Below are 121,552 nucleotides of genomic sequence, written 5' to 3' on the forward strand. Positions count from 1 at the left end.
TCATTTAAAATAAAATAATCAAAAAAATAAGATCTTTGCACCGGTTCAAACGGATTGAAAATTGGAATACTTATTTTTTTAACTATATTTTTTAATATAGTTTCAAAGCTCTCTTAGGGTGCTCTTTAAAAGATTTTAGAGCCAAAAATTTATTACAACAATTTAGAATAAAATGATCAAAAAAATAAGATCTTCGCACCAATTCAACCGAATTGAAAATTGGAGCACTTATTTAAAAAAATATTTTTTAATATAAATTTTTTAGAATTGACATTTTTTAATATTAATTTTTGAATTTATATACTTATTTTAATACATAATCAAATTTAACACTGCGCATGGACAAAATAGTCATTTGACAGCTTTTCTCATCATCTACCCCTTCTTATTCTCTCATTCTATAAACCATCCAAACAAAGTCAAATTTTATCCCCCCCATTTAATACTCTATCCAAATTACATACTATTTTATCTCTCCTCTATAAACCATCAAAATTAATACCCCCTACTATCTTATCTATCTTCATATTTTTTACCCCCAATTTTATATCTGCATCCAAGCATGCCCTTAAAAACTACCTGAGCAAAAAATTAGGAAGAACATACCCCCCTTTTTTTCTACTGTATTTTGGTACTTATTGTAAAGAGGAATTCTTTTTTTTTAAATGGAGGTAAAAGGAAATTGTACGGAAGTCTAGTGACCATTTTACAATGGTAAACCATAGGGAAAATGATGGCCAATGACGTGTTTAGATATTTAATACCCATCAAGAATATTTTCAGTATTAATAAATGTTCTCAATATATCCTTGATGGATATTAATTATCAAAACACGTCATGAGCCGTCATTTTCCCTAAAACATACTACCAATGCATCAGCCTTCAAGGACAACTCGCATGCGGTATTCAGGCTCGCCGGCGAGGGCGGAATTACACCCATCGTGGGTTGGGCTGTAGCCCAGGTCCACTTTAGCAACCCCTCCAAAAATTATAAATATTTAGTTTTTACTACAGTAGCGGAGTCAGAATTTTGATTTAAAGGGGCCGACTTAATAGTTATATGCTCCCTCTATCCCATTTTTATTGTCTTTTTTTTATATTCGTGTCAGTTTTCAATCACTTATATCTTCCAATGAGAATCTCCAAAAATATGCAGTATGGATCTTATTTAATAAATTTCAATTTGTTCTATAATACAAAATTGCCAAAATTATGAAAAACATTATCGATTAAAAGATATAGACAATAGACACAAAAGTGATAAAATGAATAATGGATAATGAAAATGAGACGGAGGAAGTATTTTTTGTCGGAACATATACTTATTATATCATAAAGTGTTTGCTTTCCAACACATTAAATTTTTACATTGAAATAATTTTAGCTTAATGTAGTTAATGTATACCAATAATTTTGCATTTTTCTTTAGGTTATTTCAACAATCACGTTTTTATTTTTTATTTATGAAAAAAAATTGAGAAATAAAAATGTAAAATAACCGATTTTTTATCAAATCCAACCAAAATTATTATGATTATAAGTACCTATACATGAATAATTATCGATAATATTCAAAATCAAATATATAAAAAAATTTAAAATTTAAAACTCTGGGTCGGGGCCCCTCGGGCCCCAACATAGCTACGCCCCTAATTTTTAGAAATTCTAAAATATCTAACTCTAGAAGCACTTAAATATCATTGTGAAATATCTAGAGTTTTTTTGTGAGAATTAATCATATGTGTAATTCTAGAATTATCTCAAAGTTTATCTTGTATGAAAATATCTTTGCACTAGAGCTTTTCATAAAGTAGTATAAATAGGAATAGACTTGGCTCCGGCAATTCGTTGTGATCATGGATTTCCTTCTTAATTTCCACAACTGTGATTTCCTTTTTTGGTTTCCTAGTCACCGCGTTGAGAGATGAGAAAAAAGAGTGAACCTGTTTCTGTTTGAGGGAGAGAGAGTTTCTCTTCGAATTCAACTACACATTCAAAACGGCTCGTATAACTGCCATACGTGTTACCGAGCACAAGGGGAAATCTAGGTCGTGTATTCGATATTCAGTGATTGTGCAATTGTGCAACGTACACTCTCCTAAGTACAAAAAAAACTCAAAAAGTCTAAAGTCACCGCATAAGGCCACCTCCGTATAGTAGTGGGATTGTATGATAGTGGGGTCCGGAGTGAGCCCCACAAAAAATACATAAAAATATTCCAAAATTTCAAAATAATTTATTATGGAGTCCTATATATAAATCAATTCCAACAGATATTGGTAGGTATATTTTTTAAATTTTTTTTATATTAGTTCTAAATGGTCTTGTTCGGATCTAACCATGGATCTTAATTGAAAATCAATAATCGAACCAAAATTAACAATTTTTATTTTTTGTAACTATAACCTGACCAATGAATTGCAGAACCAGACCAAATAAGACGGTTTGGTCATAATCGGACTAGTTTTGTGGTTTGGATGGTTTTCTTGAGCATCCCTGAAATTTATTCAGCATGCAAAAATATTGTTCCGGCATGACAATCGCTAGTATTTTAGATTACAAAAATTATTGATTATAAAACACAATCTATAGAAAGATACAAAATTATGACACATCAATTACGATTTCGAAGTAAAGGTAAGTGAATTATGAAAACTTTTATACACACACATGCATACACCAACATACATTTACATTTATACAATATAGAGAGAGAGTGATCGAACCACGCAAAAAAGGAGGGCTATGGATGGTGTGAGCAACGACGAGTAGCGATAAACAGGGGGCGTGTTGACTGGTCGAGGTGAGGGAGGGGAGAGCCAGAGAGAATGATATAGCTTCGGAGAGAGATCAGGCAAAGAGTGAGACGCACACAAAAAGAGATCAATGCTTGTGGAGGGCGACGTTGTCTTAAGGGATCAACATTGTAGAGGTCGATCGCAGTGGATAGATGGGGCCGTAAGGATGGAAGTGAGGAGTGCGACGACTATCAGGTGCAGGGTTATGGTTGAAGGATGGAAGGGAGGAATGCGGCGGCTATCAGGTGTAGGGTTATGGTTGAGGGAAGGAAGTGAGGAGTGCGGCGGCTATCAGGTTTAGGGTTATGGTTGAGGGATGGAAGTGAAGAGTGCGGCGACTATCAAGTGTAGGGTTATGGTTGAGGAATTGTTTGTAAAGGGAAAAAAATAAGAAAGAAAGTGTGTGTATCGGGAGAGAATGAAATCCTAAATCACCTACTAATCAATGCCAAAAATCATTCCCAATGTAACTAAGATTTTCAATTGCAAACTTTAAAAAGGGTAATCATGTCAAAGTACATTGAAGTAAGCATACCAAAAATTAAAGTAAGCATACCAAAAATTAAGGAGTGCTTCTGATAGTCTTTTTTAGATTGTAGGTTGTTGATTCTGCTTCAGATTCTAAATTTAAATTCTAGAAAAGTTATGAAAAGTATTCAGGAGTCTTCTTTTTTTTCCCTTTTCAAGATAAGCACGAATCCTTTGTAATCGGGGTTAGATCTCTCATAAATCACATACAACAAATGACAGAACTATTGACGACCAACTTATCCGAGTGACCAAACACCTCCTTAACTATGCACACATGGTGTGAGAACGACAAAGGAAAATATATACGAAAAGTCTGCGTGAACAGACTTTTTGTGCACGTATCGTGCTAGGTTCTGTGCACATATTGTGCTAGGTGCTTCTGATAGCCTTTTTTAGATCGTAGATTGTTGATTCAATTTCATATTCTAAATTTAAATTATAGAAAAGTTATGAAGAGTTTTTAGGAGTCTTTTTTTTTTCTTTTCAAGATAAGCACGAATCCTTTACAATTGAGGTTATATCTCTCATTAATCACATACAACAAATGATAGGATAAAGATGGTAATGAGAACCTTAAGTTATCAAAAGAAAAAGGATGCTACCCAGCACTGTTGAGGACCAACTTATCTGAGTGACCAAATACCTTCTTAACTATGCACACGTGGTTTGAGAACAACAAAAGGAAAAGATATGATACACGAAAAATCCGTGTCCACACACTTTCTGTGCACATATCGTGCGGGGTGCTTCCGATAGCCTTTTTTAGATTGTAAGTTATTGATTCTGTTTCAAATTCTAAATTCAAATTCTAGAAAAGTTATGAAGAATATTTAGGGGTTTTTTTTCCCTTTTGAAGATAAGCACGAATCAGTTATCAGTGTAATCGGAGTTAGATCCCTCATTAATCACATATAACAAATGATAGGATAAGGATGGTACCGAGAATCCTAAGTTATCAAAAGAAAAATATGCACACGTGGTGTGAGAACGACAAAGGAAAAGATATACGAAAAGTCTGTCCACACAGACTTTCTGTGCACATATCGTGTACAGATTATGATGTGGGGCCACTATTGGTCCCACACAAACGATCTGACCTATTTCTTATTTTTCATTCAGATTATAAGCTCCTAAAATCTGTGCACAATTTGTGAACATAAAATATGTGTTAATGGCAAAACTCAAACATCTATGCATTATGATCATTCTCCCAGACTCCCACCCCCTTGAGATCTCTATGCACTGTGTGGATCTCTCACGCATAAGATAATGCTATGTTCAAATAGGATATGAATATCTTCCTTTATTCAGCATATTAATCTAAAGTCCAAATGAAACAATTCTATAGGAATTTTAGTTCAGCCTAGTTTCTGTGATGCGTAGAATCTATTAATAAAAATATTTTAGAGTCTAGAGTCCGTGAAAAGACAAAATTGTCTTGAATGAGACAAGGGCGCTTTATTTGGCTAACAAAAAAAATGTCTTTTTTCATTTAAATTATCTTAAATGAGATAAGGGCTTTGTTTGGGTAACACAAAATATGTTTTTTTCGTGTTTTTCAATCTTGTTGCACTTTCATATGGTACCATAGGGTTTTAAGCACTTTCATAGTGTTTTAGGATGCACTTTCCGATTATATGGTTTAACGATTTAGGCACTTTCATAAGATTTTTTTACACGAAAGTGACAAAAGAGTTTAACTCTTTGTTGAAAGAGTTTTTTTTTTTAAATCTAAACCATCCAAAGCACTTTTGGGAATTTGGCCCCTCTCCAATCCTCCAATTCAATCAACTGGCTGAAAATCAATTCTTTATAACATTCTTCTTATTCCGCTAACATTCAATAATTTCCTCTATCTCTCTCTCTCTCCCTACCCTCGCAACCCACGACCACCCAACTCACCTCTTCTCCGGCGGTCTCCTCTCTCTCTTCCAATATTCTCTCTCCCCTCCCCAAAAATATTCTCCACAAAATTGTACTCCCTCCGTTCCAATTTACTTGTCACAGTTTTATTCTAACCGGATAAAAAAACTCGTTATATCTTTAAATTGGTAATGAATTTTATATCCAATATGGATCTTATTTGATAGATCTCGATTTGTTCTATAATACAATGTTTTCAAAATTACCTAAAACATTATAAATTACAGGATATAATCAATCGAAAAGTGGCACGAACTCTCAAAAGTGACAATTAAATTGGAACGGAGGGAGTACATACCAATATCGAACACTGGCGATTTTGTACTTAGTTAAAATTGGACTTTCGGCAACAGTTTTTTCAAATTAAATTTAACCCACTTGAATTTGAATGGCAAACCATGCAATTAGATTGCAAATTACGTTATTATTATAAAAAATTTAAGTATCAAATGATAATGGTCATTGCTCTTAACCTTCAATGGTGGATTCAAAAATCAATTGTTGTGAACCCACTTTTTTTTAATTAATTCACCTTCTACCGGTTATTTTTCAGAACAGTGGTTTCGTTGGACAGTTTTTGCAAAAAAAAAAAAAGAATCAACGAAAAATAGGAAGGTAGGGATTTTGGCATGGTCATGGAGAGAGATTCGAACTGTGATAAATTGACGAGAGATTGATTTTAAATTGAAGCTTTGGATTGTGAAAACCGTGAACAGAAAAGAGATAGAGAGATTATTGGTTGTTAGCGAGATAAGGAGGATACTATGAGAATTGATTTTCAACCATTGCATTTGAATTAGAGAATCCTCCCATTATTGGAGGATTGAAGATGAGTCAAACCCCACTTTTGAATGATCGAGATGGCAAAGGACAACGTCTTGTCCAAAAGTGAACCAAAAAAGTGTTTAAAAGGTTTTTAGTGGATCCGGCTTCTCAGCAGTTAAGTGCATATAAAAATATGCAGTTTAACCTGAATCATTCATATTGACAATTAAAAATTTAAATTTATTGCGATAAAATATTCAAGACAAATCTGAACTATTAAAAACGCTGTCTGACGATTGCGATAACTCAAACTGCAACCAGATTCGGTTTTTACCCCAACACTTCCACCATTGTTCTCTGCAAAAAGTGTGAAAGGTTTTTACGTCAACACTTCCACTCCAACATTGTTCTCTCTGCAAAAGGTGTGGTACAGAGTAGAATTGAAAAACTCGATCAGAGCGAAGCGAAGAGATGGAGGCGGAGAACAGCAGCAGCAGATCAGTTCTCGTACTCCATAACGGCGTGATCGTGACAATGGACCCCCAGAGGCGTGTATTCCGCAACGGAGCAATCGTCATCGACCGCGATCGAATCACAACCCTTGGTCAGTCCTGCGACATCCTCCGTGATTTCTCTGCTGTTTCGCACGAAATCGTCGATCTTCACGGCCACTTCTTGCTCCCCGGTCTCTCTCTCTCTCTCTCTCTCTCTCTCTCTCTCTCTCTCTCTCTCTCTCTCTCTCTCCGTATTTGGAAGTTAAGGAAAGAAAGGAAAAAGGAAAGAAAATAGTGAAGGGGAAAATGAGAGGGAAAATTGAAGAGAAATTGAGAGGAAAGTTGCGTCAGAATTTAAAATTTTTCCTCTCCTTTTTAAAGAACCAAGGGTGGGGAATTTTTTTTTTTTAAAAAGAGCCTCCACTTTTTCTTTTTTCTTTTTTTCCTTGTTCAAAAAAATTTTAGTTAGTTTGTGTCAAACTTTTGTCGATTGTTGGTTCGTCCCAAAAATGGTCGAAATTATAGGTATGGAAGCCACAATAATGGTCAGGATTCAAACAGATTCGAGTGTTTGAGTAAAATTCAAGGGTGGAGGGAGTTTTAGTGGGTTTTTACGCAGATTTGAGTTTGAGTATGTATTTGAGATAGGGATTGGAGATTCTCTTACCTGTGTGTAATCTTCTTGTTGTTTATGTAGGATTCATCAATACGCATGTTCACACCTCGCAACAACTTGCTAGAGGCATTGCGGATGACGTTGATTTGATCACTTGGTTACACGATCGCATTTGGCCTTACGAGTCCAACATGACCGAGGAAGACTCTTACGTCTCCACTTTACTCTGCGGAATCGAACTCATACACTCTGGTGTGAGTTTCAACTTGTTCCTTTAACTTGTTTCTTGTGATAATTCGAAAACTTTGTTGTCAAATTTTTCTGTATGTATATGTGCATGTTTATCTGATCTGTGGGGATCAGATCCTCTCCTCTACATTTGTTTATAATATTACATTCGTGAGAACTGTCACCTCTTACGGCAAGAAATGATCTAGATGAATCCACATAGACCAGAGTAGTATAGGTTTCAACGTGTTCCTTTAACTTGTTTCTTGTGATGATTCAAAAACTTTGCTGTCAAATTTTTCTGTATGTATTTGTGCATGTTTATCTGATCTGTGGGGATCAGGATCAGGATCAGGATCAGGATCCTCTCCTCTTCATTTGTTTATAATATTACATTCGCGAACTGTCACCTCTTACGGCAAGAAATGATCTAGATGAATCCACATAGACCAGAGTAGTATAGGTTTCAAAAATGGAAGGGAAATATGAGTCGGAATATGGTCAAGATTGGTTGTGTATTTGATGTATGTGGTCTTATATGGAGCGTACATCTATTTAAAAAATGATATGTTGCCACTATCTGCACTGTATTGGACCTATATATTACATTAGCTTAATCATACCTGTTGAATCAGGTAACGTGCTTTGCTGAAGCAGGAGGACAACATGTGTCTGGAATGGCGAGGGCAGTGGAGCAGCTGGGCTTGCGTGCATGTTTAACTGAGTCAATTATGGATTCTGGCGAGGGTTTACCAGCATCTTGGGATATAAGGGCCACAGATGATTGTATTCAGGTTGACCGTATCTTATTTGCTCTTGTACAATACATGGATCGTGGATGCATGTTGATTCTGTATTGGCTAGTTATCAATGTTCATTATATATTCTCTTCTATTTACATCATTTTCTGACCGTGCGATGCTTGAATTACTCATCAAAGTAAGTATCGATGACTTTGATGTTTGCTTTCTTTAAAATTGGTATGTTCTGATTTCTCCTTGTCTAAGTTACCATCTATGAAGCACCGACACCTCTAGAGGTCGAAGTATCATAGTGTCGAACACGGGGACACGGCAGGGACACACAGGGACACGTATGGGACACGCCATGTGGCGTGTTCCATAATTTAATTTAATTTTTTTACGGGGACATGGCAGGGGCCAAACTGTAGTTTTAAAAAAAATTGGGGGTCAAACTGTAATTTTAAAAAAAATGGGGCCAAATTGTAAATTTTTAAAATTTTCTGGGTGTCAAACTATAATTATTTATTTATTTATATATATAAATATACACGTGGCGTGTCCCCCGCCGTGTCCGTGTCCCCGTGTCCGTGTCGGTATCCGTGCATCATAGGTTACCATTTTAGACAATGTGACTGAAAAGGATGTTTTTGCTTCAAGATTCCAGTCTCAAAAGCAACTTTACAAGAAGCACCATAATACAGCAGATGGACGCATTCGGATATGGCTTGGAATAAGGCAAATTATGAATTCCACGGATCGTTTACTAACTGAAACAAGAGACGCGGCCAAAGAACTGAAAACTGGAATTCATATGGTCTCTCTCTCTCTCTCTCTCTCTCTCTCTCCCTGTGCGTGTGTGTGTGTATAGATTAGAGCATTTTGAGAAATTTAAGTTCCCTTTCCTGGTTTAGAGCATTTTGAGAAATTTAAGTTCCCTTTCCCGGTTTTATACATATTAAAGCTTTCTCAAAATGTTTTCAATATTTTCATTTGGACTGCGATTGCAGTAATAATGCATACTCGGAGGAGGGTAACTATGTCTCCTCTCTATTCTACCAAAGCCATGACTAAAGAAAAGCTAAGGGAAGGAGAATTTTTTCATGTTGGATGTTGTGTTGGATTTTCCCACATCAAATGGAATTGAAAAAAGGAAAAGATTTATTGCCTTTTCAAATCTGTTTATTAAGTGGTTTTTGGGAGCTCGAGGAGGGTTTTTCATCTCACATTGTAATCTTCTATTTTTCAAATAGTGGAATATCTCTCTCTCTCTCTCTCTCTCTCTCTCCGCCGTGGAGCAGGCATTGGGGCCAAATCACGTAACTCTTGTGTGTGAGTTTATTTTTTGTTGCGCTTCCGTTGCAGGTGGGATCTAGGTTTATCCCAACATGTTGCAGTATTTTTTCATGTTGGATGTTCTGACTCCTGTTACTTTTTGAACATCTAGCATGTTGCAGAGATACCTTATGAGAACCACTTTGTGATGAATACTCGAGAAGCTGAACATGGGACAGTTACATACCTGGAGAAAATACAATTCCTACAAAACAATTTGCTGGCAGCTCACAGTGTTTGGGTCAATGATACAGAGGTAATTCTCTATGGTTATTCCACAGGTCATCTGCCACATGCAAAGAAAAAAGGTCTCCTTGTTCATTTTTCTGTTGCATTTTATTGAAACTAAGTCAACATGAAGCGGAATGTACATATACACCTTTGTGTATGATTTGATTTGATTTGCTTTTTTACTTCGATACAAGTGGTTATAATCGAGTTAGTTGATTTCTGACTAGCAATAAAAAAAATTCTGCAGTTTTTGAAATAGGGATTTGTTGTCTGTTTCAGCAAGGAGCACTGTTAATATTTCTTTACTTGCTTGGTAGATTTTGTTCCAATTTCTCTCATATTGCTTGCTTTCCATATTCTGGTTTTTGGGTGATCATGGTTCCTAACACACTGCATCTTGAATGGTGTCAAATGTTATGTCATTACTATCTCTTGGATGGCAACCGAACTGTATATAAACAAGTCAGTTCTGCCTGAGATTGTGTAAGGAAGAATGCCTGTATCATAGATGGTGTCAGATTTTTAGTAAGAAAAGATCAATTCTCTAGGGATAACCAGAGTCTACAATTTGCTTCCACTTAACTAGTTGGTGTGGTCTCATTTCGTAACTTTTTGGCATTCAAAGGATAAATCCCTTGCCGCTGCCGGTTAGATTTGCTTAGTAGAAAATGTCCTCGTCGTTTTGGTGACTATGAATATTGATTTGGAACTCAAAATATTACCTCACATCTCATTTCAGATTGGTTTTCTTTCAAAAGCTGGAGTAAAAGTATCCCATTGTCCTGCTGCTGCAATGAGAATGCTGGGATTTGCACCCATAAAGGAAATGCTGGGTGCTAACATTTGTGTGTCCTTGGGAACTGATGGGGCACCATCCAATAATAGAATGAGCATTGGTATGTTCAATACTGAAAGAAACTTGTTTGAACTGCACTCCGTTGTCAAACAGGTTACCTGACATCAAATTCTATTGCTTTTAGCAGATTGCATATGAACTTCCCCCTTTTTTCTCCTTCTATATATAACCTTCCAATATTTAGACTAGGACTGGTGATAATTTGCGAAGGTTGAACTCCATAGCTCAACGAATTAAAAATTTAAAATAATGCAGCATAACTGATTTCCAGCTAACTGCATCAGCACCCTTCTGGTCCGCAACACTCTCAACTATTGAAAGTAATGTCTGTTATACCACCGAAGTAATTAAATTTTGAAGAGACAAAACTATAGGGCCTGTGTAGACTTCTTTCTGATGCATTTTGTGGCCGCGACATTCTTGGTGGTGTGGACTGTTCACTGTGGAGTTTTTGTCTTGGATATATGATTGAGTAGCCCTATGTTGGCTATTTCTAGAGACACCAACTGCAAAACATTCTGTTGCAGGCACATGGATACTTCAGCAATGGATGGACATAGGATTGGTGTTAAAAATATTATTCCCTTCACATCATGTTTCTTGTGTTCGTACAGTTAAGCTACGCTTAAAAGGGCGTATGGATTAAGTGAATGGAAGGTATATTCCAAATAATATAAGAGTTGATGAAACCTAAGATAACTGTTGACCAAACTTTTGTGTTCTTGTTTCCATAGTGCTTCTGCCAATAGCAATTGTTGTGAATTTCTGTGTACTTGTCCCTGTACAGTTGATGAGATGTACCTAGCTTCTCTGATCAACAAAGGACGAGAAGTTTATTTGAAGGGAACAACTGATCCTATGGCTCTTCCTGCTGAAACGATTCTCGAAATGGCAACAATAAATGGTGCCAAATCAGTATTATGGGACGATGAAATAGGCTCACTTGAAATTGGGAAAAAGGTTAGTTTTATTCCTCTCCTTCTTCAAAACTGTTACTGTAGGTGGAGAAAAACTTGCATCTGCACACCCAAGAAATCATTTTCTTGTATATTTCTCCATGAACTTCCTTTACAAATATCTAATGGATTAAAGCCCGACTTCGTTTTTTTAATTCTTAGCTCTTCTTGATGCTATTCCAGGCAATTGGACTAATTTTGTTTGCTTCCATTGTTTGGTAGGCTGATGTCATTGTAGTCAATCCTTTCTCTTGGCCTATGATTCCTGTGCATGACAGGTACGAGTCTGTCCTTGAGATGTTATGCAGTACTACATTGCAACTTTTCCATTGTATTTGAGTACTGCTTTACACAATTTTCTCTGGGTTATTTACTAGCTGTTCAGCACAGTTCATCTGCTTTGTTATGTGGCTCCACGCAAGAGCATAATTTCTTTGGTCTCATAAAATGCCAAGGGCGATCTCGACATCCACAGCCCTCCCTCCTCACTTTAGCGGCCCCACCTGAGAGATATTCCACCTAATAGGCTTTGGATTTAGCAATCTCCTATATTAATTAATCTGATAGAGTAATATGTTTTCTTTTACTGGCATGCAGCATTTCCAGCCTCGTATATTGCATGCGAAGTGAAAACATTGACTCAGTTATGTGCAATGGTCGTTGGATAATGAAGGATCGTAAAATATTGAGCTTGGATGAGGTTCGATTACCTTTTTGTTTTTTCTATGTTTGGATTTAGTTAGAAGATCTATCCTAAATGTTGTAGTTACATGTTTACTACGTGCACTTTTCTTTTGTTGTTTAAAAGGCAGCCAATAAACCTATTATATGAACTGTTAAAAAATTGAAGACAGTTCCTTCACCTTTCAAGGAGCCCAACGTACTTGCTTCATTTGTGTTTTGTGGAAATATTTTCACTTACATAACGCTAAATGCCAAATCTAAACAAGTCACGTAGAAAGTGCAACGTATCTAGCAAAATGGAAGTAACTGTCAAGCTATGGACATGATATTTTGCTGAATTGAGCTTAAACCACCTGTAGCCTTTGTTCACGGGGAATAAACCTAAGAAGCCGCACAAGGCAACTCAATGCTATGATACAATGGTAATTAGTCTGGAATAGTGCGCTAATTCATGTATCGTAGTCTAGTGTACGGGTAAAAAAGTGGAGTCCCACATCTTGTTTTCATGCAGTATTGTATTTGTGGTGGGTCTACAATTTCGATCTCAAGGATGTGGCTAGGGGAATATTTATTCACGCGGTCTCAGAAAAGTTCCCTCGGCATGGCTACTACCTATGTTTGTCCAATATTTTCAGTTTGCCAAAACTTTTAATACAAATTTGTCAAACAGCTTGTTTTTATGATGTGTCTGATATAATTGTTTCCAAATCATGATGTAGTCACAGGGGAAGATGCATATACTAGGTTGAATTAGTTGCTTTTACCCTTTCTTTCTAGTGAAGATTTTCAGAGGATTCAAGTGGATGCAAATTGTTAATTTGCAGGGAGAAGTGATTTCAATGGCAAAGCATGCTTCTAGCCAACTTTTGAAGAAAGCAGGCATCCAGATTCCAAGCAGAATGAATTTCATTTAAGTTTCACACACATGGATGTCTCAGAATAATACGGCCACTGAAAAGATCTGATTAGCATATGCCATCTAGAGAAGTTCATAATGAACTGTCTGGATTTTCTGCTGCAAATCATGGATTAGAAGTTCCCAAGGAAGACAACTGGCATAGTGAACAGGGAACCGATACAAGTTCATGCGGGGTGAAAGAAAATAAGTAGTTGTTTAGTGAACTGGGAACACTTGCCATTATAGCACAATCCTAGTGGCTTCTCCCATTGTAGATGTTGTGACATTACTTGTGACTAATGTGAGAAATGTTTCCCATCTGACCTATACAACTTTTGGGTTACAGGAAAAACAAGACTTGACATGAAAATTAGTGTTGCCTTGACAATTCCTTATTACTACATGTTAATACATTATTTTCCTTTAAAAAAAAAAAAAACTAACTTCACTTTACATTGTACTACTAAGTTGCAGAGTGTTTTTCTCTATTCCAATTTGTCAATTTATTATCACTTGGTGTGATGGGGCAATATTACCTCGTTGATGTGACAGACTACCATAGTTGATCTTTTCCTATGCTCGGTAATCACACTAGTAAGGCAGGGAAGGCAGGTTCAAATTATTGGAGGAAATTTATATAAATGGTCCTCTTAGTTTTATTTGAGTCTCATTTTCGTCCTCTAAGTATCAATTACGACTCTTTTGGCTTTCAAGTTTGATTTTCGTATCAAATTGGTTCAATTGATAATTTCTGTTAGTCAAACTGGACGAAAAAAATCAAATTGATGACAATTTAGACGTTGCAGTTCGTATCAAGTTGGTCCAATTGATGTCGTCTGCACTCAATCTGATTTTTTCTGTCCAGTTTGGCTAACAGACATTATCAATTGGACCAACTTTGTACGAAAATCAAACTTAAAGGTCAAAAAAGTTGCAATTGATACTTAGAGGATGAAAATGAGACTCATGTAAAATCAGGAGGACCATTTCTATAAATTTTTCAATTACTTCCGACAGAGAAATCAACATCTAGTGAAATGAGAACTCCACTTTTATCTTTATCTTATCTCGGGATTTGGATTCGAACCAATGAAGCCCTTTTATCAAGGCCAATGAGTACCTTCCCGCTTAGAACCAATGAAGCCCTTTTATCAAGGCCAATGAGTACCTTCCCACTTAGAGCATCCGCATTATACTTTTTACATTTTAGACCAATTTACATCTTAAAAAATGATTTTATTACTTTAGCAATTTATTTTTAAAATATCTACTGCATCAAACTCTTTAATCTCACTCGTTTTTCAATTAAATATTAATGAAATAGTCACCACAGATGAACAGTGTCAGAATGAAGACAAATAAAAGGAGCGGGTGAGATAAAGCACAGATTGAAAACTACTATACAAACCTTTAACTGATGAACTATTCTCTCTTAAGATAAAAAGGAACTGCAGGGAAAACTAAAACTTTGGCAAGTAGTCCCCACTAAGGCCATCCATAGTGGTATAATCAAAAATGAATAATTAAAAGTTGACACATCAGCTTTTGATTATTCACTTAAAAGATTGCTAAGCTTAACAATGTTGAGGTTCACAATGGTCACTTCAAGTCCATAACCAAACTAAGGGGTCCATTACAATTTCACACAATCTCTCTCTCCCCTTTTGTTTCCCGTCATTCACTTCCTTCCATTACGTGTTTTTTTTGGGCAAAAATATATCGAATATATGGTGTTCTTCTTAGAGTTATCTATCAAAACAACACCTATTTTTTTTCTTCCTATCCCTATAGCCTATATCACAAATCCACCACTCTCTTAATCTTTAAAAAAAAAAAAATTCAAATGTGTTCTTAAATTTGGAAAAGAATGCATAAATTTGGAAAAGAATGCATAAGTCACTTCTTCCCCTGAATGTAGTTTTCTCATGAATGAAGATATCAAGGTTGCGTTCTTTTAAACTTATCTTAAAATAAGTTTGTTTGTCATTATTTAAATTTTTGTTCGTATTTGTTAGTTTTGCGCCAATTTTTTTTTGTGAATTATTGATTTGTCTTGACGAGAGGAATCGGAAAAGTAAAAAAAATTACTTTTACCCAAATATTTTGGGATAACCACTTATTTCTCAAAACAGATTAACTTATTCACTTTAAAAAATGTTTATTTTTCAAAATATTTCAGTAAAAGTAAAAAAAAAATTTATTTTTTCAATTCCTGTCATCGAGACGAATCAATAATCCACAAAATTAAAAAATGCAAAAAAAAATTTAAATAATGACAAACCAACTTATTTTAAGATAAATTTAAAAAAAGGCAGCCTAAAAAAAAAGAAGGTTAAAATCATTTTTCCAATATTATGTCGAAATTGACGACCATCAGCTGCGTCATTGCCCAAGTAAGAGCAAACGTTCACCCCTCCTCTCTCTCTAGATCGTTTCAGAAGAATCCACAACTATCTAGATTCTCTTCAGAAAAAAAAAAATCGCAACCAGAAACTTCTGGAGCTTTCCATGCCCACTCCCAATCCATCCCATCTGATCTCCTCCCATAAATATCTCAACCCCCACAATCATCTCTCTCACGCATAACATAAGCAACAGTCGAATCCCACACAGAAGGAAATCTCACAATTCGTCATCGAATCTTTCTCAGATTGCAATCGGAAAACCGCTAGCGTCGGACGATACAATGGAAACACCGTTCTTCAGAAACTTCAGGGGAGTACCGGTAGAACCGGCTCAGCGCAAGCCCAAGGTCGTCTCGATCCCGGTCCACTTCGTCAACTCGGAAAAGAAACCCACTACCAGATCCTCGTCCGCCGTCAAGATCCAGAAGGTCTTCAGGGGCTTCCTCGTCCGAAAGAGCGTGAACAAGATTGCCTCGATACGACGCGAAGTCGAGGGGATCGAACGGAGGATTTTGCGAAACGACGCCGTCGAGTTGATTCGGAGGGAGAACAAGGAGCGGTTGAGGTTGAATGAGACGTTAATGGCTTTGCTGTTCAAGTTGGATTCGGTTCGAGGTGTTGATAGCGGAGTTAGGGAGTTGAGGAAGGCGGTGATTAGGAAGGCGATCGCGTTGCAGGAGAGAGTTGACGCCATTGCCGCCGGAGATAAAACCCTGGAAGAAAGTCAAGATTTGGTTGAGTGTCAGAACGTGGAAAGTGAAGGTAAAAATTCTGGAATCGAATCGAAATAGATTTGTTTCGGTTTATTTTGGTCGTTTTTAAGTTTTTTAGATTCGAGTTGATTTTGGATTGAACGTTCGTCTCCACGGCCTTCACCCCCAAAACGAAACAAAAAATAGTCACACACACACAAAAAAAAGAAAAGAAATACAAGTTGATTCCATAGCTGCTGGAAATCAAACCCTAGAAATTGAAGATTTGCCTGAGCGCCAAACAATTGAAGATTTAACTGAAGAATTTGTTGATTCAGGTAATTTGGTGGATCGAACTCCTTCACTAGGAGTGGGAGAACCAGATGATAACGAAGAAGCTGATGTTGTAAATAGCCGTGATTTATCGAGGGGAACTGGTGATGAAAGCGGAGAGGTGCATTGTTCCGATGAAGAAGAGGCGATTTCCGAAACTATGGACGATCGGAAAATGGATATTGATTTGGTTGATCCTAGTCATGCACCTGGAATCGAACAGTCGGTTGAAAATTTTGGTGAATCTGATCATTCTGCGAATCAAGCGCCTTCACTTGAGGTTGGAGAAACAGATGGTAAAGAAGAAGCTGATGGATTAAATGACGGTGATTTCACGGGGAAAACGGTTGATGAAAGCGGAGAGGTTCATTGTCCTGGTGAAGCAGAGGCGATTTTCGAAACTATGGATGATTTTCGAAGCGGAGTGGGTTCCGAGGCGAAGGAGGATGAAGAAGGTTGTATAGTGAAGCAAGTTGTCGAAGATCAATTGCCGACAAGTGAACTTGTGGAAGAACGCGAGGAAACAGATTCTCATGCTTCTAATGGAATTGTTGATAAGGATAGCGTAAGGGGTGAGGGAGACGGTCGGACTCGCGACACGGAGCTTTTGGAGAGGATGATGGAGGAGAACAAGAAGATGATGAGTCTGATGACGCAGCTGTACGAGAAGAACGAGGCGCAGACTCGGATGCTGAGCTCGTTGAGTCAGCGAGTCGAACAATTGGAGAGGGCTTTGATTTGCGAGAGGCTGAGGAAGAAGAAGAAGATGCATGCGGCTGGAACGGTGGATTGTTCGGAGTCGATCCCAGATCAAAAGAAATGCGGAAAGAGATGATGATGTTTTGTCCAAATTACCAGCTCTGGAGCATTGTTGACTGTAAAGAGTTTTGGGTTTTGGATTAATTAGTGTCTTTGATGTGTTTTTGGTTTTGGGTAGCTGCTGAAACCGAACGAAAGTCGATAGGTTTGTGTTTTTCCTCTATAATTCAGTTGTGTTTTCATGATTGGAAGAATTTTTGAAAAAGATGATTGCAAACTCCTTGTGATAATGCCTCTTTGACTGTAAAGAATCAGGTTTTTGGAGTACTGGTGTTTATTAAGAGATCTTTGATGCTTGAGTACGGTTAGTTGCAACTGAATTGCTTGAGATTTGTGTTCTACATATACAGTCATTGAAAAGAGTTGTGTTTCCATGGTTTCAATCCACTTTTTCTTCGGAAGTTGTTTTGGACCAGCTTACACGAGTTTTGAACTACTCCATTTGAAAAGTCTATATGCGTGGGGTGAGGTGTCTTCGAAAATTGTACTCTAGCAAAGAGATTTTACTTGGATATTGTTGTTTTGCGAATGCTCCCAGTGATTCCATTTCTTTTCATGGCTTAACTCAGATTGACAAATTTCCATCAACTTTCGTTAAGATTTTACAATTTTGATGCTGGGGTTTATTTTGGCCTAATAAGCCAAATGACTTATTTTTTTCGATAATTGGAAACTCTGAGTCCTTAGGCTCATCCGACTTTTGGATTAATTAAGTAATCTTCTCTGAGAATCATTTATTTTGGAAATATCCTAAAGTCAAAGGTTTCCTTTTTCTATATGGATCGAGTCAGGAATCCAATATTCTTATGGGGGTGAGAGGGATCGGATTCCTCCTATCTCAGCAATGTGATTCCTCCTAAATTGGAAGATGAGTAGTCTCATTTTCACTCTCCACAAATATAGAAATGTTAAAGTTTCGAAATCACATTCTTATTTCTCTCTAAGATACTTATCATCCAAACAGAGCCTTCAGAGTTATGCTCATTGGTGAGGGGTATTCCAAATGTCCAATTTCATTGACAAAATCTTGCGTACAAAACAGCTCAAGTTCTAGAGCTGGTGAGTGAGGATAATTTTACGAGAGTCCAATTACCTACTTTCATATTGGTTGAAACAAGAATAATAACTATAGTTATGATGTTAAAATAGAAACAAAGATAAAATGTAAAGGTTTCCTTTTTCTTTTCTTTTCTTTTTTGGAATCATTACTAACTTAAGCCCCGATCCACTTTCTTTCTAAACTTTTTTTTTTAAAAGAAGGTAATTTCAAACTCAAATATAACGACAATAAAAAATAATATTTTAATTTTTTTTACACCGTTGATCCATATTGGTAGAAAAATTATTTACGTAAATGCATGATTTTTTAACTGGAAATTACCTTCCTTTTCTAAAAGTTTTTTTTTCAAGAAACTGGAATGGGCTCTTATTTAGTTACTTTAAATCAAACACTTGTGGTTGAGGAAAATTCAAAAATAAAAATAAAAATAAAAATCTAAGTGGTATTTGCAAAAATTTATTTTGATAGAGGGTTAAATTACAAAATTTCTCCTTAATATGTTACATTCATTCTCTACTTTAGAGTGAGTTTGTTTGATAACTTAATTCAACACTTAAAACTGAATAAATTAAGTAAAAATCAAATAAAGTTAGTTTGATAACCGAAATAGTGTGTGCTGAATATGTTCAAAGCACGGCAAAAGCAAAGAGTAAAAAATTTAGCTCCCCCCCTACTTATTACATATCACTGAACATGCTTAGTGCAACACGGTTCCTTTTTTTTCTCGCTTTTTCTTTGCCCTTGTCTCTTCCATACCCTCGCCTCTGGCCAATTGCCAGGTTGATCAAAACTGTCAAACTTTCCCAACTAATAAGACCCATCTCTCTCTCTCTCTCAATTGCAATTGAGAAACATGGAGTAGTGCTGTCGGAATTTCGAGATTGGATTCACTGGATTCATGCATCTTTATGGATTTGGATGTTCAAACCCATTTGATTACCTACCCCCAATTCATGCTCTGCTGTATAAACAAATGGCTTTAGGTAACAGAAAGTCTATTGGCACAGCAAATATGTGCACAGATTGTGCACAGATTTTTATGTGGGGTCCGCTAAAGATTCCACACAAGTGATCCGAACCGTTCATTATGTTTAAAATATTTTTTCAAGGGCTCCCGCGAAAAATCAGCTCAATCCGATACCTATAAGTACTTGATCTAATCGTCTAACTTTTCATTCTCTAAAAACTTGAATGAAAAGTTAGTTGATTAAATTAAGCACTTATAGGTATCGGATTGAGCTGATTTTTCGCGGAAGCCCTTGAAAAAATGTTTTAAACATAATGAACGGCTTGGATCATTTGTGTGAGACCCGTAGTGGGCTCCACATAAAAATCTGTGTACAGATTTGCTGTGTCAGTAGACTGGTTCTTTAGGTAATTGTTTCAGATAAAAAAAAATGTAATTGTTTGCAAGCATATTATTTTCCCAAAATTTAGAACTAAAGGGTTATATTATTATTTTTCAAAAAAGGGTCATGACTCGTGTGGTATGTGTTTTCTTTCTCTTTTCTTTTCTTTTTTTTTCCTTAATTCGAATGATGCGCATCTCAACTAATCCTCTCCTCGATTCAGTTCAAAGCATACCATTCACGCCGGAATTAGAGAATTCACAAAAAATCCTTTTCTTGCAATCTAACCTCAAGAAATCGAACCTTAATTAATTCATTTGATGGTGTGTGTTTCTGATTGCGTATGTACATTTGTCTTGAAACCTTCTATTCATTTGATGACGGTTGGGACGGTGGTTTCTGTCTTACTGGTTGGTTTCAAAAAAGAAGAAAAAAGAGACAAATTGCAACAATGAATATATTTCTTGATTTGAATACTATCATAATATGCGTTCTTCAAATCTATAATGAAAAGCACAATAGGAGTATTGGTTTGAAGGGCAAAGTCGGAAAAATAGTGATTTTAAGACTTTAGTTCCTTCTACAGATCAAACAACTTGTTTAATTCAGTGCTTAAGATTCAGTATATATCAAACAGCTCTCAGCTTAACAAAATTAGCATTCAGATTTCAGCATTTAATTTTCAGTTTTATCAAACAGAGAGTTTTTTTTTGTTTTTATTCCCTAAACTATACAACTTTTTTCTACTTTGTCCTCAAACTATGAAAACAATCTAGTTCGTCCCTCAACTAGCCGATTGCATCCCATTTAGTCCTAGTGATAACGGTAGTCACAGAATTGGACAAAAAAAGGCTCACATGACTTGCACATGCCTTCTTTCACACCCATCTGATGGCAAAACTGCCATTTTACCTCTCAACTGGACTTTTCAATCTTCATCACTTCACATCAAGCCCATTTGTCAAATTTTCATATATCTCTGCATATTTGATGGGTTGTTTTCATAGTTTGAGGAAAAAGTAGGAAAAAACGGTATAGTTTAGGAGATGCTCTTAATAGTCTCTCTACTTCCCTTGCCTTTTTTAAAAAATGTTATTTTTGTACAGTAACTCAGGGAATTGTTGCAGTGCGTTTTTGGATAAATTACACAATACTCCCATCTCTCATCTAATAAGGTTCATTTTTGCTTTATACCTCCCTTATGTTTAAATCTCAACATTTAAGCCCCTTCAAGTACTTGAATATGTAAAGCGAACTAACGATATTAACAAAAACATATTGAAAATACATTCCTACCCTTCACTTCCTTTGTGACTATGTTCATTTAACACTCCCAAATTTATCTCTCTCTCACACACACGACACAACTATAGCGATGGGCTAATTCATGGAGATTGATGGAAGCGTTTTTTTGCGGAGGTGATGATGGATTGGCTATTGGCAAAATAGTTGCTAGTAGTGGCCCCCAATTTGGGTGTATCACAAGGAGAGAAATCATGTGTGCAGATTAAATTGCTACCTATACTTGTGTGTATTATGCTTTCGTAGTGGAAGCTTAAAAGAAGAAGGATAGTTTTGTCGTTAAATTTCGTAAACTATTTCATGTGCTTATGACATGGACTTTTTTTCATCCAATATCCTAACAAAGTTGTGACAGAAGCTGATAAGTGTCAAAACCTGATTACATTAACGACCCATTTGGCGGGTGGAAATTGGAGGAGGAAGGGTCTTGAGAATATAAGCTAGTTCGGGCCCACTCATATCCAATGGTTGGTACCTCCCCTTTGTACCCGAACTACTTGTTGAGCATATAAGCTAAGGCCCTTGCAGCTCTTTTAGTGAAACCCACCCAACCCCCAACGATAAGCTTAGTTGGCTTGGTGTAGTTATTGGTATGCCCCTTGAACCTCTCCAAACCTTTTATGTACTCTCGTTATAAGGGGTAACGAAGTAAACCATCACATTATTTCTAATCCACCTATTTTTATCCATTTATTTTAACTTCCACATAAGTCCCTTCGTAGTTAATCCCTCTTTCTTAACTAATTCTCCTTATGACCTATTCACTATTCTAGGCCATTTGCCGATCGGATTATTTTTCGGTGGATATACTATGAGGGTATATATGATAAAAAGGTGGATATATATATATATATGTATGTATGTATGTATGTATGTATGTTGTAGATGGTTAAAATCGAGTAATTTAGAATAAGACATATGTATATGCTTGTTTTTTGGGAATGGATATGAGTAAGTGAATATAGAAATTAAAATTAGAAAGAGATATGGCATTTTTGTTATTAGAAGGTCAGATATAAGAGTGATTATAATACAGACAGGGAGAAGGAGTAGTTATTATATCTACCGTCTATATTGGGGTGACAAACACATAATATAAATTCTTTTGATGTACATGTTTGCCCTTGGTCGACAAACAGACCGGTTTTTCTTATCCCAAAAATCTTATCCATTCGCCAAACAAGTAGTAAGGGGATTAAATGTTTGAGTTTATGTACAGTAGGAAACGGGCCATAGTGTATGGAGGGGTTTGTGTTCCGCTAAGAACTTATTCTTCTAGTATTTTTTGTTCTTCTTTAATTTTTTTCTTGTTTGTCTGTTTGATGCAAATTTTTTTGACTTTTTGATTCGTCAAAAAAGTAAAATATTTTTACTTTTACCCAAATATTTTGAGAAATATTCACTTTTAAATAAAAAGCCTACTTTTTTCTATTTAAAAGTGGTTATTTTTCAAAATATTTGGGTAAAAGTAAAAAAAATTACTTTTTCGATTTGTCTCGTTGAGACGAATCAAAGAGTCAAAAAAATTTGACGCAAAACTAACTAACGAGAAAAAAATTCAAATAAAGACAAAAATAAAAAAGTCCTAAAGGTACTTTAAGTGCTTAGTGGAATTTAAAAAGATGTACTTTTTTTTTATAATAAAAAGATGTACTTTAACCCCCTTTTTTTTTTTTTGACCTTTTCGTATTTTTTTTGACCTGATTTGATATATATTCAAAATTTCAAAGAAGAAAATATATATTCATTTTAATGTCCAGTTTTTTTTTTTTAAAACAAGAGTTGTTTTGGCTGTTATGAGAGTCACCCAAACCCTCACCCGTTGCCCTTTGCATCCCCCCAATCATCTCTCTCTCTCTCTCTCTCTCGCTCTCTCTCTGCAGCTGCAACTGCAAGTGCCCTACAAATCTTTCGAGTTTCGACACCCTAACGCTCTCTCTCTCTCTCTCTCTCTCTCTCTCTGCGCTCTTTCGATCGCTAATCACTCTCTCTCTTCCTCTCGATCTTCTCACCCAAATTTCGCGACTTATCCTCAATCCGATGGCTCAACGCAAGCTTGATCTCCCCGATGATCTCCTCTCATCCAAGCCGTCCGATCTCTCTTCAATTGCCAACGGTTCTCCCTTACCCTTCTCTATAACCTTTCCCTGATTTTAACTAGGTTTTAGTTTTATTTCAACAGATTTTGATCGTTATGTAGTTAGTGTAACTATCGGGATCTTAGTCTCGTGAATTTTAGCAGTTTGAGATGTTTCTGGACGACCCTCGCTCACGGGCATTATGTGACTTGGGATTATTGATTTCAATGTATTTGGGATTTTGCTAAAGCTTAGATTTATTGCAGGGCTTAGTTTGAGATGTTTCTGGAACAGGCTCGCGCACGGGCAACATTGTGTGAATTGTTACTTTTTGGTGTTTCAGATCAGTCGCCTTATTGTTTTGGTCTCTAGATTTGTATCTATGATTAGTTGTTCGTCAATTTCCTTTCGAATGCAGAGGTTATCTGCTTGGGTTGCGCGACAGGAAGTTGGAGAAAAAGGAAGAAATCTTGTCATTTGTTTGACTTTTTAGTTTTTACAGTCTACACAGGGGCAGAGGGAAAAGGGGGCACGCACTAAAATAATTTTGTTATATTTACGTATATTCAGCATAATTATGAAATTAAGTGTGCTACTACACATACATACTTGCATATATCTCGAAAATATACATATAGAATTAGTTTTATGTTTCAATTTTGTTATATGGTGCATTTATACTTTTTGGTTTCCGAACTATTTGTCATCGATTCTTTCTTAATTGTACTTATTTTTAATCGTCTAAGAGCAATATTTTAAAATAATATCATTAATAAAACTATATCAATCATTCTAAAACTTGTCGATGTTCATGTGAAACATACTCTCAAATTTTGTACTCATTTTTACATAATTTAAGTGAAAGTATGTGTTATATATTTTTGTATTTTGTAATGCATGCCTTAATTGTGTACGATCTTATTGTGGTTAACTAGAAAAATAATTTTTCACCACGATTAACAAGGTGCCCCCACTTAACAACATTTCTGAATCCGTCCCTGAGTCTACATTTTGTTAGGGGGCTACGGTATCACCTCCGAAAGGTGCATGCCGTTTACCTATACCACAATGATTCGTAGCTAACACCACGGATAATTTTGTTATGAACTTCTTGACTTTTCTCACCTCATTTAGTGCGGATGTAGGATTTGGAATTAGCGGGGCTTGAACCACATGTATTCCCGCATTGATAAAAGAATTCTCGAAAAGATAATAGAAAATAGGTTCCACAAGTAAATGATAATACTTGCTAGGTTTGGAGAGAGACGAGATTGCGTACATATATGATGGCGTCGTTTGATTTTATTTGTGTGACCTAGAAATCACTGATATGGTATTTTTAGGGAATTTTTTCGACACATAGGAATATAGGGGCTTTTTCTTCCCAAGGGACTAGCAAGGGCCAATCTCATGGAACTTCTGCAAATTAAGGTGAAACACTAGTATAACTGTATAACTGGTGGCAATATTTGTAGTTATGCTGGGGCTAGGGCACTCTCGCACCCCCTTGTGTCAACCGTTGTCAATATTCATAACTTTGGTAGAATTTCTTAACGTAACTACAAGCTCTCTTAACAGAACTTTTCTTACTGTACCTCCTGTCGTAACCGCATCTTGTCAAGATATATGACTTATGACAAGTAGGGTGTGTATCGTAGATCATGGTTTGCTCATTGTTTTTCAAAATGGGCGTGTTTATGAATTAGTGCCACTTGCCCTGGGCAATGATGTATCTTGGTGCTGAGTCCGTCGATTATTTCAGAAATGCCTTGGAAATTTGTTGTCCAACAGTACTTTGAAGGTCGCAATGTTCGAGGTTTTGAGCTACAATTAGTTCAGGTTGCTTGATTAGTGGCAGTCATTTTTATTGTTATTGCAGACTCTCACTTGATATGTATACTAAGGTTGATTTTGGTGATTAATCACCTGTGACTATGTGAGGATGTTTGACAACATTTTCTTTGTAAGTTCACTTAGTCCGTAACTGGCTATGGGAATTTTTTTTTCCCCGCATTAATTCCTTGTGCTCCATCTAGTTTAGCCAAAGTAGGCTTCAATTCAGACTTCATTTCACTCTTCTTCTTTTTTTTTAATTCATGGAAATTGGTCTTCAATGAACCCTTTTAAATTACCCCTTCAGGAATTTTGTTTCCTGGAACTTTATGATTGCTTCTCAAGAAGGGGCAATAGTACTTAAGTGGTTGCATTGGCGTTTGGGTCTGATCAATTCTCTCTCTGTGGCAGATATGTATGGACAGTACATAGGGTATTGTTGTTTGATTTTTGCAGTTTCACAGGCCTATATTTGTTGAGTTTTGTTTAGTTTTATAATATCACATCTATTGTTTTTTTTCAACTCAATTGTAACAATTCCAAGTATCGTTCGGCGCATTTGTTTGGTTTAGACCTTAGGTAGCTTTCAATGCCAGATTAATCCTTAATTTATTGTATTCTGATTGAAGTTCTGGATGGAATTACAAATTAACCCTTTACTTTGTTTTGTTGATGCCACCACAGTGAAAGCTTCAGGAGGGAATGAGGATGAGAAGGGCTTGATAGGGATACTTGATGATCAGAAAGGTTTGGTTTTGGTTTTTCAATCTTGAAGTATCTGGTCTTCGATCAATTAATAAAACAACTTGACCTTATATGTTTGACTTTCTGTCAATTTGTTCTTCATTTTCCTGTGCTCATGAACTTGGACATGTTTATTGGCAGGTACTTCAGATCAAGCAGCATTAGAAAGCAACATTCCTTTGTCTCCCCAGTGGCTTTATGTTAAACCTAGTGAGACGAAGATGGTGAGTTCTTTATCAAAATCAAAGAAAACGATTAGGCGATTGCAGCTCTCTTTTTACCATTACTATTATATTTGATTAGGCTGATTTACTAAAGTGCATTAACTTGACAATCTCTAAATGCAGCTTATCAATTAGGTTTAAATCGTAGATGTTGTATTTCTAGCAATGCAACCAGCAACCATCGTAGTATTTTTGACCTCCAAATAGAAAGAAGGGTGGTAATTTGATCATTTAGCTATTTGCGTATTATAGATCCTATATCCTCTTTTCTTAGATGGAAGATAGAGGTTAAGCTACTTATCAAAAAAATAAAAAAAGAGGTTAAGCTCATTGTAGAAATCTGCACTTCTTGTAGGATCAAACATGAAGTATAAAATCTGCACTTTCTTGTAGTCACCGGTGGTTCCAGCAAGGCTATATTTTTGGAATGTTCTGAGAGATTCTTTGAAACAGAGTCTGCGAGATTTCCTTGTCAAAGTGTTTCCCTTAAACTTCTATTTGATGTACTCCTTGTGCGATCAAGTCACATAATAGAAGTCTTGTTTTTGCTACTGTTTTCTGTATAACAGGAAGCACGTGCACCAAGTTCTCTTTCTCTGGGAAGTCCTGCTGATCCCAATCAGAAGGAGAGTTGGCGTGCAGATGTTCCTGATGACAAAATAGATCGGAGAAGAATTGCATCCGAGACTGAGACTGGTCGCCGCTGGCGAGAAGAAGAAAGGGAAACTGGCTTGCTTGGTAGAAAAGATCGTAGGAAGACGGATCGACGTGTTGACAACACCTCGGTTAGAGAAAACTCTGATTCTAGAGTTTTAGCAAATGACAAGTGGCAGGATGTTAATAATCGAAGTTCTGGACATGATACACGACGTGATAACAAGTGGTCGTCTAGGTGGGGTCCGGAAGACAAAGAGAAGGAATCCCGAATTGAAAAAAAGACAGACGCAGAGAAGGAAGATGCTCACAGCGATTGTCAACCACTTTCGGTTAGCAATCCCCGTGCAGTTCCTGAGCGGGACACAGATTCTCGCGATAAGTGGAGGCCACGCCATAGGATGGAGGGAAGTTCTAGCGGGCCAGGTTCCTACCGTGCTGCACCTGGGTTTGGACTTGAGAGAGGAAAGCCAGAGGGTTCTAATGTGGGGTTTACATTAGGACGAGGAAGATCTAGCGTTTCAGTTGTGAGACCTCCATCTGCTGGTTCACTTGGTGCTGCTCTATTTGACAGGACTGTTAATGTTCCTGGGAAACCAAGCTCCTCAGCTGATACTTTTTGCTACCCAAGGGGGAAGCTTCTTGACATTTACCGCAAGCAAAAACTGGATACATCTTTTGCTATGATGCTTGACCAGATGGAGGAAGTACCTGCTATAACACAAGTTAATGTCATTGAGCCATTGGCCTTTGTCACTCCTGACGCAGAAGAGGCTGTAAGTTCATTAAATTGGCCCCTACGATGACTTAACTTGTACTTGTACTTTTGTGGTTTTCACAAAAGTTTTAAATGTGTTTGCCATATGTTTTCAGGCTATCCTCGGTGATCTAGGGAAGGGTAAAATCACCAGTAGTGGGGTGTCATACAGTCCATTTAGAAAAGGAAGATCAACTGATAACATTACAGGTGATTAATTTAGACAGGCAATAACCTTATTGTACGGCCATTTAACATCTAACAGTCTATGTACTTATTCGACTATGTTTTATACATACTTTGGTCCTTGCTGTCTTTTGGTGGTGTATGACAATATTATTTATTGCCAGATGTCGGAGACTTGGAACTGACCAATGGGAAACATGGTATGCTTCCCTCAGTTATGTCTGATGAGGTTGTTGATGCCTTTGGACGAGCTGTGAATAATGATACCCGCTGGGCTAGTGTTTCTAGCTCCTTAGACAACGAGGATCCTAAAACGAAGTTGAAAGATGGTTAGTAAAAGACCCTGCCATCCTATTCAGTAACTCAACCATTATTACGGCATATGATTTTTGTTTTTGATTTTTGGCAATCTCTTAATGGAACTACATTTGTTTTGTTTTCAAAAATAGATACCGATCGTGAGGGAGAAAGGAAAGTTTCTGCAGCTACTTCAGGGACAAATGCTGATGAATTGATGCAAGCAATTTCAAGGAGTATGGATTTCTTCAGTGTGAAAGACAGTAATGGTGCTCACTTTGATGATGCTTCTCAGCTCAAAGGGGCAGATTCTGTGTTCACAAAACATCCTTCTCTCAACGATCTTCGTTCTGCTGCTGCTTTTGATATCAGTACCAAGCTTCTGGATGATTCCACTTCTCTATTTTTTCCTCAGTCTTCCGAGGAGAATTGGAGTGGCAATATGCAGCACTTTCAGGGCAGCCACAACGAATATCGATCAGAAGGGGGTATCCTGCCTGAGGAGATGAGTTTGTATTACCTAGATCCCCAGGGAGAGATCCAAGGACCATTTCTTGGGGTTGACATCATTTCATGGTTAGAGCAAGGGTTTTTTGGGACCGATTTGCTGGTCCGTTTGGAAGATGCCCCAGAGGGAACGCCTTTCCGAGAGTTGGGTGAGGTCATCCCGCATCTAAGAGTTACAGATGGACATGCCTTTAGCGTTGATATGAATTCTAATGTAGAAGAACATGGAGCTATAGAAGAGAAAATGGGCCCTAGTTTAATGGCTTCTGCCCCTGTTCCTGAAATGACTCAATTGTCTGCATTAAATGACCATAGCTGGCAATCGTCTAGGTTTGATGGTATACCAAATCAGCATGAACATTCGCGGCAACTCGCACATACAGAGGGTCAAGGCTTTCGTGATTTTGTTGGTCAAGATGAAGGTTAGTTACTTATCTTGTTTGTGGTTCTTAGTTGCACTACTCCTTTGAGGGAGAGCATGTATTTGGTCCTAAAGTAAACGCGTCTCTGTTTTTGCAGATGTTTTATTCCCGGGAAGATCTGAAATAGGTGGCAATCCGCTCGGAGCAACTTCTTTGGGCATCAACAATCCTTCTGCTAATCCCATGAGCAATCCGTCTCATCCGGTTGAATTTACAGAGCCCGGTGTCCCTAGTCCGAGTAACAATAAGTTGCATCCTTTTGGGCTTTCGTGGTCAGAGCTTGAAGGCAACTATACAAGCCATAACGAAACATCAAACGGTAGTGCTCAGGATCAGCTTTTCAACCCTAGCATGGGAAGAATTGGCTCTTTTGGTGCACTTGCTGATTCAACTAATGCTGTAGAGACATGGTCTGATGTTCATGGGAGAAATACAGTTCCTGGCCCCAACGTGTATCAAGGAGCCATGGATGCTCACAGGGCCTCACATATGGATCAAGAATCTATCCGCTTTCGTGCCACAGAGAAGCTTTTGTTGCAACAATACCAACAACAGCTCCAGCAGCGCAATCTGTTGACTCATCCCCACCTGAATGAATCAGTGCTGGAACAAGTGCCAAGTCAGCATTACAGCAATCAAACAGGGCCACATCTGGACCACCTTTTGGCACTACAGCAGCAGCAGCAGCAGCAGCAGCAATGGCTTCGGCAGCAGCATCACCAGTTGCAGCAAAAGCAGCAGTTACATCAACAACATCTAATTCTGTTGCAGGAGCAACAACAGCAGTCTCAAGCTCGACAACTGCTTCGTGAGCAGTTGCTGCTGCAGAGTCAAATGCAAGATTCTGGCCGTGGAATGTCTCACGTTGATGCTGTTAGAACAACCAATGCTCTTGAACAAGTTTTGTTGAAGCAGCAAATTTTGCATGAACTACAACAGCGTTCCCTTCATCCTCCAAGGCATGCTGATCCATCCCTTGACCATCTTATCCAAGCGAAATTTGGTCAAACGCAGCATCAAAGTGACCTGTTGGAGCTTGTATCACGTTCAAAGCGAGGACAGATGCACACTTTGGAAAGTCAGATTCTTCAGCAAGAACAACTTTATGGAAGACAGTTGCCAATGGGGTTGAGGCAGCAGGTGGAAATGGAAGAAGAGAGGCATGGGGGCTCTAACTGGCCTGTTGATGAAACCAATCAGTTCCTTAGAAGTCCTGCTGCTGCACATAGAGCTCACTCTGCTGGGTTTGGACCATTAGATTTTTTTCAGCAACAGAGACCATCCTCTAAGGAGCAGCTAGTTCAAGTTGACCGCAATTTTTCCCTACAAGACCGATTACAGCGAGGCCTTTATGACCCCGGTTTATCGCCATTGGAGCGACAAATGTCTATGTCAGGTGGCGCTCCAGGAATGAGTCTGGATGCGGTGAATGCCTTGACTCACGGTCAAGGTTTAGATATCCAGGAACCAAGAGCCCGAATGCACTCTGCTGGTCAAGTGGGTGGATTCTCCTCTGGTATCCACTCTCACCACCCTTCGATTTCCAATCAGTTTCATGCTTCACCCTCTGATTCGATCGAGACCCACTGGTCTGAGACCAATGGTCAGCTACCAAATGATTGGATGAAATCTCGAATACGGCAATTGCATCTCAATGCGGAGCTGCAGAATAGGGAGTCAGAAGTTAAAATGGCTTCCGAAGATCCAAATTTATGGATGTCAACTGGAACAAGCAATGACAATTCAAAGCGTTTGCTTATGGAATTGCTTCATAAAAAATCAGTCTCTCAAACTGCCGATTCATTAGATACAAGTAATGAAGCATCTTATGAGAGAAGGGCACCTTCAGGTCGCTATTCTGAAACAAGCTCTTCTAATCATTCCTTCAGCTTCTTATCTGGTCAACAAGCTGGTATAAATCACCAGTTTGCCTTAGGACCTTATGGTTCTAATTCAGGTGGAACACCGTCAGTTCAGTTGACGGATGAGAATGCTAGTGCTGTGGAAAGCAGTGGAAGACTCCCCCTTAGATCCAAGTCTGAAGTATTAAGTGATAGAGATCAATTTCTTTCGGGTTTTGATGAAACTTCTCAAGCAATTTTCTCAAATCCCAACATGATTAGTAAGAAGTCTATGGAACGAGAGTTCTTAGATGTGGACCGGAAAAAGCAAGGATTCAAAACTGAGGTTCATATGATGAAGGGACCATCTTCGGAGATTCAAGAAGATAGGACTGACCAGGAAAGCTTTGCTGCTATAAACTGTGGCGAAACACCCATTAATATAATTAGTAGGCATAATTCACTTGGCTTTGCTGGTAATTCCCCCCAGAAAACAATTTTTTTACTAGTAGGCTTCCATATTTGTTGATGTGAGTGATGATGTGTAGAATTGTTTCCAGGTGGGAACATTGCCTCCTTCAATGACAAAGTTGCGCTTTCTGATTCTTTCGTGGAAGATGTTTCGAAGGGCCGGTAAGGATTCTTTTTGCTGTATTGCACTATTGCTTCTGATGTTTCAAGGAAAGCCTAAGTAGCTTTAAGCTTTAGTTGGGTACTTTCCAAGGACCATCATAGGAGTTGATGGGACCTGGCCACCGTAGAAAAGGGAGAGAGAGGCAGCCCGTGATCTACAATTTGGCCATTCATCAGTCCTTAGTGTTGATACAAATGCATGTTCTCTGTACTAGGATACTTGAAATGCCATTTTGTTTCTTTTCCCTCTTCTTTGTTCCTATGGAAGTTGGATCTATGGAGTGGTAACAAATGTTCCTACCCTTGTAAGTGGCGTCATCCTACTTTTTAAGTTGATTAAACGGGTCCCTTTTTTGTCCTCTCTTACCATATGAGCATCTGTTTCTTTGAATTTCATTCTGAGATAAAAGGCTCGTCAGATATTTGATGCCGGTGATTCAAAATAATTCTCATCTTGGAAGGGGGATGGGTGTAAAAGCAATTGTGTGCTGCAGTAGTTTTGATTATATAGCTTACATTTTTTTTTTTTGGCAGTCTACCATCCCTTGCATCAAAAGGGTCGGACAGTTTTTTGCTGAAGCGTCCACCTGTCTCACAAAATTCATCTCAAGAAGGATTGGCTGAGCTGGCCTCTGATACAGTCTTGCGAGGCAAACACCTTTCATCTTCTGTTCCTTCGGAAGGTATGTCAATTTGTGGTATATCTCTTATTGATGAAGATATTGACAAGTGTATACATACATACATATATACATACATACATATATATATATATGTGTGTATGTATATATCACAAAATTGTATGCCTCTATAGAAACAACAGATAAATAAAATATCAACATATGTTTGAGAATGATAAAACAAATGTGAAAGTGTAAGGGTGGAGTACCCGAATTGAATGGTGGTTGGTGTCTCGGGAAATAAAATTAACTGTTGGATTTTACAGGATATTGGTATATCATCTTCCCTGTTCTAAATTGTTAAAAGGAGACCATTATTTAAGGATTAAAACTGTGTTTTGGTTTAAGAGCTTACGTTTGGTTTTCTCTGACATTCCTCTTACTGGTGTCCGTCATCTCGTAATAATGGATTTTGAATTCTGTAGGGGCAAGACGGGAATCCGGGGGACATCTAGCGAACCAAAGTTCTGATATTCAGATACCTGGCAAGAAAGATTTACATTTTCGACAAATCTCATCTGGCAGTGATGATACCGATATCTCAGAGCCATCGTTCATTGACATGCTTAAGAGTAATGCCAAGAAGCCACCACAGACAGAATCTGCAGGAGCAGGAGCATCCGAGTCGTCGGACGGTTCACAGGCAGCCCGCAGCGCGAAAAAGAAAGGGAAGAAGGGGAAGCAAATTGATCCTGCCCTTCTTGGGTTCAAGGTGACAAGCAATCGCATCATGATGGGTGAAATACAACGGGCGGATGATTAACTACAAGTCTGTGTTGTATGCCATTCGTGTATTTAAGAGCTGTACAGGATGTAATTTTCTGTGAAGCATTTCGTGTTTTGGATATTCTTTGATTTTTGATTCCCCATTTGCATCCTCAGTTGCAGTGATGTGTAGGGGTGATGGCAAAGCCTGGTACAGTCTTAGGAAGTTCAGTGATGTAGGATGATAGAGTGGTTAGGGAAACTACTGTTGTATAGATAGTTTCTCATGGGAAAGCTAATAGAATCATCATCATGTACATACAAAGTTGTTCTCAGATGGTTTTGAATAAATTAAGGGAAATAATTTTCACACTCCCCCTTTTATAATTCATGCTCCCTTTTCGTTTTTATGCACATAAATTTACAATCTCTTGCCCTTGGATGTGTGAGAAATTATGTTGGATAAAGGGCATGATACTAAATTCTTGTAGATAAAGACTAAAAGGGGTACATGAATTGTAGAACAACTCTTTAAGGTCGTTCCTCCACAATGATGTTAGTGGAAACAATGCTTTTACCAAAATGCGATGCCTTTGGCAAAGACAACTCGTGATGATGGCCTGAGCGGTCAGAGTCTGCAGAAAACAGAATGCATTGACGTGCTCGTATTTGATTTTGGAGAATAAATTCTTTACATCACCGGTGTAAATATTTGTTTATTTTAAATCAATTGCATCGCGACACTTAAAACAGTGGTCCCAATTAATAAAACGTGGCGCAATACAATTAATTTGGAGGAAATAAATGTTTACACCGATGGTATAAAGAATTTATTCTCTTGATTTTGAACATCCTTTCGTCTAGGTAATTTGTTGAGTTTTGCCTTTGGCTAGGAGGTGGGGGGCTGCGTGCTGCTGTCCTCGATTTTCGGGCCCACTCCGGTCTCACTCCGATGATCGGAAGCGTTCACTTTGTAGAGCTCGTCGAGTAGAATGAATAACTATGCATAAAATCAGCTTAATTGGATATCATTAAATGCCTGATCTTTTTGAGGCTTGTATGTTGTGGAGAGAGAGATCAGTCTTCGGCAGCATGTGCATCAAACGTGATGTTTGAATTAGGTGAAAGAGATCAATTTTTTTTTTTTTTTGAACAGCATGAAGGACATCACTGTGAATCTCGTATATGCTTGCTTTGGCCGTTTCTAAAAAAATTGTTATTATAGATCTTGCTTGGTATCAGGAAAAAAAAATACTTTAATTTAGTTGATTCGAACACCCAATAACCATGAACACATGGAAGAAAGAAATCTAAAATTTCATCCGTGTAGGATCCGAGATCATTGTAGTTACAAAGCCTTTTTTTTTTTTTTTCCCCCCAAATGATAGAAATTTTTTTTATTTTTGTTTTTTCTTATTTCTTTTCCTTTTTTTTTTTCCAAACAAACAAGGGAAGAAATTTTTTCTCTGTCTCTTTTCCATTTTTATTTTTATTTTTTCCCTTTCTCTTCCCTCGTATCCAAACAAACCCTCTCTACCTACAGAAGTTGGATTTGGCCGTGTTCTGAGTCACCCAAACCCTCACCCTCTCCCTCTCCCTCTCTCTCTGCAAGTGCCCCTCAAAGCTTTCGAAACCCTAATAATCTCTACAATCCTCAATCTCATTCACTCTTCTCCACAATCTCTCTGTCTCTCTCTCTCTCTCTGCAAGTGCCTTGCAAACCTTTCGAAACCCTAACAATCTCTAAAATCCTGAATCTCATTCACTCATCGATACAATCTCTCTCTCTCTCTCTCTCGATCTTCTTTCCCAAATTCCCGACTTATCCTCAATCCGATGGCTCAGCGCAAGCTTGATCTCCCCGACGATCTCCTCTCATCCAAGCCGTCCGATCTCGCTTCAATTGCCAACGGTACTCCGTCACTCTTCTCCATAACCTTTCCCCAAATTTAATTAGGTTTTAGTCTTACTTCAACTTGTTTGATCGTTCTGTAGTTACTATTCCGATTGGTATCATTGATCTGATGGATATGAATGTTTGCTAAAGCTTAAATTTATAAGGTGGAATCTTAGTGATACGCAGCATTTCGTGATTAGTTGCTGTGAAGTTTTATTAATGATTAGTTGTTTGACGATTTTGTGTTGTCAACTCTACGGTGTAGTTTATATATGTTGTTTTATTAAGGCCCGTCATGTTATACGGTATCGAGTATTGGGCAGTATGGCTTAAGATGAGTGTATCTGGAATGAGAATGTTGGGGTGTGTGTGTGGTAAGACTTTGCAAGATAGGATTAGAAACTAGAATATTTGCGGAATACTAGGGGTAGAAGATGGGAGGAAATAGATTAAGGTGGTCCTTTATAGTAGATCAACCGATGGTATAGTCAGGATGAGTGATATGGTTACGGTTGGGGGTGTCAGTCAGAAAGAATTCAGGGTTTCTTTCAAAAAAACGGATTCTTGTAGCTGACCACAATTGTTTGGGACTTAAGGCTCTGTTTGGTTTGTTTTGGCTGGAAGTCGGATTAAAAGGTAGAAAACTTATCATTTTATCGACCATTTTTGGTCTTCATTTTGTTAGGGGGACTACGACATGCACCTCTCGTTTAACCATAACACAATGATTCGTAAGTAAAACCTCGATCAAGTCATGCTACAAACTTCTTAACTTAAAGGGTGATGCCATTTAACCATACTACAACGATTCGTAAGTAACACCTCGAACAATTTTTGTAACAAACTTCTTAAATTAGAGGTGATGCCATTTAACATACCACAATGATTCGTAAGTAACACCTCGAACAGTTTTTGTAACAAACTTCTTAAATTCGAGTTGATACTGATTTCGCCGGAGATGCTTGTGATAGAAAAGAAACTCTGGCATTTGCCTCTCTGCAGGGCTCTGCTACTGTTGCTTGGATCCAATATACACCTGCAGATTTTGCTACAAACATAACTTTTTGAACCTCAATATTCAGTGGCGGACGCAGGATTTGTAATTAGTAGGGGCTTGAATCACATGTATTGACCCATTGATAATAGAATTTCAGCCTTATATGTTAAGACGTGTATTGGAAAAGCTAATACTCCAGTAAATTAATTCCCCAGTTTGATTGTGTATATATATGCTGACACATTAGGTTTTTTTTTTCCCGACTCATAGGAATTTTAGGGGTTTTTTCTGCCCAAGGGACTTGCCGGGGTCAATCTTTACGGAACTTCTGCAAACTAAGGTGAAAACACTGGTATGATTAGTTGGAATGTTTGGAGTTATGCCGGGGTCAGCCGCTGCCAATATCCATAACTTTGGGAGAATTTCACAACATAACCACAAAATCTCGTAACTAAAACCTTGCTAACTATACATCCCGTCGAACCACATCCTGACAAGATCTCATTACTTTCTTACAATAAGTAGGGTGTGTACCGTTGATCATGTTTTGCTCTCTTTTTGTTAAATTGTCATGTCTATGAGTTAGTGCCACTTGTGTTGTGTATGATGTCTCTTGGTGCTGAGTCTGTTGATTATGTCGGAAATGCCTATGAAATTTGTTGTCCAACATGTACTTTAAACGTCTCAATGTTTGAGCTGCAATTGTTTAGGTTGCTTGATTAGTGGCGGTCATTTTTCTTTTTATTGCCGACTCTTCACTTGATATGCATACTAAGGTTCATGATTTTGGAGAATCCTGGCCTATGAGGATGCCTGACAACATTTTCTTTTTAACTTAGCTTAGTACTTTTATGGGCTGTCAGAATTTTAAATTGCTAACGCATTATTACCTTGTGCTCCATCTAGTTTAGCAAAAGCAGGCTTCAATTCAAACTTTCTCTCATGCTAATTTTTGTTTAATTCATGGAAATTGGTCTTCAGGAATCCTTTTCAAATTAACCCTTTAGGGATTTTGTTTCCTGGTACTTTTTTTCCTTGGTTCTCAAGAAGGGTTAATAGTACTTAAGTGGTTGCATTTGCTTTGTGTTCTGATTAAGTCTCTCTCTTCAGCATATCTGTATGGACAATACATCTCTGCTTATACCTACACTGTATTGTTGTTTGATTTTTTCAATTTCGTAGGCCTATTTTTTGAGTTTTGTTTAGTTTACTTTATTGCATCTATCACTTATTCCTGTTGTCAGTTACTATCAAATATGATTCTGCAGGTAATTTTATGCCAATTGTAACAATTCGAAGTGTTGTTTGGCACTTTTGTTTGGTTTAGGCTTTAGGTTGTTTTCTTAATGCTGATTAGTTATTAATTTTATCATATTTTGATTGTAGTTCTGAATCGAATTACAAATTAACCCTTACCCTTACTTTGTTGATGCCACTACAGTGAAAGCTTCAGGAGGGAATGAGGATGAAAGTTTGATAGGGATACATGATGATCCGAAAGGTTGGGTTTTGGTTCTGCAATCTTGAAGTATCCGATCTTCTATCAATCAATAGAACAACTTGGTCTCATCTGTTTCGCTTTCTGTCAATTTGTTCTGCATTTTCCTGTGCTCATGAACTTGGACATGTTCATTGTCACTTGTCAGGTGCTTCAGATCAAGCAGCATTAGAAAGCAACATTCCTTTGTCTCCCCAGTGGCTTTATGCTAAAACGAGTGAGACAAAGATGGTGAGTTCTTTATTAACATTAAAGAGAATGATTATGGGATTGCAGCTCTCTTTCTAACATAACTGTGATATTATGATTGGACTGATGTACTAAAGAGCATTAACTTGTTTGGTTACGAACTTAAGCAGCATGTGTTGATTCCCTCTCTCTGTTTGTGTTCTCTTCCTTAATGGTTAAATGTGAGACGAAGATCGGGAGTTCCCAATCAAAGTTAACAGAGAATGATTAGGCAACTGTAGCTCTGTTTCTGCATGGCAATGATATTTGGATTGTATTGATTTTCTAAGTTACGGTAGCCTATTAGGTTGCATCTATGATGCACCGACACGGAGACCGACACCGTTGCATGGTATGAGTGAACACTGTGTGTATGTTTTCTATACATGGAGCTTATCAATTGCGTTGAAATTTGAGATGTTGTATTTCTAGCAAATGCCACCATCGTAATACTTTGGAGTCCATTGAAGTGTGGGAATTCGATTTCGTACTATAGATCCTATATCCTCTCTCTTCAATGGAAGATAGAGGCCAAGCTTATTGTAGAAAATAGAAATCTCCAGTTTCTTGTTTGATCAAACATAAAAATGTAAATATAAAATCTGCACTCGCAGTCACCAGTGGTTTCAACAAGTCTATAAATGCTCTGAGAAATTCATTGAAATAGGGTCTACGAGATTTCTCTGTCTGCACTCTTTATGTGATCAAGTTACATAACAGAAGTCTTGTTTTTGCTACTGTTTTATGTATATGACAGGAAGCACGTGCACCAAGTTCTCTTTCTCTTGGAAATCCTGCTGATCCCAATCAGAAGGAGGGTGGGCGTGCAGATGTCCCAGAGGACAAAAAAGATCGGAGGAGAATTGCATCCGAGACTGAGACTGGTCGCCGCTGGCGAGAAGAAGAAAGGGAAACTGGCTTGCTTGGTAGAAGAGATCGTAGGAAGACGGATCGACGTGTTGACAACCCCTTGGTTAGAGAAAACTCTGATTCTAGAGTTTTAGCTAATGACAAGTGGCAGGATGTTAATAATCGAAGTTCCGGCCTTGATACACGACGCGATAACAAGTGGTCCTCTAGGTGGGGTCCGGAAGACAAAGATAAGGAATCCCGAATGGAAAAAAGGACAGACGCAGAGAAGGAAGATGCTCACAGCGATAGTCAACCACTTTCGGTTAGCAATCCCCGTGCAGTTCCTGAGCGGGACACAGATTCCCGTGATAAGTGGAGACCACGCCATAGGATGGAGGGAAATTCTAGTGGGCCAGGTTCCTACCGTGCTGCACCTGGGTTTGGACTTGAGAGAGGAAAGGCAGAGGGTTCTAATGTGGGATTTACATTAGGACGTGGAAGATCTAGCGTTTCGGTTGTGAGACCTCCATCTGCTGGTTCACATGGTGGTGGTCTATTGGACAGGACTGCAAATGTTCCTGGGAAACCAAGCTCCTCAGCTGATACTTTTTGCTACCCAAGGGGGAAGCTTCTGGACATTTACCGCATGCAAAATTTGGATACTTCTTTTGCTGCGATGCCGGAGCAGATGGAGGAAGTACCTTCTATAACTCAAGTTACTGTCGTTGAGCCATTGGCCTTTGTCAGTCCTGACGCAGAAGAGGCTGTAAGCTCATTAAATTGGCCCCTACGATGAATTAACTTGTACTTGTACTTCTGTGGTTTTCACAAAAGGTTTAAATGTGTTTGCCATATGTTTTCAGGCTATCCTTGGTGATCTTGGGAAGGGCAAAATCACCAGTAGTGGTGTGTCATACAATTCATATGGAAAAGGAAGATCAACTGACAACATTACAGGTGATTAATATAGGAAGGCAATCACCTTATTTGTATGGGAATTTAACATCCAACGGTCTACGTACTTTTACGATTGTGTTTCATACATATTTTTGTCCTTGCTGTCGTTTGGTGTCTCATGAAAATATTATTTCTTGCCAGATGTCGGAGACTTGGAACCCACCAATGGGAAACATGGCATCCTTCCATCTGTTATGTCTGATGAGGTTGTTGATGCCTTTGGACGGGCTGTGAATAATAATACCCATTGGGCTACTGTTTCTAGCTCCTTGAACAACGTTGATCCTAAAAGGAAATTGAAAGATGGTTAGTAAAAGACCCTGCCATCCTACTCAGTTACTAAACCATTATTACGGCACATGCTTTTTGTTTATGATTTTTGACATTTTCTAAGTGGAACTACGTTTGTTTTGTTTTCAGAAATAGATGATGATCACGAAGTGGAAAGGAAAGTTTCTGCAGCTACTACAGGGACGAATGCTGATGAATTGGCGCAAGCAATTTCAAGTAGTACAGATTTCTTCAGTGTGCAAGACATTAATGGTGCTCACCTTGATGACGTTTCTCAGCTCAAAAAAGTGGCAGATTCTTCATTCATGAAACATCCTTATCTCAATGATATTGGTTCTGCGGCTGCTTTTGATATCAGTACCAAGCTTCCGGATAATTCCACTTCTCAATTTTTTCCCATGTCTTCCAAGGAGAATTGGAGTGGCAATATGCAGCACTTTGAGGGCAGCCACAACGAATATCGATCAGAAGGGGGTATCCCGCCAGAGGAGATGAGTTTGTATTACCGGGATCCTCAAGGAGAGATCCAAGGACCATTTCTTGGGGTTGACATCATTTCCTGGTTTGAGCAAGGGTTTTTTGGGACCGATCTGCCAGTCCGTTCAGAAGATGCTCCAGAGGGAACACCTTTCCGAGAGTTGAGTGAGGTCATGCCGCATCTAAGAGTTACAGATGGACATGGCTTTATAGTTGATATGAGCTCTAATGGAGAAGAACCTGGAGCTATGGAAGAGAAAATGGGCCCTGGTTTATTGGCTTCTTCCCCTGTTCCTGAAATGACTCAAATGTCTGCATTAAATGATCATAGCTGGCAATTGTCTAGGTTTGATGGTGTACCAAGTCAGCATGAACATCCGCTGCAACTCGCAAATACAGAGGGTCAAAGCTTTCATGATTTTGTTGGTCAAGATGAAGGTAACTTTATTTATTTTGTTTGTGGTTCTTAATTGCACTACTCCTTTGAGGGAGAGCATGTATTTGGTCATAAAGTAGCACGTGTCTGTTTTTGCAGATATTTTATTCCCAGGAAGACCTGGAATTGGTGGCAATCTGTTAGGAGTAACTTCTATGGGCATGAACAATCCTCCTGTGATTCCCTTGAGCAACCCTTCTCTTCCAGATGAATTTACGGGACCTGGTGTCCATAGTCAGAGTCACAATAAGTTGCATCCTTTTGGGCTGTCGTGGTCTGAGCTTGAAGGCAACTATTCAAGGCGTAATGAATCATCAAACAGTGGTGCTCAGGATCATCTTTTCAACCCTATAATGGAAAGAGGTGGCTCGTTTGGTGCACTTGCTGATTCAACTAATGCTGTGGAGACATGGTCAGATGTTTATGGGAGGAATACAGTTCCTGGTTCCAACTTGTACCAAGAATCCATGGATGCTCACAGGGTCTCACATATGGATCAAGAATCTATCCGCTACCATGCGTCAGAGAAGCTTTTGTCGCAACAATACCAACAACAGCTCCAGCAGCGCAATCTGTTGACTCATCCCCACCTGAATGAGTCAGTGATGGAACAATTGCCTAGTCAGCATTACAGCAATCAAACAGGGCCACATCTGGACCACCTTTTGGCACTACAGCAGCAGCAGCAGCAACTACAACAGCAAAGGCTGCGTCAGCAGCTTCAGCAGCAACATCATCAGTTGCAGCAAAAACAGCAGTTACACCAGCATCAGATTCTGTTGCAGGAGCAACAGCAGCAGTCTCAAGCTCGACAACTGCTTCGTGAGCAATTGCTGCTGCAGAGTCAAATGCATGACTCTGGCCGTGGCATGTCACATGTTGATGCTATTAGAACAAACAACGCTCTTGATCAAGTTTTGTTGAGGCAGCAAATTTTGCATGAACTACAACAACGTTCCCATCATCCTCTGAGGCACGCTGATCCATCCCTTGACCATCTTATCCAAGCTAAATTTGGTCCAATGCAACATCAAGGGCATCAAAGTGACCTGTTGGAGCTTGTATCACGTTCAAAGCGAGGACAGATGCACACTTTGGAAAATCAGATTCTTCAGCAAGAACAACTTTACGGAAGACAGTTGCCAATGGGGTTGAGGCAACAGGTGGAAATGGAAGAGGAGAGGCATGGCGGCTCTAACTGGCCTGGTGATGAAACCAATCAGTTCCTTAGAAGTCCTGCCGCTGCACACAGAGCTCACTCTGCTGGGTTTGGATTAGATTTTTATCAGCAACAACAGAAACCATCCTCTAAGGAGCAGCTGGGTCACCTTGACCGGAATCTTTCCCTACAAGAGCGATTACAGCGAGGCCTTTATGATCCCGGTTTATCGCCATTGGAGCGACAGATTTCTATGTCTGGTGGCGCTTCAGGAATGAGCCTGGATGTTGTAAATGCCTTGGCTCATGGTCAAGGTTTAGATATGCAGGAACCAAGAGCTCGAATGCACTCTACTGGTCAAGTAGGTGGATTCTCCTCTGGTATCCACTCTCAACAGCCTCCGATTTCCAATCAATTTCACACTTCACCCTCTGATGCGATTGAGACCCACTGGTCTGAGACCAATGCTCAGCTACCAAACGATTGGATGGAATCTCGGTTACGACAGTTGCATCTCAATGCCGAACTGCAGAATCGGGAGTCGGATGTTAAAATGGCTTCGGAAGATCCAAATTTATGGATGTCAACTGGAACAAGCAATGACAATTCAAAGCGTTTGCTCATGGAATTGCTTCATAAAAAACCAGTCCCTCAAACTGCCGATTCATTTGATACTAGTAAAGAATCTTATGAGAGAACGGCGCCTTCAGGTCGCTATTCTGAAACAAGCTCTTCTAATCAATCCTTCAGCATGTTGTCTGGTCAACAAGCGGGTGTAAATCACCCATTTGCCTTAGGGCCTTATGGTTCTAATTCTGGTGGAACACCGCCAGTTCAGTTAGTTGATGAGAAGGCTGGCGCTGTGGAAAGCAGTGGAAGGCTCCCCCTTAGATTCAAGTCTGAAGTATTAAGTGAGAGAGACCAATTTTTTTCGGGTTTTGATGAAACTTCTCAAGTAATTTTTGCAAATTCCAACACGACTACTAACAAGTCTATGGAACGAGAGTTCTTAGATGTGGACCGGAAAAGGCAAGGATTCAAAAGTGAGGTTCGGATGATGAAGGGGCCAGCTTTGGAGATTCAAGAAGATAGGATCGACCAGGAAAGCTTTACTGCTATAGACCATGGAGAAACGGCCATTAATATTATGGGCAGGCATAATTCACTTGGCTTTGCTGGTAATTCCGTTAAAAACATTATTTTGCCGCGATAGGCTTCTGTTTTGTTGATGTGAGCAATGATGTGTAGAATTGATTCCAGGTGGGAATACAGCCTCCTACAATGACAAAGTTGCACTTTCTGATTCTTTTGCTGAAGAGGTTTCTAGGGGCTGGTAAGGATTCTTTTTGCGGTATTGTACTATTGCTTCTAATATATCAAAGGAAAAACCTTGGTAGCTTTAAGCTTTTAGTTGGGTTTTTCCAAGGATTGTCATATGAGTTGGTGGGACCAGGCCACTGATAAGTCAATAGTTTTCAACTTGGCCATTCGTCAGTAATTACTGGTGATATAAATGCTTGTTCTGCGTTCTAGGATACTTGAAGCGCCATTTTGTTTGTTTTCCCTCTTCTCTTTTCCTTTGGAAGGTTGACCAATGAATTTATTAAAAATGTTCCTACATGTTTAAGTTGTGTCATCCTACTTTTTAAGTTGATTAAACTGGTCTCTTTTTTTCCCCTTTCTTACCATATGAGCACCTGTTTCTGGAATTTTGTTCTAAGATAAAAGGCTTGTTAGCATTATATACCAGTGATTCAAAATAATTCTCTCCATCTCGGAACGGGAATGGGGCTATGAGCAATTATAAGCTTGCAGTATTGTTGATTATACTCCGTATTATATAACTTTAATTTCCTTATTAACTTTTTTGGCAGGCTACCATCCCTTACATCAAGAGGGTCGGACCATTTTTTACTGAAACGTCCACCTTCCTCACAAAATTCTTCTCAAGAAGCATTGGCTGAGCTGGCCTCTGATACAGTCATCCGAGGCAAACATCTTCCATCTTCTGTTGCTTCGGAAGGTATGTCAATTTGCGGTATATGTTGCTAAATATTAATACCCATAGCTGTATACAAATGTATGTGCATGTATAGAAATAATGAATAAATAGAACATAAAGGTTAGGATGGTAAAATATAATGAAAGCATAATGGTGGAGAAACTGGATTGAATGGTGGTTGGTATCTCTGAGGAAATAACATTAACTGTTGGATTTTGTTGCATATTGATATCATCCTCCCTGTTCTAAATTGTTAAAAGGAGATTATTTAAAGATTAAAACTTTTTTAAGGCTCAAGAGCTTAAGTTAGGGTTTTACTTACATTCCTCCTACTGGTGGTCTTTATCCGACAATAATTACTTTTTGATGTTGAATTCGGTAGGGGCAAGACGGGAACCCGGGGGACATCTAGCAAACCAAAGTTCCGACAATCAGACACCTGGCAAGAAAGATGTACATTTTCGGCGAATCTCATCTGGCAGTGACGATACTGATGTCTCAGAGCCATCGTTCATTGACATGCTTAAAAGTAATGCCAAGAAGCCAGCACAGCCAGAATCTACTGAGTCATTGGACGGATCACAAGCGGCCCGTAGCGGGAAAAAGAAGGGGAAGAAAGGGAAGCAAATTGATCCCGCTCTTCTCGGGTTCAAGGTGACGAGCAATCGCATCATGATGGGTGAGATACAACGGGTTGATGATTAACTAGTCTGTGTTGTACGCAATTCCTGTTGGTAAAAGCTGTTAGAGGATGTAATTTTCTGTAAAGCAGCGTTGGATATTCTTTGATTATTTGATTTCCCCCATTTGCATCCCAGTTGTGGTGATGTTGGGGTGATGGCAAAGCCTGGTATAGAGTGGTTTAGGTTAAAGTATTTTTGTATAGACAATTTCCCATAAAAGCTAATAGAATCATGTGCATAAGAAGTTGTTCTCAGATGTTTTTGATACTTTCATGGATGTGAGTCTTCTGTGCTAGTAGTTTACGTATCTAAATTCTCTCTGGGCAAACGATCATCGTAAATAGGTAGATAGCGACGGGACCAGGGTCCCCGTAGTGCACTACATGAACTGTCCATTGCCAAGGTCAAATGTAAAGCTTTGGTTGTCGAAATGAACGGCTCGGGCTCGGATGGTGCTTTATCGGGCATACTCCTGTAGTACAACTCTGCACTACATGCACCCCCAAAGTAAGACTGAACTTGCACTTGCACTGGAGTAACCACTAGCTCATTGAGTGGAAATTATTAAACATTACCCTCCCTCAAATATGATTTCTTACAGGGAGAATCTCATTTTGTGGGTGGCTCGTATTTAAAAGCACTAAATTTCAATCATTCAATAGAGAATAATGTTCAGCCACTCGTTTGGTAGGTGAATAAAATTAGTCAGTAAAAACAGGTTCATGAGCAAATACCAACATAAGTTGCACATTTATCTCCTTAGCATAACCAAGTCTAGAGTCGCTCTTGTAATTGAACACGAATAAATGTCCGGAATTACAAAGCCCAATGGTTGCAAATAGGGTACTGCTGACGTGGCGCCCGACGCGCACATTCAAGCTGACTGACAGTCCAGATTGGAACATATTTTTTCTTTTCTTTTAAAAAAAAATATGTTTGGTATCTTTCAATCAGGACTGTTGGTTGTATTTTTAGACGGTCCGGATGTGCTCGTCGAGTACCACGTGATACCCAAGGCTTTTGATTTTGGGTTCTAATTACTATCCTATTTTTTTCTCCACTCATTATTCCTATCTCCAATCATTACTTTCATTTTTCTCTTTATCTCTCCGCAATCATTACTTTATTTTCAATCATTATTCTATTTCTCTCTACACTTATTACCTATACAAATCCAAATCTAAAATTCCAAAACGAACAAGGTCTAAGTGTTGCTCCCTCCGTCCCGAAAAGGATGACAATTTTTGAAACTCGTGTCATTTTTCATCACTTATATCTTTGAATCTAGGGGAAATTACATATCAGTGGAGAAAGGGGTAAATAATGCCCAAGTGATGGAGAGGTTTTTTCAAAATTCCATAAATATGGAACGGAGGAAAAATAATTCCCCATACATGAAACGGAGGAAAAATAATTCCCCATACATGGAGTCCGAATCTGGATCTCCTAAGTTGCCCTTTCCATGAATTTAAGTTGCCCCTTTTATGTACCTAAGTTGCCCCTTCTATGAACCTAAGTTGCTCCTTCTATGAATTTCCTGGGTATTCAATTTCGTAAGTATTTCTTCCATTTTCTTACCATTTCTATTATTTTTTGAGAAATTTGAAATCTGGGCTACTTGTAGATTTGCATGAAATGGACCAACTGAAATTCTCTATGCATGAAACGGAGGAAAAAAATTCCAAAAACAAGAAGTCGGTTTGTAGTCAAATCTGAGTTTGAACCTAAGTTGCCCCTTCTATGAATTTAAATTGCCCCTTCTATACACCTAAGTTGCCCTTTCTATGAACTAAGTTGCCCCTTAATTAGCTAGTAGCATAACTTCTTCACATTTTCAAGTAAAACCAAACGAGAAATTTTAAGTGGCAATTCCTAAAATCTAAAAGCAAAAGTATAAAGTGGATGCTAGAAAACATATATCTTATTTTTTCTATCATTTCTCTTTCTAAAAATTAGCCAAAATACACTAATCTCAAAATACTTTAAAAACTCAAATCTACAAGTAACCCAGATCTCAAATTTCTCAGAAAATAATAGAAATGGTAACGAGATTGAAGAAATGCTCAAAAAATTGAATATTTAAGAAGTTCATAGAAGGGACAACTTAGGTCCATATAACGAGCAACTTAAATTCATAGAAGGGGCAACTTAGGTTCAAACTCAGATTTCACTACAAACCTAATTCATGTTTTGGGAATTTGTTTTCCTCTGTTTCATGTATGGAGAATTTCAATTGGTCCGTTTCATGCAAATCTGTAAGTAACCCAGATCCCAAATTTCTCAAAAAATAATAGAAATGGTAAAGAAATGGAAGAAATACTCAAGAAATTGAATACCCAGAAAATTCATAGAAGGAGCAACTTAGGTTCATAGAAGGGGCAACTTAGGTACATAAAAAGGGCAACTTAAATTCATGGAAAGAGCAACTTAGGAGATCCAGATTCGGACTCCATGTATGGGGAATTATTTTTCCTCCGTTTCATGTATGGGGAATTATTTTTCCTCCGTTCCATATTTATGGAATTTTGAAAAAACCTCTCCATCACTTGGGCATTATTTACCCATTTCTCCACTGATATGTAATTTCCCCTTGAATCTATAATAGTATTTTTTATGAGTTTGAAAACTTTGTATAATAGAACTAATCGAGAACTATAAAATAAGATTTATATTGTATATTTTTTGAAATTCATATTGAAAGATATAAGGAATTGAAATTGGCACGAATATTAAAAATTGACATCCAATTTGAGACAAAATGAGTATATAATTTATAATTTAGACTTCTTATATGCATCGGGTTCGGGTCCCAAGGTGTCGTGGTGTAGTTGGTTATCACGTCAGTCTAACACACTGAAGGTCTCCCGTTCAAACCCGGGCGACGCCAAAGAAGCTTCGACTTTTTGCTCCTTTTTCCACAGAAATGAAATTTGTCAATTACGGAAACACCCCTACGCCGCCCATCCACACTCGTTATCTCCGTCACAACTCCTTCCCCCCTCTCAGCTTCTCAGTCCAATCATCTGCCCAGAAAAAGCCTCAACTACCACCAAGTTAGAGAGAGAAGCTCAACAGATACAGTCAATGGCTGCTGTTCCATTCGCAACTCTGGTAACTGCAATCCCTAATTTCATCCCACAACTATACACACACTAGTTTTGCTCTAGGTTTAATTTGGGGCAGGACCGCGGTGGGATTGGTTGATTAGTCGAGATGCGCGTAAACGGGTCGGAACTTATCAAAACTAAACATACAGCAGCACATGCATATATAGACATCTGTTTCTCTTCTCACAATTCTTTTCTCCTTGCGTTTGCTGATTAACTAACTGACGAATTCCTCTCCGCAGTCGAGCGTCGGCCCAATCTCGGGCCCGCGGAGCCTGTCTCAGACGGGGCTTCGGAGCTCCCCATGTAGTTTCGTAAATGTTCGGAAGTCGGTTTTACCCTCGGATACATCGTTCTTGTCGTCAAGCTTATTTAAGTGTTCGTCAAACACTTCTTTGGGCAGGAAAACCGGGGTTCTTAGCCCGATTCGTGCCTCTGCTGAGGTCAGTATTTTCCTGTTAATAGATTATGAATATGTGAAATTGTTTGGATGATACGTGCAGAATATAGATTATGAATATGTGAAATTGTTTGAAAGATTATGATGTGTTTGTTGACCGTCTTGCCCTTTCGTAAGATGCATGTGCAATTTGTTTATGGAATGCAAGTGGTAAATTAGTGGAGTATTTTAGTTTGGAGGTGATTAGAGAATGCAAAATGAGAATACGAAGCATTTTGACTTGTTACTTTGAATACGGAGTTACGACATTGAATTTGGGAGCTTTATCACGACAGACTTGAGAGGAGTAGAGGACTGTTTCCAAGCAATAAAAATCTGTTGGAACATTAATGCTAGAGTTTGACTCTATGTTTAGAAGTAGCCTGTTGCTAAACCTCTTATATTATTTATCTAACAATTCTTTTTTGAATCCACATCTATCTTATCGATTCGTGTTTTGAGTAGAGGTCATTGCTAGATAAGCTTTTTATGCAATCCAACACCAGTGAGAGTACCTGATAAACATTGACCCTTTAGGAAAGATTACAAGTAGCAAAGCAATTTTTGCAAACAAACTACCACACTTCTGGGATTAGTTTGTTCAATATGGCAATCATTCTACCACACTTGTCGAATTTGCAATATGGCAATTGAACACCATTGCAAACTAACAATTTGTTTCTTGCAATTAAAGTCTTCTTAATTCTGTTCTTTGAACTTGTACAATTTTTTCTTTCACAGAAGATAATCTAACTTTTAGAAGACCTGAGGTTATCTTTGACATATGCTCATCCATTTCTAGGTAGCAGAACCACAATCAAAAGTGACCAACAGAGTGTATTTTGATGTGAGCATTGGAAATCCAGTGGGGAAGCTTGTTGGCAGGGTTGTTATTGGTCTATATGGAGATGATGTACCCCAAACTGCAGAGAATTTCCGTGCTCTTTGCACAGGTTGCATTTTGTGCAATTAAACTGTATTCGTTTATCTTTGCATGCTTCTGAATGTATTTTGATTTTATTTAATCTTGATTAGGAGAGAAGGGCTTTGGCTACAAAGGTTCGGCATTTCATCGTGTCATCAAGGATTTCATGATCCAAGGAGGAGACTTCGACAAGGGAAATGTAGGTGCTCTTTGCTTTTCCATTGATTTCATGCTCCACACTCACGTTTTGATATATTTTTTCATTTATTTGCGACCCTACTTTGTCTTTCAAGTTGTCCATTACAAGAATGTGTATTGCTTTCATTGTGTTTTAGTTGTAGGTGCAGCGTTACAAATTACTAAATCTGATCACTGGACTTGGTTTTTAATTGGTCACGTTTTCTTCATGATTTTGTTTATGAAATTGTTACAATTCATAATAGATTGGGTACGTAATCATTTTTTTGAATCTTAAATTAAATAAGTGAAATAGAGAAAGGTTTCTCTATTTCACTTATTCGACTGGATCTTACGGAGCCTACTCATGTACGACACGATTCGAATCTGATCATAGAAAAGATAATCTTCAAGTGAACCAGCCTATCCTTTGTATGGCGCTTCCTATTCTCTGCCATGGATAAGTGCAACCAGAATACTGTGTTAGTAGTTTGCTTGTAATGTTCATGATTTGATATAATAGCGCAATGTTCTTGAGAAGATCTGTCGCATTGCTTGTTTATTATGAACTCATGGACTTGAAATTGAATCTGTGGGAGAGTATCTGCACTATATACGGTTTTTGGGTTTTGTTGGTTTACAAGTGCATTTCCTCTGTACATATACAGCTCACTCTTACATGTATGAATAATGATCTAGATAAAGGAAATTAATTTTTTTTTACGGTGAGGAAATTAAATTGTTTGCTTGTATAGGTTTTGGATTCCTTCTGATGAACAACTGCATTGGGTGGGAAGTACACATCACAAAGTGGATAGGTAGTTTAGGAGCATGCATATGAGGTAACATAGGTTACAGTTGAAATTCCTATATGTAGGATCTTTTTGCATGCCAAAATTAAGCAACATGGTAGATACTAAAGTAGAAATTCAATCTCAGTATTCTTGTTTGAAGCTGGGATTTTGTGTGAATGTTAGCAAGAGTGGTTTAGGGAAGAGTGCATGTTACATAAAATAAGACAAATAAGATGCCAAGTAGAGATTCTTTGATTCATGATTTGGTGAAGTTTGACCACAATATCCAGAACTGAAGAAACCTGAACTCTAAAGTTTACCTAATTGGGAAAAAGGTTTCTCGTGTTCTGTGCACGATACAATCAAGCATATCTGCAATTGTGGCATGCATTTGAGTGAGATGGAGCCCATGCTTCTTAAAGCTTATATTCGGCTTGTAGCAATGACGGACCGAGGGGCAGATGAGACCGGGCAACCGCCCTACCAAGTTTCAAATTTTCTTTAGAATCATAATAGTTTTTGTCTTAAAAATGTTGCAATTGTATTATTTTGCCCGGCCAACGTGTTTAAAAGAAAATCTATCACCCGCCAATGGCATCATATGGTCATCGCCGTATTGAATTTCTTGACAAAAAGGTAAAATTTCACTTTTTCGGTTATTCTTCTTCTTTCTATCTAGAGTATACACTGTAGAGAGAATCTGTGTTGGAGTATCAGTCACCATGTTTTATTTTGGAAGGGATTCATGCATAAGGATGTTTGAGAATTTTGGCTTTGTTTCATTGCATGGGCCTACAGCTAAAAATGAAAAACACCTGTAGTCTTCTTTGTGATCTGTGAAGTAATCTTCCATCCTTGTATATCTTTTGCAGGGGACTGGCGGTAAAAGTATATACGGCCGTACATTTAAAGATGAGAATTTCAAGTGTAAGCTAAACCTCTCTACTTACTCCAGAAACTTGCAGGACAATATACCCATTACAATAGATTCACCTTTCGCCTAGGTATAAAGATCTGACTAACAGATAAATAATTCAACCAATCACACAAACGGAAGCAACCGAACAACGAATGCAACGATATACATGGAAAACCCCTGAAAGGGTAAAAATCAAGGGAAGGAATCAAACACTATAACACATTTTGCGGTTACAAGTAATCTTACCATACGATTCTGAATCCTCACAAATCGCCCTAAGATCTACTTCCCGAATCCATGTTTACCACACCTAGTGCTTGACTGCCGCTGCCTTGAATCCACAAGCCTTTTGAGATACTTCCATAAATCCACCGGAAGAACTCAGATAGTTGAAACTTCATGAAGTTAATCTTGTTGCTCGATGATCATATGATCACGTGTTTACTTCAAGAAACAAAGCCAGGACCCCCTTGAATATATTCTTAGGTTTGGATGTGCTTGGGGGCGGCTCTCATAAGTTCGGTGAGTGTGAAACCTGAAAGAGACGCATATATATGTATAGGCTGCAGTAAACTGGCATGTTGCTTGAGGAATATTTGAAATCCTTCTGAAGACTGTCTGAGTTGCTCAAGCATCTTTTGAAAAACGTTCCATATAAAAAAAACGTGATTTTCTTGATTTCTTTTCCTTTCGAAGTTGCTTTATGTTGAACCCCTTGATTGCCTTGATCTTCCTTTGATTTTCTTCCAGCTAAAAACTCACTCTCTCAATTACACAATATTGATTTCCTTCCACCCCCTAAACAGAGACTCAAGAAATAAAAAAATAAATTACAACTCAATAAACGGGGATACAATTTAATGTGTGTTTTGTCGTGAGATTTGCTAACACTGAGAGACCATGGCCTATGGTCCTAGCAACCTCTTTAGTATTCCTTAAACAAAGGAAAATTGGGGGGAAAGTTGAAAAAGATTTGAAGCACCTTCTTACACGTTGAGGACTCTTAACTGCTTTTAAATTAAATATGCTTATTTCCTATTGTCTTGTAGACATATTTAACTTTATTTCTTTCCTAAGATTTTCTGGCAATACAATTGTAAGCTGAAATCTGAAAATTTTGGATCATTGCAGTGGTTCATGTAGGACCTGGAGTTGTTAGCATGGCAAATGCAGGCCCAAACACCAATGGGAGTCAATTTTTTATCTGCACCGTCAAGGTAACCATTTTATATCTTCCTATTGCTGTCATCATTCAATAGACTGGTTGATGTATCACTATTGGTACGTAAACTGCTGGAGACTCAAGTTGGAGATCGGCTCTCTAACAGTACCTGTACAAAAAAATCACTTTCGAGATGCTGCTTAAATGCATCCAAACTCTAATAGGTCCTCTTTCACGATCTTCTTGGGGAATAAAAATTTTGTTCTCTGGCATTTGACTTGACAAGTGCTTGATGTATTGTGTTTATGTTTGGTGAATGACAGACACCATGGCTGGATCAAAGGCATGTAGTGTTTGGGCAAGTTTTGGAAGGCATGGACATTGTTAAGTTGATTGAGTCGCAAGAGACGGACAGAGGCGATCGTCCCAGGAAGAAGGTGGTTATCAGTGAATGCGGCGAGCTTCCAGTGGTCTGAGGTGGAGTTTCGTTATTTTCTTTCCCTTAGTTTTCTAGGGTCGGACCTTTCCAACTAAGAGAGCTTTTTAATGAGGCTATATTGTCCAGTAAACCTCCCAAGCATCTTGTTTCATTTTTGTATTACTATATGTTGTTGAGGTTAGAGAGATTGAAAAGTTCGTCCCACGGTGCTTTCAAATCATTCTATACCAGTGGATAAGAGGATGTGTTTTGGGGATAATGCCATGATAATATGCCATTTCTGGAACCAAGTTTTAGATTGTGGCGCAATAATCAGCAATGAATTAGGGATTAAAATGACTGTAACGAGTGTCTTTAAGAAATCGTTTTGGTTGTTTTAACTTTAGCTATGTTTAGCTGTATGTTGAGCTCATCCACATCCTTTATCAGACTTTGGTAGCGAAGCTTAATGTAGCTAGAGGTGCAGATCAGCAGATTGGGCCAGCTGGTGCGGGCACTTCACATTTAGAAGCTGCCACGGCATGGTATGGCCGCCAATACTTAGTGCGCCGGGCTCGGCTGTTGTTTTGGGGCACATGGCATGGGTATGATCGGGCACGAGCACTGCATGGGTGTATTGTTTTTGTTTATCACGGGTGTATTGTTTTTGTTTATCAAATAGACTGCGCTGGTGGACAAGGGTTTGACTGAATACACTCTAAGGTGATTGAGCTACTCTAGGCTGACTCGTGTTTGGTTCACTAAAAACTCATTCAACTACACGGTAGAGACTCACCCAGACGGCACTGAGTCAACTGTTTGGTGTCAACCATGTCTATAGTTGGGTTGCAAACATCTTATTATTGATGCACCTTTCATCCAAACTGCTAACTTGCTCGTATCAAGTAGCAAAATTGCTGCTATTGGTGAATCCCATAAGGTCATGTCCACCTGATTTGCAAATTTACCAAATGAATGGGGTTGGCATTTCAAACAAGTCCCAACTGAATTGCCACATCAACCCTTTCCCAGACCTCACAATAGGGGAAGCTTCGTGCACTGAGTTTGCTCCTTTGCCTTGTGTGGCTCCCCCCCCATTTCAATATGTCTAGCAGATGGAAAAACAACATGCCTCTTCCTTGGATGACTTTTTTACTTGGTGGCTTCCATAATCTTGTCCAACAAGTTGAGATGATAAAAGGGGCTAGAAAAGTGAGAAGGAAATGAATTAGGCTTTTCTGCAGTGGAAGCAAGAGCAATCTGTGAAATCTCGACCGTCTAAAGTGTTTCAAATAGTAGAATTTATGTTCTCATTTGTTCCATCGATTGCTGAGATGGATGACCGAGATGCAAACGCAAACATCGCAAAGTCTTCTCTGCAGTCCAACTGCTGAGTAGCCGGGGTCTAGAGGAAATATAATATAATAAAAGAAGTAAATGTGGCGGTCTAGAGGAAATATATATAATATAATAAAAGAAGTAAATGTGGCCCATCTATTGGAGTTGGAGGTTCTAGAGATGTCAACAAAGCCAAATTGCCATACAAGACTTAGAAATAACTTTGACAACTCAGTTGAAGATGTCCCAGAAGAGAAAATCTTGTTTATAGGGCAGCCATAAACAAGTGTTTACGGAGCTCAATCTCGGCCGTTCAAAAGTGTTTTGGACGATTCAGATTGAAAATAATATCTCTAACGGTAATAGATAAATAGTTTATCTATTACCGTTAAAGAGATTATTTTCAATCCCGGCCGTCTAATGCCGAAACGGACTGCTCAGATCACTCAACTCCGTAAAGAGCCGTAGTGGCTCCGTAAATAAGTATATCTCGTCCCAGAAATTAAGCCAATTAACGACCAAATTGGTAGAACTTCACACCCAGCTGTTGTTCAAAAGTAGTAAGAAAAAGCAACTGATTTTGCCTTCAATGGTACAGTGCATACAATAACAAACCTTAAAAATTCTGATGTACTTAAGAGGAAATAGAATCAATCATCAACCCAAATTGTTTCTTTGCAGTTCAAACTGCAATCAAGCAACCCAAAAGGATACTGGCATGATCAGCTATTGAAAAACCGAAATTCGTATGCATAATTACTAATTGTAGTACCTGATCTCCAGGCTTGGATTGAACTATCCAACAAACAAAGGTGCAGATAAAATCCTCAAATCAAATTTTCGTAGGAAGTTCCATAGTCTAAAATCCTACTACTTTGATCCTTCTGATTCATCATCCTCATCATGATTACGCTGCTGCCGGTTCACCAGACCGCCACCTCGGCCGTGCCCCATCTGCTGGTAAAACTGGTGGTTCAATGCTTGAGAATTATTCATGGCCCCAATATGATCACCCTCTTGAGAAAGTCCCAGCTCCAACCCAGGAAGGCTTTGGTAATTCCCACTCAAAATCGTCGAGAACCCGATTGGTCCTGAATTCATATTCGCAAATTCGAATCCATGAAACCCGAATTTCGATACCAAATTTGGACTTTCGCTCACCGAATTTGGTGCAGGAATTCCAAACCCAGGTACAGATGGCCAAAACCCAGCTGCTGTGTGTGTTGGTCTACTCAAGTTACCATTATTCAACATATTCCAATGAGTCCTGTTTTCCAAACCAATGGAAACAGAGTTCCCCTGTTCCAAAACAGAGTGCCCTGAAACTGCAAGTGATGAAGCAGGAACCGTCCCCGTGCCCGTGGCAGCGATAATCGACGACTCGGACTGATTCAAAAGCCACTGGATTGTCTCTCCATCTGATTTGTGGCCCAGTTCCCTCGTCAATTGGAAAATCCGAGCCGCGCAAAGCGCCGGCATACGTATTCTTCTCCCCCTCCCATCCACCTTCTTGTGCCTGTCTTTGGTTGAACTTCTCTTGGGTGCCAATTTCTTTTTACTACTATCATCTTCAATGTTTGTGGGGATGATTTGGAAGCTTTTGGTTTCATTTGGCCTTTTTTCTGCCATGAAAGGTGGTGGTGGGCACCTCTTTGGTGGGGAGAGGAAGGAAGAAAAATGGGACCTCTTTGATTCGATGAATGAGGATGATGTGAAAGAGCCTAGAATTTCATGGCCCTGTGGACTGTGATTATCAAGGAATATAACACCCTTTTATTCAATTTTTCAATTTAGTTGATTGTTTGTACTGTGGGAAAGAAAAAAAAAAGGTTAGAAAAAGAGGGAAGAGAAAAGGGGAACCTTGCTGCAAGATTTTCTTTGGGCTAAACATAGGAGTAGCTCATGATTTTGCTCACTTTCTTATCCTTTCTGGCAATCCATCACTATAAATTTCAGTTCTTTTATTTAAACTTTAGTGTGTGTTACTCAATAAATTAACCAACTGGGTTTCATTTGGCCAACCTTGACCGACTCCATTTAGAAATTTCAGTTCTTTTATCTAAAGTTTAGTGTGTGTTACTCAATAAATTAACCAACTGGGTCTCATTTGGCCAACCTTGACCGACTCCATTTAGAACATCTTCAACCCACCTTTTGCACGATCTTCGTTTTGGCGACTCAAAATAGTACGGAGTATATTACATCCAAAAGGTAGACTTAGAGAATACAACTATTCATACCGACTCCAATCCACAATTCTTCATTTTCATCTTTAAAACTTCTCTCCCAAAGTTTCTTCCAATTCCTTAAGTTATTAATATTATTTAAATATCTTCAATGTTAGACTCATTTTAAAGGTATTGTCGGTATCTTCTCAATAGTACCAATTTTTTAAGAATTGGATCTATAACATTAGAGTTAAACATTTTTACAAATATTTAACAAAACAAGAAGGATATTGTTGGCGTTACAATTTCATATTAAAAGAAAAAGAAAGGTAAAATGGTGATTTTGGAAAAAAGGAGAATTGGAGATGGTTATCCATTTGGAGGGAGAAATGGAGTTTTAGTTCTCCAAACTGAAGATCTGGAGATGTTCGAGATGCTCTTAGGAGGTTAGCGTGCAAGAATCGACTAGTTCTCTTCAATTTTAAGATTTTTTGTTGGTTTTTTTTTTTTTCATATTCGTAGTCGTTGAGTCAGACTTTTATAATTTTGGACCAATGTTGTTCGAGTTCATTAAATAGATGATTGTTCAGTTTGGTATAACTTAAGCGTAAAATTAGTATACTTTCGCTATATCGATAAGAAAGAAAGAAAAATCATTTATGGTGTGCAAATTCTTGATTTGAATAGTCCAACTTGATAGGTGCACACACTAGTCGATTTTATGTAACATCAATATGTTGCATTATTTTCTCAAAGCAAAAGCCTTGCTTTTTTGAACAAGTCAAGTCCACCACCCAAAAAGGAAAAATCAAAAGGAAGGGGGGAAAATAAAAAGAAAAGGAAAAGGAAAAGGAAAAGGAAAAAGAAAGTAATGAATATTTCAATGAAAACCATATTTAGGAGACTTTTCATAGTTTAAAGTCTATGAAAAGTATTGAATATCTCAAATTTATCTTTTAGGGTTGACACATATGTTGAGTGTTTCCAGGATTGGAGTGGTTAGAACTTGAAGGAATTCCTTTGTATAATTTTCAAATTTAAGCCTCTCCAACTCAAATTTGAGAAACCTAGGTGGAATTGGCACTATTTTTTTTTAGGAAGAAAAAAACCTAAAGCAAAGACAAGGTATAAAACTAAAATACTAAAAGCAAAGTCGCAAAAATTAATCTAGCCCAATTGAAACTTATCTCTTGCATTAGCCCAATTGAAAAGTAGCAAGTATATATGACCGAATGTCCGAGTCAGCTTGTGTGTATCTTAACTAATTCTGGAGCCCTGAAGTTAATAACCAGACTAATCCTTCAGTGACTCCGAAGTTCGAAATGTTTGACTTTCGTAGAATTTAAATTTGAACTTGCTTGTTTAGAAGTTTCATATTAGTATTATAGTAAGTGGGACCCTAGACAGATGAGTTTCTCATCACAATTCAGGTTCATGGGTCAAGTAGAGTGTGTCCATGTTCTTTTCAAAATGGACAGGCAATCAACAAACATGGGCACTTATATGGGCATCCCATCTTCTTCATAACCAAAGTTGGTTGTGTATTTCATTAAATATTACTATGTGGATTGAGAGAGAAAGCTGTGCAGCTGTATTCTACAATGACAAACTTGTCAATGTGTAGGTATGATACTCCGTCAATTCCGTCGGGGAATATTGCTCGTCACACCATATTACCATCTGTAGGAAATCCCAGCGCATCTATGTCGAGACCTAAGTTAAGGTCCTACGATATGCGAATGGAGTTAGGATTTTATTGTGAGCAATTGAACTGATGAATGTACTCCTCGACTGATTTCGGAACCCTGAAGTTAAGAACTGGGAAAATCCTCTAGTGGCCCGAAGGTTTGGAATGTTTGGCCTCTATGAATTTTGAACACGCAACCTCATGGAAGTTAAGCACTTATTAGCTTTCCCAAGCCCAGTTGACCGAACCCTTGGGGTTCCCATAACAAAGATGTTCATTTAAATTAGATTCTCAATTTGAGTTTTGCTTTGGTCGGTAGCCTCATTTGCTATAAATGCTTTTTGACAATGAATGTGAAAAAGAGTTGATTTCCTGGTGCATTCACACGAATGTGGAGAAACTATTCGTTTGCCCTTCACTGGGAAAAAGAAGAAGAAGAATCGTTAGTTCACAAGAGAGAGAGAGAGAGAGAGAGAGAGAGAGAGAGAGAGAGAGTTGCTTAGTATAATTTATGATCACGAACCACACGCTTAATCATGCATGGTATGTTGAAGCATGCTCAATCAGTAGCAAAAAGATTTAGACATAACGCGAATCCTTCAGCTAGTCGAGTTCATGTGGGGATAGTAACGCTTCGCAACGTCGTCTAGTCGACTTCTCTTGATTCAACCGTGATGGTGATTTTGTTCCATCGAGTAGAGATGCGGACGTCCTAGCTCGAGATTCAGTTGATTTGCTTATGGTTTCATTACAGTAGTATTTCAGTGATCTAGATTCAACCGTAACAGATTATGGTTTAGTATTTAAATGTTTGTTTTTTCGGATTATGGTGATCCTTTCCCCTCCCGTTTGAGGCGTTTCCCTTGTAGTCTTGTACTCTGTATGCTCTTTCCTTTCAAAACAAACAATGCGAAATTATGTATTCGTTTTCCTCTTCTTTTTCTGTTTTTCATGCAAAGGCGGAGTTGTTTCTGCTGATACCTAGGGATGTAAATAAACTGAGCCATTCACAAACTGTTTGAGGCTCGGTTCGGTAAGAGCTCGTTCGTATTCGATTCGTCTGCTAAACGAACTGAACGTGAACCACAATTCTAAGCTCGTTCCGTAAACAATGGCGGAGGGAGAATAGGATGAGCGGGGGCACGCGCCCCCACTCAATTTCTTTTTTCTTTTTTTTTAAATTTAAGATTTTAAAATGTATATTTTGTATTTTCTCTAGTTAATTGTATTTCATAATTGTATTTTCTCTAGTCAAATATCATTTCATTCTCAATTTCTTTTCCACATATTTGAACATTGTCATTATACCGGCGAAATGAGATGTCTAATGTGAAAAATAGCTGCCACTTACTATTTGGAACTCTCTAATGCACAATGTCCAAAATTCAAAAATGCCTAAACCATAGGTTATATGTTTTATACTTTAGCAATTATTAACAATAGGAGCAATAATGCTAAATATTGTGTAGTGAATTGCTCTTAGACTTGATCCGCTGAGACAATTCAAGTAATTCGATTGTTTTTATATTCTACGTAATTTACTATATTAAAAAATTATGTTAGGTTTTTCAATTCCTAGCACAAATGTTTTAACGTTGCTTAAAACGAAATTTTATTGTTGAAATGTGTTTAAAAGGTGCCCCCACTTACAAAGTTTTCTGGCTACGCCATTGTCCGTAAATGAGCCAAACCTAAGCCTAATGGTATTCGGCTCGGTTAGGCTCGCGAACCTATAATTAAATTAAATTAATAATTTAATAGGGGTCAATTTGTAAATATAAAAAAATTTAAGGTTGTTTATTTAATTCAATACTTAATTTTCTCCCAAATTCTATATGATCAATGAGAGAGTTTGAGTTCGCTTGAGTTTAATGAGCCGAGCCGAACCAAACCCGAGTCTTGACAAGCTCAATTCGAGCGTAGATTCAGCTCGGCTCTGTTCATTTGAGTTTAACGAGCCGAACTCGAGCTATACTAGTACCTCAACGAACCCAATAGAGCCGAACCAGAGCTTTGAAAAATTTTAACGAGCCGAACTCGAGCCAAGTTGTTCAGGCTCGAATCGAATTTTAGCCGAACTCGAGCCAGACTAGTACCTTAACGAACCCGAGCCAAACTAAATAAGGTTCGGCTCGATTCAGTTCGTTTACGGCCCTACTGATACCTAACTAGAACCTTTAATTTCATCTTTTGCACTCTAATTGTTGAAGAAGATGCTCTATCTTGCTAGTGTGACATATTTTGTCCCGATCAGGGGAGGCCGGAGGCAAAGGCGGGCTGGGCGGGCGGACGGGCGGACGGACCTCCTAGTTTCAAAGATTACAAAGTATCTCATGTGATTTTCAATGTTTTATTAATTCTTAAAAGTGTTTATCTTACCCGTAATAATCTTACCTTAACCACTCAAAACTCTTAATAAATTTGTTTACGGAACCACCGTTCATGCAAATTTTGCATCCGCCACTCGTTGTCGTTGTCATCGTCTTTTCCTGCTTACTTGGATGCTCGTGATTGATCCTCTGTTTCACAATAATCGTTTTGAGAAAATACAAAAGGAGTGAATTATATATTGCTATGTAACGTATAGCATTTCTTATATATCCATTCCTTACCAAGTTATGCACCAGCTATACACACAACTTTGGATATTTTTTTACTTGGCTTTACAAGAAATGCAACAGACATCTTTCTTCTGTTTTAGTTTTAGTTTGCTTTCCTTGAGGAGAAAAGAAAGCGACACCAATTTAACCTGAACGGGTTTGGCCAGGTGGGCATGAGAAAGCAAACACGTGCATGTTCTCTATGATGTCGCATGTTTGGATCCCACGAAAACCAAACATACCAAACCTTGGGGCCACTGGAAGGTTTGTCCGGTTGTTAACTTTAGGACCCCGGAATTAGTCGCTGTGCGAGAAAGCTGGCACGGACATCCGGTTATCGTAAAAAAGGACAACAATTGGTAGGTGTGAAATGTACTTATAGAAGAGGCCAAGTTTGTGAGATAATGTTGCCCACCTTGGAGACAAATGGGAAGCTTTTGAAAGCTAGTTGTTGACATATCACCCAAATCACTTAAATTCAAAGATTGTCATAAAGAAAAATCTTTCTTTTACCTGGGTAATTTTGAGAATTTCTCTAAAAAGCAACATGTATCAATCATTGTTTGTTGTCGTTCTTCTCGTCCCTAGCCCTGTTTTTTTATTTTATTATTATTATTACTTTGAACCTCAGTCCTGAATTCTTTCACCTTTTACTCTCTTCAATATGGATTCTTGAACACCAATTGGTCCAAGCTTATTAAATTGCAAGTCACACATTATTGAATTGTTGAGCTTATTAAATTGCCATTTACTTGTCGTCCCACATTAGACGGGACTTGAGAAGTGACACATTAGATGGGACCCGAGGAGTGGCTCTGCGAATCGCTAAGCTTATTAAATTGTCATTGACTGTTGTCCCACAGTCCTGAGAAGTGGCTCCGCGAATGGCTAAACTTATTAAATTATCATTGACTTGCCATCCTACATTAGACAGGACCTGCTCACAACTATTGTTGAATTGCTGAGCTTATTAAATTACCATTGACTTACTGTCCCGCATTAGATGGACCCGGGGAGTGCACTACTATTATTGAATCTGTTATCTATAATTCTTTTTTGCAAACACTCTAAAGTAATCCTTAAAAGCAAGAATCTCAAAATATGCACAAACTGGTAAACATGAACTTAATGTGCTTGTTTGAGTCACAATAATAACATTTCCTAAGATTGGCATTCTTCGTTTGAGTCACAACAATGAGATTTCCCTGTTTTTTTTCGAGTGTAAGGAATCATCTCAGCTATCCAAAAGTATTTTCAACGGAGGGAAGCAGCTTTAGAATCCCATACCGAGCCGAGCTAACAGATTTGGAGGTCCGTATGAAACAAAAACGATACTGTCGTGTTCTGAAAGAAGAAATAAAACCGGTTTTTGTTCAAGGCCAAGACGGTTGGCCGGAATACAAGTTAATCCGCAAAAGATCTTTCTATTACGAGAAAGAATTAATTCCGATCTATATGAAAAGCTAGTTTCGCCGAGGCTCATTATTTGCCATGATTCCATGTTAGATCCGAGTAAACAGATTCTGATAGGTCATTTGGATTCCCTTGGCGAAATCCTCGTATCTTTCAGCAAGGCAGATACTCGCAGTCGTAGGTTCCATCAGGCACATATGCCATCACTAGCCCGCGTGCGATTTCCTGAGGAGGTACAAGGATTCTGACCAATCGAATCAGGTATTGTTGTCAAAACATGATGAAGTGATTCTAACCAACTGGACCAAGTTACAAGTATTATCTTGGACTGTAACTAGTGAGAGGAGAGCAAGTTTTCAAATATGGCCGTTACGTAACGGGTATTTACTTAAGTATTGGCCAATATTGGCCAACATATGGCTGTATAATTGATACCGTTACATTCCCTGTACCACAATTTAAAACCCTAGAGGAGAGTGTTCCCATTGACCACACTGTAATTAGCTATTCTCAGACCCCAAATGCTTATAATCTCTAGCCATGGCTGCCGTTTTCCTCAGAATCAGCCCAAAAGTCACATGACCCATCCTGGCTGAGCACAAATTCAACCCACACCGCCTTTTACTGGCTGAGAGAATCGGGGGGGGGGGGGCTGCGCACAAATTCAACCCACACCGCCTTTTACTGGCTGAGAGAATGGGGGGGGGGGGGGGCTGCGAAAGCAACTGGAAGTGTCAGATATTCATATGGAAAAATGACTCTCTTTCAATGTCTTAAATATGAATAGACTGATTGCCGGGCTTTTTAGCCTCTTATAAGCAGTCAAACTGGTTCGCGGGCGTTTAGTCTTCCATAAAAAATTTCCTAAAAACTAGGGAGAGACCACTCATATATCAAAAATACTAGTTCCTAGTGACAAACTAGTATTATCTTCTACAAATCTGACATAACAAAGAAACACTACCCGGGACATTGTATGAATGAACCAGCACTCACAAATCGTGAAGACTGCAGATTTCCTTTACGGATTCTGATGGCCATTAAACCGGAGCATTTCGAAGTTATTGCTCTAAACCAAGATCGCCCCATCGGACTTTGTATCTGGCTGCAAGATAGTGAGCCCCGACAGGACCACGACTCCCGTAAGGATAATACTCTGGAATAATCTTCTTCTCTTCTAGTTCTTTCAGTACCGGCGTGAAGAGCAACCAAGCAGCGTCAAGCTCATCACTCCGAATAAACAGTCTTCTCTCCCCTTCAATAGCATCAAGAAGTAGTCTCTCATATGCATCCGGAATCTCCTTTGAGTACCTAGAAACCACAAAACACGGGGAAACCATCCATGAGGGAAGTGTTTCCAGATTTCCAAAACCACATTTTCTTGGTACATGCCCAATTTCGTCATACAAGATTATGCACACACAAAAAAATTTGTCAGAAGCTGTGTTTCTAGGAAGTTAGAAATTTTGATTCACTAGTTCGAGTGGGAAATTATAACTCCAAGTTTGAAAAGAATGTTGGTCTATTGGAAAAGCTACAGATAGAATTTTCATTTGATTCACCCGAAATTTAAATTATGTCAAAACCAAATTTAAATCACTTTTCATAGACATGGGTAGACCATATGTAGCTGGTACATTACGAAGGACAATAGTAAGCATGGTTTCCAAACCAAATGGTGCTACCAGTTTTAACCGGTCACAGCTATTGTGATTATCTAATGCAATTCAAGATACACACTCGATTTCATTTGCAAAACCACATACCAATCACTCAGGTGCCGCATGAGTTCAAATTTATCACTAATACAATTCCAGTTACAGGTGATTATCAGAAACAAAAAAAAAACTCGAGTTATACAGGTTTGCAACATGCCAACATATAGACAAAACTTCAAGCAATATCTGTTTCCCCTCTTAAGACAATGATGCTAGAAGTTGTAAAGACAAGTGAAGAGTAACAAACCAATCAAGGACTACAAAAAAGTGATAAGAACAAGGACCTTCTAAGTTTGATAAGCATGCACAAGGTTCGATTGACATTGGCTACAGCAACGCTCAATATAACAATTGCACCATAAGGGCATGCCTCAATATTCTACCAGAAGTTTTAGGTATTACCTTGCTGCATAGAGAAGATTGAGATTACTGCGGTCCAATCTCATACCCAAACCAGGGACCTTATTATTGATCTTTAAGTAGATAGCTTCATCTGGTTGAACACGGATAACTAGCTCATTTGTTGCTTGATCAAGATCTGTCCCAAAACTCCGGTTATACAAATTACCAGGCACATGCCTAAACTGAACTCTTATCTCAGCTCTGAAGAGAAAAATGCAACATTACGTAATCATATATCAAAAAATGGATGAAGATGATATCAGTGCAAGCTGCGCAATTTCAGATCTTTTCATAGTTTGACAAACCTCTTGTTATGTAAAGCCTTCCCAGCTTTCATTAGAAAAGGCACCCCGTCCCATCTTGCATTATCAATAAAAAGGGCAGCTGCGGCAAATGTTGGAGTGAGGCTGTTTTGGGGTACGGTCTTGTCATCAGTATAGCCAGGGTAAACTACACCTCCTCTTGTGTGGCTCTTATACTGTCCTATGACCACATCTTCAAGTTGTATTGGTCTCATTGAACGTAGAACTTTAACCTAATACCCATCAGACCACTTTAGCTAACAACAAAAAAGACATGATAGATATTCCCTAGTGATTGCGAAGGAAAATAGGAAAACCTTTTCATTTCTGATGTCTTCTGCATCCAAACTAACAGGGGTTTCCATGGCAAAAAGAGCCAATATCTGAAGAAGATGATTTTGCATTATGTCTCTTATTATCCCGTAATTGTCAAAATATCTGTAACAAACCATAAAAGAAACAAAGATTAGGTATTAGAATAGATTGTGCCTAATTAAACACCTGTTTGAGAAATAAATATACCCTCCTCGCCCTTCAGTTCCAAAATCTTCAGAAAAAATCAACTGTACACTCCTAATATACTGTCTGTTCCATAAGGGTTCAAAAATGAGGTTGGAAAACCGAAGCACTGATAAATTCTCCACTAGCTCCTTCCCCAAATAGTGATCTATCCTGTTAAAAAAATTCCCCATGATTAGATTTTAGCGCATTACTTCCTCATAAGAACCAACGCCAGCTAAAAGACTTGCCTGAAAATTTGATCCTCCCCTAAGTACTGCTTGAGGGATTTTGTCAAAGCAGCTGAGGATTCAGAATCACGACCAAAGGGCTTCTCTACAATGACTCTCGTCCAGCCATTAGTCGATGACGAAGAGAGGCTTGCGCATTTTACAGCATCTACAAATATATTCGGTGGGATTGATAAATAAAAAAGGCGATTAGAAACCCTCCCACCCTGCACAGAAGTTCGTTGCAATCAATCTAGATGAACATAAGAATCATTTGCAGGAAAATTGATTATCTACAACATAGTAGACGAGTAAATCAAGAAATCTATACCAATGAGCCTGTCCTGAGTCTTGACCTTTAAAAAGACGAAAAGCACTAAATAATTCCAGGTGACATACCAAAAACCATTTGGATAAACAAAAAACAGGTTACAAGTTCTTCTTTTTTTAATCCGAAAAACAGGTTACAAGTTCAAACCAGCAAAATTAAACAAAACTCGAAGAGTTTCCAGAAAACACACAAAAAGGGTAAACGATGGATAATGTTACTCTCCATCTTCAAATACAGTTGAAGACAAGACAAAATAACAGCACTTCCTATTTCTCATTCCGATTATCGTTTTTTAGATATCTAAGAAAATATCAACTTGAAGGCTCAATGGCCGTCATAAATATCAACATGCACACTCTATTTCCGCTGAGATTGTTTGCTTTCTGATAAGTTTTACACGAGATTCTTGCATGCCCATACAGCCATACTAAACCAATCCAAAGTATACTCGTGGAAGCAAAAAGATTTAGGAAATACCCATAGGAACAATGCATAGTCAAAACCAAAGCACATATTGTCTGTGTTCAGATAGGTTTTAGAGGTCAAAAGATGTAACTCCCTGATTGTGCTACAAGTTTGATTGCTGTGGGAGATCACTAAAGTGAATTAGCATACTGTTACACTGTCAAAGCAATGAATAGTCTAGAGGCTTTCACAAAGCTTCAAAGCTCTTGCTTGAATTGTTGTGGTGCAATTGTAACCACAGTTGTAGTAATCTCTGTCAGACTTAGAGTTTCTTTTTCATTTTCTGTTCTTGCAATTTTCACCCCTTAAAGCCTCAACCACAACTAGCCAGCTTTTATGTCACTCCTTTAAGCCCTGTTATACTAGCGTACTTTGTTCTTCATTAAACCTAATAACCATATTACATCAAAAGAAGTAAAGCACAATCTAGCTAATGTTCACAGCCTTCAGAAACAGTGCCTCTACCTTTTATCTCCGTTCCTGAATCCTTACCTTTGACACCACACGTAACATTAGACTTAACAATATTTTGAAGCTTCTCAGCCAGCAAAAGCTACATATATTTTACCTTGAAATAGCTCTTACAGTGTAGCCCCATACAAAGTTTCCACTCACTACTGTACCCATATCTTCCCCATAATCGTCCTTCATCGCATACATTGACCGTATGCTTTTCCCTCTAACAACCACCCTACTAGAATGTTATGTGATGGATCTTCAAAAAACCAACCAAAGACATCAGGACACCAACCTGGATGTTCAAACGAAAATGATAATTCTGGCGTCTTAAAAGTCTAGGTAGAAATGCTGACCAGCTATGCCCTCCAAATATCATATGTTTAAACCTGAAAGAAATATTTTATCACCCAATCTCCTGGGCAAAAAAACTGATTCGATGCATAGCTCATGATGGTGTTGCTGCTCAACAAGACTGCCATTATAGGTCACCCATCAACAGGTCACCCTTCTCGATATTTCCCATAATCAACTTATCTCCCAACCAAAAAGAAACTAACTGAATGACAGATCCACATCAACAAATGAATTGATCAATGTACTAGGAATCTTAGTTAGACTCTCTTGCCATAAGATACCTCTGCAATCCTTTAAGCCTGTAATGTGCAGTGGATATCCCATCAAGCCAGAAATATAGACCATAAAACTGAAGATATGGTGAATGCACATGGTAATAGTCTAATACAATTCTTCCCAAACTCGAAATGTAACAACATTTATGAATGTTATCAGTTAGGTTCATTAATATTTAATAAATAGAACCGTCAAAAAAGTACACATCTAATTATCTAAAGCATTTCCACATAATGTGATCATTTACCATTCCAAGTTAGCTTAAATTGAAGGGTGATGTGGTCCATACAAAGAGATCACGGGTATTTGGTAATTTCATATGGTTGGAAGTTATGGCCTTATGGATTGGATGGTTCTAAGGCCCAAGCCTTAATTTGGCACATGTTGGATGACATGGGCTGGATTCTTAGAAGTGTCTTTTGGGTTCTAGCCAAGTCAAAATGTCTATTTAATTTCTAGTCAAAGTCTTTAGATTCAATTAGTCGAACAAAGAGTCATTTGATTTTTCCATTTCATTAAAGTTAAATGTAGCCAAAGAGTCAATTAGTTTATCCAAGAGTCATTCGGTTTTCCCATGTCGTTAAATCAGTCAAAGAGTCTATGTTCAATGTGTCTTTGAGAGTCCAAAGTTGGTTGAAGTTTATTTATTTTGGGAAATTCTTTACTCAAGTTGAAATTGGTATAAATAAGATCGTAAGCCTTATGGAAGGGATGATGAGTGATAATAAAAATTGAGTAGCTTTCAAGCTCTTAGATTGTGTGATGCAATCTTTTCTTTGGTGTGATGCTTAAGAGCCCCTAGTTGTGATGCCTTGGGTTTTCTAGGTGCGATGTCAAGACCTATATTCCTAAAACCCGTCTTCTTCTTCTTCTTCTTCTCTTTCCACTTTTAGTCCCAAAACATTCACTTTTCTTTGTGTTTTCGAAATCTGTCCTACATCAAAAGGTTGGGGTCCTTGTGCATAACTTGATACACGCTGTTAGAACTTGTCCCACATTGGTCAAATATAACCTCCAAACCTAGTATATGAGCCTGGGCAGCCTCTCCACCCATTGCCAAGGATGCTTTAACACACGCCAGCTTTAAAAGTTTAAACCAACCAAACCTTACCTCATGCTCCTTCAGTTTCTTGTCAAGCTCAGCAAAATGATCCTGAGAATCGTATTGACCAGAATGGTAGAAACATCTTTTAAGGAATTGGTCCATCTTTTCACCACAGTTCTCCCTGGAAAACCAAATGAAACTTCATAATTGGCCGCCAGAAAGCAGTGGAATTTGCAAGTTAAACGAATTACACCAAGTAATCCTATGACAATATTTATCCAGAAAAGAAAATCCCACAACGGGAACATGAATCAAATTGAGAACACGAGACAAATTCAGGCAACATGCTCTTTTCATCTACCAATAAAAAATCAAATAATCGAGAAAAATATAGAGTTGGTTTCACCTCTGATCAATCCGGCAAGTAAGGGTCCTGCTAACCATGTTTCTGAGCTCAGCATCAGTCATCTTACTCCGGGCATAACCAAAGATGGTGAAGTGCTGCAACCAAAAAAATTCCCTGATTTTTACAAAAGTGCATTCTAGCATATAAAGGCCAACAATTCTGAAGCTGGTCCAAGTTGGCATATACAAAGTTGCAAGAAGAAAGGAAAGAAAGGAGAAACAATGTCGATTCATACAAACCTCAGGGAGGCAACCCTCATAATAAAGTGCAAAAAGTGCAGGAAATATCTTCTTCTTCGCAAGGTCCCCTGAGGCTCCAACCACAGTAATACTGACAGTGGAGTCATCTTTATTAATACCAAAACCAGCAGCTTCTTCATATTCTTCAGAAGGTGTAACTGACAACAATCCTTTTTTCATATTCTCATCTTCTGATAACAATACATTTTTCATTTTCTTCGGAGGACTTTTATCTTCAATTGGGGCTAGTGTTGCGGATACTGCACCTATACAAATCCGCAAAATATAAACCAGGGAATCAACACGCGAAGCTATAGTCTTGAGCTCCGCATACAATCAGGAAAAGGAAGAAAACTACAAATAACTGACCAAATAAGCTCACGTTTTTCAGTATAATCCTTTGGGCTCTGGATAAAGTTGAAGAAACAAAAGGACAATTAGTTCCACATACTGTCTCGTTGTTGCTTTGGTTAGTTATAATTGCAACTCTACCAAAATATTTGGATTTTTCTAAGTTGTGAGAAAAAAGTTTCTACTTTTATACTTCTAAATTCTAAGTGATGTTAATCAAAGATTTCAGTAGCAAAATTCGTCTCTTGCAGGTGCTTGGCAATAGAAAAAACCAGAGAAATAAGAATAGAGGTTCTGTTTGGATACATGTACACTAAAAGAAGGTACTTGACACCCTTAATCACTTAGAGCAGCCAAGAGGCCTTTGGCCCAATAGCATCATGGTGTGCACTTTGGTGCTAGGAGTAAGGAGGTCAGAAGTTGATCTCCTCTAAGATGCTAATCTAACTATTCTAACAATAACAACTTTCGCCGAGCAAAGGAAACAAAAAAAATTTTTCAGAGCAGCTCAATTACATTTTCTAGTTTACCTATCGATTAATACATTGAGATCAGAGGCCAAGAGGCCTTTGGTCCAACAGCATCGGGAGTGCACTTAGGTGCCGGGAGAAAAGGAGGTTATGAGTACAGCTACTCTTCCAAGGTGCTAACCTAACTATTCTATTCTAACAATACTGACTTCCACCGATAAAAAAGTACATCGTGTTTAGGGGCTTTTATCTTTGATAACTTAAAATCACCATGTGATAGGAGTGATTTGAAATCCATCATGTCCATCACAAGTCATCTATAACTCTTGTTTCGTCTCTCATTGCAACATGAAATTCCTTCACTTGAAATCCACCGGAGCCTAAATCTTAATGGAAAAAGGCCTACAAATTAATACTCTTTTAGCTAGATAGAAGTATACCCACCAAGAAAAATTAACAGATTCAACAAAACATCACCCACTAACAGACATAAACAGAAACTCCGATTGCCAATTCATCTATCATCAATTCATTGTCCAAAAAAAAGTAGAAGATAAATTCCCAAAAAAAAGGAAATTAAGAACAAGTCTAACACAAAAGGCAGAATTAGCTAACCATCTTGCATGCAGACCACGTTGGACTTTGATTTCCGGTTCGATTGAACCGAAACTTTACAGGGTACGAATCTTTTCGGAGAATTCGAAGAAACGGCTACTGGGTGATGCCCATAATTGGAAGAAGAACAATATGAACGGCAATGCGAAAGGGTCGACATATCTTTCTCTCTCCAATTTTTCTGCTTTCCCAACACTCTTTCTCTCTCTCTCTCTCAAAAGTGGGGTTTTCTGTGGAGGTTTATTTACAGAGAAGTTCTGAGAGAGAAAGATGGGTCAAAGAGAACCACGGATAGATCGAGGAGTTGGAATTAGACCATCGAAATCTCCGAAAGGTTCTGTTGGAGTTTTTCTCTGCTGTTGTTTTGTTAAAAAAACTCACGGCAACTCCACGAGGGTGACGTGTTAGGAGTATGAAATTAGGTTAAATACTGATTGGAAACTTATTACTTGCTCTTGGAGCACCACGTGCGGTACTTCACAGATCGTCTCCACCACACATTTGTGTGGATCTACCAGCAGCGTGAAATGTGCAAAAATGTATGCGATAAAAAAGACCCGTGATTCCGTGAATACTGTGTGATGGCGCTCCGAAAGCACGGGAATAATCAATGTAACGAAGAATAAAAATAAACAAAGACCGCTTTGTTTTGTTTGGATTTTGAGTTAGATTTTTGAGACAATGAGCGGAGGAGATAGATAGAGACGTGAAAGCAACAATTGAAGATAAAACTGATTGGTAATTGTACGCAGAGGAAGGGATTGGTTGTAGAGACTCAGAAGAGAACTTAATTATATTTTCTTGTACTGAATAATAATTTGGTAGGTAATTGCACTTGCCATTATTTTGTTTTTCAATATGAAAAAAGATATTTCAAATAGACCACAGATGTATTTAAACTTAATTTCCATTAAGTTTTAATGAATTTATATGAGATTCTTAGAATTAACTTTAGGTATAAATCATAATTATACCCTATATACTACTCAATCCATAACATCAAAACTTTACCTTTTTAAGAAAAACATAACGATTACACTTCAAAAGTTTAATTTGAAACATTTACCCCTAAAATTTTTATTTTGAATAGTTGAAAGTGCAAAAAGAATATTCTGTTCATCCAAAAGTCAAATGAATAAACATTTGGAGATATTTAAATATCTAAAATTGGACAAATAAATTAATGTGCAGAATAAGACTAGATATTTTGACTCATATAAGCCTCCCACCCAAAAAAAAAAATAAAAAAAGACTAGTCATTCTTAGTGTTAGATTTTTTTTGAGGGTCACGACCTAAAATCAATTGGCAATAGCTGAAGTGGTCTCTAGAATATATTCACCAAGCTTGGTGGCTTAGATGATCGATGTGGGACAAGGTCTAACACTTCCCCTCGCATGCAGCCCAGATTCACGATATTATTTATTATATCCATTTATTCTAAGTGTCCGGCAGACAGCAACGAGGCTTAGGTTGCTATCCATGGAGCCTAAATCTTAAAATATGAGAAGAAATATTTTATTGACTTCGATATTACTATACAATGAGCTCCTCTATTTATAGAGGAGAGGGAGTGTAATATCCCAAAAATTTTATTAAATAAAAATTTCGTGATATTATTTTCAAAAATTATTTCCTTTGTTAATAATTTGTTTTATTTAATTAGATTGATTAACTAGCTAATTCGTTGAATTAAATTGAATAGGGTGTATTCGTATTCATAAAAATCTATTTTTGATCAACGAGATTTTATTTTCGTAAATCGAGACCGTGGTTAGTCTCAAAATATTTTATTTAAACTACGGTATTAATTTCGTAATTTTTCGAAATCGAAATCCGGACTATCAAACACCGTGAGGCACATTTCCGCACATACATGTACTAATTCCTACACCCTTCCACACCCAATTATCCTCCCTCCCTCACAGTAAACTCCCCCTTTCCCTCTCTGCCGTATCTCTCTCTCTTTCCACCTTTCTCATAACCGAAGGGCCAAAACTTCGCCATAACGGCCGCTGCCCCTTCGTCTCCCTTTCCAGTTACTCTCTCTCTCCCTCTCTCGGCCCTTCCATGACTGAAAGGCCAACTTGGCCATTAAGAAAGACGGCCAGCCCTTGTTTCGGCGAATCGCGGCCCGGTTCGACGCCCATATATACCCACCTCCCTCTCGGCACCTCCACCTCCTCCTCCTCCTCCGACCCTCCACCAATCAGCACCACCTCCTACCGCCACCTTACCCGTGTACCACCACCTCGACACCGAGATCACCTCACCTCCTCCGTCTCGGCCCCTCCTCGGTAGCCACCTCCCCACACCACCGAACTCCACCACGGCACCACCGGGACCACCCACTACCGAACCCATCACCTCCGGCCCGTACCCGCCACCACCGGACTGCCGTACCCCACCACGAGCTATGAGAGAGAGAATTGTGGCCTTGGGTGTGTGTGCCGTGAGTTTCGTGGGCGAGCCGCGCCGGGGGCCCCGACGGAGTGCCGCTGGACGCCGTCTCGAGATTTCGAAACCACCACAGCGATCTACGGACCCGTACAACATTTACCCTAGTTTAGAATCACGTTTGATGTAGTTTTCCGGAAACCCGAAACCTTAATCTCCATTTTAATTGAAATAGGACCAAAACTTTTTGGATGAAGATGATGACTTGTTCTTAAATTCTTAATTATTGCTTAGTCCTATTTTTATTAATATTTAGCCCTGTTTTGTGGAATAAAATCGGTGGTAAGGCTGCTTGAAAATGATATTGTTCGTAAATTGATTGATTATTGTGAGAAATTAATGTTATGATGTGATTTGGTGTTATTGAATTTCAAGATCAGAGAATAAGGAAATTTGTAAAAAGAAAAATATATACTGTTAATCATCTATTTTATTTATAAAAAAAAAAACCCAAAGAATGGGAATTAGTGATAATATATATACACACACACACACCACAGATCAAGTGAGGGATCCCTCACTTTGTTAAAATGCGGGACTTTCATTTTCCGATCAAATTTTGAAAATCCGAACCATTCAATGTGTACAGAACGTGATTTTAAGAGTCCTCGCGAGAAATCAGCAAAAAAAATGACCAAGAAGGGCTTCATCCGAACAATTTTTTTTGAACCGTTCAATGAAAACTGCTCGGATGAAGCCCTTCCTGGTCATTTTCTTTGCTGATTTCTCGCGGGGATCCTTAAAATCACGTTCTGATCACTTTGAGCAGCTCGGATCATTGAAATTCAATCGGGAAGGGAAGTCCCGCATTTTAATAAAATACGGGATCCCTCACCGGAACCTGACTGTATGTATGTATACACACACGCACACACACACACACACACAAAACTTCTAATAAGAGCGCCCCTACCGTATTACGGTAAGGACGTCCCTTTACCGACAAATTTGCGATGATCCGAGCCGCTCAATGTGTTCAGAACGTGATTTTAAAGGTACTCGCGAGAAATTAGAAAAAAAAAAACCTAATGTTTACGAGTAGTATAAGCTAAGTATAACTTAAGAGTTATTTTAAAGTACGAAATATAGCAATTAAAAATTTAGGTATGATATTATATGAAAACTAGACCTAATGTTATATGATTCCAATTTCCCTCCTAAAAGTTTGTACTTGGCAATAATTAAAAATAATAGGCATTAAGGAAGAAATTCCTACTTTTAAGTACATAAACTTAGGTGGTATTGTTTTAACCACTATGCTTTTAAAATTCCGTATTTAAACTACTTTTAACACAATAAATATTATTTTTAAGTATTAAATAACAAAATTGAGGAAATGCAATAATAGTTAGAAAATATAAGTTGATAAACGAAGGATATGATTTTTGGATGAGATAAGGTATTAATAAAAAAATTTAGGCGTGAAAATTGAAATGATATGATTTTTGGAACTAATAGCGAAATATATAATTTCTAGATACTATATATTAATCATAACAAGCGATCAACATATTAAGTATTACGAGTAATTTGTAAGTATTTAATTAAGAATAATATTTGAAACTTATAAAAAATGAAATTTTCATAAAATATTAATATTTTATAGTAACAATAAGTTTATTTTTCTAACTAATGATTTTACATTATTGTTTTCACAACTTGATAATTAATATTATAATTGCCTTATTATTCTTTTATAATCAAACTTGTAAAACTTGATATTTGTTTCCATATAAGATTAAGGGCAACGGCTCATTCATAAAATGTTATGTGATTTATTGTTCAAAACTATTATGTTGTTATTTCAATATTTCGCATCTTATTGATTATTGTTCGATTCATGAACTTACGTGATAGATCGGATTTAGCGACATGGGTTGGTATACACTAGAAATCACCTAGACGTTATTAGGTAAATGATAAATTGGAAAGTTTCAGGAATAAAGGTTGCCTGCAGGCGGATGTCAAGTGGTGATGTGATTTGAGACAGGTGCTAACCGGGGCCTGGACTTTGAGATGGGCGCTCACAGGGGCTCAGTCTCCAAACTGGCGGGAAGTCCAGTGATGATTTGAAACTGGCGAGAGTCCAGTAATGAATATGAAGTGATATAGGCGAACCCTAGTTATGCCATGGCATGATAAGGCGATAAGCTATCCCTTTTGTTTGTAGTGAGAGGGATGCACACTTAGTATTTAACTTAGGTGTAATCCACAATAGCAAAAATGAAGTGACCTCATGAGACATGACATGGCTAATGGTTGGGGACGAAAAGATTTTGTGGCGAAGATCTTAGATCTCACATCAAGTTAAAGGATAGTAAGAAACGGATTATGTGTTATTATGTTGTTATTATTTGGCATCAATATCATGTTGCTTGCTTGCTGTAAAGTAAGGGGATAGAAGAGTAGGTTTATCTATTAAGTGATTTATCACTCACGCATACATTTGTATCTTGACAAGTCGTTTCTTTCGGCGATCAATTTGCCAAAGCGTGCAAGATTCTATAGTAGAGCAGTTGATACAGGTGGGACCTCTGAAACGGAGTCTGGGCCAATGTTACTTGAAATTTGTGTCAAAACTAGAGTTGCTCTGGAGTTGCTTTTGTTAAATAAATGTATATAGATTTTTGTATTATTTTGAAATTGTATAAGGATAAATAGGGGTCTAGAAATTTGTAAAATTCAGCATATTTTAAGAATAATGCGCCCGAAATTCCTTGAAAAATCGGAGCGTTACAGGGAGCCTAATTAAGGAAGGAAATCATATCAATTAACTATGAAAGAAAATCATCTTAATTACAATCAAATTTCAATCTCAGTATCACAATATGATTACGATATTATTTATTATATCCATTTATTCTAACACTTAGGGCTTGTTTGATAACCTAAATTCAGCACTTAATACTGAATCAATTAAGTAATAAGTGATTCAGTAGGTTTGATAATCACATTTCATATTACTTAACAAATTAAGTACCACTTAAAATATAGGCTAAAAAGTTAAAAAAAATTAAGTAGCTTTGAGCTACTTAATTCTGGCTGAATTTTTGTGTACTTACATTCAACCGTCATACCACCACCACAACCACTTCCACCAACACCTCCACCACTCCACCACCACCACCATTACCACCACCTCCACCACTCCACCACCACCACCTCCACTACCACCACTCCTCCTCCACCACATCACCACCACCACCACTCCCTCCACTACCACCACCACCACCACCACCATTTCCACCACTACCACCACCACCAGCAGCTCCACCACCACCACCACCACCATCAGCTCCACCACTCCACCACTACCATAACTCCACCACAACCACCACCATCACTACACCACCACCACCACCGCTCCTACCACCATCACCATCGCTCCACCACTCCACCACCATCACCACCACCGCCACTCCCCCACCACTACCATCACTACACCATCACCACCATTTCACCACCACCACCACTTCCTCCACTACCACCACCACCACTTCCACCACTCCACCACCACCACCACCACTCCACCACTACCATCATTACACCACCACACACCACCGCTCCTACCACCACCTCCACCACTCCACCACCAGTACCATCACTACACCACCACCACCACCACTCCACCACCACCATTACCAGCACTCCTACTACCTCCACCACTCCCCCACCACCACTCCACCACCATTACCAAAAGTATATTGTGACCGTTAGTAAATTAAGATAGAATTGGAACAAAATTAATTCACCATTTTTTTAATTCAGTACTTAATATATTTATCAAACAGCTTTTCAGCTTAAAAATTTCAGCATTCAGTTTCCAGTACTTAATTTTTCAGCTTTCAGTTTCAGTTTTCAGTTTTATCAAACAGCCCCTTAGTATGAGATAAGGGTATTTTTTTCCAATAGTCAAAGGAATTTAGGTCAATTTTCGCAAACCTCAATTAATTTCGTTCCCAGTTAAGTCAAAGAGAGGCTATCCAAATCGGGATTGAAGATTTCACAAAAAAATCACTTTCTGTTGTCTGCCCCCAACAATGGAACCATGGTCAATCGAGTGGGAAATAAGCGCACCAACCAACCAGATTAGGCATCGGGGCTGAAACGATACTATTCTATCACAGAGGATCTGATATTCTGACTCCTTTTCATGATGTGACAGAGGCCAAACTTGATATTGGCAGCTTCTTGTTAGGTTGCGTAGGAAAATTTATTCAGTGTTCTAGGAATGCACGAATTTCGGCTCAAGATTCCAACTTTGGGAAAGTGAATTGCACCTCATAATTTTCCAGGTTGTGTAAACCATAAACTATTGCTCTATCCCATTTTAAATGTCTCTTACAGAAATTCTTGCATTTTTAAACACATCCATCTCTGCATCAATCCCCATTGACAGTCACATAGTATTTGTTCATTACTCATCTCAAGCGATCTTAAATTCGAACCTGTTTTGTGATAGTAATCGTGTAAATTTGATGTGGTGTGAGACAATGAGAGAGACTTTTTAATTTTTTTTTACGATTAATGTTTTGGTGGGAGATAACATCTAAGAATGACAAGTCCTTTTGCCATCCCGTTGTATCTCTCGCAATCGGGCCTTGCCCAGCAGCATACCTTCGTTAGGTTCCTATCAGATGGTAATATCGCGTGTACCTTAACTATAGCTTTGCAGCGTATGCCTTAATTCTTTCTTCCTAAATATGAAATTTAATTGGAATTAAGATATTGTTGCACGAATCTCTTCATAGTCTTTCCCAAGTACACATACAATAAAAATCTGCTCTTTGGGATAATACCAATTAAACTAAAAAATCGATCATTAATTGTTGGAGATGGAAGTGCAGACCGAAGATTTTCTTTCATTCGAAGATTTTCTAGCAATGTACGACACACTTTGGCAAATAAGGGTTTATTTGGGACGAGATATAGTTTTTAGACAGAGTCTGCTTCCGGTTGGCTTCTCGATCTCTTGTCTAGGGATGAAATGTCCTCTTAATGTATCCATACTTGAGTATTAATAATATCATCCGTTATCGGTTTTGGCAAAAAAACTAAAAAAGCAATCTAATTAAGCTAGTTATCCTTTTTCTTTTTTCTTTTTTGTAATCGGGTGTTCGGACGAGTCTGCGCACCCTCTCACTAATCCCGAGATCGAATACTAACGAACAAACCTCCAATATGGTGAACGCAAAATTTGGAAACCATGTCTATAATTATTCTCTCTCCTACTCTTCAATCCAACCTCTTCTCTCTCATCCCCTTCCACAATCTTCAAATCTAGCTTCAACCAACCTCTGTCTATTAACCCTTGCAATAAAATCCTCAACTCTTTTGGTCAACTCCTCTGTTTCCAAACCACCCTCCTCTTCTTCCTCTCTCTCCTCTGCCTGTTTTTCAATATTCTTCACACTCTCCTCTGTTAAAAACTTTATCCCCAACTTCCCTTCTCCTTTCTTCTCCATCTGACTTGAGAATTCGCAATTTTTTTGACTTTTTCCAACATATTCATTGTAGGGCCCTTCATTGTATAACTCCGTCGCCGGAGATGGAGGTGGATTTGAAAGCTTTGATTCCCCGACGAGGAAGACGATGATGGCATTGCCCACAATGAACAAGAATTTGGGGTTGGAGAAGAAAGGAATATTAAAATTTGGGAGAGAAACAAAAGCCAAGTGGTTCATAGAAGAACAGAGGTGTGGAAACCAAAAAGGGCAGGAACAAAACAGAGTACAAAGTAAAGCTAAAACGGAGTGGAGAAACAGAGAGTTGAGAACTTGTAATTTCTTGTTCTTCTTCATGGATTGAAGCTTCTCTGTATTGATTGAATCCATTTCTGAATTGGGTATCAAAGGATTTTCAAATTGTTGAAGTTTTCTGAAGAGGTTGAGAGAGGATTTCGGGATTGTGTAAGAGGGAGTTTTGGGGGAATATGCTAGAGAGCTGTGAAGATTCCCATAGGACTGAACGTAGAGCAATGAAAATGGAAGCTTATATAGTGGCGGGGAAAGGGAAAAGGGGTGGTATTTTTGTGGATTTCAATTCACACATGTTGGTTGTTTTATGATTATTTTGTGGAGAGGGCTTTGCCTTTTGAAAAGCCATGGCAAGCTTAAAATGCCTTTATTTGATTTTGGGTTGTTTCTCGCCTCCTTTTGCTTTCCACTATTATTGTTCATGGTTTTGAATGATAGTCTTAGGTCTCGTTTCGCTGAGATTTTTATTTTTTAAATAGTTATTTTTCTTAGCGGAATGGAGTCTTAGTAAAATTTGGACAATGGCTGCATTGCGCCAATGCACAATGATAGTGCAATGCATCTCGGTAGATTCTATAGAGATCTCATCACGATGATTTGAACCGTTCATGTTATAAAATTCGTGGATTCGCTACATTTGTAATAAAGATAAACAATTGGAGACGGAGAGTGTAACATTTAGGAGAATTCTTGTCCATTTTTGAGGATGGACTGCACCATAAAAATTCGTTGCAGTCGATGGGTTTTTTTTTGGTATGGACCTAGAACAATTCAAGATGTTGGTTTTCTGAGAATCTTAGGTTTGTACAGCATTATGCTTTAGGATATTCGTGCGTTCCATTGTAGGATAGCATCTGCTGCTTTCCCTTATACCTACGTAATTGCAGTAAAGGCAGCACGTGTGGTGAATGGGGAAAAGAAGCATGGAAAAGAGATTATGGAATAAGACGAAGGGGATGCTGCCAAGCAACACCCTGCAAAGCAGTGCACACTTGTTAAATCATCTCAATAATCGACGACTCAGATTTTAACCAAGCAATGGACGGTTTATATTTTTATGCGCTTAGATTTGATCTGAGCCGTCCGTACTAAAATGAACAATTAAATCGGCCGCTCTACATCCGCTCCACAGGAAACTGCTCGGCAACATCCCCAAATCTAGAATCATGAACAAGGTTACAAGGGCATAAGCTTACCGCCCAAATAAAGCATAATTAGATCATTCGTTGTTATGAACCCCCTTTAGACTAAAAATTTCTACCTCCACTTTAATTGCAACCTCTCCTTTAATTCCTCCCACTTCCCACACACCCATATTATTGGTACACTTTTTTTTTATTATTATAATTATAATTTGAATGCAAAAGATTCAACGATTTGGCACTTTTGCTTTTGGGGAGTGGGTAATTAAACCTCCTAGAAAGAAAGAATCCTCCATGAAGACAACTTTTAGTGGGACACAAAGTTGGGACAAAAAATTATCAATTGCACATGAAAAAGAAGAAAAGAGTGGTGCTTGATTTTGCACAGAGGGGTGAAAGAAGCTTTCCTAGAACGGTTCCAAAGGAGAGGGTGATCTAGAAAAAGCTATGTATTTTGGTATTAAACACTTGACAAATAAGTTAATTGTGAGAGACTAGTAAAGCGAGAGGCAAAACATTATCACAATTTGTTTAACGGGATTAATAGTGAAATGATATATAATCCCAGAAAATATGACGTATAATCCTATAAAATGGTCAGATCCGACACTACTGTTTGGTCAAATTAGCGTGTCATCATTTCTGCGGAACCACAGAACTGAATAACTACCCTTTCTCATACTGACCTTCACAATGCAAGGATGAATCTACACATGATTGAGATTTGAGCATCCAGACCACATATATGGATGGGTATAAAATGAATATATATATTTGTTAATGAAAAATGAATAATTAGGTGACAAAATCTTGCAACTTTGGAATTAAGAATTGCAAGGATATTCATAACCTAGAAAGACCCTTTTTGGGGGCTTTGGACTAGCTCAACTCTAAGCAAAATGATCCAATTTCATAGGGTATTCATAGCCTAGAAAGACCCTTTTTTTGGGCTTTGGACTAGCTCAACTCTAAGCAAAATGACCCAATTTCATAGGGTCATGGAATGAAGCAACATCAAGTCTGGCCTCACTAGCCTTCCGATCCAGAACAGGTGGAGATACAGAAAATATAGCCATTACAGAACCTAGATGAAGCAGAAACCCAACTTTTGCTGAAACAACCTCAACTTTTGCCATCATTGAATTGGTAAGAATCCTGAATGTCAGATACAACAAAAAGACGGTAAAACCTGAAGGAAAACTCGACAACAACAACAGAAGCCGGTGAAACCACTACAACTACGGCACACTAAAGGGTTGCTCAAAGGCAGGCAGGGAAACCTGCAATTTAGAGTCCAAACTGACTGAGCCTACAAAAAAATGGGGTACGAAAAATTGTGTAATGCCATGAAATTCTCCTTGCGCCTAGGAATGAATAAGGAGTTCAGGATTAAATCTGGGGAAAAAAAATGATGACTACTTCTATTCAACCTCTAAAAGCCAACAAAACTGCCAGGCTAACGACGACCTTAGAGTACCAGCGCAACCTTCTCCTGGTTAAGAAGTGATGAAGGATGAGCAATAAGGGGCTCGTAATGATCTCCTCCGGCCCCACACCAACCTGTAAGTAAGAAGGTGGTTGGTTAAACAAAACGAAGATAGATCAGGATAGATAACCATCACACATCAACACATGGGTACGTAGACTACTGAGGAAAGGTGCTATTACCTGTTCCTTTCATGAAGAGGAAGAAGGGAGGATCACAAATTTGACACCTTGGACGATGCGGAAGGAAGAAAACACAATTTTCTTCATCCACCATTGCATCTGATCCGTGTGCTTGCACCTGAGAATGATGGATCAAAACAAGAGAGTTTAATATGAATTCTAAGTGACTGAAAAGTTCTTCCAAGACAAAAACTCCTGTCTCACATGAAAATATAAACTATGCAGAAGGCAACAGTAGCATTTACTTAGGAAAGAACCTTTGGTATCGCAATAAAAGTAACATAGTAGAGCATTGGACATGTAAAGGAAAAAGAAATTCATAAGGAAACTCCGTACCCATAAGTTTCTCACCACAACCTAGTTGATCTCAGATAACATTCACTTTTTAATTTTACATTTCAACAATCAACAAAAACAAAGTCTATTTTGTGTTAGAAGTATTGGTAAGCACATCTGCAACTACTATATGGTATTATTGATGACTGACGGAACCAACAGAATATGGTGCCAGATAGTGTAGAACAATCACGATAATGCTTCAAAGAGATACAATTGGCCTTTGTGAAGGGGATGGGCGAGACTCTCAAGCGTAGAACAGCACTTATGCATTCGGCACTTGGGAGAAACCACATAGTACTAGGAGCATCAACAACCGCAAAATTTACAGCAACCGCAAAATTTACATTGTCCCTTGCTTTAATACATGGATACTGTGACACTTCAGCCACAAAAGATTTCAAGATTACCACTCTTCAAGATCTTATTAATTGGTTATATTACATGCACGGGTAAGAAAGTGCCCAAAGGGATTTTCCTAAAGGAAACCCCGAACAGTTGGTAGTCCTTCCCCAGTATTCCAGATTCGGTGGAAAACACTACTAAAGTAACAACACTCAAGTGGAAGTATGCATGACCTAACATAATGAGGACTAGCCTTCAAAAAAGACATTTACTCATAAGCCACCCATAATGGTACGTTCCCCGCACAGATTCAGCCCAAGGATTATGAGACACATTCCTAACCAGACTGGTCACAATCACATACAGGAACTTGTAAACAGTCCATCTCAATTGAAATGATGGCATCGCACTGCCTTTTTCTATGCATTCCAGCATTTTCCGTTTAAGAGTCAAGAAACTCAAAACTACCAAAGGTGAACCCAAAACACAAGAGGAAACAACAGATTCAATGGAAGGGATTCAATATTCTTCTTACCACATAGATCTCTCTTTTGAACTCTGTTGCAAGACACTCTATTGCTATGTCATCTCCGAATGCAGCAGCATGACCTTCTCTATTCTCATCTATGGTTAATAAACCTTCCTCGGTATATTGCAAAGTGATGATATCATGTTCATCATCAGGTGAACCAGAGATTGACATGTACTTGGCCCAACTCAGGCCGTCATCCACTGCAATACATCTCTCTTTGTAGATAGACTCTGCCGCCAATTCTCTTCAATATTAAAAGTAATAATTAGAATCCACTAATAAACAAATAGTATCATGCATAACAACAATCAACAACATCCCGAAGTTAAACTGTAGAGTGCTTGTGAAGCTGTGAGTAGAAATTTCAAGATCACAACAAATTAATGAGCTATATAACAAGATAACAACAAATAAACACATATTCTGCCAATTTAGTTGTGCAGTTCCTCCGAGAAAATGATAAAAACAGAGGCAGACAATAAAGCTAGTCGATTCTTTAACAAAAATAAGCTGCATAGTTGTACTGAAAACCATCAGCTGGAAAGATTTCTGTTTCCATCTTATGAGTAATGAATCACCTCAATATTTAAACACATTCTTCCCATAGTCCTATCATTTTCGCATCAACCAAACAGATCTAAGAAGGGGAAACAAAGGAACACATTTGGAATTGAATAATTCATGTCCTGAAACAGTCATTCGAGCGATCAGATCTACACAGGCAAGAAATCAACCTCTACATTCTGACAGGAATGACGAATAATGAAACACCTCAATAGCAAAAGATTTTCTTCTATTTTCGCATCAACCATAAGGATCGAAAGAAGAAGAGAAAGAAACAGAACTCAATCAAACAACACAAAGACATGTTCAGTGGAGCAAACAGATCTGCATTGCTACATTGGCAAGACATTAACCTCGGCGTTCCAAGAATGGAGTTATACTTAAAAAAATTCTCTTCCCTTGTTTGGATTGAGAAGGAAAACAGGAGGAAGTTTACAAAATACACAAGATTTTCCACAAGTTCCAAACAGGCCATTATTTTCGTATCAACCAAACAAATCAATCAATTCATGAGCTGAAATGCCCATTGGAGAAAACAGATCTAGAATCAAGAACTGGTGAGATTTGGAGAGAAGAGAGAAGGATCAAAAATATCATTTTCGTACTTTTTTCCCCATTCCTCACCAAAGTCCTCAATCCAAACGAGTGATTCAGCAACAAAATCTAATCCTTTCTTTTTTTCGTATCAAATCGCTCAGCCAAAAGGGGCTGGAAATGTTCATAAAAGAAAACAGATCTAGAATCAAGAAATTTACCGTTGCATTCCAAGATTAACAAATCGAAAGAAACAGAAAACAATCAAAATAATTCAAGATCTGAAATACCCATTTGACCAATCCACACACGGAAAAAAACTCTAAGAAATTTACCGTTGCATTCCAAGATTAACAAACACAACAACAAATTCAAGATCTGAAATACCCACTTGACCAAACAGATCCACACACACAAAAATCTAAGAAATTTACCTTTGCATTCCCAGATTAAGCAAACACAATAACGGATGCAAGATCTGAAATACCCATTTGACCAAAAAACAGATCTAGAAAATCAAGAAACTCACCGTTGCATTCCAAGATCAACGAGCTCCTCAATGGCCTTATCCAGCCCCTCCCTGTCCTCCTTCCTCGCCAACATCTTCACCTCCTGCACCACGTGGACCCCCCACCCGCACCTCAGATCCGGATAATACATATGCTTTATAGCCGCATCAATCGCCTCTCTCTCCTCCTCACCAACAGAACCCTCTCTCTCCTCCAAGAACCTCCTCACCGTCCTCCGCCGCAGCTCCCTCCCGTCCACCTTCCCCTTGCTCAGCCCCATCGCCCTCTGCGACGCCGTGAACAGGCAGTTCCCGTCCGCCTCCACGTCCCCCCCGTGGCTCAGCCTGAACACCACCCCCTCCACGTCATCATCGCCGTTACCATCTCCGTTAGCGTTGCTATTGTTGTAACCGGGGGGCTTCCAGAGGACGCCCTTGTGGTGGAGTCTGGTGAGGTGGCGTTTCTGTTGGTCTTCTAGACCGGAGACGTTGTCCCAGGTGGAGGCGGTTGACTGGTCAACGGCGGGGATGGGGGAGGGAGAGGAGGTGGGGTCGCGCCAGGGGATTACCGGCGACGACGCAGTCGAATCGTATATCAGTTTTCCCATTTGGGTTTTTTTTGGTTTATTGGGGAAAGCTTGGTTCTTGAATTTTTTTTTCTCTTGTTTTTGGTTTCAATCAATGGAGTTGTGGAACAGAGGAAGAGAGAGAGATTAGGGCTTAACGGATAGATCCAGCACGCGGGAGAGTATAGACACGTGTGGAGGCTAACGTAAGCTGGGTGGGTGGGGGACCTCTTTGATGAGATAGCCAGCTATGTCGTTGGCCACGTGGCGAGAAACGGTTTGGTACAGATTGTAACGTTCTGGTTGGTTTTCGAATGGGGACAGTAGTAATTGCTTAAAACATGAATTTTTCGAAAAGTCCTTCGTCTCAATTCAAAAAAAAATAAAAAAAATGCTACTACGTATTTAGATCGAAATAATTTAATTATTATCATTAGTCTGTAATTTATCTAATTTAAAGAAAACACAAATCATGTGGAATTCACACGCTTAATTTAAAGGTGTGGGTGGAGTTTACACAATCCTTGATGGATGGATCAAAATACTTAATTTTTGAATGCCCAAAATCCACACACTTTAGGGTGGCGAAGGGGCATGGATTATCTTTATTTGTGTGCCTGCGTAATTATGTGCGTAAAATGGTGGTGATTATAGAATAATTGTTGTTTTCATAGAAATAAATGTAACGTCACATCTACTTTCGCACACTTGCAAAAGTTGAGACCCCACACACTTGTAAAAGTTGAGACCTCACACAGTTTACTAAATAATGCAGAGGAGTTAGCTAATTAGTCCACCGGGGGATCCAGAATTTGTCCATAGTCTTGCACCCCAAACGTCTCTACGGATGGTCGAACCCAGACCTCCCTTGTGGGAGTACCAAGAGGTAACAACTTTGGTTATGAGTACCCCATTTGTACACTAAATCTGTCCTACATTGTTTAAGTTACTTTTTTCAAGGATTCTGATTTTCAGCTCAATTAAATATCGGTAAAGCTCGCTTAATTTTTTATCCATGAATTCCATGACCAAAACCTGAATAAAATAATTATTACCAATAACCGATTGAGCCACTCACTTTTTGAGATCTTTAAAAACATTTTTATTTAAACAAATTTAATGTCTCCACTCATTTGTGTGGCTCCGAAAGATGTTCCACACATTCCGATGCACATCTCGTGTATTGTGTAACAGTTTTGGTAACCTCTGCTTATTAAGTGGAGAATAATAAGTATATAATGACAAATAAGTTCGGATGTTAATACACATTTCACGAATATTAACACACTTTTTTTTCGATATCGATATATTTTTTATCTATTATTCTACGCAGACGGGATTAGCATTTTCCATTATCTAATGCAGCTTCTGCCGGTCTTCTAAATTGGACACGTTTTTCCATGCGGCGGTTGACTGGTCAATGTCGTCGATTGGCTAGGGAGATGACGTCGCGTCCCGCCATGGGATCTAGTACCGGCGAGGAAAGTCGTCGAATCGCATTTCAGTTTTCCCATTTTTCATTTTTTATTGGGAAATTTTTGTTTCTTGATTTCTCTTTTTCATTTTTATGTCGCAATGAAATGGAGGAGTTGCAGTAGAGAGAGAGAGAGAGAGAGAGCGAGATTGCTTGGAGATCAACGGATAGATCCTGCACGCGGGAGAGAGTAGACACGTGCGGAAACTAATGTAAGCTGGGTGGGTAGAGAACCTGAGAGCCAGATATCAAAAAGTCAATTCCATCGCTCTTGAGTTTAGACCATTGATTCTCGAAAATGGATGATTTGATTGAGTGTAACGGTAAAACAGAACGGTTGAGTACAGAAATGCGTGATGGATAATGATCTAGGGTACTTGGCAGTGCCCCAAACCACCGAATAAATTTTCGATATGTCGATGGACACTTAGGTGATGTTCAAGCGAAGTAATTATTCAATGTTTTTGAGACACGGCCACTTGGAGTCCTAAGACCTTTTTCATCACACATTTTGTTTGGATCCATACATTTTCTCTTTGCGTTAATTACAATGTGTGATGGAGAAGAGTCTCGGGATACCATATAGATGGCCCAACGTCATTATATAAATTTTCGTACGGGTGACGTAGTGTAACGTTCTGGGTGGTTTACGAGGAGTCTGTTTTTCAGAAAATGGCGGGACGGGTTCAGATCACCTGTAATGGAGAGGTGAGGTTTAGCTGTTGAATTGGAAAACCCCAAGGGCTGGGCTCGTTTGGCAATTTAACAAAACACAAAATTCAATAGGAAATTGGTATTCGTGCTTTATTTTTTATTGATGTCACTTCACTTTGTTCATGATTAAAATTGAAGCGCTATCAATAAAAAATAAAGCGCGAAAATCAATTTTTAATACAATAAAAAGGGAAATTTATATTCACACTTTTTTTTTAAATCCACCCATGACAGTGATGACACTATATAGTACATACTCTTATTGTGGTGGGGGTCCCAAGAATGGTCCTGCAACTTGCTGGTCACAGAGGCCTAGGATTTGTTTAATGGCACTCCCCTAATAATGTTGACCAGGTCAAAACACACATGTAATTACAGCGGTGTTACGTCCACCCTGCGGTTTCAACGTTCTCTTAATCTCGATATCTGTTTCTACAATCAATGATTCAGATTTTAAACAAACTCGTTCGGAAAAGAATTTAATTCTTTCTTGGAATAGTTTTTTAAAATTTAGACCATTTAAAATATTTTGAACGATGAAATTGAGTGCAATAGAATGAGCGATAAAAAAGAAAGGTAGACGTAGACTTTTTGGATGTCATTATTGGACCTACACGTCCACATCCCATGTGGAGTTCTACACAAAAAAGTGGGGAAAATTAGATGTAGTGTTGGTACCCAAAAGCTAGTCCAGTTCGTTTGTGTGTTTACTTTTGATCAAAATTAGATTTTTTGGAATCAATCAGTAAAAAAGCACTTCCGACGTAGATGATCTATTTTTGATTGGATATGGCAACGGATCAGTCTAGCTGTATATAAGCTGACCAGGACACTCCTAATCGCTGAACCAAAAGAAACGACATGAAACCTTTCGATCAGAAACATTTCCGCTATCTCAAGGTTTTTGCTTTTACAATTGGTTGTCGGACTAGTTTACGTAGACCATAATTTATTTTAAGGTGTCTAGTGGACTCTATTTTGCTGGAGGTTTTGACAGAGCTCCCTGCCAAGGATCCAATTTCTCAAACCTCGAATTGCACCTGATATTTACATGGGCAATTCTGGATTCTACATCACAGAGCAAGCATTAGGATTCTCTTCGCTGAAAATCTGAGGGGCATAAACAAGTCCTGGTGGGTATATCTGATCCCCTTCGCCTTCGGTTTTCTTTCCTTTCTTCCCCTTCACGTCTTCCTTCTTATCCGGCGTTTGCTTGACAACCACTGCATTCTTCCCCGCCCTTCTGTTGATGAAATCCACAAGTTTTTTCGGATCAAACGCTCCCTTCACAATCACTTGCGAGTTTTTCATATCTGTCTCCACAGCGAGCACCCCTAACAGTTTACCGATGAAGTATACAGCATATGAGGCTCCATTAATCGAAGATACACGACAGAAGGAATTAATTGGCTTATTTCGAAACTTCATCTAACATGAGATATACCTTGCATCTTGTGAATGCTATATTTGATATCGGCTGCACAACTTTCACAATGCATGTAAATCTTGAGCACTGCTTCTACCACATTAGACTGCAATTACCAAGTAAATTCTTAAAATTTTGAATAGAGGTCGTCGGGAGTTCATCTGTCTCTCGGTCCATTATCGGACTATTTTCATATTCATGTGCGTACTAATGAATGCAGTACAACATATAGTATGAAATCGCGATGTACCTCTTCTTTTTTCTCTTCCTTCCCCTCTTCTTTTCTCCCTTCCAAAATGGGAGAGATAAGACTGATGTGCTTGTTGGATTTTTTTCGAAGCCTCTCCACTACATTCTCCGGATCAACATCTTTACCCTTCACGGTTACCTTATGATTCTTCAAGTCAATCTCGATTTGCTCAACACCTGAAACATCGTCAAAAAAAACAACCCAAAAAATTTGCGCGTTAACAATCTACTCGAGTTTACAATCATTCAACCAAATTTATCGATCTATACACACGTATTTCGTTGCTAAACGATGATTTGATCGAAAACAATACCGTCAGAGCCTCTGAGGTACTTCGTAATTGTATCTGCGCATCCTTGGCAATGCATATAGACTCCCAACACAATCACTCCGTAAGGATTTTGCTTTTTGTTGCTTTCTTCGTTTGTTCCTTCGTTTATCTGCTCTTGTAAATTCTCTGCTTGGTCTTGAGTCGAACTCTGTTTCTTTTTGCTCTTTCTCTGCGCGAGAAAAAGAGTGAAGGTGCCCAAATTCAGTGCTGGAGCGAATTTCAGGCCAATTCGGTCTGAGAAAATGGAAGTAATGCTTGATGAGGAGGAATATAAAACATTCTCCACTTTTTAATTTGTAGGAGCTGTTGTACCCAAAAATGACGGTCCAATAAAAACGAGCCACATTGCGCTGCGGGTACTTGGTGACAAAAAGGGAGCAAAGCACATGAATTTTTCCTATTCCAAAATGGCTGTTAATTGTTCTCCAGAAATGTGAAACGTGGGTTCAAAGTATATGTGTTTGGTTTGTCCCCGTGGAATCACGGCAGTGATAAATTGGTGAAGTCATGGGTAGTTTTAAACTACTCGGAGTGCACTTCATGGTGAGACTAGGGCTACAAATGAATCGAGCAGCTCGCGAGCTTGGCTCGTTAACGCTTGAGCTCAGCTCGTTTAGTTCGTTAACGTCAGGCTCGGCCCAGAGACCTTCGTATATGGACCAAGATAGACACATACTGAATACTTCAGAGACCTTTGCCATCTTTACTCTCAAGAAAATCCAAAATTGGGAGGCCTAAGAGAAGAGACGAGGGAGAAGAGGAGATTGATTACCTTTGCCATTTTTGTTATTGATGTTAAGCCGCCTAGACAACGATGAGCAACCTTGAGAACTCCGAAACACTTGGAATTGCAGATTTCATTGTCCAATTAGATCAGAGTTTTTGGCTTACTTTTGTTGCCAAATAGGCAAATGCTAATACAGAGAGATACAGAGTACCCAAAACCATGAACTGGAAAATGAATGGTGAGTGGGATCACAGGGGGTCTGAGAGGTTATGGTGTTGCCAAAAAGAGAGAGAGACTCTGATTCTGTTGCTTACAGAATGTTTGAAATGAAACGGAGAAAGAGGAATTTTTTGGTAGGAAAGATTAGTTGGAAATTGTTGGACCAAACACTTGAATTGTCTTACCATCTTGGCTTGTTAAACAACCATGATGACTAATAGGATACCGGATGGCCCCAAGCATTAGTTCGGTTGGTTAGTGAGTTTGTTTTCCACACTATTGATCAGGTTTGATTTATGGGATCGAACCGCAAGAAAGTAATTTATTGTGAATTCCTTGGCCCTGGCGTGGATGATCTGTCTTTAATCGACCGGAGAGAGAATCAGTTGAGATACGCGTAAGTCGTTCTGAACACTCCTTACCATCGGAAATGCTTATAAATTGTCTCCGGAGCAGCATACCTGAAACCTTCGATCACTCACGGGGTACTATTGAGGCCAAGGACTTTTTTGTTACGAATAGACCTGTTAATTCGGCCTGTAAAATATAAAAATGAAAAGAAAACTATGCTAATAATATTCTCTGTCTGGGGAATATATTTTCCTTTCAAATTGAATTGACTATTTGAGTGCTTTTCAAATATAAAGATTAGCATATAGTAAAGATTAAGGGTGAACCCACTCAACCAAAATCATGGCTACGCCATTTATGTCCTGTTTTCGCTAATTAAAAAGTTGTGGTTTTGTTCTTATTCAAATTTTTTTCTCATTTGCTAATTTTTGGCCAAACTCTTATGTATTAGTGGTATTTGTTTAACTCGACAAGAGAAATCAGAAAAACGAAAAGTAATGACTTTCACACAATATCCAAAAATTCAGTTTTTTAGGCCCTTTTTTTTTTTTTTTTAATCAAGTGTACTTTGTGACGGGCTCTTGGTGTATTTTTGTTTTGGCTCATTTTTTAATCACAAGATCATGTCTCCAAATTGTTCTTGTATTCAAAACTGTCGGATAAATTTTTGACTGGAAAAAAACACATCCAAATAAAGGTACACCAAGTCCATTGAATTCGGAAATATGGATTCCATTTTGTTTGAACTTTTTTTATTTTTTGGGTAAATGCTTGTTGTTTTGAACTTAGCACCAAAAAATAAGCACACCCCTTCTTATTCACATAATCTGTGTGCAAGTGGGATTGGGAGATGCTGCCAAGCAGAGGTGCTTGGCAGCGGTGCCGAGCGCATCTCGGCGGTCCAAAAGTGTTTTGGATGGTCCAGATGTAAAGGTACCGAACGGATTTAAAAAAAAAGAAAAAGAAAAGGAAAAAGATGTTTCGATTCGGGCCGTTGATTCCGAGATGAACGGCCGGATTGGCCGCTCGGCACCCGCTCGGCAGGGGTGCCGCTCGGCAGGGTCCCCGGGTCCGTGCAAAGTGCGCATGAAAGCATTTTTGAAAAAATTTCAAACTACTAAAATTTGAGAGAGCGAGAAATTAAGAGTCTAATAAAAAAATTTGAGTGGGAGTGGAGGGCATTCGAAGGATTATGTGACGAGCCGTGCTAATTGCTATGGGCACATTATTTGGTGCACACCAAATGTACACTGCATTTTTTGGGACCCACTTTGGGATTTCACACAAATAATCGGAGCCGTTCAATTTTTTCATACTATTTTTTGAGGATCCCTATAAAAAAATCAGTTCAATTAGGTATCGGTACGGGCTCGATCAACTCTTTGCTCAAATTTTAGTTAGCAAATTGGACATAAAATCGACCAAACCTTTATTGATATCCAATTGAACTAATTTTTTACAACAATCTTTATAAAAGTGTTTTGACCAAATAAAGAAACTCCGAAGTCCGATCATTTGTGTGAAATCCCGAAATACAGTGTACAAATAATTTACACGAAATGGTGTACCCATAGGTCTATTGTTATAAGCACCTCTTTGCCGATCTCAAAGGCCAAAGCCTTACACTCCACAACTCAACCGATAAACTCGAAACTCCACCCGAGTCGTCAGCCCGATACGTGTCAACTCCAAATCGACAGGCCAACACGTGTCATCACGTGGAAGCTACACTTGTAAAAGCCGTTAAAGACAACGTAGGCTCTGCCCAATTTTTGGCCACAAAAACGACCATTTTAATCCCTCTGTTTCTTTACCACCCCGTTAGCTTTGCTTTCGAATCTGCACTCTTTCGTGTTCGAGTTCGTTTAACCAGTAAGAATCCCTTCATTATTTTCTTTCTTCCTTTATTGGTCTCGTAAATTCAGATCCCACGTTTATGTAAAGTTTTTCTGCTTGGTATGAATTTTTTTGTTTTGGTAATGTAAGGTATTCGGGACCAGTTTGATCGAACCTCGAATGATTTCTTGTAGCCCCTCCCATTCCCACGGCCGTTTTACACTCTTATACGGGGTGAGGTGATCCTAAAAATTATTGACAAGTAGAATTGGAGGCGGCAAATCCTTGAGTCCAGGCCAAGTGGTCAACCCCTTGGGATTCTTTTCAGATGTTTTTTTTTTTGGCTGAATCACACAAGAACTCTTCACTTCCTCTTTCGGTTGTTAGGTTAGGAGCAGGGTCGGCTCTGAGATTTTGAAGGCCTAAGACGATCTTTAAAAGTGAGGCCCTTAGTAATTGTAAACGAAAATCAAATAAAAAGTCGATCACACTAAATAATTTTGATTCCGATATAGTATTTGTTTGTAATGGGAAGTACTGGAGTAGTAGTGTTTAAGGAGAAAAAAATATGCATCCATGCACCCACTACACTGAATAATTTTAAAGGGCCCAAGGGATTTTGGCGATCCGTGACCTTTTATTCCTCATTTTTGTTTTTTTTTTCTTTTTGTTTTTTTCTGCGTTCCGTGTTCCATTTTTCCAAATGTAAAATGTCTTCCTTGATTTAAAATTGGGCTCCAAAACAATACATATATACTAGGTCCTAAAATAAGTAGGGCTCTAATTTTTTGATATTTTTGGGGCTTAAGGCTCAAGCCTCTTGGGCCTTAGCCCAAAGCCAGCAGTGGTTAGGAGCAAGTTCATCGGTTAGTGCTAAAATGACATTGCCAAATAGCTTTGCTACATTGCCAAAAAACAAAACAAAAAAAAAAAAAAAACAATGCAACCGCACCGGTTTGGGGCCATTTCGTTACAATCTCAAAACCAAATCTTTAGATTAAACTCATCTCATTAAGTATGCAAAATCAAATTGAAAATCAGATCTTTAGATTAAACTCATCTCATTAAGTATGCAAATCAAATTGCTTACATGATGAGGCAAGTTTGGCAGTTGTCAAAGTTGAAGCCAAATTTTGGCTTTTGACGCGGGATTTGGCAGAAGGGTGGATGCAATGCAATTTTGTCCCCAAGAGCTTCAGTTTGTTGTTAGTATTGTTAGGCTTGTTAAGCCATTGTTGAATTGTTGGGCATTTGAATCCCCTGTTCCCCTTCGAACTTAAATTGAAGTCATTTTGATCTGCATACGTTTCTGTACTAGTCACTCGTGTACATTCATTTCCTTTATCCTACCTGTCCCTGCGCAGCGTATTACTGGCTCATTAGTTACGCCGATAATATTTTGAATATCAGGCCTTTTGAATTATTTGTTGGTTAAAGGTCATTGGTTGCTAGCTTTTTTTTGGATCAAAGGTCTAATTGTATAGGAAATGCACTCTTTAGGTACGTTTTTTTTGTCCTCCTTATGGATGAAGTTATCGTGTATCTGCACCTTATCACATAGCCGCATGCCCACGTCACATGATTCTCATCTCGAAAATAAGCCATGTGTCCACCTCACATGACAATCCTATCTGAGAAGGAACACACTTCAGTCACACAAACTCACACAGACACACAAAAGGGGAGAGGGGGCTGTGCAGAGTGTGTAGTAGACCCCTGTCCCTTTGTGAGAGTGTGTGTTAGTGTGTCTGTGTGGACCCCTTTTTCTTCGCGAGCACGTGTAAAAGTAAGTGTGTGTGTGTGTGTGTGTGTGTGAGAGAGAGAGAGAGAGAGAGAGAGAGAGAGAGAGAGAGAGAGAGAGAGAGAGAGAGAGTTTGTGTGGGATTTTAGAACGAAGGAGAAGGAACCCAATCCGACACTACGTAGTGGATGTCAATAGCAAAAATAGATTATGTTTATATTGTTTGGTTGGTTGTGATCACTAGTAAATATTGCATCTAAATGCTAGCTTATCAATGGATGGACATGAAGATGCTATTTTCTCTGTATGCCTAAGAAGTACCTTGTCTTTTCAGGTTTCAAGTTTCATCTCTTCTTAAATGAGTATCTAAAAATTCTTCCTTTGAACCCTTGAGAAAATCCAGCATACAGCAGAGTCAACAGACTAGAACCAAGCAGAAGAAAAATGTCGGGCATATCCCTAGCCGTTGCTCCTCGTTCTGAGCCTGATGAAACCACCACTATGGACACCAACCAAAAGCCCCTACAGCATGGTCAGCAGCGGAGCCAGGTAGCAATGGGAGGTACAATGGGTTCACTCCGCGTGGTTGAACTCCAACTAGTGGCCTTCATAATGGTCTTCTCAGCCAGCGGGCTTGTCCCCCTCATAGACCTAATCTTTCCGGTCCTTGCCACAGCCTATTTCATCGCCCTATCACGACTAGCCTTCCCGTCACATGGTACCACCGCTAGATCACCTGAAATCTTCCGAGGAAGTGGACTCTTTCGCGCGTATGTGGTGGTGGGAACGACAATAGGGCTGTTTTTGCCACTTGCTTATGTTTTGGGTGGATTCGCTAGAGGCGATGATCATGCGGTGCGATCCGCGGCGCCCCACTTGTTCTTGCTTGCGTGTCAGATTCTAATCGAGAATGTGATCAGTGGGTTAGCGCTATTTTCCCCTCCCGTGAGGGCGTTGGTTCCGCTGCTGTATACTATTAGGAGGATCTTTGTTATCATTGATTGGATACAGGATGTGTGGATCAACAAAGCTTTGCCTGCCAATGCCCCTTTCAAGGTGAGTGTTCATTTGCACAATTGATCTTTCTTGTATGCCCAAATTCTCGTATATTCTAATACTTCATCTACAGAAAGACCATTTTGCCAAGAACTGTCATAAAGGATGAACTTCCATGCCGAGCTAAAAAAAAAGGATGAACTCCCGCTATTATTTCTTGGTGCATCGCCGTTGGTTTTATTGAATTCTTCAGAACTGAAGCCATTTATTGGCATTGGTTCCAGATATTTTGGCTAAGCGATAACATTTTTTTGACTTGCTGTGGGTGCAAGTTGCAAGAGTGTCATTTCCCCAAAAAAAATAAAAAAAAATTCCCAAAACAAAAAATGTTGCAAGAGTGTCAAGATGCAAAGAAATATCAATGTTGTTCAACTGCTCTTTCTCTATGGTTGGATCAATGCATTCATGGTGATGTGGCAAGTTTGATAAATTTGGAACAACAAATGGCTTTGCTGAAATTTGGCAATAGCTTTAGCTCACTAGTGGAGCTACTATTCTGTTGTTCACAAGCTAAATTTGTCTTTGGCAACTCATTAGCACATTAGTTCGCCTGCTCTTATGATCTTATTTTCCGAAGTTGCTCCAGTGCCAAATCAATTTTTTGGTTTAACCTAATCGTAGGCATTGGATCGATAAGAACAACTCTTGCAGATTTGAACCTGAAATACAGCAATGCCTATTGGTCATGTGGCCAACATGGCTCAAGAATTAACAAAAACTATTTTTGGCTACAGATTTAGCGGGTCATTGAAGAGCATTGTTTGAGAGGTCTTGCTAACATATGGCTTTGGCAAGGAAAATGAAATCTGAAATGCTCATATTATCTGAGAATATATATGAGTATGGGAATTGCATGTGGGAATAATCTTTTATTTGCATACTGGCAGAGTGGGTCCTAATAATAATGTTTGGTGGTGCAGGATATTGGATGGTATTGGTTTGGGAGAACTCTAGCAGTTGCCAATCTGATCTACTTTTCCATCAATCTCTTTGGTTTCTTGATTCCTCAATTCCTTCCAAAGGCGTTCGAGATATATTTCCGGGAGAGGGACGAGATACTTGCGAAAACTGCAGAGGACAAGCGTTCCGCAGCTGCAGATAATTCCCGGGTCACAGACAAGAAATCTGATTGATTTTGTTTTCGTAGCACATCGCAGGTACTTTGTGGTGTGTTTTTGTTTTCCGAAACCTAGTAAGCAGTTCTACGTGTATGAATTTTGTTGGGTTTTCTTCTTGTTAAGTTGGCCGTGTCGTTTGAATTCAGAACTGTTAGTATCAATTTCCAGAGTGACCATTTCTTCTCTAGTAGATGAGCTTAATCTTACTTGAGTTTAAGCTTATTCCCTTATAATTGGAAATTGGTTCTACTTTCACATTCTACGACTTGGTACATGTGGGAACTCAAAAACACATGCGCACAAAGTGAGAACGGAACATTTGGGGCGGTTTCATCGGCTTAAACTTTTAAGTGAGTACGAGATCAAAGATGTTCATGCCGTTGTAGCCAACAATGGATATTAGACAAGGACGACGACTCGGAAAACTACCATGTTAGCTCTTTTAGGGTGGTTAGAAACTGGAGTAAGTATTGTCATCACTCATGCCATTGTCACATGGTGTGATACTGCTGTGATCGACCAATTGTATGCTTAAGAGTTTGGTAGGCGTGTGTGATGGGATGCTACTCCTTTTGGAAAGGCTTGGTTGCTTTTGTTGTTTCTAGCCTCGCTGGTTATGTGTGTTTTCGTGCTTGAGCAATTTGGTTGTATGACTAGGTTGGGTTGTCACAAAAATCGTTCATAGTGCACTGTTCCATGTAGTGTAAACTCAAAATAGTTTATCATGTCAGATGAAAATGACATATCGACTGCTGGACAGTCAATTGACTGAAGTGATAATTAGCATTGCGTTCAACTGATTGAGCAGTGAGCAGTGTTCTACGGTCTATTAATCTCGAAAACTAAATTTTGTATGTTAGTTTTTCAATAAATATATTTGAAAATGTACTTATAATTCAACAAATATATTGTGTTAAATTTAAAATATGCGGCAATGCGACGATGGAATCAGGAGTCGGGCTTACCTAGGTTCGAACTGAAACGGCCCAACGATCAAGACACATCGCCTTTTGGCCATGTGCTTTTTAGCCGTTTGAGGCCGTTTTAGGAAATATTTGTTTTCTTTATGGAGTAACTTTTAGTAGGAATTTTCGTTTCAGTCCATTCTTTTTGGAGAAGTCTTAGATTTTTCTATATTTTCTGAATTTATAATAATTTTGGGTTTTTCCAAAATTAGTATTTTTTTTCATTTTCCAGCTAGGGTTAGGGTTTGCTCCCCATATAATGAGTTGGAAGCCTTAGAGCAAAGCAGTTTTTGATTATTATTGAATGAGAAAGAGTCTAGAGAAAGTCTCTAAATCTATCTCATTTGTGATTGTCCTTGTTGTGCATTTGTTCTTTGATTCATAGTTTCGCCCTGCATCAATTTGCGAGAATGTGGATTATAGTAAGTTAGGCCCCGTTCTGCTAACAAAAATAGGCACTTATTTTTTGAATTAAAGGTGATGTATTGTGAATAAATGACTTGTCTCGTAAATCGAAAAATAAGTATTTAAAAAATAAGAATCTTAGGGGAACGGAGTTAACGACAAGTATTGTGTGAAAAATATGTCATAAACAGACATAAGACATGTCAAAAAGTTTGACAAATAAAGCATGAAATTTGGTCCAAAATCTCAAAAAATATGACACTAAATGGAACTCACATTTTCATTTCTTTTAGGGCAAATGATTTTTGCACTATATTTTTTTATAAGAATTTTTTTAAATGTGTCTCTTAGTGTTTTTGTTATAGTGTGTAATCGAAGCTCTAAATCAAATCAATTTTCTTCTTTTACGATATGATGATGATGTAAAACTAGAGTATGAAAATCAGTACTACTACTACTACTTATTATATAGTACTTTCTAGGGTCCAGCGGGAAAGATCGGGAAAAGAAAGATAGTGGGGATGCCGTGGTGGTGATTCTTTATTTATTTATTTATATATATATATATATATGTATATCACTTTTGGAACTCAAATTATGCTATGCACTGCTACATGTGCTTTAATAAACGCCTCCTTTTTGGTCGGTTGTCGTTTTCCAGTTCCCCTGCAATGGACCATCGTGAAAACACAGTTTATTTATCCTGAAAATGAGAGACCATTCAACAGTGCGTGTGCGAAATAAAAGTAGTATATACTGTTTGTTTTTTTAGACACGGTCAGAGTTAGGAATGGCAATGGGCCGGGTTTTTCCGTATCTCGATCCGGCTTGAAAATTATTACACTGTCCCGACCCGATCCGACTTCAACCGGGTATTTTTTTGGTATCCCCGTTCCAGTCCCGATCGAGAAACGGGTTTACCAGCCCCGCCCTGCAAGAAATTTTAAAAATTTGGTAATCTAAAAGCAAAATAAAAGAAAATAGTTATAAAAAAAAGTGGTAGTTTAGTATAATGGTGAAAAAAAAAGAAAGTATAATGATGAAAATATAAAGTTAAGAATAAGGTTTTTTTAGTATAATGAGATAATAATATTAGGGTAAAAATGTTAAATTTTAAGTATAATGATAATTAAATTAGGATAAAAATATAATTATATACATTACATAATATAAGTATATGTCGGGGCGGGGTACTTTTACCCCGAACCCTACCTGAATCCGATTGGGTTTTGCAATTTTAATCGCGACCTCGACCCTATACCCGAAAATGAGTTGGAAAACTCGCCCCGTTTGGGATGGGGCGGGTTTGGGGCAAGTTTATGGGGACAAAAGAATTCACAACTCAAGAATCAAAACCTAGTCATTTGTGTGGAGCGCAAGTTCTCCATCTAAAAACCGGACTAATATCATAACCATTCTTTGGGTACCGACCAAAGGGTACACCGCCCACCATGCGAGGTCCACTCTGGGTCCCACACGAATGATCTGATCCGTTCAATAATTTCGAAATAAGTTTTCGAGTGGTTAGACCTCGGTCAAAATCAGTTCAATTCAATACGTGTAGGTGTTTAATCTAGTTTTTTAATTTTTTATTTAGATTATAGGATATATTTGAATGAAAAATTAAAAGATTAAATCGAATATGTATATGTATCAAATTGAGCTAATTTTCCCGGAACCACTCAAAAAATAATTTTAAAATTATCAAATAGGTCGAATCATTAGTGAGGGACCCAAACTGAGCCCCGTGACGGTCAGTGCACCTTTGACAGGTGCATTAAGCATTTTCAGCTGAATCAAAGCCCAATTGGTAACTCCTGACTCTCCCTTATGAGAGACCAGAGTTCGAATCTTGTTGTGGGTGATTTGTGAATTCAGAGCTATAAAATAGCCTCTAAACCCCTTATGAACTAATTCATTAACTTTTCTCACTAATCTCCGTCGATGTATACAATATTGGAAAAAAGAAGAAGTATGGTTTACCTCTCTCTACTACTAGATTTGTTCTTTATCTTTACAGGGCTCTTTCCCTAAAAAATGAAGGGAGCGAATCAAAGTATGGTTTACCTCTCTCTACTGGACTGGGCGGCTAGTAGATAGTATAGCTCAGCTAACAGTAAAACAGAGTCCTTTTTGTTTAGCAGCAGACGCATCCATCCGAGAGACATGGTAATAGCCCTTTCCTTGACCATCAAAACTAACACCTACTCGCTTCCTCTTGCGCGTGTACACTCGGGTCAATTAATTGGTTATTCATTAATTGGTTATTCATAATTTCATAGTGAGAAAATCTTTCTTTCGCCTCGTTTGCTGGTTTTACGGAGTATTTGCGATGGTATTGTGTTTTAGTGTATCTATTACATTAGCATGATTCAATTTGCACAACAAAATTACACTCCGAAAATAAATTAAACTACACCACTAACCACTTAGGTTGGGTTTTCTCTATTATTTGAACTGATTAAATTAGCTAAAATTTAGATTTCGAAACAAGTCATTCTCCTCACGTACATCAATTAAAAGTCTATTTAGAGAAAACAATTTATGTAAAGTCCTTAAGCAATAAATAAACTATTTACGAAAAACTCACCCTAAGCTAATCTCAATTAAGAAGGAAATTAGGATTAGTTAAATACAAAAGTCTGTTTCATTTGAAAATATCCACAGACAACTTAATCAGTAGTAGTTGATTGTTCTAGCTAAATTTATATTGAAAATTCTTTTTTCCAAAGCAAAATTTATTTTATTAATATATAATATATATCAATGAGGGTTAAGAAGAGATAAACAGATGGGCTAAGAGGCTCGTCTAAAGCAAAACTACTTCATTGAAGTATAAAAACAAAACAAACTAATAATAGTAGTAGTGAATGAAAAAGATCCGCATTTTAAAGTTGCGGAATAACACCGCACGCTCCACCTCGTCGCGTAGAATAATCTTCGGTCTAACCTGAAAATTAAGGTACGGTGACCTCTCGGCCTGCCGTGCCTATTAAGAAAAACAAAACCCTACCCTTCTCACTCTCTCTTCCCCCTTTCTCTCTCCAACCCCCTCATCACACCCATCCCAAAAAAATCACCAAAAACACTACCCACAAGAAAACCCAGCAATCCGCTACCAAGAAAACCATGAAAATGAGGAAAAACAAAGGCAAAATCCACCCTTCCCCTTCATCGTCATCTTCATCCTCGTCCACGCCTCCATCAAATTCCCTTCCAAATCAAAACGCCCTCTCCGTCCTAGCCCTGCTACCAGCCGCCATCCTCGCTCTAATCTCCGTCCTCTCGGCCGAAGACAAAGAAGTGTTGGCCTACATGGTCACAAGATCGATGAACTCGGTCAATCCGAGTCCTCCTTCGAGTGCAGAAGAAAAGATCAAGAAAAGCAGCAACGGCAAGAAACTACTGGGTAGTAGTAGCAGCAGTAGTGGTGGCCTTATTCACAAGGCGCCTTTTTTCGATTGCGAGTGCTTCGACTGCTACAGGAGCTACTGGTTCCGCTAGGACTCCTCGCCGGACAAGGAACTGATACACCAAGCGATAGAGGAGTTTGAGGAGTTCTTGTTCAGCCAGGAGCAGGTGAAGAGGAGCAGCAGCGGGAAGGGGAAGAGGAGAGAGAGAATCGGACGGCGGGGGCGAGAGAAGGCGAAGGAGGAGGAGACAGAGGAGGTTCTTGAGGAGGGTTTTGATGTGGGTGTGGTGGGAAATGAGGCGGAGAGTGAGGAGGCGGTGGCGGTGGAGGTGGAGGCGGAAGAGGTGGAGGCGGCGGCAGTGGTGGCGGCGGTGGGGAGGGAGGCGGCGGCGGTGGATAATTACAATAAGGGTTTGGTGAGGAAGGTGTTGCCGGACGTGGTGGGGCTGTTCAATTCGCGTTTGTGGGGGCTTTGGAGTCCGAATGTGTAGGATTTTGAAATGTGGTCTGGGGAGAGAGAAAAAGTGTTTTTTTTTTTTTCCCTCAGCTGAATGTTAATCCCTATATAATCTATGGAGAAGTGTTTATTTCCAAGCATTTGAGTATTTTTCTGCTGCCCGTTTTTTTTTTCTTTTTCTTTCTCTTTCTATTTGGGTGAATGAAGCAGGGGGCAGTCGCCGGCGGCGAGTCTTTTTCCGGCCGATAATTCAGTCGGAGTTTTTTTTCCGGGAAATATTCTAATTACTCCTCCTTTAATGAGAGTGGATTTATTTTTGCTTAGTTGCTAAGTTTTTGTGTGTTGGTGAACCTTTTTGTTACTAGTAGTTATTTTCACATTCCTCACATTACAATTAATCAGGTTTTTGTCTTCTTGTATGTGGATATACAAAAGGATCAATCTTTTCGTGCATTTATTATTCGTATTTGAAAGGATAATAAATTTATATTGAATTTATTTTCTATATATATATAGGGGTGGGCATGCCTGATACGAAAAACAAAATAAATTCATATAATTGAGCTAAAAATAAATATTTTTATGGGTAATACTATACAGTGGACATTAGTTTGATAAAATGTCAATTAAAAAAAATAAAAATTTAGCGAAAAGTAAGACTTTTTGACATGATAATACAATTCGAAAATGACACGATCCGAAAATGACACAAAAGATTTGATAAGTTGAAAAATATTGTGAGATTTTATAAATAAGATTTTGATATATAACACGAAAATAACACGAAATTACCTATTACCCACCCTTATATATGTACACACTACTAATATATATAGAATTGACATTCTTGTATTTTCAGAATCGATTTATAGTGAAATTCTGCACGTTTTTGCGTGCGAACTTCTAATCTTGGCTCTCTGATATTAAAAGTCCGTATGTAAATAACGTGCGGGATTCTTCAATAAAAGTTTTCTATATACTACTATCCTATGTGAGTGTGTGAAATGCTTTGTATGGCTTTATCAGATGGTAGGGTTCCAGGGGCTGCCATGCTCTTTATTCGGTTCTCCCCTCCTTTTGAATGTCAATGGATGCGATTCTCGATGCTTTTTTTATTTTGAGAGAGATTCTTTTAGGAAATGATTTTGCTATTTTTTTTTTTTAACGTCACTTCCTTATAACATATTTTTGCATAAAAAATATACTTATAGAAAAATAACGTTAAAAAAAAAAGTGACAGAATCAGCAATAATCACATTGAAGGAGTACTGGTAATTATCTTTAACCTAAAAATGGACCGGGACTCGAGTACTCTATTGACATGGTCACATGTGGATAAGTACTGCTACCCGGCAAACACAAAAGAGGAGTACTATCATGTGGATAAGTTCTACTGCATTTTACCCCAAAATGGCCTTTCTGAATGCAGATAAGAGTAGGGGACTTGGATTTGCTATGTGGGGTAAAATTGTCAATTTGAATGGTCCCATTGTAGGGGGCAAGGTCCTTTTTCTTCCTAGTGTGTACGAAATGTTGAAGTTGGAGGAGTTGTTAGTGACATTTCTCCCATTTTGAAGTCACGTGACCACGTTTATTTTGAAATTTTGAATTTTGATTTAAATTTATAGGTAATGAGTATAGAGAAAAATATAGTAATGATAGGAAATAGGAATAATGACTAGAGAAAGATAGAGAGAAAAATGTGAGTAATGATTGAAGAGAAATAGAATAATGATTAAAATATATCCAAAATTTAAAACCCTTAAACGAACGGGGTGCTGTTGTAGCCCAATGGTATTTCCCGATCCTCCCCTCTGAGAGGCCAGGGGTCGAGCTTTGTCAGGAGCGTTTGTGGTTCAGGGCTATAGATAACCTTTGAACCATTTGTAGATTAACTTACTAATAACCTCTCTAACCCTCGCTGATGTATCGCTTAGCAAAAAGAAAAGAAAGAAGTCATAGTTGCGCCCATAATCTTTCTAAATAGCCTTTGCTAGCGCTTTCAAACCTCGTACTCATGAGTTTTTGTTTTTTGGGAGAATTTTGAAAGATGCTTTTAAATTCGCGCACCTGCATTATTTGCCTTAGGTTGGCCTAAAGTTTTGGGCCATAGTACCAAGTGGTGAGAAAAAGTTCCAATACAATGATTATTAATAACGATTTCTCACATAGTGTGGACTCTATATATGTGTAGGTCTTACCTCATGCGAAAGATGCGTTACTAATAACCTTAATGAGACTATCAGCTAAATGAGTGGAGCGGTAATTCCTTTTCTTCATGTCCAACCGCAAATACAAAAGACAAATCCTTGTTGGGTGGCCGGTGGGATCCCTCAGGTCTAGGCTTCATGAAGTTGAACACGAATGGAGTTTCAATAGCGGCGCCACAGGCCATCAAATCAGAAAGAACTGTGTTACACACACAGCAATCTGTGCACAGATTGTGCACAGATTTCGTTGTGGAGCCCACCCGGGTTCCACACAAATCATCCAAGCCGTTCATTAAATGTAAAATATTTTTTCAAAGGTCCCCGTAAAAATAAGCTCAATCCAACATCTATAGGTGCTTCATCCAACCATCTAATTTTTCATTCAGATTTTCGGATAATGAAAAGTTATACGATTGGATCGAGTATCTATAGGTATCGGATTGAGATTATTTTTTACGGGGACCCTTGAAAAAATATTTTACATTTAATGAACGGCTCGGATGATTTGTGTGGAACCCGTGGTGGACCCCACAACAAAATCTGTGCACAATCTGTGCACAGATTGTATGTGTGTGTAGACTTTCTGAATCAGAAATAGAAATGCTATCAACACAGATAGTATGTGCACAGATCGTGCACATACAACTTTGTGGGACCCACTACGGGGTCCTCAAAAACAATCCAAGCCATTCATTAGCTTTAAAATGATTTTCTAAGTCATCACGTAAAAAATTAGCTCAATCCAATATTTTAAATACTTAATGTAATCATTCAAATTTTCGCTTATACTTTAGGATTTTAAAATCTCATTAAACATTTAGCCGATTGAATCAAACACTTAGAGGTATTGGATTGAATTGATTTTTTACATGATGAATTAGAAAGTCATTTTAAAACTAATGACCGGCTTGGATTATTTTTGGGGACTCCTTAGTGGGCCCCACGGAGTTGTATGTGCACGATCCGTGTACTACTATCTGTGTTGATAGCATTTCTAATCAGAAAGCATAGGTTCTTGAATATGGCCATTCGGGAGGGTCTTTCTAAATTCTATGGCCATAATTGCAATATCACAAAGTTTGCAAAGGGGGAATTTGGTTTAAGTGAGAGATAGGGTAAAAAATTCCCAAGTGATGGACAAGTTTTTATGGAATTGTTCAGATATGAAACGGACAAAAGGAAAATTTTCATACATGGAGTCGGTTTGTGGTCGAATTTGGGTTTGAATCTATGTTGCCCCTTGTATGGATCTAAGTTGCACCTTATATGGATCTAAGTTAAACTTTATTTTTTCGAAGTAATACCTGAGAATGACTGAATTTGGACCTAAGTTGCACCTTGTGTCCTAACAATTGCACTTTGAGTTGACTAAATTGCTCCAGATTCATGACAAGAGTTGAGACGGACAAAAAGAAATTCCCCATACATGAAACGGACATGTATGGGGAATTTGGAGCAATTTAGTTCTCAGGTGCTACTTTGAAAAATCCAGTCGTTCTCGCTGCTTCGAAAAAATACATGCGAAATTTGGAGCAATTTAGGTTTAAATTCAATCATTCTCGGGTGCTATTTCGAAAAAATAAGGTGCAACTTAGGTCCAAACCCAGATTTGACTATAAACCGACTCTATGTATGGGGAATTTCTTTTTGTCCGTTTTATGTATGGGAAATTTCTTTTTGTCCATTTCATATTTGAGCAATTCCATAAAAACTTGTCCACTACTTGGGACTTTTTTACCCCATCTCCCATTGAAACCGAATTCCCCCAAGTTGCAAATCGAATGTTATTAATCAGCTATTGAATCGTAATATTGCAAATCACATGTTCAACCCTCTTAATGATGATCGAGAGGCAAATAAATGTGCTGATGGCTTGGCGATTGGTTACAACATTGCTGGAAAGGGTTCTCATTATTATGTTTCAATTCCTTCATGAATTAGTGTACTCTGTTACTCAAGGATTCGGAGGGGGCTAAGTACCAAGGGATGTAAATTTCTTAATGCACTTTCTATCAAAATAAAAAATAAAAATCCATGTGGTGATCAAAAAAAGAAGAAGCTATAATAACCATATGGGATTGACGTTATTATCTGGCCTTTCAAAATGAAAGAGGAAAGGCTGATAAAAAAAATTTTAAAAAATTTGAAAGAGCAAAGGGAAATACTCACCTTGGTAGAAAATGATGCATTTTTATTGTTGGTTATGCACTATTTTGATAATTCAAGTGTTCGGGCTAGTTACACGCAACTTGATTAATCTTGGGGGACAAATCTCACTGCCCACCTGTAGGAATCTTAATTAAAGCCAGAGCAAAGTTCTGTACGCATATATATTAAGTTACATCCATAAATATAATGAGTACTGCTAGGTGTACCGACCATTTTTGGACCGAAACCGTACCGACGGCCGCGCGCGGCCGTCTCCGGCCACCGGACGGCCGATCCGAGCCGTCCAAAAATTTTAAAAAAAAAAACCGAGGGGCCCCGCGTGGGAATTAACGTCATCCGATGTGTGTAGGGTGCTTGATCTAAACACCCTATTTTTCGTGTATATATGTATACACGAAAAATAGGGTGTTTAGATCAAGCACCCTACACACATCGGATGACGTTAATTCCCGCGTAGGGCCCCTCGGTTTTTTTTTTTAAAATTTTTGGACGGCTCGGATCGGCCGTCCGGTGGCCGGAGACGGCCGCGCGCGGCCGTCGGTACGGTTTCGGTCCAAAAATGGTCGGTACACATAGGATTTTTGAAATATAATGGGGTTTGATTGGGTTATTCATCTTGAGGCAACAAGCAGTGATGGTTCCACCTTGGAAGGGACGACTACACTCCCTATTACTTTCTTTTTTGGGTACTAAAAACCGCCAAAATCACCTTTGGGCATCACAATTGGATCCTCGACGTAGAGGAGTGGATTGAACTACCAATTCCGGGGCCATCTAAGCTCATCTTTGATGTGAAAGAGGTATTTTGGAATAGCGAAACGTCTATACACTCTAAAATGAGAGTTATAACGAAGTTGCGGAGGTGATTTGCATAGAAATTCAACATCTTAAGCTTCTCCTATTTGTGTAAAACCAACATCTTGTTGCTAACTGCATCACCTGGGGTTTGTTTGGTACCTACGAAATTTTTTCCTTCTCTTCTTTTTCTTTTCCATATGTACCAAACAGGGCGATAATCTGGTGCAGAATTAAAATTCTAGTAGCACTTCATAATCGGTATCAAACATGACCGTAACACAACCGTGAAAAAAGTATTCGTAATAAGGCAATCGTGAACAGAATTGATGCTATCAAACTATATTAACCAAGAGTCCAGATCCTCTGTGCCGGAAAACCCCTGTGCCTCTGTGCTGAGGGGTTCTCCGGCCGTTGGATACTTCATGATTCATGAAATCACCCAGGTAATATTTAGGTTTGTCCCAAAGTCAGTCGAGTGTGTTGGGTCGTTTTCTACACGAAAGAAGACGAGCAGAAATTGAATGGCATGGGGAAGAAATTAATTAATGTTTTTTGTCTCCCTCTGTTTTGTTCTTCTCTTTGTGGTTACATTAATCTTGGACCACTTTCCCTCCATAGCATGAGTGGTGTTTGGGGTCTGCATAAATAGCTATTGTGCAGTACATGTAAGAGATATGTATATCTTGGTGCATTCTACGTTGAAACATTTCAATTTAAACCATCTGATTGCACTAAGAAACGGACCCGGGGATGCTGCGGAACGGGTGTAAAGCGACCGACCTCTCGGCACGGACGACTCGGATCGAATCTGAGCGCATACGAATCGTATACAAATCTAAACCATCCATCGTTCTACACATCTCCCATTCCGTAAGAAACACAGGTTCGAAGAGTGAGCATTGACACCATTCCTCTAAAGCCACTATTTTTCCTCAGTGGAAAGATTATCCTTGCTCACCAAAGTTTCCCATTTTTTTTGGGACTTATGTATTCAGGCATTTTATCACTATATCTCATATCGCTCACCTAAGCAACCCAAACTTGGTTAATAGGAGTATAATCTAGAGGTTATTCCATCTATAGGCAATTGACAAAAACGTAACCACCGACTCAGCAAGGTTTTTGCCGGGTGCGTCCTCTGCAAAATGATATGCCCTAGAGCATCTTTTAGTATATGCTTTAGATTTATTTTTTTTCAAATTAGTACTATACTGGCTACAGTACAGCTCCAGGCCTTCTGTATTATGGTGTCAAAAATTACTTCAACTTTACTGGGCTTGTTAACCAATAATTTATACACGAGTTCTCATATACTCCATTAGTATGTATAGTGCGATGAAAAAAATAAGAAAGTATATTTTGGATTACAATTGTTCTTACGAGTTCTCACATTTTGAGCCAAAAAATATTACCGGCACAATAATCCACTCATATGCTTTTGTGGGAAATTAAGGCGAATAAGTTGGCATAAACCCTTTTTGGGATATATTCTAGTAGTACTTATTTTGTCCCTATTATTAGAATTATACAACAGGATATTTTGTCGTAGTCATGAATCCGTATGAAAATTTAATGTCAAGTCAACAGAGATTCGCTAACAAAAATCTCGGGTGTTACTATCAACCAAAATTTTTGTAGAAATTTGTCCATAATACCGCATGCTAATTAAACAAAGAAAAATCAAAAGTAGTTGATGTCATGAATACCAAACCAATATGATAATACCATAGGCAATGTACATTGGCGAACATCGTTGAGAGGGAAGACAAAGCAGGATACTAATACCAATAGATTATTATTTTTCCTTGAGTGTGTTTTATTTGAGCAAATGCATTAGGCGTTCGAATCGGAGTTACCTAGAACGGTTAGTGTCAATAATGCATCGAGTATCGTGTTCACAAAGAACCTGACATAATATTACAGCAGTTAGGGGTGATATCGGTTCGGTCAGTTTAGTTTTTTGGTATTTTAAAAACCAAAATATCGGTTTGGTTTTCCATATTTAGCTACCGAAAGGGACATCGATTTTTTGGGTTTTGGTTTGTTCGGTTAGGGAAAATGACGGCCCAGGACGTGTTTCGATAATTAATGTTCGTCAAGAGCATTTTCAGCAATAATAAATGTTCTTAACATGTCCTTGACGAGTATTAATTATCAAAACAAATCCCTGTGCCATCATTTTCACTTTTGGTTTTGTTTTGTTTTGTGGGCCTGATTTGGGCCTCAAAAAATGGAACAAAGTAGTGAAATAACACATATATTGGGCCTATTTGGGCTAAAAATGAAAGATTTATATGTCTTAACTCTTAAGTCTTAACTTACTTGCTCTCATTTGGGCCAAAATACATAAACAAATTCCATACTTTTTAGAAGCTTCATTTGGGCCAAGAAAAGCACAACCGAAAAAAGTTCTGATCCAAACTTCCACTTTGCAAAAGACAACAGCAAAACTTTTGCAAAACAGAAGCATTGCAAGCATAAGTAAATTCCATATATCTTAATGCAACATTCCACTTTGCATCAACCATAGAAATGCAAAAGAGAAACAATAAGTTCAAAGATCTCGTGCCGGGCTTAAACAAAGTTCTTTGAGTATTGTGTTCACAAAGAACCTGACATAATATTACTAGTAGTAAATTTCAAAAGAAAAAAAGTTTAGTGTTTAGCTGCACACCCATCCTTGGGTGTGTAGCCGTAATTACTACTCCACTCGGCATTCTGAATAATTAGAGCAGGTTTATTAGAAGAGGTAAAAGAGTATTTTAGCTAAGAAAAACCTCCAAATGAGTATTGCAGCAGATTAGGTAAAGGCTTAGGTAACATCCATTCATGAACAGTGAATAGGTAAATATACCTAAGCACTATTCACCGTGTGTCTTTTTTCTCTCTCTCCCAAAAAAGAAAAAGGAAAATAAAAGTAATAATATTTTAATGGAGAATATGTTAAATAGATAGTATTGAAAGAGATGTGAGTAGGTAAAATGAAAAAAAGTGCACTGTTTAAGTAGAGGGATCCACACTATTTCAACCAATAGGAAAGAGAGTAATGTTCACTTTCTTAAGTGAAACGTGAACAAAACTCAACTCGTAATTGTGTACATCAATAGAATTCTTTAATACTATTCATATGTCAAATTTGAAGAGCCAGAAAAAATTTGAAGAATGAGTTGGTGTTTAAAAGGTCTGTTGGAACTAGGGACCCTTAAAAACTTGACAAAATAATCAAATATTTTGATACTCCTTTCATCCCAATTTTTTAGTCCATTTTCAAAAATTGTCACTTTTCAATTGATTGTACTTTATAATCTATAATGTTTAAGGTGATTTTGAAAATTTTATTTCATAGTACTAACCGTGATCTAACAAACAAGATCTATATTACATATAAAAAGTATTATCAATAAAAATACAACAAAATTTACTATACGGTTAAGATGGAATGAAGAACTAAAAAAATGTAGACGGAGGGTGTATTTAATTATTGGCCCGTCTGGGTTTGTTTGTAGTGTCTCGAGTTAGTTGTAACTCTGTTCGTTTGCAGAAACTCGAATTGTTACAAATTCTCGTTTAGCCACCGAACTAATCTTGAACACCTCGATCCTAAAACGAACCAACCGAACTCGAGCTACTAATTTTCGAACAAACCGAGTTTGAACACTCGGCTCGAGCTAGACTAATTTTTGAACAAGCCGAGTTTAAACACTCGGCTCTGCTCGGCTCACCGCAGTTTTTTCGGCCAGCAAAATTAATAGGGCTCGTAGCTCTCGTGTTCATCACTCACTGGCCCGCTGGCTACGACAATTTGCCGAAAGAGAGAGAAAACCGAGAACAAGTCTTGTTCCCCAAGTTCACTAATTCCCGATCGACTCTCTCATCACCGTCTAACATTCGATTCTCCCGAGAAAACAAATCTCCTCTCTCTAACTCCATCGTTTCGCCGCCGATGGCCCTTCCTATCGGGAAGCTCACCATCATCATTGGTGCAGGTGCGTCTACACCAATTCAAACTCTCTTTCTCTCTCTCACACACACACTTATCTATATGTCAATACAGTTGCGATTACTTGTATGTGGTTAAGTAGTACCCCCTGAAGTGGCTTGATTAATCAACGAATCATTCTGTTGTTTTGTTTGACAATTCAGGCTTAGTGTAGTGGAAAGCAAAATTAGGGCGGATGTTATGAACCCTAGTAGCTGCGTTGCAATTGCGTTAGTATTGTTATCATTTTTTGCATTCGAAATTTGAATTTTGTTTTGAGATTGCTAATCGTTTTTTACATTTCTTTCCAACTTACTCTTTTTTGTTTGGGGTCATCTTTTATGTGTGCTTGTCCTCGACCTAGGGCTAAACAAGCCGAGCCGAGCTTTGATGCGTCCGAGCTCGGCTGCTACAAAACAAGTCAAGCTCAGCTCGCTTATGGACCATGTGTTCAAGCTAGGTTTGTTTACTACGCGAGCATCTATAAACGAGTCGAGCTCGAGCTGAGTTACAAGTAACTCGGGCTCGGCTCGTTTACTGGATGAGCTTAAAACTTGAGCTCGAGCTCGAGCTCGACTAGTTGACTGACGAGCCGTGAATAGCTCGGTTTGTTTGCAGCCCTACCTCGACCCATTTTTTAGGTGGAACGAGAATAGTTCCCACTGCTGCACACAACCATTCTTTGGGAAAGTAGCTTATAGAGGGCCTGTTTGGTAACCCTTGGTTATTTGCGTATTTTGTGTCTGAATCTTTACTTATTCTACGTATTGATTTAGGTACACAAATAACCAATACAAGTAAATGAGCAATGGCTCGATTTGCACTACTCAACTACTAATGCAGATTAAGTTTTAAGAGAACGGTAGTTGCTGCTGCTCAGGGCTGAACTGGGGACCTTATTTAAAGATAGTTACTTCACCCTAGAATCCTCTGGTGGTTGGGTGCCATAGTATTTGTGTTCTGGATATAGATAATGACCTATAGACTTCATAGTATATGTAAGTCTGGCTAACAACTGCTAACAAATGTGCAATTTGAACTTCATTTAGGTATCGTAGGGTCTGTTTTAGCCAAAGAAGGAAGCATTCCAACTGTCTCTGATATTTTCTCTGGGGCCTTTAAGGTATATTGTGTCTTGACTGCTTAAATTAGTGTTATGTTGGATGTTTTCATCTTTAACTGTTTGACTGTATTTTTTTTTGATTGTCAAAGAATGGGAGTTCTATTATTCAGTTATTTTAACGCAGGTTTTTTGGAAGCAAATCAGGCATGATGATTCTAAAGCTACACCATCCAGGCCTAAGCCGCGGAATGACTCTTTGTTGCAACAGGTTTTCATGTTTATAGTACCATATCTCAATTTGTACAAGCTAGTTTATTTAGTCAGTTTTCTGCATGGGTTGTATCTGTGTGCTATCTATTCTTGTGCAATGTACTCAAGTGGATCACATGAGTTTTGTAGGTCAATAGCCTGCGACAGGAGCTGCAACTCTTGGCATCAAATAGATCAGTTACAATTGTAACATCAGGTGGTTCAGGTTGGAGTCATAATACCTTCTCATATGTATATATCAGATAACCTTTATATTTCACCCATCTAACTCTGCATGACTTAATCCTTTCTACAATAACTTTTGGGTAATTTATATTGAATTAATTTTTGCATGCCAAACACAAACTTGGTACTTGGTAGTACATTTCTTGCTACAAATTATTAAATGGAAAAGTGACCATAAGTATTGCAGCTATTGGTTTGTCTTTCCCACTTGTTTTTGTGGGTAACTTTTCTTCCGAGAGGTTCATTAGTTTGGTTTAGGGATTATTTTGTTCTACCATACAATCTCTATTCTTTTCCTCATTTGGCTGCAAGTGTTGTCCTACTTTTACGGGAAATGGGGAAATATAGGTCCCCTGCTACTTCTCTCTCTCTCTCTCTCTCTCTCTCTCTCTCTCTCTCTCTCTCATGTCTCTCCATTTCCCATGTGAGACCCCAAGGTACTGATGTCCCACATCGGGGAGTTGGGACAAAGAAAAGGAATATATAATGAATTCCGACCAGCTACTTATAACTTGAGGTTAACCTTTTGAGCCACGCGGTTAGGCTGAGAGTTTAACATGTCAGTTGGCGCGAGTCGTTATAGTTGGTATCAGAGCCTCCTGGTCTGTATGGTGGGGGCCACCTCTAGAATTTGGCAAGAGCCAGATGTGCTGTACAGAGCTAAGTGCCACACCATGTCCACCAAGGGGAAGGTTGCTGGGTCAATGCAACAAGGACGTTGCATCATTAGGTGGGGAGATTGTGAGACCCAAGGTCCCAAAGTCCCACATCGGGGAGTTGGGAAAAAGAAAAGTAATATATAACGAATTCCGACTAGCTACTGTATAACTTAAGGTTAACCTTTTGAGCGACGTGGTTAGGATTAGGGTTAGCAATCCAGCTAGCACTGATTGTTACATCCCATGTGTAATTTCTCATCCATTTGCGTATGTCTGCCCGACAATGCATGCAGGCCAGGGCTTATTGAGGCCATCCATTGATTGTCCATTTTCTCTTTCTCATTATGCTATTTGAAACCTTGAGAAAGTGTAATTTATCATCTATGTTTTATGCACGACTTCAAGTAACATCTTCCTATGGTGGATTACGTTTATGTTTTTTTAAAATGTAGAGCTCCATATCTGGTTAGGGATATTTGTGAATTGGACTTGATATGCTGTTGTAAATTTGTAATACCAGAATAACTGTAATTGTTTGTCTTACATTGTGCAGGTTCAAGAAGATATGGTATAGTGGTTGTTGTCATTGTGGTCGGATGCGGTTATATTTGGTGGAAGGTGAAAGTCATGCATCCCTCACTAGTCTTGTGGAATCGCTAACCAAAAAGTGCACATACTTTGGTGTGCATCATAAAGTATCTCCTTCATCAAGTTCCCAGAATGTATAGTTGTTATATCTTAAAGCAGCTTATATTTCTGGTACCAGATGGCTTTGGTTAGTTGAGAGGATTTTCTCAAAAGCTTTTCGTCCATCTAGAGATTCAAACGTGCTAACTTAATCCTCTATACCAAGTCAAACTATGAAGTCTACATCATTAAGTGGCATCAACTGTGGAGTTTCTTCCCCAGGATACATGCCCCATCCTAGCATTTTGTTAGGCCGAGAGAAACATATGGGAAGTTAAATCATGATAAATCACTGAATTGCATCAATTTCAAATTTATTTAATCATGGCATGCACCTTGATCCTAGGCTTTTCCTTAGATAAAGAGTAAGGCCCATGAAGCAAGGGATTCAGACTTGCTGCTGAATGTGGACGAATCTTGGCTGCGTCCTTTTAATAGTTACCTTGATGTTACAGGCTAGTTGGGCTTGCCTGCTCTCAGAAGTTATAGGTTGGGTGGCTCTAGCATCTTGGACTGGTGGATGGGCCTCTGCTTGTGACATAAGTACTCACGATTCACCACCTGCATCTTATTGTAGAGTAACAAGTGCCTGATATTGCCGTTCAAAAAAAAAAAAAACACAAGTGCCTGATATTGTGACATCGTCATTCAGTCAGAATCTGATTTAATGAGCTCATTAAACCAGGCCTGCCAGACTTGCTAATTCTATAACCTTCAGTTTCATGACCCCATCTAGTCTGGATGATTCGTTGGTTTCACTGACATTGGACTTGATAAAACCTCAGAGTCAATCCCTGCTATACATTTCCGTTCTAAATTTCCAATTGAAGTAACAGTCTATACTGCAACTTGCTGACCAGCTCAATTACAAACTCACCTCCCTCTCCTGGCCTTTTTCAATGTCTCTAACCTCATAGATGTCAAATTGGAGCCTGAGTGATTCTGTGCTTTTCCTGAAGATTTAAATACATTCTCGTCCAATGTTGTTTTGCCCATAGACTATTGTATTTGTATGTTTGAGGTTCTCATGTTCTCAAAATTTCAAATATACTATCTATCCTTTTGTTGCTACTGTGCCTCATCCCTTTCTCTATGTTCTCAGGGTTGGAAACTTCCAGACATGATGTTCGCAACCAGGCGTAGTTTATCAAATGCATCCTCTGCTGTAACAAAACAACTTGAGAATGTTTACACTTCAATAGCGGCAAGTTTTTCTCTTTCCAACGGAAATATAGTCAGTAGCATATATCTTCAGGGCTTATGCTTGTTGAAATTTTAAACTTTTCTCGAGGAAATTGCAATTAGATAGGCAACTGAGTTGCATAATTCACAGCTCTCAAAATGAAATAATGTTTGTAGATCTTTATTTTTCGTGAGTAATATTCCCTATGTGGCTTGTTTGGATTTTTGTGCGACACTGGCGGATGCAAAGTTTGAGCCCAGACTATTACAAATGTGTATGTAAGTAGTGGATGGAGAAGTGAACTGTCATACTTCCTAGTTCTTAAGAAAGCTACTAGCAATTCGTGGATGCTTTGTTTGAAGCAGACGTAAAGCCTATTCGGTCCCAGTGCACACATGAAATCAACTAGGAGGTTTTAACCCTTTTATAGCACATTGTATGGGAATTAAGTTCTTTCATCTTGAAGATCTGAAATTTTTCTCTTTGATCTTTAACCTCTCGTTTGTGTAGGCCTGTGTGCATGCTTCATGCATCAAATCAAGTGCTTGCACAGTTACATGGTTTCTTCTTGAACATTGTGTGCATAAAATTTTATTTTGCCACAACTCAGTGCAGTGCATTTGTTTGAATTACACCTATAAGCACAGCGGCATACCGAACTTGTAATAGCTATAGTTTGGTGGGCTGAACAGTTTGTTCAATCAAGTCAACGGAGTATGTGACAATGAGAGTCTGAAGACCTATTTTCTTGTAAAACATATTTTATTCTCGTCATTTGTTTATGATTGAAATGGGGATGCAATTGTTGCATCTAATATGAATTTATAATTGAAGACAGATGAATTGGAAAAAAGGGCCACAGGTACGCGAGAGTTTTTTTCCTACCCCAGTAAGTGTGAATTGCTAAGAAGAAAGCATTAAAAGAGGAATCCAAATGAAGAAAAATGGATACCTAAGTAACCACTGATACTGGAAGACCAAATAGCACAAGGTGGCTTGTCCAATGTCATACACTTGTCGGACAGCAACACTTGTTGGACACTTGCTTTTTGGACACTCATCTTTAATATGATGGTATTTGATTTTTTTTTTTCCAGGACCGGACACTCTTTAGACTCCCGGGCAACACGCATGTCCATCATTTCAAAGCATTTGAAGCACGTAACATGTAAAAGAAATAACTTGTTATTGAATTATAAGAAAAGCATAAATTTTACTAATGCATATTAATCCCTCAAGGTTTCCTAATTCAAGGAATTATAAATACCACTTCCTCATGAATGTATCCTGACTCTTGATCTTTTGCCCCAATACGACTTTGAGGGATCTAATCTCAGAACTTGCACTTCATTTATGATTTTTCTAAATTGGTATTAGAACTTTTTGTTCACACTCTTTAGTAGTAATGAGAATATGTGCGGTGAACAAGATATTAGTATGCTCAAAGCCTACCACTGTTGTGGGGATGGCTCCGCAGATTCACCTTACCCAGTTTGCTTTATGGACAGCCATGTCCTTGGTTATGTTAATGCTGCTTTAGTTGCTCTGTGCTGGTTATGGCCTTAATGTTGTTGAATGTATGATTGAAAAAGAGAACTCCTGAAAAGAGGTTTTGTTTGTTTTCCAGGCCACCAAGCGGCATTTGTCTTCCAGGATTGACCGTGTGGATTGTAATCTAGATGAATGTGCTGAGCTTACTGCTGCTACAAGAGAGGAGGTGGGACAGATTAAAGGTTTACTAGGTATTTAGTTTTTCTGCTGGTGACTTCCAGGTTAATTCACGAAGATATACTTAATTGTTCAGGTTTCTGAACTCCGAGGAGAAGTTAAAGTGACTTGTGTGGATGTGCAATCCGTTCACCATGCAGTCCGAACTCTGGTGACTCATCTTGCTTTTCCCATGTCTATGAGATTATTGTCGGATGTAAATTGGAATGCTGATTTAACTTTTCCCTTGTCCAGGAGACTAAAATCCATAGGATAGAAGGGAAACAGGTATTATATCTTCCGTCATATCGACAATGTGAAATTCCAAAAGTTGGTGGTGCCGTCTAAATATCATGGCTTTGGACTTTAATGCTGTGTTCGTCTGCATAGGATTCCACAAATGAAGGAGTGAAGAAGTTGGTCTATGCTGCCTGGAACTTGGAGAATAGCAGAGCCCCAGAGCGTATTCAGGCACAAGCCTAACTTCATCTCATTTCTTCCATATTTCTCACTTAATATGAGAGCTCATATTCTCCAAGTTAATTTCTCCCATCTTTTTCTCCTCTAGGCGGCACCATCAAGTTCGTCCAGGCCAGCTCTTGAAATGCCACAAATGACACTCTCATCGGGGGTAATGACGTGAATTCATGTGTTGTTATGTTAGTATGTGTTTTTAATGATAAAGGACTTAGGTGAACATGCCTTGTACTGAGTTTGAGGCACAAATAGTTTAGAGTTATCTATTTAAATTATCTTTGCACTCTGTTGCATCACTTCCACATCAATTTCTCCTATGCTCTTACTCTTCTGTTTGCCTGTGCAGACTGAGTCTCCGTCTCCCATACCATCATCGGTGGAATTGCCATCTCCTTCTGCTTCTAATGGAACTACCAAGGTTTGTTTCTGTCCTCAATGGAGTTGAGCCTGCTGGTAAAAAATGAATTGAAAGAGAGGATTGCAGCGTGGAAAACTAATATATGGTTGTTGCTTATTGGAAAACATCAGAACTGTTCAGCGGACATGTTTAGTCCATGTCTCTTTGAATATGTTGAGAAGAGTTGTGTCATTCTTTGCAGTGGTTCTGTTTTTGTGGTTAGGAACAGATGAAGTCTTGGATCTCATTGACTCTCTCTCTCTCTCTCTCTCTCTCTCTCTCTCTCTCTCTCTCTCACACACACACGCGCGCGCGCGAGCACGAGCGAGTATACTCTTGATTCTTTTACATTTCAAAGTTAGGTTTCCACCATTTTTTGGAGTTGTGTCGGTGTACATACCATATTATCATGGCGATTTATTATGGTCATTGCCACTTCTACAAACAAAAACAATGGCTTGGTTTCTTCTTACAGTTTGATGTGGAATCAATTTGTTGAATAATTTTCATAGATAATTTATTGTTTATGTGTCGTTTGGTACAGCGCCCATTGCAAAACGCAGTCTCAGCCTCCGGCCTAAAGGTTATGCCAACTCTATTTATGGTCTGCCTATTTTATTTGCGCGTGCGAGCACTTCAAGTCTAACATGGGTTCTATCCATTGCAGGAGCTTCATGGAATGTCAGTAGACGTTGATGCATTGACCAGTCCAGGTGCTTCCAATGGTATTAATGCAACGGGAGATACAAACAACGGGAATTCTGGTGCTCGGATGCTTGGGCGGACAATGTCTGGCATCAGCGCTTCTTTAATTTCTAGGACCCGCAGTGCAATGCAGTCATTCAAGTAGACACCATCAAATTTTGAGGTTTTTCTGCCATTAAAGACAGATACGAGACATGTCATTGTACTTTGCATAGGGAAAAAGACCCTTCTGAGGTTATAGCTGGGGCTCGAGTCAATCCTTAGGAAATATGGAGTGCCAGCCTATACATAGAACTGGAATGGGTACTGAATTTTGTAGATCTTCTGTTTATTTTTATATTGGTTTAGGATTATGTACAAGTCTGCTTTAAAAATTATACTAGTATTGTTAATAGGAATTTTGAATGGTTGGAAGGGAATTGCAATTTTGGTTGATATTGGAGAACTCGAATAGCACGTTATCCCGGATCCTATGGTGGCTGATTTAAAATTGTGCGTCTTTGTTTGGGATTGCCTAACCAATGGATTGAACAGGCGATAAAGTAATTATGCACCAGGATTTCAATTTATTGTTTGCTCTATTTTCACTGATCAATTTTTATTTTTATTTTTTATTGTTTGCTCTATTTTCACTTATCAATTTTTATTTTTATTTTTAATGTTTGCTCAATTTTCTGCCCTCTATTGGCTAGGGTTGCTAAACGAACTAAGCTATTCGAGTCTGAGCTTGTGTTTGTTCATTAAAAGATTGTTCAAGTTTGGTCACAAGCTACTATTTGGCTCATTCAGCTTATTCTATAAAGAATTCAAGCTACTTGAGATCAGTTCTTGTTTGGTTTGATTAAAGCTCGTTTGAGATTGACTCGTCAAACTTGAACACACACACACACATAATTTTTTTGATCAGCAATTTGAAACATGTTTTTTATGCTTATTAAGTTTTCAAACCAAAGTTGATCAAATACCTGCTTGGCTCGTTTGGCTTGTTTATGACCCTTGCTTTTGGCCTTACATTTCTCCACTGCAGTGCACTTATTCAAGTACAACTCACATCTATATGTGGGGCTAAAGTAACTATTTAGTGCCCCAAATCACCTCGCTTATGGATCGTGTTTGCACTTGATCAGTATGCTCTCATGTGTAGATTCTCTGGTCCCTCATGTGAGGTGATGTGGAATTGTCCATTGTGTGAGGTAATATCGAATTGTAAACCTGAGCCCGAGTCGGGGTGGGGCGGGCGGGCGGGCGGACAGTGTGCGTGTGGTATATGGGTCAAAGTCCATTTTATCCATGCCCTCTCCTCTCCATCTTTCCCTCCATTACAAATGACCAATTTTGAGACTCAATTTCTATCACATCTTAAATGGTTTTGTCCAAGTAAATATTCAAACGTCATCTCCTAACATCAACGAATATTTGCCAACTTGGACCCGTCCACAACAAAGTGTGGGACCCAAAGATTTTATGCCCAAACATTACAAAAAACCTTTCTAAGAAACCATTTTTCTAACACCTCAAATGTGAAGTATTGTTTTAAGTCGAATGAGAAGATCCACAGCTATCATTTTGTTTTTTGTAGGGTGTTTCTGGCCAGCTTGCACGTACGTCAGACAAATTCCTACAGCCCCTCTCACAATTCTCTCCACGCAGGACATGTGAGGTGAGGTTAGCCCCAAAAGTTGCCGGTAAGGAGAATCGAACCTGAGATCTCAGGAGGGAGCACAACCTAAGTCACAAGCCAAGAATCAATCCATTGGGTTACGGTATCGGTTTGGATACTGCTCCAAGCCTTTGGACATTTTATGACCATTTTCCTAAGCAGTTGGGTCCAAGCCCAATCCTAGTCCATTGTAGGAGCTCTTCTAATTCTATTTGCATGACCTTCAGATGTCCTTTGACCAATGCTCGAGTTATATCGAGAAAGGCCCAAAATGACTACTAGTAACCGACCCAAACTTGAATTGTCCTATGGGCTCAATCAAGGATAATTTATTGGGGCCCTATCTATTTCAACTAGTGTTTGTTGCAAGTAGTCTAATCTTAGGCTTGACTCACCCTGGCCTCTTTGTAGGCCCGGCCTTGAGATTTCCGAAATCCCAGGCGAGGTTTGAAAATGAGGCCTCTTATCTTTTAGTATATTAAATAGTTGTTCGACATAGGAAACAAGCCAGCCTTGTAGTTCGGAGGCTTCGTGGATGAACCTGTTTGGAGAAAAATGGGTTTTGAGTTTGTTCAAAACCGTTCAACATTGAATACGAATTGGCTCCATTAATCTCCATTTAATAATTGGTGGAAGGAAGTTAATAAAGATTAATTTAGGTGGAATTTCGATTATTGTATCCTAGGAGATGGACATCCAAAGATTCCGTAAGCACCGTAGCGATGGTGAATTTGTCATAAGGATATAGCGTTTAACACTAGCCTTGATCATCTTTCACACATTTTTCTGGTTTTATTTATTCATGATTTTTGCTGATAATGATTTCATCGTTAACAACATAAAAAGTATACATATCTCCTTTACTAAGCCTAGCAGAGGAACCTTTTTAGGCCTGGGGCATTGGACTCTCACTCGCTAATGGTTCGTTACTCAATTCGACATTCTCGCTTCTGCTTCTTCCGCTACTGCTCACAGGTGCTTCCCTCCAACTCAAGGTGTCTATTTCATGCTCAAATATAATGTTACATTTCTTATACAGGAGAAAAAGGAATCGAAGTTTTGCAGATGTTTAAGGAAGTTTTCCATAGGGTATTTGGTATAGAGAGGGCATAGAGTGGCAGAAAGACAATGTTGAGAAATCTATCTACCTTCTAAATTCGTATTTTGTGATGTAATCCGTTCTGCTAAGATTCTTATTTCTCAATTACTTATTTTCTGTTTTACGAGATAGGTCATTCATTTTCTCACAATACATTAATTTTTCAAAAAATAAGTACTTATTTTAGTTAATGACACACACTCTTTACTTTTTTTTTTTCTTTTCCCATTTTGACATTTAACACCCAACTAGGAGTATATAACTTGTGATTGTTTTTGATTTGAAAATAAATTCTTTACACCGCCGGTGTAAATATATGTTTCCTCCAAATCAATTGTATTGCGACACGTGTCAAAACAGTAATCCCAATTAATAAATCATGGCGATGTGGCACAATGCAATTGATTTGAAGGAAACATATGTTTAATATGTTTACACAGGCGGTGTAAAAAATTTATTTTCTTTTCATTTTCTAGTGAATTGGAACTATCATGTTCTTTAGTAGAAGGACTGTCAGAAACTGAACTATACTTAAGTAGGAAACTGCTAAAACTCTGTTTGATGTAACATATCATCTACTCTCAAGCATCTTCCAACCCCAGCTTGCTCAGTTATGCATGGGCACATGAACATGACAAAGACGTACAGGTCAATAAATATTCCTAATTAATCCTTTTTCTATGAGTCCTGTTTTGATCATATGGGACAATCTTGTTTAACCTTAATCAGATCCGGTAAACAAACTCATTATTATTCAGGATTGTAGTTTGTATGAATTTCCAAATAGTACTGAATTGATTGGGACACAGATGTCCAAACACATCCTGACACATCTGTGCGGGTTTAGTGCTGTCTGATATGGGTCTTATGAATTGAGAGAGAATTATAATCCGCGTGCGTGAGAGAGAATTGAGAGGCCGAGTGAAAAGTGCTGTCCAAGAATCACAAGACCAATCTCCCTACGCATCTGTGCCCTGAATTCAAATACAGACATCTATAACCAAGGGCGCGGCTCTTTCATTATATCGGGGGTTGAAGCGAACCCTTTGGGTTAAAAAAAATACACTAAAATTTATACTATAACCAAGGGCGGCTCTTTCATTATCTCGGGGATTGAAGCGAACCCTCAGGGTTAAAAAAAATACACTAAAATTTATACTTTTTTTTTTTTTTTTCTGAAATCAAATTAGAATTTTCTTTAGTAGTTGGCACCGAATTATTCTTACATAGCCCAGGCACATGAAAATTCACTAGGGTTTGTGAGTAATTACATAATATAGCTCAATAAAGCACAGTAAACTAGGCCCAATATAGCTTGGTATAAAAGAATTCTTTTCATTTTGTTACCGTTAAATTAAAATTCTGAAGCCGTCCTTGTAACAGTGACATTGCTTTTTTCAGAAACTAATGGCTTGGGTTAATCAACCAAAGTTGTGAATAAGAGAGATTTTTTTTTCAAGGGAATTAATTTTGGCCCTCCAATTTTAGCCGCTAGAAGTAGAGGTGGAGTGCCAAAATCACATCTTTTTTTCAATCATGGTCAAAAAAAATTAACAAAATAGCTAACCACAAAAACAAATGGAAGCCCACATGGGTTCTCTCAATTATGGGTGCTGTGGTTGATAGGGAAATGTGGGGACATTTTCCTACTGGCTACTGCTTCTTTCTACCAGTGGCAGTAAAAATAATGTTGAAAGGCTTCCATTTTTGGTAAAAGCACAGCCAAGCTCTTTAAAAGCCATTGGCTTCCAACTCTTGTCTTTGTGTTGGGTATTGATTGTACAGTAATTGAAAGGGACCCTTGTATTATTGCAGTAGCTGATTCATTGGATAGAGAAAAAGCCCTATGGTCCCATAATTTTTGTTCCGAAAAATCGCCTCGAATCCTGAATCTGTGATCGAGCTTTCGCGCAATCTCATGCCTTTGAATTCGAGTGGTTTTCGAGGATCTATCGTTTCTGATATATGGTATTCGTGTTTCGGATACGAGGGGCTACACACATGTTGTTGAATT

General features: G+C 38.5%; 13 protein-coding genes and 1 non-coding gene across 20 annotated transcripts; 9 read left to right on the plus strand and 5 right to left on the minus strand.

Moving 5' to 3' along the window:
• Positions 1-6,280: 6,280 nt before the first annotated feature.
• Positions 6,281-13,374, plus strand: LOC131311239 (uncharacterized). 4 transcript variants are annotated; one of them, XM_058338599.1, is made up of 10 exons: positions 6,281-6,703; positions 7,210-7,382; positions 7,992-8,150; positions 8,764-8,913; positions 9,544-9,687; positions 10,402-10,558; positions 11,306-11,478; positions 11,697-11,752; positions 12,072-12,174; positions 12,983-13,374. In XM_058338599.1, the coding sequence occupies exons 1-10, from the start codon at positions 6,490-6,492 to the stop codon at positions 13,070-13,072; spliced, it is 1,419 nt and encodes a 472-aa protein (XP_058194582.1). In that variant the 5' UTR covers positions 6,281-6,489; the 3' UTR covers positions 13,073-13,374. The 4 variants fall into 4 exon arrangements, 3 of the variants coding, with proteins under 3 accessions (XP_058194582.1, XP_058194583.1, XP_058194584.1); XM_058338600.1 differs by having other exon boundaries at positions 6,331-6,703; positions 11,697-11,781; positions 12,983-13,029; XM_058338601.1 differs by lacking the exon at positions 6,281-6,703 and adding an exon at positions 6,948-7,037.
• Positions 13,375-15,440: 2,066 nt separating this feature from the next.
• Positions 15,441-17,607, plus strand: LOC131311307 (BAG family molecular chaperone regulator 6-like). The gene is made up of 2 exons (XM_058338704.1): positions 15,441-16,223; positions 16,492-17,607. The coding sequence occupies exons 1-2, from the start codon at positions 15,743-15,745 to the stop codon at positions 17,319-17,321; spliced, it is 1,311 nt and encodes a 436-aa protein (XP_058194687.1). The 5' UTR covers positions 15,441-15,742; the 3' UTR covers positions 17,322-17,607.
• Positions 17,608-22,846: 5,239 nt separating this feature from the next.
• LOC131311792 (protein ESSENTIAL FOR POTEXVIRUS ACCUMULATION 1-like) lies at positions 22,847-32,949 on the plus strand. Of its 3 annotated transcripts, none has more exons than XM_058339364.1 (11): positions 22,847-23,132; positions 25,612-25,674; positions 25,813-25,895; positions 26,465-27,325; positions 27,423-27,516; positions 27,657-27,821; positions 27,942-28,718; positions 28,816-31,035; positions 31,120-31,192; positions 31,727-31,875; positions 32,298-32,949. In XM_058339364.1, the coding sequence occupies exons 1-11, from the start codon at positions 23,057-23,059 to the stop codon at positions 32,633-32,635; spliced, it is 4,899 nt and encodes a 1,632-aa protein (XP_058195347.1). In that variant the 5' UTR covers positions 22,847-23,056; the 3' UTR covers positions 32,636-32,949. The 3 variants fall into 3 exon arrangements, with proteins under 3 accessions (XP_058195347.1, XP_058195348.1, XP_058195349.1); XM_058339365.1 differs by lacking the exon at positions 22,847-23,132 and adding an exon at positions 24,511-24,525; XM_058339366.1 differs by lacking the exon at positions 22,847-23,132 and adding an exon at positions 25,043-25,057.
• A 1,149-nt stretch (positions 32,950-34,098) lies between these two features.
• LOC131311791 (uncharacterized) lies at positions 34,099-44,308 on the plus strand. Its single transcript, XM_058339363.1, has 11 exons — positions 34,099-34,489; positions 36,913-36,972; positions 37,118-37,200; positions 37,955-38,815; positions 38,913-39,006; positions 39,148-39,312; positions 39,427-40,212; positions 40,310-42,547; positions 42,630-42,702; positions 43,244-43,392; positions 43,754-44,308. The coding sequence occupies exons 1-11, from the start codon at positions 34,414-34,416 to the stop codon at positions 44,074-44,076; spliced, it is 4,908 nt and encodes a 1,635-aa protein (XP_058195346.1). The 5' UTR covers positions 34,099-34,413; the 3' UTR covers positions 44,077-44,308.
• A 2,559-nt stretch (positions 44,309-46,867) lies between these two features.
• TRNAV-AAC (transfer RNA valine (anticodon AAC)) lies at positions 46,868-46,941 on the plus strand. Its single transcript has one exon. It is a non-coding gene; the product is annotated as a tRNA-Val (tRNA).
• Positions 46,935-52,356, plus strand: LOC131311245 (photosynthetic NDH subunit of lumenal location 5, chloroplastic). Its single transcript, XM_058338607.1, has 7 exons — positions 46,935-47,165; positions 47,404-47,604; positions 48,403-48,553; positions 48,636-48,724; positions 50,369-50,423; positions 51,547-51,632; positions 51,901-52,356. Exons 1-7 carry the CDS (start codon positions 47,139-47,141, stop codon positions 52,051-52,053), a joined length of 762 nt encoding a protein of 253 aa, XP_058194590.1. The 5' UTR covers positions 46,935-47,138; the 3' UTR covers positions 52,054-52,356.
• Positions 52,357-53,891: 1,535 nt separating this feature from the next.
• LOC131311680 (transcription factor TCP20-like) lies at positions 53,892-55,385 on the minus strand. Its single transcript, XM_058339221.1, has one exon. The coding sequence runs from the start codon at positions 54,960-54,962 to the stop codon at positions 54,204-54,206; it is 759 nt and encodes a 252-aa protein (XP_058195204.1). The 5' UTR covers positions 54,963-55,385; the 3' UTR covers positions 53,892-54,203.
• A 6,563-nt stretch (positions 55,386-61,948) lies between these two features.
• On the minus strand, positions 61,949-69,755 carry LOC131310964 (glucose-6-phosphate 1-dehydrogenase, chloroplastic). Its single transcript, XM_058338245.1, has 10 exons — positions 69,363-69,755; positions 67,927-68,192; positions 67,688-67,782; positions 67,348-67,462; positions 64,373-64,578; positions 64,146-64,295; positions 63,941-64,061; positions 63,627-63,856; positions 63,322-63,522; positions 61,949-62,512 (listed from the first exon to the last, which is right to left on the minus strand). The coding sequence occupies exons 1-10, from the start codon at positions 69,520-69,522 to the stop codon at positions 62,263-62,265; spliced, it is 1,794 nt and encodes a 597-aa protein (XP_058194228.1). The 5' UTR covers positions 69,523-69,755; the 3' UTR covers positions 61,949-62,262.
• A 6,566-nt stretch (positions 69,756-76,321) lies between these two features.
• On the minus strand, positions 76,322-77,915 carry LOC131311745 (uncharacterized). The gene has a single exon (XM_058339313.1). The coding sequence runs from the start codon at positions 77,649-77,651 to the stop codon at positions 77,073-77,075; it is 579 nt and encodes a 192-aa protein (XP_058195296.1). The 5' UTR covers positions 77,652-77,915; the 3' UTR covers positions 76,322-77,072.
• A 1,906-nt stretch (positions 77,916-79,821) lies between these two features.
• LOC131311124 (uncharacterized) lies at positions 79,822-83,971 on the minus strand. The gene is made up of 4 exons (XM_058338453.1): positions 83,224-83,971; positions 81,600-81,840; positions 80,384-80,501; positions 79,822-80,275 (listed from the first exon to the last, which is right to left on the minus strand). Exons 1-4 carry the CDS (start codon positions 83,808-83,810, stop codon positions 80,184-80,186), a joined length of 1,038 nt encoding a protein of 345 aa, XP_058194436.1. The 5' UTR covers positions 83,811-83,971; the 3' UTR covers positions 79,822-80,183.
• Positions 83,972-86,705: 2,734 nt separating this feature from the next.
• On the minus strand, positions 86,706-89,071 carry LOC131311078 (heavy metal-associated isoprenylated plant protein 8-like). The gene is made up of 5 exons (XM_058338401.1): positions 88,736-89,071; positions 87,946-88,132; positions 87,633-87,808; positions 87,401-87,488; positions 86,706-87,290 (listed from the first exon to the last, which is right to left on the minus strand). Exons 1-5 carry the CDS (start codon positions 88,742-88,744, stop codon positions 87,025-87,027), a joined length of 726 nt encoding a protein of 241 aa, XP_058194384.1. The 5' UTR covers positions 88,745-89,071; the 3' UTR covers positions 86,706-87,024.
• Positions 89,072-90,988: 1,917 nt separating this feature from the next.
• On the plus strand, positions 90,989-95,271 carry LOC131310871 (uncharacterized). 2 transcript variants are annotated; one of them, XM_058338118.1, is made up of 3 exons: positions 90,989-91,132; positions 93,172-93,893; positions 94,814-95,271. In XM_058338118.1, the coding sequence occupies exons 2-3, from the start codon at positions 93,282-93,284 to the stop codon at positions 95,024-95,026; spliced, it is 825 nt and encodes a 274-aa protein (XP_058194101.1). In that variant the 5' UTR covers positions 90,989-91,132; positions 93,172-93,281; the 3' UTR covers positions 95,027-95,271. The 2 variants fall into 2 exon arrangements, with proteins under 2 accessions (XP_058194101.1, XP_058194102.1); XM_058338119.1 differs by having other exon boundaries at positions 93,241-93,893.
• A 3,925-nt stretch (positions 95,272-99,196) lies between these two features.
• LOC131310776 (uncharacterized) lies at positions 99,197-100,387 on the plus strand. Its single transcript, XM_058337971.1, has one exon. The coding sequence runs from the start codon at positions 99,511-99,513 to the stop codon at positions 99,883-99,885; it is 375 nt and encodes a 124-aa protein (XP_058193954.1). The 5' UTR covers positions 99,197-99,510; the 3' UTR covers positions 99,886-100,387.
• Positions 100,388-109,161: 8,774 nt separating this feature from the next.
• On the plus strand, positions 109,162-117,247 carry LOC131310939 (uncharacterized). The gene is made up of 14 exons (XM_058338217.1): positions 109,162-109,413; positions 110,456-110,529; positions 110,654-110,737; positions 110,869-110,944; positions 112,177-112,241; positions 113,413-113,514; positions 115,121-115,210; positions 115,298-115,372; positions 115,456-115,488; positions 115,591-115,671; positions 115,769-115,831; positions 116,024-116,095; positions 116,619-116,657; positions 116,742-117,247. The coding sequence occupies exons 1-14, from the start codon at positions 109,371-109,373 to the stop codon at positions 116,922-116,924; spliced, it is 1,080 nt and encodes a 359-aa protein (XP_058194200.1). The 5' UTR covers positions 109,162-109,370; the 3' UTR covers positions 116,925-117,247.
• Positions 117,248-121,552: the final 4,305 nt, after the last annotated feature.

This window comes from Rhododendron vialii, chromosome 12a (assembly GCF_030253575.1).
Source record: "Rhododendron vialii isolate Sample 1 chromosome 12a, ASM3025357v1".
Classification (NCBI taxonomy): Eukaryota; Viridiplantae; Streptophyta; class Magnoliopsida; order Ericales; family Ericaceae; genus Rhododendron; species Rhododendron vialii.

What these genes read in the sequence shown, in the direction of transcription:
- LOC131311307 (XM_058338704.1), top strand. Translation starts at nt 15,743, where the DNA reads ATGGAAACACCGTTCTTCAGAAACTTCAGGGGAGTACCGGTAGAACCG. An exon ending in TCAGAACGTGGAAAGTGAAG is followed by an intron (nt 16,224 to 16,491) that starts GTAAAAATTCTG and finishes TTGTTGATTCAG; the next exon opens with GTAATTTGGTGGATCGAACT.
- LOC131310776 (XM_058337971.1), top strand. Translation starts at nt 99,511, where the DNA reads ATGAAAATGAGGAAAAACAAAGGCAAAATCCACCCTTCCCCTTCATCG.
- LOC131311078 (XM_058338401.1), bottom strand. An exon ending in GTACCTCAGAGGCTCTGACG is followed by an intron (nt 87,809 to 87,945) that starts GTATTGTTTTCG and finishes ACGATGTTTCAG; the next exon opens with GTGTTGAGCAAATCGAGATT. An exon ending in AGGAAGAGAAAAAAGAAGAG is followed by an intron (nt 87,489 to 87,632) that starts GTACATCGCGAT and finishes TGGTAATTGCAG; the next exon opens with TCTAATGTGGTAGAAGCAGT.
- LOC131311245 (XM_058338607.1), top strand. Translation starts at nt 47,139, where the DNA reads ATGGCTGCTGTTCCATTCGCAACTCTG. An exon ending in TTTCCGTGCTCTTTGCACAG is followed by an intron (nt 48,554 to 48,635) that starts GTTGCATTTTGT and finishes AATCTTGATTAG; the next exon opens with GAGAGAAGGGCTTTGGCTAC. An exon ending in TTTTTATCTGCACCGTCAAG is followed by an intron (nt 51,633 to 51,900) that starts GTAACCATTTTA and finishes GGTGAATGACAG; the next exon opens with ACACCATGGCTGGATCAAAG.
- LOC131311792 (XM_058339364.1), top strand. Translation starts at nt 23,057, where the DNA reads ATGGCTCAACGCAAGCTTGATCTCCCCGATGATCTCCTCTCATCCAAG. An exon ending in CTCCTGACGCAGAAGAGGCT is followed by an intron (nt 27,326 to 27,422) that starts GTAAGTTCATTA and finishes ATATGTTTTCAG; the next exon opens with GCTATCCTCGGTGATCTAGG. An exon ending in TAATTCACTTGGCTTTGCTG is followed by an intron (nt 31,036 to 31,119) that starts GTAATTCCCCCC and finishes AATTGTTTCCAG; the next exon opens with GTGGGAACATTGCCTCCTTC.
- LOC131310871 (XM_058338118.1), top strand. Translation starts at nt 93,282, where the DNA reads ATGTCGGGCATATCCCTAGCCGTTGCTCCTCGTTCTGAGCCTGATGAA. An exon ending in CTGCCAATGCCCCTTTCAAG is followed by an intron (nt 93,894 to 94,813) that starts GTGAGTGTTCAT and finishes TTGGTGGTGCAG; the next exon opens with GATATTGGATGGTATTGGTT.
- LOC131310939 (XM_058338217.1), top strand. Translation starts at nt 109,371, where the DNA reads ATGGCCCTTCCTATCGGGAAGCTCACCATCATCATTGGTGCAG. An exon ending in CTGCTGCTACAAGAGAGGAG is followed by an intron (nt 115,211 to 115,297) that starts GTGGGACAGATT and finishes TTAATTGTTCAG; the next exon opens with GTTTCTGAACTCCGAGGAGA. An exon ending in TCTCAGCCTCCGGCCTAAAG is followed by an intron (nt 116,658 to 116,741) that starts GTTATGCCAACT and finishes TATCCATTGCAG; the next exon opens with GAGCTTCATGGAATGTCAGT.
- LOC131311680 (XM_058339221.1), bottom strand. Translation starts at nt 54,962, where the DNA reads ATGGCAGAAAAAAGGCCAAATGAAACCAAAAGCTTCCAAATCATCCCC.
- LOC131311124 (XM_058338453.1), bottom strand. Translation starts at nt 83,810, where the DNA reads ATGGGAAAACTGATATACGATTCGACTGCGTCGTCGCCGGTAATCCCC. An exon ending in GTTGATCTTGGAATGCAACG is followed by an intron (nt 81,841 to 83,223) that starts GTGAGTTTCTTG and finishes TTAATATTGAAG; the next exon opens with AGAATTGGCGGCAGAGTCTA. An exon ending in CCTCTTCATGAAAGGAACAG is followed by an intron (nt 80,276 to 80,383) that starts GTAATAGCACCT and finishes TCTTACTTACAG; the next exon opens with GTTGGTGTGGGGCCGGAGGA.
- LOC131311239 (XM_058338599.1), top strand. Translation starts at nt 6,490, where the DNA reads ATGGAGGCGGAGAACAGCAGCAGCAGATCAGTTCTCGTACTCCATAAC. An exon ending in CGGCCACTTCTTGCTCCCCG is followed by an intron (nt 6,704 to 7,209) that starts GTCTCTCTCTCT and finishes TTGTTTATGTAG; the next exon opens with GATTCATCAATACGCATGTT. An exon ending in CAATAATAGAATGAGCATTG is followed by an intron (nt 10,559 to 11,305) that starts GTATGTTCAATA and finishes GTCCCTGTACAG; the next exon opens with TTGATGAGATGTACCTAGCT.
- LOC131311791 (XM_058339363.1), top strand. Translation starts at nt 34,414, where the DNA reads ATGGCTCAGCGCAAGCTTGATCTCCCCGACGATCTCCTCTCATCCAAG. An exon ending in TTTTGTTGGTCAAGATGAAG is followed by an intron (nt 40,213 to 40,309) that starts GTAACTTTATTT and finishes CTGTTTTTGCAG; the next exon opens with ATATTTTATTCCCAGGAAGA. An exon ending in ATCTTCTGTTGCTTCGGAAG is followed by an intron (nt 43,393 to 43,753) that starts GTATGTCAATTT and finishes TGAATTCGGTAG; the next exon opens with GGGCAAGACGGGAACCCGGG.
- LOC131310964 (XM_058338245.1), bottom strand. Translation starts at nt 69,522, where the DNA reads ATGTCGACCCTTTCGCATTGCCGTTCATATTGTTCTTCTTCCAATTAT. An exon ending in ATGAGGGTTGCCTCCCTGAG is followed by an intron (nt 67,783 to 67,926) that starts GTTTGTATGAAT and finishes TTTTGGTTGCAG; the next exon opens with CACTTCACCATCTTTGGTTA. An exon ending in ACTTGCCGGATTGATCAGAG is followed by an intron (nt 67,463 to 67,687) that starts GTGAAACCAACT and finishes TTGGTTTTCCAG; the next exon opens with GGAGAACTGTGGTGAAAAGA.
- LOC131311745 (XM_058339313.1), bottom strand. Translation starts at nt 77,651, where the DNA reads ATGGATTCAATCAATACAGAGAAGCTTCAATCCATGAAGAAGAACAAG.